The sequence below is a fragment of the Pantherophis guttatus genome, chromosome 3, assembly GCF_059756535.1.
Source record: "Pantherophis guttatus breed Tessera chromosome 3, ASM5975653v1, whole genome shotgun sequence".
In the NCBI taxonomy this organism is placed as follows: Eukaryota; Metazoa; Chordata; class Lepidosauria; order Squamata; family Colubridae; genus Pantherophis; species Pantherophis guttatus.
Genome location: NC_142065.1, coordinates 183,420,988 through 183,565,166, shown reverse-complemented (window position 1 = coordinate 183,565,166; position 144,179 = coordinate 183,420,988). Strand labels below are relative to the sequence as shown.

At 38.5% G+C, this 144,179-nt stretch overlaps 4 protein-coding genes and 5 long non-coding RNA genes across 17 annotated transcripts; 4 read left to right on the top strand and 5 right to left on the bottom strand.

Annotated features, from left to right (window-relative positions):
• Window positions 1-28,466: 28,466 nt before the first annotated feature.
• LOC132709117 (fatty acid-binding protein 5-like) lies at window positions 28,467-48,191 on the bottom strand. Of its 3 annotated transcripts, none has more exons than XM_060681920.2 (4): window positions 47,987-48,191; window positions 45,275-45,447; window positions 37,946-38,050; window positions 28,467-28,788 (listed from the first exon to the last, which is right to left on the bottom strand). In XM_060681920.2, exons 1-4 carry the CDS (start codon window positions 48,063-48,065, stop codon window positions 28,765-28,767), a joined length of 381 nt encoding a protein of 126 aa, XP_060537903.2. In that variant the 5' UTR covers window positions 48,066-48,191; the 3' UTR covers window positions 28,467-28,764. The 3 variants fall into 3 exon arrangements, with proteins under 3 accessions (XP_060537903.2, XP_087746860.1, XP_060537902.2); XM_087890734.1 differs by lacking the exon at window positions 28,467-28,788 and adding an exon at window positions 37,554-37,793 and having other exon boundaries at window positions 47,312-48,191; XM_060681919.2 differs by lacking the exon at window positions 28,467-28,788 and adding an exon at window positions 37,554-37,793.
• Window positions 48,192-55,859: 7,668 nt separating this feature from the next.
• LOC148114933 (uncharacterized) lies at window positions 55,860-63,494 on the top strand. Of its 2 annotated transcripts, none has more exons than XR_015733408.1 (3): window positions 55,860-56,422; window positions 56,801-56,926; window positions 59,117-59,653. It is a non-coding gene; the product is annotated as an uncharacterized LOC148114933 (long non-coding RNA). The 2 variants fall into 2 exon arrangements; XR_015733407.1 differs by lacking the exon at window positions 59,117-59,653 and adding an exon at window positions 63,155-63,494 and having other exon boundaries at window positions 55,866-56,422.
• Window positions 59,320-78,820, bottom strand: LOC148114932 (fatty acid-binding protein 5-like). 2 transcript variants are annotated; one of them, XM_087890736.1, is made up of 4 exons: window positions 77,519-78,817; window positions 74,793-74,965; window positions 67,667-67,771; window positions 59,320-59,641 (listed from the first exon to the last, which is right to left on the bottom strand). In XM_087890736.1, the coding sequence occupies exons 1-4, from the start codon at window positions 77,595-77,597 to the stop codon at window positions 59,618-59,620; spliced, it is 381 nt and encodes a 126-aa protein (XP_087746862.1). In that variant the 5' UTR covers window positions 77,598-78,817; the 3' UTR covers window positions 59,320-59,617. The 2 variants fall into 2 exon arrangements, with proteins under 2 accessions (XP_087746862.1, XP_087746861.1); XM_087890735.1 differs by lacking the exon at window positions 59,320-59,641 and adding an exon at window positions 67,270-67,513 and having other exon boundaries at window positions 77,519-78,820.
• Window positions 78,821-82,137: 3,317 nt separating this feature from the next.
• Window positions 82,138-108,906, bottom strand: LOC117657057 (fatty acid-binding protein 5-like). 4 transcript variants are annotated; one of them, XR_015733404.1, is made up of 5 exons: window positions 108,276-108,906; window positions 105,547-105,719; window positions 98,848-98,952; window positions 88,693-89,292; window positions 82,138-83,901 (listed from the first exon to the last, which is right to left on the bottom strand). XR_015733404.1 is itself a non-coding variant. In XM_087890733.1 (4 exons), exons 1-4 carry the CDS (start codon window positions 108,352-108,354, stop codon window positions 89,269-89,271), a joined length of 381 nt encoding a protein of 126 aa, XP_087746859.1. In that variant the 5' UTR covers window positions 108,355-108,906; the 3' UTR covers window positions 87,524-89,268. The 4 variants fall into 4 exon arrangements, 2 of the variants coding, with proteins under 2 accessions (XP_087746859.1, XP_060537904.1); XR_015733405.1 differs by having other exon boundaries at window positions 89,040-89,292; XM_087890733.1 differs by lacking the exon at window positions 82,138-83,901 and having other exon boundaries at window positions 87,524-89,292.
• Window positions 85,327-94,258, top strand: LOC132709119 (uncharacterized). 2 transcript variants are annotated; one of them, XR_009620148.2, is made up of 3 exons: window positions 85,327-85,953; window positions 86,337-86,462; window positions 93,919-94,258. It is a non-coding gene; the product is annotated as an uncharacterized LOC132709119 (long non-coding RNA). The 2 variants fall into 2 exon arrangements; XR_015733406.1 differs by lacking the exon at window positions 93,919-94,258 and adding an exon at window positions 88,768-88,857.
• Window positions 108,907-110,603: 1,697 nt separating the features above from the next.
• On the top strand, window positions 110,604-124,329 carry LOC148114931 (uncharacterized). Its single transcript, XR_015733403.1, has 2 exons — window positions 110,604-110,686; window positions 124,172-124,329. It is a non-coding gene; the product is annotated as an uncharacterized LOC148114931 (long non-coding RNA).
• Window positions 112,955-116,099, bottom strand: LOC117658299 (uncharacterized). The gene is made up of 2 exons (XR_009620149.2): window positions 115,591-116,099; window positions 112,955-114,704 (listed from the first exon to the last, which is right to left on the bottom strand). It is a non-coding gene; the product is annotated as an uncharacterized LOC117658299 (long non-coding RNA).
• On the top strand, window positions 116,113-119,683 carry LOC132709121 (uncharacterized). The gene is made up of 3 exons (XR_009620150.2): window positions 116,113-116,738; window positions 117,117-117,242; window positions 119,490-119,683. It is a non-coding gene; the product is annotated as an uncharacterized LOC132709121 (long non-coding RNA).
• On the bottom strand, window positions 119,693-124,734 carry MRPL53 (mitochondrial ribosomal protein L53). The gene is made up of 3 exons (XM_060681923.2): window positions 124,589-124,734; window positions 122,152-122,264; window positions 119,693-120,014 (listed from the first exon to the last, which is right to left on the bottom strand). Exons 1-3 carry the CDS (start codon window positions 124,687-124,689, stop codon window positions 119,908-119,910), a joined length of 321 nt encoding a protein of 106 aa, XP_060537906.1. The 5' UTR covers window positions 124,690-124,734; the 3' UTR covers window positions 119,693-119,907.
• Window positions 124,735-144,179: the final 19,445 nt, after the last annotated feature.

The following is a 144,179-nucleotide window of genomic DNA, read 5'->3' as shown; positions in this document are numbered from 1 at the left end:
AATATTTAGAAAGGAAACTTGATGATGCTAGTTGTGCACCTGTGTTATAACTGCCAGTACATTACAACACTCTTGCCACTTGACATTAGAACTACAGCAATAATTGCTCTTCAACCAGTGGTGGGATTCAGCCAGTTCGTACCACTTCGGGAGAACCAGTTGTTAACTTTCTGAACAGTTTGGTGAACTGGTTGTTGGAAGAAATCATTAGGGTAGAGAACCGGTTGTTAAATTATTTGAATCCCACCACTGTCTTCAACTAATATGAAAGAATAGTCAATAAGGCAGATGTGCAAATCACCCCATTACATAAAGTACAAGAAATAATATTTTTACCTGAATAGTCCACCACATCCTGTCCAATCCATCCATTTCTTTCTCAACTTCAGTGTTTGTGTGAACTTGTATCCCACTCCGTTGTTTCATTTTTTATGAATCCTAATGGAGAGACCACTATGGCTTATTTATGCATCCACGTTATCAGGTTGCTCATAACTAGTTACAGGCCAATGGCCATTTTTGGTATTGCAGGAATGAACAGCATCGCTTGGATCACAGTCACATCACTGTGGGGATGCTGGGACAGTTAGAACTTTTGGGACCAATCGGAACTTCATTGTTTTTTCTTTTAGAGCTGGCCAAACTTTGAACAATCTCTGAATGAATAGATGTAAACCGAGGACTATCTGCAATGTGTTTTTTTTAAAGCAACCTTGACCAGTAGCCCTGCAACAGTAGCCCCTGCAACAGGGCATTCATTATAATTATTGCTTAGCGTATAGAGTATTAATGGTTTAAAACCCACCAGATTTTTTTTAAACTTACTATTTCTCTTTTCCTAAAATACTTACTAATGCACTGGGGTTACCAGGGTTTTTTTTTTTTTTTTAGTAAACCCAATGATGCAATTTACTCAACAGACTGACTGAAAAAATGATGAAACCATGCACCTCTATGCTTATTCATTTGTTTTTTTAAATGAATTTTTTTAGTTTGGAAATATTTTTTGTTTTTAACCAATATAGGGTGGTTGTCTGTCTGTCTATATCTAAATAGGTAACATTTTATATTGTAAAACCAAATAATAATCTCCTATGTATCTTAAACTGTTAAACAAAGAAGACACTTTGCTTTTTGCTTATGTGAAATCATGTAAACTCTGCAAGGACATAGAAAGCTCTATAAGCAATTCCACAGCTCGTTATGTATAATAGTGGATAAAATCACTAATCTTTGCATTGGGAATTATGAAATATTGTTGTCCCTCATACTTCTGTACATATGTTCTGCATCTAAATTATTGCTATTATATTAACTTGGTGTGTTGGTATATTTTTTATAGCTGATTGAAGTAATATATCGATAAGCCAGTTTTGGTGTAGTAATTAAGGCATCAAGCTTGAAACTGGGAGACAGTGAATTCTAGTCCTGGTTTAGGCACAAAGCCAATTGGATGACCTTGAGCCAGTCACACTCCCTCAGCCTTAGGAAGCAGGCAATGGCAAACCACTTCTGAAATCTCACCAGGAAAACTGCAGAGGCTTGTTAAAGCAGCAAGCAAAGGTTAGTAACTCTAACTTGAAGGTACCAAAACAAGCATTGGTAATTAGAACATTTGTTTCATTAACAGCATATGCTTAATTACATCAAGTATTAAATATATATTTTTGTTTGTAAATCCAAAACCACACTTACTGTGAAAAGGCATTTTATATTAACATGTATTTAAGAGACTTTCAAACTTAAAAGAGGAACAATGAGAATTTTCATAGTCACTTACCCAGTTCACAGTTGGACTCAAGCACGGCAAATAGGTGGCCAGAGATATGAAAAGTTCCTATTTCCCTTTTATCAAAAATTCATTAATTGCCTATTCATTTGTGGACCTAACTTAAAAAGAATGCAAGGAAGAGGGACAAATCATACATTGTAGGTGGTCATCCTGAGTAAAGCAATAAAAACTTTGATGTTTCTTTTGATTAACCTCTATTATTTGGCTGATTTTTTACCAAGGCATCTTCAGAATATTAAACTTGGATGTCCTGAATTACACTTTGTTTTCCCGATCTAGAAAGAAGTTTACACAGCTGCATTCCAAAATATTAGACGTTACTGAGAAAATATGTGCTCAGTTTTCGATGCCATTAAATTGTATTTGTTGAATTTGGTTGCAGTTCTAAATACACAATTCTAAGGAGTTTCAGAGAACTCAGTAAGACTCCTTCTTGAATAAATACGCATGAAAGCTCAGTCCATCCAATAGATGTGCTTTAAAGAGACAATGCATTTAAAGCCACAGAAATAAAGTTATAAGGCAAAATAGATTTCAAAGCAGTTTTTGGATTGAAAAATCTGTGCACCCAATCCTAGTTATGAAGTTTGCAAATATTTTTTGTCAGGTTATCCTATGTTATTTTCTCCCAAATCTTTGATATCTGAAACTGATTCAAAGAAATAAAGAAATAAAATTGTACCCATAAAGCAAGTATAATATTAAAATAATATGGTTATAATTTTATTCAATGGTCCAGAGATAACAATACAGTAGCTAAGATTAGCTTCACTATAGTATCTTCTAGATTTTTTTTATTGTATATCATTTATTTGATACTGACTTGGAATTATCCCTGTACCAGTTTTTGTCTTACAGTATTTCCATTGCAGCAGCACTAAACTTAGCTACTGAGTCAGCGGTGGAAGGGTCAAAACTTCCCAGAGGAACTTCACAAGGATGTGTCCAATTTTCCAGCACATTGGCATAAGAGGGGTAAAATAAGATTGGTCTGAATAACCCTGTAACAATTACATAGTAGTAATTTATTAATTTATTAGTCTTACAGAAGTTTAGAGGACTTCTGGTTTCCCTGTCTTCGGCAACGGCGGCGCCCTTTGAAGCTCCACCAGCCCCGCCGCCCGTAGAGCCGCTCCGAGACGAGGAAGCGGCTCGAAAACTTCTAAATCCGTAGGATTGGAGAAGGAGAGATTGCAGGGCACAGGTCGAGCCCCTGTAACCCCCCAGGGAAGCTTCTGGGGAGAGAACAGGCGTGGCTCCCTCCCAACCTGCTGAAACTCCGGGCGACGTGGGATGATTCTGCCTTTGCAGAACAAGCCGGCTGCAGGAAACTTAAAGCGAAAGAACCAGCTTTAATCAACAGTGAAACTATCTGAATCCTGAATCTTGGAAACGCAAGTATCAGCGCTTTGTTGACTTTTCAACCTGAGAAAATGCGAATGAGTGAAAGTGCTTAGAAAAAACATGGCGTTTAGTCTCAGAGTTAACGAGCCAGCGAGTGTGGATTGGTGAAGTTATTTTGCTTTGTTATAAAGTTTCCAAGTTGCTACAAAGTTGCTTTGCTTGTTATAAGAGAAACAATTGGAAAATTTCTCCCTTTCAAAATTTGACTTTGCTTTTGATCAAATCTGGGGGGACTTTTTTAGAAGTCTTTGTGCAGGAGGGAAAGGAAAAGGAACTTCCCTCTTTAGAAAACCTAGATCACGTGGCAGGATGGCTTCAAAGAAGCAGGAAGGGAAGGCAACAGGGGCGGGATCCCCCACACATAAACATGAAACGCAACTTCCCCCTGCTCAGCAGTTACAGACCCAGAAAAAAGAATTTGATGTGGGAGATTTAAAAGAATTTATTTCTAAAACTTTGGATGATAAATTTCAAAAATCTCAACAGGAGATAGATGATAAACTTCAAAAATCACATCAGGGGATAGATGACAAACTTCAAAAATCACATCAGGAATTTATGCAGGAAATTAATGAAGTTAAAGATATGGTGAAACAGAATCAAAATAAGGTGACCAAAAAAATATCAGAAGTGGCATCTGGCCTGGCAGAATTTATTGGGAAAGTTGATTTTAAAGTTGAAGAATTTAAATCAGAAGTTAATGTTAAGATGAAAGACAATGATTATAAAATTGCTGATGTTGACAATAAAATGCAGAGAGTTGAAGACGAGATTGTCATGATACAATTCAGGGCAATGGAGTTTGCTATACGGATTCGAGGAATTCGAGAGGAGGAAAGACAGGATTTGAGACAAGTCTGTTCTGAGGCCCTGGCTAAGATTTTACAAGTTAATCCAGATGTGGTTTTTCACAAAATAGACAAAATTTACAGAGTGAACTCTTGGGTGGCCAGACAAAGACAACTACCTAGAGATGTAGTCATATATTTTACAGATAGAGAAATAAGAAATGATATCCTGCAAAAATCCTTTTACACTTCCGTACAAGTGGGGGGCTCACGAATTGGAATTTATAAAGAATTACCTCCTAAAATGCTGAAAGCTAGAAAAGAATATGGTTTTCTCGTTAAGGAATTGCAAAATTTACAGATACCTTTCCGGTGGGATGCACCAGTTGGCATAATTTTCAGATACAAGGGACAAAGATACCGTTTGAATACCGTGGAGAAGGCACAGCACTTCTACACTACTATTCTCAAGGAAAGAACACCATCCCCACGTACATCTACAGTTTTGGAGATTAAAGAGAGTGAAGAGAAGCAACCTCAACGAGAACTGCAAGAACAGTCTAAGCAGGAATTAGAAGAAGTGCAAGGTGCAGAAGGAGGTTTCCTGGATGAGCCCTTGCTGGAATCTTCTCCAATCTTGGACCCGGCTCGGATGATTGAAGTTAAGGATCAACGTATAACTCGAGCTCAAGCTAAGTTACTTAAACAAAAGCAACAACAACAACAGGAAAGACAAGACAAGGAGGCAGATAAGAGTACTGCACAAGAGATTGGAGCTATGGGAGGAGCGAGATCGAAGCTTTCGGATGATCTTCAATTATTTTGCTCTTTGCTCCAGAAAGAGGCTGATGATGCTTAAGTGTTTATCTTGGAATGTTAATGGGTTGAATTCAGCACAGAAAAGGAAGAAATTATTTACATATTTGAAACAATTTAATAATGATATAATTTGTTTACAAGAAACGCATATCACAACGCAAGATCAAAAATATTTGATAAACTCCAAACTAGGAACACATTTTATATCTTCAACTGCGCAAAAAAAGAATGGTGTGGTAATTTATGTAAATAAAAAGTTAACAGTTAAAGTTATAGAAACAGATGAAGATGGTAGGTTTGTAGCAATTGAATTGTCTACCGCAAATGGCCAAATTCTTCTGATGGGGATTTATGCTCCCAATCAACAACAGGACTATTTCTATAAGATGTTACATACTAAAATATTGCAATGGGATTACAGATCTATTTTAATTATGGGAGACTGGAATGGAGTAATTGATTCTAAATTAGATAAAAAGAGTTTGGCAAAGTTTAGAATCAGATTACCACAGACCTTTTTTGATATGAAAGAAGATATGGAACTAAAAGATGTTTGGAGAATACATAATTCAAAAGAATTGGACTATACTTTTTTTTCTGACAGACACAGATCCTTCTCTAGGATTGACTTTATTTTGTTGACAGATGATTTACTTGTTAAGACAAAAAGAACAAAGATTTTTCCAAGAACTTTGACTGACCATAGCCCAGTATGGATAGAAATTGAGATGGACAAGGTTGAGAGACGTTCTTGGAGATTAAATGAGAATTTGTTTAGATATGAAAAAAATATAACAGAACTTAAAAAGCATTTGAAAGAATTTTTTGAAATAAATTTGAATAAAGGTACCCCAATTGAAATTGTGTGGGATGCAAGTAAAGCTTATATGAGAGGGGTACTTATCTACATGAACTCTAAACATAGACTGTTCCGACAAAAGAAAAGATCTGAACTGGAAATAGAAATAAAGAATAAAGAACAGTTACTTATTAAAAATCCAACAGATGAAAGAATATGTAGTGCTATAAAACTTCTGAAAGACCAATTTCAAATGCTTATGGCGGAACAAGTTGCAACAAATTTACAATATGCAAAGCATAACACATTTTGTAACGCTAATAAACCGGGCAGATGGCTGGCTTACACATTGAGGAAAAAACAAAGTATACGGACTATTGATAGTATTGATATTGGAGGGAAAGAAATCTTTCAACAAAAATTAATTAAAGAAGCTTTTGTGGACTATTATACTAAATTATATGCTAAAGAGGAGGTGCAGAATGGACTTATAGAAAAATATTTAAACGATAAAAGAGTTACAAAAATTACTGATCAACAAAAGGAAAGAATGAATTATCCTATAACAGAGGAGGAGATAATAGTAGCAATTAAACAGTTAAAAACAGCCAAAGCTCCTGGCACGGATGGCTTGACTGCAGTGTATTATAAAACTTTGCAAGCTGAAATGGTGGAACAACTTAGAGATTTATTTTGCAATATTCAGCAAGGGGGTAAAATACCCCCATCATGGACAACAGCTTACATATCTTTGATACCAAAAGAACAAATCGGTCCTAAAAAACCAGAGAACTATAGACCAATATCTCTTTTGAATACAGATTATAAAATTTTTGCGAAAGTACTAGCCAACAGGTTGATGCCAGTAATTCAGAAGGTGATTCATGATGATCAAGCGGGATTTATCGAGGGCAGATATATGAAGGACAATGTAAGGCAAGTAATAGATTTATTGGAATATCTTGAGAAGAATAAACAGATCCCTGCAGTGCTGGTCTTCTTGGATGCAGAGAAGGCCTTTGATAGAGTGGATTGGAATTTTCTATTAAAGACTTTGAAAAAGATGGACTTTGGGGATCAATTTATACAGGCGATTTCGGCAATTTATCAAGAGCAAAAGGCACAGATCATTATTAATGGAAGTCTGACAACAGAGTTTAAAATTGAAAAAGGAACAAGACAGGGATGTCCGCTGTCCCCACTTTTATTTATTTTAACACTAGAAGTCTTGCTAAATACAATACGGGACTCTAATATCTTGAGAGGTATAAAGATTAGGCAAGAGGATTACAGAATAAAGGCATTTGCAGATGATCTGGTTGTTACCCTATCACAACCAATGGAATCAATAATCTTGATGAAGGACATTATACAAGACTATGGTAAAGTTTCAGGTTTTAGATTGAATCCAAAAAAGACTAAAATGATAGCTAAAAACATGACACAAGATCGTAAACATGAACTTGAAAGGAGGGCATATCTAGGAGTTCAGGTTGCAGAATCAAATATGAAATTGTTTCAAAATAACTATGAGGTGTTGTGGCGAGAGGTGCAGAAAGATATGGAGACTTGGAAAAAACTGCAGCTGTCTCTACTTGGAAGAATAGCAGCAGTTACGATGAACATTTTGCCAAGATTTCTTTTTTTGTTTCAAATGATTCCGGTGCTTAAAAGTGATAAACAATTGAAAGTTTGGCAATCTGGAGTGAATAAGTTTGTCTGGAACGAGAAGAAGCCGAGAGTGAAATTGAAAATTATGCAAGATGTTCCAGAAAGAGGAGGTCTTAAACTTCCAAACCTACAGCTATATTATGATGCAGCAGCTTTAACTTTAACAAGTGATTGGTTTGGAAGGAAAAAGACTGGAATATTGAATGCAGAAAGTTTTGATCTTGTTGTTGAAAGTTACAACAGTACTGAAAAGTAAAAAAAAATACAGTTGGTCCTTGAAGTTCCAATTATTGGTCATATGGCCAGAATTTGGGCATATGGCAAATGGCTTGCAATTATGATGGTTGCAGCTTCCCACAATCACATGTTCACCATTTGTATCTTCAGTGCCGGCTTCCAACAAGCAAAGTCAATGGGGAAGTCAGCAGGAGGTTGCAAATGGCAATATGTGAAGTTGTGCTTAACCTCAAGGGATCCACTTAATAACCACAACTGGAACTAGAACCATTGTCATAATTTGGCACAGCCACATTATATCACAATTTATGACCATGTGACTTAGTGGCAGAGTTCCCAGCCCCAACTACTATTGTTAACCAAGGACTTCCTGTATAAGAATGATTGTTTCTATCTTTTTTTTAATTGGTTTTTTATTATGAAATATAATAATACAATTCAATGTTTTTCGGTTCCGTGGTGTTAAGATATAAATACATATTATTTACATATTATTTACATAATATTGCATCTTTGCTTAGATATGATTTGAAAAATATTACAAATAGTAATGCCCAATTCTTTATGATCATATAAACATGTTATTTACTTGTTATTTACATAAATTGCATCCTTAATTCAATAATGCAAGTAACTATACTCAACTCTTTATGATCATTATTGATTATACTTTATACTTCTCAGACTTCACTTTTTGTTTCTTTTCTCTCTCCATTCATACCACAACTCCCACACATTGTAATATTCCATGTTCTCTCTTTCGTTAAGTTCTAATGCTTGTTCATTTCAGCGCACTCTAAAATTTTCCTAATTACTTGTTCTTCAGGTGGTAATTTTTTCTCTTTCCAATACTGAGCGTACGTTATTCTTGCCGCTGTCGTTATATGTATAATTAGATGCTTCTTCTTTTTTTCATATTCTGTTTTCAAGATTCCCAGGAGAAAGATTTTTGGTTCAAAATCAATATTATCTTTTATTATTTCCATAATCCATTTCCAAATCATTTTCCAAATTTTTTTCGCTTGAGAGCAGTTCCACCAGCAGTGGTAGAAGGTGCCTTGGTGATGGCCACATTTCCAACAATTGGGACTCATGTTGGGGTTAATTTTGGCTATCCTAGCAGGAGCTAAGTGCCACCTATACAACATCTTATATTGATTTTCCTTATAAGCCACTGCCCTAGTCATTTTAAGATTGCTATTCCAAATTGTGTCCCATTCGTTTAAATTTATATTTTGTCCGATGTTTTTGGCCCGTGCTATCATCTGCTCCTTAACCACCTCTTCTACCATGTCGTATTCCAGCAAATAATTGTATAATTTAGCTAATATTTTGTTGTCAGTTCCCATCCATACCTTATCAAATCCGTTGATGCCTATCTCAATGCCAAACTCCTCCTTGTCCTTTTTATAATGGGATTTTATTTGTGCATATGGCCACCAATCGATGTGGATGCCCTGTTCTTTCAAGATTGTTTCTATCTTATTAGCACACACCAACCCTTCAAGGTAAACCAGACCAGAAAACCAATGACATGTAAGTTAGTACAACTTTTATTGTAAAGTTTTAATAACAATATCTTGCAATGTGCTTCCTCCCCTTTCCCCTTTATTTTCATTTGAATTAGGAAGGGGTTTGTCTGAATCATTTACTCATGTTACATTCTTGCTCCAAACTCAACCCCCTTTTATCTGACTGTTGGTATTGGTTTTGCCTCCTGCCCTTCAAGGTAATTCTCTCTTCCCTCTATACATGGGCAGGTATGCTCAATTAATGGAATTTTAGCATACCTGTCTTGAAGCAAAGCAGAAGGAATGATGTTATATAAAAGCTTTTCTCAGCATGGGAAAAGAGACAGGATGTAAATAATTTGCTAGAACTCATATACTCTTAACAGGCCAAATTCTATTGTTCTGGGACAATCTATTTACCTCAGCCTGATGTTCCATATCATTCATTGTCTAAGTGTTTGCTTAGCCTGATTGTATCTTAATGTCAATAAAAATTGTGCCAAAAGCCCAAATGATGTCAGCTTCTGCTCTTCCACCAATTTCCAGTTTGAGGCAAAGTCATCAGCAAAAACTAAAGGCAGAAAACTGTTAGGAAGTATTGAATTTTCAGTCAATAATAAACCATCAGCTTTCTATTTAATTTTAGACATTTCTTTCTCCAGAACAGAAATCTATCTAAGCTGGATATTGGCTGTCCTGTTAGGATCAGCAAACTTGGCTCTCAATAATTTTGTTTTCACCTACTCCAGTTCATCCTTCTTGGCATAAATTCCCCCCTTTGTGCCACACCAGATTTAGGCCAAAAATGTGGCTTCAAAAAGCTGTAATACAGCTTTTAATGATCATATTAGTAAAGAAAACACAGTAAATAGTTGACTATCTTGAGGCTTCACATACTACTGTATTTAGTCACAGTGTGTGCTCCAAGTCGCTTTGGAGTGGGAAAGCTTTCCAAAATATTTTAAAAATTTGACCAGGTTAATTCCCAGTCTTCTCTTTATTCAGCTTTTCTACTGGCAAAAAAACAGCATTTTTTATTTTTTTATATTTATTCAAAAATTATTTACCAGATAGTTCTGCTTGCTATGTGAAATACGGCTTTTACTGCTCTTTTAAGCCCAATATGCATCTGTAATGTAACAGCAGCATTGTCTGCATAAAGCATGGAGATCTTATGCCAGATACATCTGCAGTGTGAAAATTAAGATTATAGCAAATATTGATATAGCAATAATATATATATTAAACAAAATTGGAGGTAAGATACATCCAGTGGTGAAATCCAATTTTTTTTACTACCGCTTCTCTGGGCGTGGCTTGGTGGGCATGGTATGGCTTGGTGGGCATGGCAGGGGAAGGATACTGCAAAATCTCCATTCCCACCCCATTCCAGGGGAAACATACTGCAAAATCCCCATTCCCTCCCTACTCTTAGGGGAAGGATATTGCAAAATCTCCATTCCCACCCCACTCTGAGGCTAGCCAGAGGTGGTATTTGCCGGTTCTCCAAACTACTCAAAATTTCCACTACTGGTTCTCCAGAACCTGTCAGAACCTGCTGAATTTCACCTCTGGATACATCTCTAATGCACACATGCCTGAGTGAGTTAACTTAAGTGAATTACATCTAACTTTTAGACATACATTTGAAAATAAATTCTGCAGCAAGGAAGATCAATACCATGAATGTGTTTTAAGCTTTTTCCAAGGACAATTCTAGGTATTGAATTAAAAATGGGATTAAAATCTAAAATGCCCACATTCAGGAAAGATTTCATTTTCTGAATATAGCTTTGCACAAGATGATGAAGGATATTGCTTTGCTCGTTTTGTACCCAAATCTGTATTTCTTTTCAATTAGCATGCATTCATGATCAAACCACTTTGTAGCGTACTTCAGTTCTTTCTAACTCATCCAGAAATAACATTCTTAGAATTAAGGAACAAATGTTATTCTAAGCATGAATCCACTGAAATGAATTTAGGTTTCATGAAACTATCCAATAACTAACAGGCATTTATAGATATAAATATCCCTAATAGGTACATTCCACTCTTCAATCTCCCTCTAAAGAACCATTAACTACTCAGTATCGTAATCCAAGCTCTTAGCCATCTGTTTTAACACAAAATCCTGCCAGGTGACTTCTTAAGTCCTTTACTTCCCTTACACATAAGGGTACCTCTAACAATTCCTCCTCATAATAATTCTTAAATTGCAGAAATAAGGAGTGATCATTTGACCTAATTCTGGTATCTGTACTAGAGTTGTACTATTATCTGTAGTCTGGACATGCAAACCAAGTGGAAACATGCATATACTAGACAATCTGTGACCTGTTGGGTCATTCTTCTTTCCACATATAATATAGGCTTGAGCATCTCATCTCCCTCAGGAGAACCACAATGAAGCAAACTCCTCTCTTCCTTTGCTGATCCTCAGAACAACATGCTACTTTGCTGGAGGAGGGGCAACCAAGGAAGCTGTGGACTGCAAGAAAAACTGCCCCTATTCCCTATATTGGTGTGTCACCAAAGGCCCCCTCCATCTATTGACTGCTGATGCCCTCCAACCAGCATCCAAGTTACTCCCTCATCCTTCCTCCACCAGCCACACTATTAAGATATTACAAATTTTGATCTTGATTCCAAAGCAGCCAATGACTACTTGCCTTTTGGACCTTTCTGCCAGCTGAACGGGCACAGGGGCACAAGGAAGATGGGAAAGAGAGCAGGGATACACCCCTCCCATCTTCCCTCACATAAGGCAACCTATGCATTTCTGGGAAGTGTAGTCAGAAGGCATAGTAGTGCCAAAGTGGTCACAATTTTGCCAAATTTCAATTCCATGGAAGTCATGGGTCCTAGATGTTGGACACATTCTGTAAGTTATCCTGTTGGAGGTATTTTGATTCAAAAATTGTTGCTCTATGATGCACCAGTTTGCCCAATTGAAGGTTTCAAAGTATCAGATGTGAGAGTTTTAATAGTACATACAGATATATTAAAAGTGTCATATTGAGACTCAACTTAGAGACTAATACCAATGACTCTAAAGATGACAATAGATGGTCTTGATTGATACTGATTTGCCTTTTTTTCTTATTAAATGGGGCCATCTCACATATTGCAGGTGTGCATAATATTGATCCAAATGCAGAAGATGAAGTAGTTCTCAAGTATAAATCATTCTGCAATTAATTGGTAAGTGAGAACACAGTAAGGCTTTGTTGTGTTTGAAGGCCTTATGGTTTATTTAGTGTTTTATCATATGAAGCAGAGTTAACAGGTGTGGGCATTATTTTGCACTCCCACACCATGTTGACATTTTACCCAAAGCATGGAAGGCTGTTGGGCAAGATGCCAAAGTTCTATAGAAACAATCAGAGTCTTAAGAGCATTTGGGGTGTGACCTAGGTTGAAAGCAGAGCACTAATCCCTTAAAACCATGAAGAGTGAGGAGCTGTATTATCTCTGTCGTTACACTAAGGTTAACACAAGAGACATTTATAACAATTCATTTGGTATTGTCCTGAAGATGGTTTGATTCTTTTCTATTGACAGCATAATTTGAATTGCAAGTCATATACTTGGTCTTGGCCTTTGTTGCCAAGATGTGAAATTAGCTTACTATCTTAATGTTTTATGATGAAGAAATGTAATAACCTTGTCAATGTTGGAGTTTCTTTTTGTTTTATAATCCATATTAGAATACCATATTTTTTCAGACCAAGAAATCCTTTTTTTCTATTACGGCTTTTAATTCCTCTGGCTTATTAGCTTCTTGCAGCTGTTCAAAAACAGATACTGTTTTGTGTAGAAAAGTTTTACAACCAAGGACAAATCTGTACAGCCTTCTAATCAGTTACTGTTTCATCTTTTTCATTCTTCAGTTCTGTACCAACTTCCATATACCACTATCTCTTTGGCTGATAAACATTGTCAACATCTCAGTCTAGTAAAGAATAATATTTAATAACTGATATGATGAGAAGAATCTGTGTGCTTTCTTTTTTTGTATTTAAACAATTTTATATTTTCAGTTGCTTATCCCATTTTTTTTGTGGTTTGAATTTCCTTCTGCAGCAGTTCCAGATGTGATCTTTATCATGGTGCAATCATGCTCGCCAGTCTTTGTAATGCTCAAGTTTGCTTCCTATTCAATTTTTCATTTGTAAAGCAACCCAATAAACAAGGTAGGAATAAGGATTGAAAAATTACTTGTCCACCCCAGGTTGTTGCATACTAAAGAAACTTGTCTTCATTCCCATTCCATATCCAAGGGAAAGGATACTGCTTGCATACAGGAATTTTTTTAAAATTTTACTACTCATTTAATAACCATTCGGAGTTAAGATGACCTCAGAAAGGATGTTTTGTGATAAATAAAGCACTTCTGACCAAAATGTTATGCTATGCACAATTCCCACATGCCTTCATTTTGGGTGCTTGGCAATCACATCCATAACTGGTTCCAGTGTCCTGCAGTCATATGATATTTGATTTTTCTTTTAATTCCTTTTTTGCTGGTTCCCAGGAAAATATTTATTTATTTTATTTATTTATTTATTTATTATATTTCTATACCGCCTTTCCCCCCTAGGACTCAAGGCGGTGTACAGTCAAGAAAAATATAGACACACAAACATCATAAAATTGCTAATTAAAATTATTACTTAGTTTGGTCAATTAAATAAAACCCAGAATTAGATAACATTTAAAAAATCATTCACATGTTTGTATGTTTAGCCCTGCCTGTTGGAACATCAGGGTCTTGAGGGCACGGCGGAAAGCATGGAAATCAGGGATATTCCGTATCTCCGGGGGCAGTTCATTCCAAAGGGTTGGAGCCCCCACAGAGAAAGCCCTCCCCCTGGGAGTCACCAGTCGACATAATTTGACTGACGGTACCCTGAGTAGTCCCTCCCTGTGAGAACGAACTGGTCGGTGGAAGGCTATTGGTGGCAAAAGACGGTCTCGTAGGTACCCAGGTCCTAAGCCATGGAGCGCTTTAAAGGTGATAACTAACACCTTGAATTGCACCCGGAAGACCACCGGGAGCCAGTGCAGCTCGCGTAGGAGAGGTGTTACATGGGCGTAACGAGCTACGCCCATAATCACCCGTGCGGCTACGTTCTGGACCAGTTGGAGCCTCCGGGTGCTTTTCAAGGGGAGCCCCATGTAGAGAGCATTACAGTAGTCCATACGGGAGGTAACTAGGGCATGAGTGACTGTGCGCAAGGCGTCCCGATCCAGAAAGGGACGCAACTGGTGGATCAGGCGAACCTGATAAAAGGCACCCCTGGCCACGGCCGTCAAATGATCTTCTAAAGATAACCGTGAATCCAGGAGGACACCCAAGTTGCGGGCCCTCTCTGTGGGGAGCAAGATCTCATCCCCTATTGTTAGTGATGGTACCAGCTGACTATACCGGGACGCCGGAAGCCACAGCCACTTGGTCTTCGAGGGGTTGAGTCTGAGCTTGTTTCTCCCCATCCAGATCCGCACGGCCTCCAGGCAACAGGACATCACAGCAAGGGCATCATTGGGGTGGTCTGGGGTGGAGATGTATAGCTGTGTGTCATCAGCATACTGATGAACACTCACCCCAAAACCACGGATGATCTCACCTAGCGGTTTTACATAAATGTTGAACAGAAGGGGTGAGAGGACTGACCCTTGCGGCACCCCACAAATAAGGTGCCTCGAGGTCGACCTCTGCCCCCCTGCCAACACAAACTGCGAACGGTCAGAGAGGAAGGAGGAGAACCACCGAAGCACGGTGCCCCCTATTCCTAACCCCTCCAGCCGGTGCAGTAAGATACCATGGTCGATGGTATCAAAAGCCGCTGAGAGATCTAATAGGACCAGGATAGAGGAGCAACCTCTGTCCCGAGCCCTCCAGGGATCATCCACCAATGCGACCAATGCCGTTTCCGTGCTGTATCGTGACCTGAAGCCCGACTGGAACGGATCCAGATAGACAACTTCATCCAGGTATCGGGGTAGTTGTCGCGCCACCACACTCTCAACAACCTTCGCGACAAAGTGAAGATTGGAGACTGGACGATAATTTGATAATATAGCCGGGTCCAGGGAAGGCTTCTTGAGGAGGGGCTTCACAACCGCCTCTTTCAAGGCGGCGGGAAAGACACCCTCACTCAGAGAAGCATTTATAATCCCCTGGAGCCAGCCTTGTGTAACCTCCCGGGAGGCCAGTACCAACCAGGAGGGACACGGGTCCAATAAACATGTGGCAGCGTTAAGCTTGCCCAGAATCCTGTCCACGTCCTCAGGAGCCACAGAGTCAAACTCTTCCCAGATAACGCTCTCAAGACCTGCCCCCGTCTCCTCCCCTGGATCTACCCAATCGGAGTCCAGGCCTTCCCGAATCTGAGCGACTTTATCATGCAGGAATTGTACAAAATCCTCAGCTCGACTCTTTAAGGGATCTTCCCGTACCCCCACTTGAAGTAGGGAGCGGGTCACCCTAAACAGCGCAGCTGGGCGGTTCTCTGCAGATGCAATAAGAGCGGAGAAGTAGCTAGACTTCGCCGCTCTTATCGCCACTAGGTAGGTCTTAATATAAGATCTCACCTGTGTTCGGTCAGATTCAGATCGGCTTGTCCTCCAATCGCTCTCCAGGCGTCTTTTCCGACGCTTCATCTCTCTCAGCTCCTCGGAAAACCAAGGAGCTAGACGAGATCGGCATCGGGTCAGAGGTCGCAAAGGCACGACGCGGTCCAAGGCCCCAGTAGCCACCCTGTCCCAGGCGACCACCAGGTCCTCAGTCGAGTCGTGAGCCAGAGTCTCAGGAAATGGCCCAAGCTCCATCAGGAACCTTTCGGAGTCCATCAGGCGCCTGGGACGGAACCATTTGGTTGGTTCCGTCTCCCTGCGGTGGGTGGAAGTGACTTGAAAGTCCATGTGAAGGAGAGAATGATCAGACCATGACAAGGGCTTGATGTCTATATCCCCTATTCTTAGATCATTCAGCCACTGATCAGAGACAAAAATCAAGTCCAGAGTGTGATTCCCCAAGTGGGTGGGGCCTTGAACTACCTGGGTCAGGTCCATGGCCGTCATGGAAGCCATGAACTCCCAAGCCGTCTCCGACATCTCACCAGCAGATGGCAGGTTAAAATCCCCCATAACAATAAGTCTGGGGGTTTCCACCGCCACCCCGGCTATAATGTTGAGCAGCTCAGGCAGGACTGCTGTTACGTGGCAGGGAGCCAGGTACGCAATCAGTAGGCCCATCTGAATCCCCCGACCCCACTTCACAAGGAGGGACTCACATCCAGCTATCTGAGGAACAGTGGCCTCCCTCGGGCAAAGACTTTCTCTAATGATTGCTGCCACTCCCCCACCCCTTCCCTGAGTCCTTGGCTGATGGAATGCACGGAAACCTGGCGGGCACATTTCCACAAGGGGAACTCCTCCCTCCTGGCCTAACCAGGTCTCTGTAATCCCTGCCAGGTCAGCACCCCCCTCTGAAATAAGATCATGAATGAGGGGGGCTTTATTTACCACTGACCTGGCATTACATAACATCAGCCGTAGACCCAGGGTCTGAGACTCTGAACAACCCGGGAAATGAGCAGTGCTTTGGGGGTCGGAGTGGGCAATCGCTCGTAAACATCGAGTGCGCACTCCCGAAACATAATATGGCCCCCTGCAGCCGTCATATCTGCCCCTCCCACTTACTATACTAATGCCCATCGCTTCATCCCCCTGCATCCTTGTCAGATTTCTGTCCCCATCCTCCCCACCATGATTATCAGACCCATTACCCCTTTCAGTGGATTTATGGATCCCCCCAGATCCATTTCCACAATCCCTCCCAGAACCCCTTAAAATAGAATTTAAAGATTTATCTAAAAATCCCTAAAGTTTGGCAATCTGGAGTGAATAAGTTTGTCTGGAACGAGAAGAAGCCGAGAGTGAAATTGAAAATTATGCAAGATGTTCCAGAAAGAGGAGGTCTTAAACTTCCAAACCTACAGCTATATTATGATGCAGCAGCTTTAACCTTAACAAGTGATTGGTTTGGAAGGAAAAAGACTGGAATATTGAACGCAGAAAGTTTTGATCCTGAATTTGGATGGCATGCTTACTTATTTTACGACGACAAAGTAGATAAAGTATTTAAAAGTCATATACTTAGAGATTCTTTGATGAGAGTTTGGAAGAAGCACCGACTCAAATGGGATTATAAAATACCGCTATGGCTGGATCTTGGTCATACTTTGTGGAATACAAATATAATGTCACTCGGGGGGTTTTTATACAAAGAGGTTCTTTTTACAGATGCGGGCAGATGGCAGCTGAAGACATTGCAGACACTGTTGGACGAAGGGATTAATTTAACTTGGTTACAATATAATCAATTACAATTGAGATGGAAAGAGGATCAAAAAACTGGTATTATGTTGCATGAGGAAGAATTGGTTAGACATATAAAAGAGAAAGGTCCAATGCATATTAAAAGGGTTTATAATATTTTGCTAGAAAGGGATTCAGAAACTGAATTGGTTAAAGATTGTATGATAAAGTGGGCACAAAATTTTGCAGAACCAGTGATGTTGGAAACATGGGAAAAAATATGGGTTCAGAATGTTAAATTTACACAGTTGCAGAACCTGAGGGAAAATTTCTATAAAATGTTTTATAGATGGCATTTAGATCCCAAAAAGATGTCATGTATGTACCCTAATGTTCAGCCAAAATGTTGGAGATGTGAATGTTTGGATGCTACGTATTATCATGTTTGGTGGACCTGTAGGAAAGTTAAGGCTTTTTGGATAAAAATTTGGTGGGTCATGCAGAATGTGTTGAAGAAAAAAATTCAATTCTCTCCACAATTGTTTTTATTGGGTATAGTTAAGGGTTTTACATCGGGTGAAACAAAACTGATATTGTATATGATAACAGCAGCAAGATTGTTGATAGGTAAATACTGGAAAAATGAAGCTTTGCCCACTATTGAGGAATGGACTTTGAAGATGGCCAGTTTTGCAGAGATGGCGAAGATCTCAGCATACTTAAAAGATTGTTCACAAGAGACTTATGAATGGGAATGGAAAAGATGGATAGAATATGTTCAGAACAAATATCAAACTAGAAAGTATCAAATAGCTTTTACTTGAAAATAATGTTTTAGAAATATTTTAATGTAATGAGGTAAAAAGAAAAATTATACAGGGGAGGGAGGGGTTCAAGTTTATACATAAGTGTCATATTAAGGGTTTTTTATGAGTATGAGTATATTATAGGGAAGTCTGGGGGGAGGGGAGGGTTAGGGAGGGTTAGGGAGGTTGGGAAGTCTGGGGGGGAGGTGGGGGGGAAAAAGGGGTGAAAATGTAATTGTAAAACTTTTGCAATAAAAAAAAAAAAGATTTATCTAAAAATCCCCAAAGCCGTCGGTTTTTTGCAAACCACCTCTCAGGGTTCCAAAACCCATCCTCAAGGGCGGCCCTTGATAACTGAGAGGGCCAGACATGCGAGAGGGGGGAATCTCGCAGTGCAAGGAGCTCCGCAGTTGAATACATCAAAGATAGGAGCAAGTTGAAGGAGATGAAGGATCATTTTCTTCTAAGAGTGTTAGAGATGGTTAAGACAGGTAATTTAAAATAAGGGAGGAAATAGATGTAAAAGGGAGACCAGTATGTTACAAATGTCAATACATCGGAACATCATCGCCCTCTCACGACGATGGGAAGTCTTGTGGTTGTAGTAAGTCCATCCAAAGGAGGTGGGGGTAGAGGTCTCAAAGGGTCGTCCTCTCACAGCGACCAAACCATTTGAAACAAACAAAGAGAAGGTGGTCTATCTCCCCATAATCCAAGACTCTCGATGTCTGTATCTCCTCCAGTCCTGATACCAGCCGAGGATTAGATCAAAAAAGTAAGGCAGAGCCACTGGACAAAGTATTTAGGGTTAAATAATCAGGATAATCTTGGGGGAATAGGTGGTAAATAAAGCTGCAGATCGATCTAAGATTGCAAGTTAACGCTGAGTGGTCGTAATAGATCTAGATATAAATAAATATATATAAATATATATATAAATATACCCATTCAGAAAATGGATTTGGACTTAGGATCACACAATTTTCTTAACCGCTGCCAAATGAGTCATAAAATTGGGTCCAGTCATGTGGGTGCCTTTATTTATGACCATCAAGATTTAAGACTAAAATTCCAGTCCCAATTGCAGTCACAAGTCGAGGACTATTTGTATTCCATTTATCCTCTTTTTCATAAAGTCTGCTTTTATTGGGTCGTATGGGGGGGGGGGAAGCCTTGGAGGATGCTGCAAAATTGGCAAGTCACCCTTCTCTTTAAATATTTGTTAGCATGTTTAAATTTCAGGTTTGGGGAATGAGGAAATAAAATTTTCACATTGCTCATAACTTCTAGGAACACAGTATTTCAAAGCTAAATATGAGTGCTGTATTCTGTATTCTGTAGAAATACATTGGCTTTAATCTCAACTAATGAAACTGCGGAGGTCTGAAGCTGGTTTTGAACTAACAAGAGTCCTGGTGCAGAAAGGCCTTGAGGAAAGAGTGCCAAGGCAGACAGGAAGAGAACAGGAGAACAGGAGGTTAACTTAGCCACATTCACTTTGTTTTGTTTTATGGGATCAGTCCCATGAATGTAACCTTGGACTATAAGATGTTCCTCCTGTTCCTGATTACAAGTAAACAGAAGATGTTTTATATTTATTGAAGGTTCCACATAAGAGTGTTTCAGTTTTGTTCATCCACATGAATCCACATCCACAAGACAGACACAGACTTCAGAGGATAATTAGAACTGCAGAAAAAACAATTGCTACCAACCTGCCTTCCATTGAGGACCTGTATACTGCACGAGTCAAAAAGAGGGCTGTGAAAATATCTAGAGACCCCTCACATCCTGGACATAAAGTATTTCAACTTCTGCCCTCAAAACGATGCTATAGAGCACTGCACACCAGAACAACTAGACACAAGAACAGTTTTTTTCCCGAATGCCATCACTCTGCTAAACAAATAATTCCCTCAACACTGTCAAACTATTTACTAAGTCTGCACTACTATTAATCTTCTCATCGTTCCCACCACCCATCTCCTTCCACTTATGACTGTATGTCTGTAATTTTGTTGCTTGTATCCTTAGGATTTATATTGATATTGTTTCCTAATTGCTTATTTATATCCTATGACTATCATTAATTTTTGTACCTTATGATTCTTAATGAACGTATGTTATCTTTTATGTACACTGAGAGCATATGCACCAAGACAAATTCCTTGTGCGTCCAATCACACTTGGCCAATAAAAAAATTCTATTCTATTCCGTTCCGTTCCACTCCACTCTACTCCACTCCACTCCACTCCACTCTACTCTACTCTATTTGAATACAGTTCTGACTCCAATGGACAGAAATGTCCACATGGAATCATTTACAAATCTTGGGGAGAAGGGTCTCATCTTCAAAATAGAAAAATCGTGTAAGTATCTCCCAGTTATGGATAACATATAAATTATACAAAGAATCATAAAATATAAGGGTTGGAAGAGACATTGAGATTCATCTAGTTCAATCCCCGCCCAAAGCAAATCCACAACAACCTTGACAGATGGCTACCTAGACACTGTTTAAGTATAGAAAAGTGGAGACCTCCCTATGTAAATTATTCCATTGTTTTAACCGCTCTTACCTGTTAGGAATTTTTTTTTCAGGTCCAATTTAAGTCTGTTTCCTTTTAAGTTAAACTCAGGTTCTTGTCTTCTAGAACTGAATGATTTTGCCTATTTATATGACAACCTTTAGATACTTGAAAACATCAAGTGCACTGTAGCTTTCTTTTCTCCAGACTAATAAATTTATTATTCCAACCATTCCTAAGTTTATTCTTCTAGACCCCTTTTGTTCTCTTCTGGAGGTGCTTCAGTTTGTTTAATTTATTCTTCCAATATAATGTTCTACCATTCAAACCATTTTGCTTTGGCTATTCAGGGCATAAAGTTATTAACTTTATCAATAATTTAAATTTGCTTCCTATCACTATGCGTAATATTACAACATTCTAGTATTCTAGTATACAGCTTCATGGGGGGGGGGGAATCTATGTGGTCACTGACAATTACTTGAATCCACATAATCACCATAATTAATATGCAGCTATTTTGTGTACACCATTGAGATATCAGTGATAAAATAAAATTTGAATCACATTAACAGGATTCCCGTACAAAGTTTCATATTTTATGAAAACAACTCACCTACAATGTATTTATATTATGGAAATGAGAAATATACATCCTGGGTTTTCTAAATCCATTTGTCAATTTCCCCCAAAATGTTGCCTAATTTAGCATATGTTGCACGATGAACTTGTTGCCCTTCTTTGCTGATTGTCATTTTACATAAAATGAGTTGGAATTAGTTCACAAAATTCTGAGAAACACTGAAGTAAATCAGTTTCATCACTTGGAAAGATAATTTTGCTTTTTTCTTGTGAATAAATTTGCCACGTTTCAAAAATGGAATCTGTAGCATTGTAAGAGTCATGAAAAGGGAGGGGGACATACATGTTATAGACTCACCATCTGAATTAAACCTTAGGAGAGCAGAAATGAATCAGCTTTACAATTTCACAAATGTTTTGTTCAGGCAGTATTTTTGTACATAATGGGAACATGTAAACATCAGTGAACGTTTCTTTGCTTCTGGAGGTTAAAATGGAGAGATTACTTAAAAGCTAGTCCTACATGCTGAAGTAAACAGTTTCTACTGCATTCAAGAAAACTAGTTCATCACTCAAATACCAGCACAACTTGTATAGGGAAGTCACTACTCCCTCATGTGTCTATCTTCAATTCTACATGCAAAAAGATCTTTAGCCTGAATAGGATTAAAGTGTCCAACAGAAGCCTTCAAAGCTTAATTAAAAGCTTAATTGGATTCTGAACATGTATTTTTATTCCTGCAAACACACAGATAGAATAACATGGGGAAAATGGACTAGTCAAATGGGAAGAGTGTCACAAGTAAATGCCTTATTCTTTATTATGTAAATAGTACATGACCAGGATATCAGGGGTTAACTTATTCTTCACTACTTAATATATTCATATTTAACCACTCCCATATCCAGCTCCACCCCATGTATATATAAGGAGCTGTATGCAATCTTTCTGTGCTTCTATCTGTGATTATTCAGTGAATATAGAATGCCTTCTGTAAATAAACAGTGCTTTGTTTGAATATCTAATTCTTAATTCATTTATTGAGTCTGATCCTGAAAATATCGTAACAATCTGGTAGCAGAGGATGGTTGAATTGACTCAATAAAACTTTAAATATGTCTGAGAGAGAAAACTCCAGAAACAAAAGAGAAAGGCCCAACACTAGGGCATACAGCAAAGAAATGGAAGCAGATCAAGAAATAATCGATGAATCCACGAATGCAATATCGAGAGAATCTGAAGACTGCACTACTGACAACGAAGAAATAATGGATGAAACTGATGACCAAGAAGAAAACGAAATAGAAAACAACGAACTCAGGTCAGAGATACTAAAACTCTTAAAAAGCCAAAAGAACGATGAAAACCTCATCGCGAACCTCCAAGACATATTAAAAAACAACGGAGCAGCGAGAGAGAAGCACATCGTTACGGATAAATCTAAAGACTCAAAAACGGTGAGCGATCTGCCTGCAGATAAAAGTACAGCGAAAAAGAAAACTAACAGTCCCGCGCAAAATTTCAAATGGCAGCCATCTTGGTTTCAACAGACCCCTAAGATGAGCGAAGCAGAGCCAATCAGAAAGCAGGATTCAAAATATCTGGCGCGAAAAGCCTTACTTGATGCAAAAAATGAAAGGGAGAAAATTTACGCCTCAGAAGAATCAGACACAGAAATCGAAGAAGCTTCAATAGATATGCGGGTAAAGTCAGCAATGAAAACGCTCTTTGCAGCTTTTGGACCAAAATTGAAAATCACTAAAGAATCAACGAAAAGACAAGCAAGCAAGCAAACGTCTCAGAATCTACCCGCTTCTATCCAAACGACGAGAGCACCGACACCTGAACCCAGAGAGCCCTGCAGATACCACCCCACGCCACAGACGATCCCAAGGACCAGCGTCCTCAACGAAAGAAAGCGAGCGCCTGCTATCACCAGGAACCCCAAGATCGAGCCGGAGACCGATTCCTCGGAAGAAGAGCAATGCGGGGGAGCTGCAGCAGCGAGAACCTCTCACAACGGCTTCAGGAGCGAAATGAACAACGCGCATGTGCAAGACTACGCAGACAGCTTCGGGAGACATGAGGAACAGAGAGAACCATTCAGACTCGTTGCAAGCATACCCACGCCATTTTGCAACTTTCAACATTTACAAGATCACGGACTACCCCCAGTTGTAAGTAATGGATCCAACAATATTGGGAATTTGCCCAATGACTTCCCAAAACTGAGAATAGATGGTATTAATTTGCAAGAATGGTGTCAGCAGCTCCAGGTTGTCTTTCTAAAAGAAAACTTATTATTTTTTATTACTAACCCCCCAAAAAGACCTTGGACTCTAAAATTGGACTGCCTGCACCATAGAGCATTTTTCTTATTAATTTCCAGTATATCTCCTGCCATGTACCACAGTATTAAGCAAAATCTGACTGTCTCAGAAATTATTCAATGCATGTTTAAATTGTTTCACAGTGAAAGTGTAGCCACTACAACAAGAATGTCTAAAGATTTCTTCTCAGCTAGGATAAAGCCAGGGGTTACCATAAGTGAACATTTAATATCTTTAAACAAAATTAGAGCAGAACTGCATTTAAGGGGGGAAATAATTTCAGATCAAACAATGAAGAGTGTTATCATTAACTCACTAGACCCATCGTGGGATAACTATATATCTCATTTAGACACAATCAATTTAGGATATTTATCCATAGAAAATCTATCTAATAAGCTAATAGCTGAAGATAATTCAAGGAGGAGTCGTTGTAACAATCACATGGAACATAAACAATATAAGAGGGTAGCATTTCAAGAAAGATATCACGAACCAATTAGATGCCACAACTGTGGATCCAAGGAACATAATAGGAGAGACTGTCCTAAACTCCTCAGAGATAGACAAAATTCAGACCATAGAAATAGATATCACAACAGACAGTCATCAATTGATAGACATAGATATAGAAGTCCACCCAACTATAGAGAGCATAGAGGGGGCAGGGATAATTCAAAGGATAGAAGGTCTGGTTTACTGAATGGGTTAAACAAACATGACAACACTAACATACAACAGACAGAGGACAACGATTGGCTTATCGATTCTGGAGCAACTAATCACACTACAAACAATAAAAATATATTATCTTCATTTGTAGAAGATAAATTTGTAATTAAAGTAGCTAATCAAGAAAAGGTCCAAGTCATAGGTAGAGGGAATATAACCTTACCTGGCCTAGGAAAAATAGAGGGGGTATTGTTGATACCTGAAATACCGCATAACATACTTAGTGCAATAAAACTAAGCAGAGATTCTGACATAAATATTGTGTTCTCAAAAGGAAAAGCAACATTAGAGAAAAATAGAATAAGCATAGGTACCGTGGTTATTAAAGGAGGTCTACCTTATTTAATGACAAAAGAGAGATGGTTACACAACACTGATTCCAACATGGAAGATAACGATGACATAGATAATGAAGACAATAGTAATAGTGACAATGAGGAACATGAGATTATTCATAATCACAAAGACACACCCAATGACAAAAAACCTAAAATTGGTAAACCAATTCATGATGAGTGTGCTCATGTCTTACATAGGAAATTAGGACATGCCAGTTTTCCTGTAGTACAAAAAATGACTGAACATGCTGAAGGTGTTAAAATAAAAAATTGTAAAAACTATTTGGAATGCTCAGTATGTAAATCTACAAAACTCAAAACTAGTCCCAAACCCAAAAAGTCAACAAGATCAACCAACAAAATTTTTGACTTGGTACACATGGATCTAGTTGGTCCATTAACACCATCAATCACATATAGAAAACGTTATTTTCTAACCATTGTGGATGACTATAGTCGTTATGGATTTGTCTATACACTAAAGCACAAAGATGAAACTTTTCAGAAATTTAAGGAGTTTTACAAACGTGTAGAAACACAACATAATATTAGAATAAAACAAATTATGACAGATAGGGGATGTGAATTCATGTCAAAAGAATTCTCTCAATGGCTAAAAGACAAAGGGATGTTACACTACACATCTAGCCCTTTCTCTGCATTCCAAAATGGAGTGGTAGAGAGAAAGAACTCAACATTACAAACCATGATTAGATGCACATTAGAAGATGCTGGCTTAGGAAAACAATTCTGGTCAGAAGCTTTACAATATTCCAATTATACACAAAATAGAACATGGTCCAGCATTGTTAATAAGACACCATATGAAGTAATGTATAGTAGGAAACCCAAAATAGCACACATGCACATATTTGGAGTCACTGCAGACGTACACATACCTAAGCAGTTGAGACGTAAAGTGAGAACGTATCCAGAAGACTCAGGTTCATGGGATACGAAACAGGCACAAAAGGGTACAGATTTATCGATAATAATAACAAATTTATAGTTTCCAGAACGGCTGTATTCCATGAACAGGCCAACTGGTCTAAAATACATCTTAATGAAATATTCCAAAACACTAATACAGACACTAAACATCAAGAAAAAAAGACTAGGGAAGAATACAATCACAACTCACATAAAAACAAAATCAAAACATGGACAAACAGTCAACACAAAATAAAGACAGATTCATTAACAAAAAAGGAAGCAAGATATTTACATGACAATGATAGTAAACCAGAAAGAACGATCAGAAGTAACAGAAATCAAATGCCAAACAAATACAAAGATTATGTAATGTATATGGATGGAGAAACATCAACACCAAACACATACGAGGAAGTGTTAAAACTTCCCCCTGAAGAAAAGAAAAAATGGGAATCAGCCATGATTAAAGAGATGGATAGTTTGCGAGAATTAAATGTATTCACACCTACACCTGCACCTAAAGATAAAACTATTATTGGCACCAGGTGGATATATAAAATCAAAAACTTAGAGGGAGGCAACACCTTATACAAAGCTAGACTAGTTGCACAAGGTTATGCACAAAAATATCCCGAGGATTACACAGACACATACTCTCCCACAGTAAGAACTGAGAGTGTTAAAACGGCTCTAGTTATAGCATCTGCACTTAACCTTGATGTATTCCAATACGACATACAGACTGCATATCTACATGCAAAATTAAATAAAGAAATATATGTAAGAGCACCTCATAGTCAATACACAAACAAAAATGAAACATGGTTGCTAAACAAAAGTTTATACGGGTTGAAACAATCTGGCAAACGATGGTATGAATGTTTAGTCAAAGTACTTAAAACTATGAATTTCAATGCTACTACTGCTGATAACTGTTTCTTTGTCAAAAAGGAGGGTGATTCTCTAGAATTTGTGTTAATTTATGTGGATGATATTTTGTATATAGGTAAGCATAAAGAAAGGAGAGAGACATTTGTAACAAAACTAAATGAACATTTCTCTTTGAAATCATTAGGTAAGGTAAATAAGTATCTTGGAGTTCAAATCAGTAAAACAAAAAGGGGATTCAAACTTTCTCAAAGAGATAAGATTATAGAACTTCTAAACAAATGTAATTTAAATAATGCCAAGCCCTGTGACACTCCCATGCAAACTGATTTCTTGAGGAACGCAGATGAGTCATCCCCTGAATTTAAAGATAATACACTTTACAGATCAGTCATCGGTTCCCTTCTATATATTTCCAATTGGACTAGACCTGATATTGCTTTGCCTCTCAACTTGTTGTCTAGACACGTCAGCAAACCATTATTATATCATTGGGAAGCTGTCAAAAGAATATTAAGATATTTAAAGAATAGTTTAGACTTCTGTTTATTATTGGAACCCAATAATGTCAAAGAGCCCATCCTCACATGTTATGCCAATGCGGATTGGGCTGGCGATACCACTTGTAGAAAAAGTACATCTGGCTATATATTTTTCCTTAACGATTGTCCAGTTTACTGGTATACTGGTAAACAAGATTTAGTAGCCACCTCAACTACTGAGGCAGAATATGTTTGTCTGTCTAAAGCCTCAAATAACCTGATATGGTTTAATGACTTATTATCAAACACTTGGAAAAAACCTACATTACCATTTATCATGCATGAAGATAACAAGGCTGCTATTGAAATATCTAGATCTGATGCTATTGGACAAAGGTCCAGACATATAGATATAAAATTCAAACATGTAAGGCAGTTATCTCAGGATGGATTTATTAAAGCAGTTCATTGCGAAACATCAGAGCAAATAGCTGACATATTGACAAAGCCTTTGCCTTCTAAACAGCATAAATACTTGACTTCTAAGTTACAAGTTTTATATTGTTCTGAATCTGAATGTAATTGTTGTAATGTATCGAATCGGCATTTAGAGGGGGATTTGTCACAAGTAAATGCCTTATTCTTTATTATGTAAATAGTACATGACCAGGATATCAGGGGTTAACTTATTCTTCACTACTTAATATATTCATATTTAACCACTCCCATATCCAGCTCCACCCCATGTATATATAAGGAGCTGTATGCAATCTTTCTGTGCTTCTATCTGTGATTATTCAGTGAATATAGAATGCCTTCTGTAAATAAACAGTGCTTTGTTTGAATATCTAATTCTTAATTCATTTATTGAGTCTGATCCTGAAAATATCGTAACAAAGAGTTTCTATACAACAATTCGCATAACTATACCTTTATACTTACTTTTGGCTTTTTTTCTCACCTGCTTCAAGAAGGTTATGCAGGTTATAAAAAGGTGAGTTTGTCTAATGTATTCTGGTGTAGCTTCATGTATAACCAAATCATAAGATTTATAAAATGTATGCAATTCTGTACCATAGAAAAACTTTCATAGTCCAGATTAATAAAACTTTAATAATTTATATTTGTGAATATAAATATAATTTTTATCAAGTGATTAAAAAGGATCAGGATTTTATGGACTACTAACTTACCTGATGATTTGACATAGCAATAGCACTTAGACTTATATACCGCTTCACAGTGCTTTACAGCCCTCTCTAAGCAGTTTACAGAGGCAGTATATTGGCCCCAACAATCTGGGTCCTCATTTTACCCACCTCGGAAGGATAGAAGGCTGCGTCAACCTTGAACCAGTGAGAATCGATCTGCCAAACTGCTGCCAGCCGGTTATCAGCAGAAGTAGCTTGCAGCACTGACTCTAACCAGTGCGCCACAGCAGCTCTTATACCTTATACATCTTATACATACTAACAAAAATGATGTTAATCCAACACCGATGAGGTGCTAAGAGTTTAATTTTTAATCAAAAGTCCAAAAAGCACTTTTTAAAACCAGAATCAGTTTGCCGCCTCTATATATCCATTTTAGATTCTTTCGGTTATTAGGAAAGTCCTTGCCATTTTTCTGAGCGTAGTTTCATGTAGATTTGTATGCATTTATAATATTGATGCAAACTCTTCTATCGTCAGTTTCAAGTAGTCTATGGTGGTGGCTATTCTGCCAGCGCAAATTCTTTCTTTTGACATCTAGAGTTGAATGCATTTAACATCTCTTGAGTTGTTAAATTGGCTCCTTTCATAACCAATCTCTCACCATCAGCTAGAAAAGAAATATAATAATTTAATTATAGGAGGAAAATAAAAAGCAATCAGTGAGTGTTAACAGTTCTATGTTACAAAATCAGATAGATATTTAGGAATGTTATTTTCAGTAAGAATAACAATAATGCTAGGACAATTCCTTTCATTTGAACATTAAATGATAAATTATGCACACAGATATATGAGATTCAATTTGAAATAATCAGCTTTCTAAAGAAGGGGTGGCAATACAAACCTAAAGCTAGGATATGAGATGCCTTTCACTGAAAAAATTCTTCCACAATGTAGCCCAGTATTTCTCAACTCCCAAATTCAGAATTCTTATACTAAGCTGGAGAATGTTGGAAGTTGAAGTCAACACATCTTAAATATGCCAAGATTGAGAAATACAGATGTAGCCAAATACTATAAAAATTAAATGACAGCAGATTCCAGGATTTCAAATAATGAATTTTAATATTAACTGGAAATGTGAAGGACAAAATCTGTAATCTACACACTCGGGGTCACCACTTCTTGCCCACTTCTTCTTGCCCACTTCCATTTCCAAAAACAATTGGCACCAATTGGCTTGATATACAACATTTCGTACTAAGTGTCCAAACCAAGTTCAAACACCTAATGGAAAAAGAATCCTCCAAAAAGTCTTTTAACTCCAGGAGACAAAAACCCTAATCACCATGGTCTCAATCCACATACCGGGCTCCAGGTAATAAACCCTACAGATTTAAAGAGGACTTGAATAAACATGATCAGACATGTTTCAAAGCATGGTTTTCAATTGTACTCGTACTTTCTCATCTGTTTCTGGTAAAATTCTACATTATTTTTTAAATAGTGACATCCTATTGTTTTTGTTAAAATAATTTCATTGGTAATCTACAGTGGCTACTAGAAGTTACAATAAGCCATCTAGTGGTAAAAAAAGACAACCACATGGGAAATAAGTACTACAATTGTAGTACTACCTTAGTTGTATGTGAAATTAGCATGAATTTAACATGTATTAGCATATGTATGTGTATCTATGTAAGAAAAACTGGAAGAGCTTTCAAACTATCTAACAAGCCTTACAAATATGAGGAAGTCACATTAAAGATTCAAAGAGGAATCTTTAATTCTGCTTATATCTGGAAAGCCACTTTGGTCTAGTGGTTATAAGGTACCAGGCTAGAAACCAGGAGGCTGTGAGTTAAAGTCCCACATTAGCCATTAAAGCCAACTGAGTGACCTTGGGCCAGTGACTCTTTCTCAGCCCAACCCACCTTACAGGATTGTTGTTATGGGGAAATTAAGGGGAGGAAAATGTGTTGGATATGTTTACTCGCCACTTTGAGTTATTTGTAAAAAGAATAAAGGTGAGATACACAGAAATAAATAAAAATATATGTTGCAAAGTACCGTAACTCTTTAGAAAACACCACACACATCTATTCTATATGCTTTCATTTCTCTCATATTTCCTATCATGTGGCATGAAAAAGGACATTTCTCTTCACAGACTGTACATTTTATCTTTCCATTCATTTCTTTGAAGTTGGCAAGTAATTGGGCATTTTCACCTGCTGTTACTTAAGGAGTGCAGGAAGTCTTCAACTTATAACAATTCCTTTAGTGACTGTTCGAAATTACAACCGCACTGAAAAAAAGTGATTTATGACCATTTTTCACATTTACAACCGTTGCAGCATCTCGATGGTCATGTGAACAAAATGTGGATGCTTGGCAACTGGTTCATATTTATGACAGTTTCAGTTGTCCTGCAGTCTTGTGAATAGTTTTTGCCACCTTCTGACAAGCAAAGTCAATGGGGAAACCAGATTCAAAACTATGCCACTAACTTAACAACTTCAATGATTCCCTTAACAATTGTCACTAGAGAGGTCGTAAAATGGGGCAAAACTCACTTAAATGTCTCACTTAACAACATAAATTCTGGGCTCAATTGTAGTCGTAAGTCAAGGACCTCCTGTATGCATCTGCTGTTTTCAGGGACCGACTCATAATTCAATAAAGACAAGTATGAAGAAAATAGTATGAAACACACATTATCCTAATGTGGTTTGGTTTTTGCAATAGTGTGGTTTGGTTGGGGTTAGTTCGTTGTATGAACACAAAACATTTGGCACATTTTCAATCATCCAGGTCATGGTTGTCTCAAAGGTGCTTTTTCAAGAGGCATCTGGACTTTCTGGTTTTTCTTTGAAGATGTTTCCTTTCTCATCCAAGAGGCTTCCTCAGCTCACCATTCAGTCAGAGCTGAAGAAGCTTTTTGGATGAGAAGCAAAACGTCTTCAAAGAAAACTCAGAAAGTCCAGTTGCCTCTTGAAATGGGACATTTGCAGAACAAAATAAGCCTAATTTCCTGTAGAAGTTGCAGCAAGATGGCAAAAGTCCTCAGCTTTGCTGCTATTTCTGTAACAGGTGCCCCAACCACAAGTGAAACTTTTCGTTTTGATTGATATGTTTATATTTTTGGTGTGAAAACAGCTAGTAAAGGAATGATAGCATTTCTCTTGTGAGATAAGACTGAATTTTTCTCTTCTGCTTTGTTGTTCCTATCTCACATGCACATACCTCAATGCCTATGGTAGGATAAAGGAAAAAGAAAAGGGAGCACCAGAGGGACACTTGGCAGCTATTTCTGCCTTTCCCTCTTAAGAATGCCACATAGGGAGTTGTGTGAACCAGTCCATTCTAGTTTGAAAATGGTAAATGGATCAATGCAATGTGTAAATCAAGCCAACTGTGACTAATTTAATAAACCATGGTTGGTTTAATAAGATAAAACAAAGAATTACTTAGCACTTTTAACGCAATTATCTTTGTTTACAAGGTGAAATAGGATTTAAATTTGCTGCAGAATTTGTATTATTGCATATAATCACGTATTGTAATACATCTAAAGAAGTGTTGCAATTTACTTAATATATTATTTTAAAGACAACAATATTGATGGAAGTTTTGAATTCAGATTGGAGCTGTGGGATGAGACTTTCATGGGATGTGTAAGCTAAAATATTTGTCCTTTCTGAAGATCCTAGAAAAAACCACCAGCTTTCTCTAATTCACAATTTTTAAAAGGATAGGGAGACCTTTTTTATCTTTCTCCAGAAGTGAAGATGCTTCTTGAATGAGAAGTGCAACTTTTTCAAAGGAAAAAATCAAGAAAATCCAGTTGCCTTTTGGAAAAGGCATCTTTGGGATAATCACGCTGTGGATGATTGAGAATCTTCATTGAAATCTGTCTCCAGAATTTAGTTAACAATTTGAAAAAGACATTACTGTTAATGATAATAATGAAAAAAAGGTTGCTTATTTTTAACTATTTTGATACCTATAGAACAGAATATTTATATTTTAGGATTGAACTGTGGGGTCTTTGGTGCTCTCTGAACTTGGTTGTTTTCTTGCAGACATATCATTACAAATTAGGTAACGTCTTCAGTTCTAGTAGGGAGTGGGGTTTGCTCTTGTTTTATATACTAGTGGCTTGGTCAGTCAGAGTTGGTGGGAATGGTTTTGGTAGCTGAGACCAAATCCGTTGTTTATTAGCACTGATGATGTTAACTAGTTTGGTAATGAAACTTTTGCAAGAATATAACTATTCTGAACTCATGACAAGCTAAGAAGCAAAGGCAGCAGAACATTAAATCACCAGGACATGTACATTTTAAGTCTGCTTTGTTGATCTTACGTTTCACAAAATCTCAATTTTTTTCTTCCTCCAATTGAGACTTCAGTTTCATTGTTATGCCATTATTTATTATTTTGTCTGTTGATTACAAAGCTATTTCCCCTCATCCTCTCTGTCAGTCTCTATTCTTCAAAAGATCTCCTACAGTGAAGCAGAAGGAACAGACTATAATTGTCTATAGGCTACAGAACTGCTTGGAATAAAGATATTTGAGGTTTTTTAAAAAAGTACCATGGTGGGTATTGATAGGCATTGTAGTCCAATCTACCTAGAATGTGATAGGGAGAGGGCTACCCTAAAGTAACTTTAAGAAGTGCAAGAGTTGCAATTTTTGTCAGTATAAATAAATCTTACAGGAAGTACTGTGGTTAACTACATTTTAAGTTTTTGGCACTTTAACTACATTATATTCTAACATAAGTCCTGTGTGTAAAATTAGCAGATCAATCCATTAGCTGAGAATAAACATTTGCTCTGCCGCATTAGTCTACTATCATACCAGAAAGTTTAGCTTTTATATGAGGAATCTGCTAGAAATATTGAGTCTCTGTGTAAATATGAACTGCTACAATCTGGAAGAGAGAAAATCTTCCCATTCCTTCTTTCTATGCATCTGAATATATTGTTTAAGAGGATTTAACAATGTATAAAGATTGTTTAGACTCTGGCACCATATTTTTCTTAAAAAAACCATCCTAGGCTCTTTTTTCAGGTTTTCTAGCCATGAAAGATTATTCTCACAATTTTCACAAAATGAAGTTCTGGAAGAAATAGTATTTCATTTATAGAAGCAGGTGATAGACAGACAGATATTGATCAATGTGCTGAAACAAGATTGAGGGTTCAGATAAATAGCTATCAGTTAAAATACTCTATGTGCCAAGAAAAAAATTAAACAGATACGAATTTATTCTAATTCTGTTGCTTTTCCGATTCTCATCTTTTAGCTACAGAAAGTGTCAAGTTCTGTGACCATGATACTTGGAATACCGCATCCATTTCTGGTCCCCACAATAAAAAAGAAAATACTAAGATTCTAGAAAGAATACAGAGAAGAGCAACGATAAGGGATCTGGAGGCTAAATCATATGATGAATGATTAAGAAAACTGGATATGTCTAGTCTACTGAAGAGAAGGACTATGTCAGAAGCAATTAGCCCCGTTACCTTCCTGGGGTAATTGCCTGGATCGTGGCATTTCCTTGTGTATACTTTTGATAAAATAAAACCGGAATACATTTTCTAATAAACTCATATTTATTGTAAAGAAAATAAAACATCTAACTATCTAAATATTTAATTGTTACATTTTTGCAAAGTTCCTATCGGCTACTTCTCAGTAGCCGGACTTCTCTTGGCAAGAGAACAAAGAAAAAAAAAAGTGAAGTGGAAAGAAAGGAATGCGAATACACGTAGTATCAGTCACTGATAAGAAATTTTGGCAAGCTACGGAAAGTCTGACAGTCCAGAAATAATGAGCTCAGCTGGTAAATACAAAAACGCAGTGACAGACTAGGGGTCATATGATAGCAGTTTTCCAGTATTTGAGAGGCTGTCACAGCAAAGAAGAAATTGTCTTATTCTCCAAAGTACCTGTGGGCAGGACTAGAAGTAATACAAGGAAGATCATTAAAGAGAGATCCAACCTAAAACTAAGGGGAAATGTCCTGACAGTGAGCACAATTAATCAGTGGAATCTCTTCCCTCCAGAAGTTGTAACTGCTCCATCACTAGAGGTTTTCAAGAAGAAACTGGACAGCCATTTGTCCAGAATGTTATACTGCCTTCTGCTTGAGCAGGGGGTTGGACTAGAAGACCACCAAGGTCCCTTCCATCTCTATTATTCTATGTTGTCATGTCCAGATTGCCCCTTCCCTTTTATAAATGTCTCCAGTAACGTCTCTACTGTGTTTTGTGATGGTTTGAAAGACGGCTAGACATCAATCAGGATTCCCCTACCCCATCTGCTACCTGTCCAGCCTGGGTCTCAACAGGGGCAGAGAAGCCTATCAGATACCTGGGTCACCTTGAATAGCTGGTAGCAAAACAACATCTCAAAAGTTCATGGTATGGAACTGCACCACTTGTCAGTCCTTCTTTGAGTTACTTTTGAAAAATGGTTTACTGCTCTTGCAAGAGAGTTGTGGTCTTTTTGTTGTCTTCTAAAAGAGAAGCAAAGCCATCTTCAAAAGCAGCCCAGACAACAGCTGGCATGTGCAGTAATGGGCAGATACTTGCACTATGAATCATTCAAGAGGGAGGGAGGGAGGGAAATAGGGGGTGGGTGGGAAGAGTTTCATGTTTCCCCACGAAGCTCTTTGTCAAATACTTCTGATCATCTGCTATTCTAATTGATCCAGATCTCAAGATGAGATTTGTTTGAAGAACTGGACTCTCACACTCACCAAAGCAGGATGTGTGCAATGTATGTAATGTGATGTAAGAGACAACACATTAATTGGTAATTGTTAATTCTTCTAAAGAGGAATAAAAAATACTTCATGGATTACTTCAAGGATTACTTAAGAAGAAGGGGACTGGTGCCAAATAGCCAATATCTTCAATTCAAAGTCATTGCTTGGTGAAAAATAATGCCAACCTTCTACCTGTAATGAACACAGCTTGCTTTGACCTATTTTAACTATAGTTGCTTAAATTACTATTTATGTTGATTCAATATGCAATACTCAGAACTGTCTAAAATGAAAATTAATCTGTTTCTTTGTCAAATGAAAAATAGAACTGACATTTCGGGGGTGGGGGTGGGGAGCGTAATTCTGATTTCTGAGTATCACAGAAAATATTAATCCCAGTTCACTTTAAATTGAAATAAAGAATTTTAAGAAATAAAAGAGAATTTCTTCTATACGCTAATTGCCACCTAAAACAGTTCTTAATAGTTTTTACATTAGCTAAGAGATGGCAATTCAATCTGAATGATATAATGGCCTTTTGTTCGAAATGAATAATATGCAATACTTTGGATTCACTTCCCAAAAGATTGTTTGCCATATGCATAAACATCTATGTGATTTTGGGAAAAGATGCAGCTATTTTAAAGAGTTGCAGATAAATGCTATGTTCAGAATTACATGTTCCTAAGCATCACTTGGGAGTCAAATCTGAAGATCTGGATATCTTTACTAAATATGATCTAGCAAATGTTGTGTGCTGCATGAACTTTGGATTGGATGGAGGTATAATTATTTACAAGTAAGCCCTGTTGAGTTCAAGTGACTTTACTTTACTGAAGATGGATAGAATAAGATTCAGGTTAATCCTTTCTCATCTAAAGCCATTATAAACCATATCAGCAAATCAAGTGCTGTAAATTGCTCTGAGTAAAGAAAATGTGGCATTGAAATGTACAAATGATCCACTAGAAAACAGGGGAAGATAACATGATCACTGGTTCTTAGTTCTAAAACAATGGTTAAAAATGTTTATTGCACTGAAAAAATTTAAATAAACACAAAGAAAACATCTGGGGAGAGTACTTAAATCCCTCCAGGTTTCAAGAATAATTTTTTTTATTCCAAAGATAGGACTTTAATAAATAAATCAAAACAGTTGGAATCCACTGGTGTATGTTTAACCTAAGCAATCTGCTTCAGCCATCTGTTCTGAGCAGCTTTAGAAATGATAAGATTCCAGGAGCATGGTTAAACTATCAAAGAAAGATTTGTGGCTTTCTTGGAGTCACTTCTTCATGGCAACTGCCTGAGGTTCTAGCACTTAAAGCTGTAGCACGTTTGAAAACAAGAAAACATCCTACAAGTTTTTGCATCAGAATCAAGAACAAAGCTGGATAACAAAAAAAATGCTTTCTTCCCACAGCTTCTTGGAACAGTTCAGTGGTGGGATTCAGCCGGTTCTATCCAGTTCAGGCAAATCAGTAATGGCTGCTGCGGGAGGCTCCGCCCACCCACCCAGACATTATCAAGTCCTGTTTTTGACGCTCTGCGCATGCATGGAAGACTTTGCGCATGCGCAGAGGTGGCGCGCGCACTCACATTTGCAAACCAGTAGCGAAAGTAAGTGAATATCACCCCAGAACAGTTGTGTGAAAAAGAACTGAATGAAAGCCTAAAATTACTGACTTTCACTCAGCAGACTTTCAGCTATTTGATCCAGAGATATCAGTGGCCTTGTGTAGTTGTGTAAGGCAAGAATTGCCCTCATTGGAAATTGATTACCTTCCCCAAGCTCTGCAAACCTTGGTGTGTTTCCCCTTGAAATGCAGCATTATTTATAAATAAATTGTCTCTGTGTTCAAAGAAAGACAGCACTGAGCATCACACAAGTGTTTAGTAAAGCTGGCAGCAAGGCAAATGTTGGAGGCACAGTGTTTGCTGTGTTGGAGTGGTCCTCTGATCTGGTGCAATTCCAATATGGTAGATCTGCAACTCTGCAACTGGTTCTAGGTTGGAGAAAAACTACCCTACACTATGCCAATCATAACTACTTGTCCATTTTTTCTGACTTCTTATGTGTGTTTAATTGCTGTTCCAGTGATGGCTGATTGTATTTCCAGAGTCCAGCACTTCAAACTGTTTTTCAGCTCAATTGCATACAGGGAAGGGATTTTGGTGTTGTATTTTTAAACAGAATAAGTAGATGCACACATTATTCTAAATTAGGGGTGTCAAACTGGCGGCATCACATCATCACATGACGTATCATGGCTTTTATCCCCTTCTATAAACTGGGAGTGGGCATGGCCAGCACATGTTGCAGATGGCCTGTGGACCTTGCGTTTGACACCCCTGTTCTAAATCATAGCCTCATTTAATCATGATTTATTGAATAACTCACAATGGCAAGTTTCAGCATCATATTACAAATAGAAACAAGCTATGTAATTACTTAGTGCAGTGTATTAATATTACTAATGAGTCTGCTTTCAGGGAATAATGCATAAATTCACATTATATCTGTGCCCAGCATTCATTTTTGAATATATTTTAACACTTTTCCTACTATTTTATTTATCTAATTTCAATTTCCTAAACTTTCTTAAAAGGGCGAGGGGAATATTTCACAAATAATAACACAGTTAAAATCTCTTAGAATTTTTAAAATTTAATCATTGTCATTAAGGACTTTAAATTGCATACAACACTGTTTCTTGCACATGATAGTGTTTTTTTTAAAAAAAAGAATCTAGTTTAGAAAGAAGAAGAAAAAAGAAAAAAATATGGACTAGTCCTCTTTCGAGAATGATCTGTCACTCTCTATCATAGACATCAAGCTTTTCATTCTTTTTTATAAACACGAGTACATTTGACACCATTGAAGGCACATTCCTGGAAAATAAAAAAATATATTCATTCTCTTTTTACAAACAGATTGTTGGGAAGCAGGATAAGGTAGGTGGATATTTATGGTATTTGAAGTAAGTTACATTTCATTTATAGTGTACAAATTTAGCATAAGAGACAGAAAAAATTCTACTTACAACTATCAGTTTCCCATCGTCCACCTTCCTTGTTATTGTGCATTCTTTGCCATCCCACTGCTGGACCTGGGTCAATACATTGTTGTCATCTAAAGTGATGAGGGTCTGTAAAGGAAGACAGAATTTTAGTAGTGTGCTCCTTCCTTCATGTGTTGATTTTCAATTTGTCTTGAGTGTGGTACACAATCAAAACCAGAAGCAAACTTCCGGTTGGCAATTCGCAGCGTGGCGGAGGAAGGAGAACCGTCTCTATTCTTCAACCCTGGATTTTTTGTGTTTTGGGGACACTTTGGGGTGCAAAAAGCCTGGAGGGCATTGCGGACTAGAGGGGGAGTCCAGAGTGCGGTGAAGTGAAGGGCGATCACTCGCTGCATGAATGGACACCCTTGTCGATACAACGCGAATGTGTCTGACAGCTGAGGCTGCGATGAGCCAGTGAGTACAGGGAAGAGAATATTTTCGAAGCAGATGGTGTCATTTTAAGTGATTATTTGGAACATCGCAAGATTAAAGATTGTTTTGAAAAACTGGGTCCGGTCTTTTCTGGTTAGAAGATTTCCAGCGAGAGAGTGAGCGGCGACTTGGCGGATGGAGAATGACTCAGCATAATATACTCAACTGTTAAGACGGCAACGAGGAGAAAGAGTGGAATTCGTGAAGTGGAGGCACGATTATTAAAAGTTGGTGAGAACTGAGAATTAAAAGAAAATTGAAGGCGAAGAAGATGAGAGAGCCGATAGCGTAAAGTGACAGAAGGTGATAGGAACAGGACTGAAAGGGGGACAAGAAGTGAGGACTGACATTGCCGTGACTCAACAGCGAGAGAAGTGGATCGGAAGACTGTTTAAATTGTAGAGGAAAGGCTGGCTGAAAGTGTTTAGTTTGGCAACCTTAAATTGCAGAGGAAAGGAAAAGACTTCTTCTTTGATTTAACTGAATTGACTTTGGAACAGAAGATTTAAAGAATATTGAGGCCAAATTAAAGTGTACAGAAGGAGAGTACCGAACTAAGGAACTATATATTCTTACCACCGCTAAACACTATCCATATTGATAGGACATAAGAGACTTGGGAGGAGCTAAGAGCTGTACTTGAAAGAAGACACTGGAAAAGATATAAGATTTATACCTCTAAGAAACGGGATATTTGAATTTGATATATTGATATTTGATATTTGAAGTAAGATATTTGATATTTGAATCTTAATCTTAATGTATAGTTAATGTATATTTATCATATTTTATAATGTCTGAGTGGTTAAGTAATTAACTGTGAAGTAATTAATAAGTAAATTAAAAGGATTTAATTAAACATTTTTATATTAGGTAGTAACAACCAGGTATAAAAATTTAGACAATAGAGATTGTTCATTATTAATTGTTAATTATTTGGTTTATTATAGTATTAATTGAGATTTATACTATTTATACTATTGATTTAATTTGAAGGACAGATTTACATGATTCATAGGTATTTCAATCTTAATTGTCAGTTTTGATTTTGATACACATACAGAGCTGCTTAACAATTTAAGATATTTTGATTAATTTGATTAATTAGTATAGAATATATTAATATAGACTATGTAGTCGATTGATATTTGCTATTTGCTATTTACTATATTTGCACTTCCTCATAGTGATACTAAAAACAACTGCGGGAAATAAGAAGAAGAAGAAAAAAGGCAAGTTAATTTAATTTAATTTAATTAATTCAATTTTTATGCCGTCCCTCTCCGAAGACTCAGGGCGGCTCACAATACATTTTAAAAAATCATTATAAAAAAAATTTAAAAAAGCCAGGTCTTCACCGCTTTTCGGAAGGCCAATAGGGTGGGGATGGTCCGGACCTCAGGAGGTAACTGGTTCCAGACAGCTGGGGCAGCCACAGAGAAGCCCTCCCCTGCAGGCCCGCCAGCCGGCATTGTTTAGCTGACGGGACCCAGAGGAGACGAACTCTGTGGGATCTTACCAGTCACTGGGAGCTATGCGGCAGAAGGCGGTCTCGAAGATGGTTGATGATAGTGTGGAAAAATATTTTTTCCATATTATAGTGTGAAAAAATATTTATAAGATTTTGGGAGCGCAAAGTAGAATATTGAAAGAAATGACTAGTGTCACTACTACAACCTTAAAGGCAGGGAAGAAAACAGCATTGAATCCAATGACAACAATGGTGTCTCCTTCAAATCAACGATCGACTGAGGGGCCTTCAAAAATGGAAAAGTCTACTACAGCTCCAACCATGCAAACAATGCAAGCTGCCTTAATGCTAATACAAGAGACAATGGTTAAAATGCAGGAAACGATGTTTAGTAATCACAGTGAAATGAAAGTTGATATCCAGAATTTAGACAGTAAAATGAATGCAATCCAAGAAGCAATCCAGCAGAATGAACAAAAAATAAAAATTGTAGAGGCCAAGGCGGAGCAAACTGAAAGAAAATTAGATCAGGTAGATCAAAAGATGATGGCCCTAAACAAAGACCTTGAAGATTCAATGATCCAGCTGGAAATGGACAGGGAATCGTTTTACCTGAGATTCCAAAACGTGATTGAGGCAAAAAATCTTGAACAAATAATGGCGGAGATTATTGCAGAATCCTTACAGAGAGATAAACAAAAATTGTTACAGAAATAGATGAGGTATACCAAATTCAGACAAACTATGCCAGACGCCATAAATTGCCCAGAGAGGTCCATATCAGATTTGTTAGAAAAAGGATCTATGATATAGTATACAATATAACCAGAGAAGAATCTATGATATATAAGGGTAAAGAAATCATCACTTTGAAGCAAGTTCCCAGTAGAGTAAGAGAGCAGCGTAAAGATTATCATTTTCTGGCAATACAACTGAACAAACGAAATATCATGTTTAGATGGATACTTCCAGAAGGGATACCTGTCACATGGCAAGGCAAGAAATTGAAAATAGATAGTTTAGTGATGGCACAAAATTTTTTGGATCAACTGACAGGAAACAAAGAGGAGCAGCGCAGCAAGGAGGAAGTGGAGACCATAAGCCAGGAAGAAGAATTGCCACACCAACGAGATGCCAAAGAGGGAGCCCTAGAAAAGAAGAACAAGGAAGAAAAAGAGAATTAAGATATAAAAGGTAGTAAAACAAGAACCCAAAGGATTACAAGGGCAAACAGATATTACTACCAGACAGAAAGACTAAAGAATGGAAGATTGGAAGCTTATATCGATAAACATAAATGGATTAAATGCAACAACAAAAAGAAGACAGATATTTACAAAGTTAGCTAAGCAAAAAGTAGATATAATATGCCTCCAAGAGGCATATTCGGAAACAAGATGAAAGGTATTTGGAATATAGCAAGTTGGGGAAGCTATATACAGCTTTATCTGAAAAGAAAAAGAAAGGGGTGGCGATATATGTTAAGGGACGGATAATAACTAAACAAATCTATGTGGATTCTAAAGGAAGAACGTTAATGTTGGAAATAATGAGAGAATTTTTATCATTTTTGTTAGTAGTTATTATGCGCCTAATAAAAACCAGGGGGATTATTATAAAAAAATACAAGAAAAAATAATTATGATAGGCCACAGAAATATTTGTATCGTGGGAGATTATAATGGGATAATAGATACTAAAAAAGATTACGCCAGCCGTAAAGATAATAAGAAGAAAAGGAATATATTACCCAAAACGTTTTTTAATATGGCAGAGGAACTAAATTTAATAGATATATGGAGAGCCTTTCATCCTAAAGAAAATGTCTCAGTTCATTGCCCCATGATGGACCTGACTATGTTGTCCCCATTCCTAATCTTAACAGCACCCCAAAATGTGTTCCTTTGACTCATAGTATAGTTATCTTTCATCATTATCATATATCTACTCTCAGTTTTCTACAGTTCCCACTGCTGAACTTTTATTTCCATTTTTTCAACAGAAAAACATTTGGCTTTTTGTTGTTGTGTTGTTGTTTAAAACAATGAGTAAATCTGTGCTTTTTGTGGCTAATCTGAAACTCTCACATAATACTCCATTTTATCCTGCTGGGATTGCTGCTTCTGAAGTTCCATGATGGTTGGCAGGCTCTAGTGATACTGTGGTTCCTACTCCAATAATTATTTTTTTAAAAAATAGTAATTATAAACCAATGGAAAATTGCTTTAAATTATGTGAAATTGTTTCCTCTGATCTTAATATAAGGTATTGCTTATTTAATATATAATAGAGCTGCAAATCTGTAGATGAGATATTTTGCTCGTATGTTTTCAACTTGTCCTATATGACCTGCTCATATTAGATTAGATGATTGATTTCACTCTGAATTAAAAATTCTTATATTATTCTTGATTATACAGGTAGTCTTTGGTTAACAATAGCAACTGAAATACAAAACTGTGTCACTAAGCAATGTAGCTGTAAAGCACGATATCACATGTGTGTGGCAGTTCTGGCACTTTCAGTTGCTGTTGTTAAGCAACCAATGCTTAACGTGGATATTAAGTATGAAGTTATCATGGTGCTGAATAAGGAAACTTATGATAGATCCTTGTGACTGCAGCCATCACAGAGTCCCTGCAGTCATATGATTGTGGTTTGGGCACTTGGCAACCAGCTTCCAATTATGACAATTGCAGCACCCCATTAGCCCATGATAATCATTTGGACCTCCTGCTAGCTTCCCCATTGACTTTGCTTGTTGGGGGCTTCTGGTGACGTACACAGCATGCAGCTAGGGTTTCTCTGTGTGGGGGGGTTTAGTGGACATATGATATTTTGCCTTGCTGTGTCTTTTTTCTATTCTTCATTTGGTGTTTTTTGTAGGCTGCTTTGCTATCTGAGGTATTCAGTAAGCCTTCATGATACACAAGTTTCAGTGCATCTTCTTTACCATCCTTCAAATATTCTTTCAATGCCCTTTTCTCTTCTTCTTCAGCTGTCTGAAGTACTTGCAACATTCCATGCCCAGCATGTTCACTGTGTGGGTGATGAGCATGATTCATTGTCATGATTTTTCTGGTCTTCCTATCTAGGGCTTTCAGTTCTGCTTGAGTCCAGTCTACTATTCCAGCTGTGTTCATTTCCTTGATGGCATTTCCTCCACTAAGCTTGGATTTTAAGACCTTCTTATTCCCTTCTAACCTCTGTTTTTACTTTAGTGTGCTTAATGTTGTCAACTGTTATTATTATAGTTGATGTTACACTGGATTTGACACTATCAAGTCCTTCCCAAGAACCTGGGATAAATTGTGGTGATGGTTTCCTGCTCATTCATGATTTTTCCTCTGTGTGTATAAAAAAATGACAGAAAAATATATATTAGAACAGACATCCCCAACTTTGTGGTTATCTACATGCCTGACACTGTAATAAAAGTACCACTTGGTAAGGCTTACTTAGAGACAATTACCCAGAAACATAAACACCACATACAAATTACCCTCAAGCTGATCAGCTCTCCTGGTTTATACAGTGGATCCAGGTAAAGATAATATTTGTAAAGTTCAGTCTACAAAACTGTTCTCTATTACACATTCTTGAGTTTGAGCTTTATTTCTAAGATTTTTGTTTATTTATTTGTGGTAATTGCCTTTGCAGACATATGTAAATTGAGGATAATGTTATGAGTTTTATCCCCTATTTTGCAAATGCACCAGCTCTTGCATCCGGCTTAGATTCAGCTCAAAGAGTTAGTTCAGCACAGCCACCAGAAGTTGGCTGTAACAATTAAAATGAGCACAAAATGACAGGGAAGGGATACACATATCTGTGTGGTTGTATACACAAGAACAGTGGCAAAACTCCTCTAGGTGTGATCACTGATGAATAGAAAAATGCATTTTACAATGTGGGGGTGCCTGACAACTGAATACACTGTCCAGAGAAGCTCTTTATTCCAGTGTTTTCCCATATAGCAGTGACGGCTAACCTTTTTGCAGTCGCATGCCAAAAGCGAGGGAAGCGTGGGAGGTCGCATGCACGTGCCCACACCCATAATTCAATGTGCCCCGTCCCCTGCACATGCATGCATGACCACCCTGCACTTCCTCCACTTTTGGTACATGATGGCACAGTGAGCCCTGTAGGCCCATTTTTCACCCTCCCCAGGCTCCAGAGGCTTTCTTGAAGCTTGGGGAGGGCAAAAACATTCTTCGCATTATTTTTGCTGTAAGCCGCCCAGAGTCCCTTGGGAGATGGGCGGCATAGAAATGCGATAAATTAAATTAAATTAAACAGCCTCCCCCCCCTCCCCGGAGGCGCTCCGGAGGCCGGAAACAGCCCTTTTTCCGACTTATGGGCCCGGAAGGCCCAGAAATCAGCTGGCCGGCACACACATACGCACAGAAGCTGAGCTTGGGCAACGCTTGCGTGCCCACACATATGGCTCTGCGTGCCACAGGTGGCAGGTGTGCCATAGGTTTGCCATCACAGCCATATAGATTTAACTGTTCATGGCAATTGTGGCATTGTTTTATAGGCCAGAGCCACATTTACCATTTTTCAGGAGCAAAAGACTAAAAAACTGGATTTTGGAAGAAGGTAGATTTGTTAAAACAACTGGGACAAATGAGTTTTAATCTAAGAACTGAAACTAAACAACATCATACTGATCCATAAAAAATTATACTTGAGCATAAATGCACTTTTCTGGCACCTGGAGAACTGGTAATCAATGCTGTTTGCAGTGCAAATGATTCTGCTGGTATTCAGTGGGCATTCTTAAGCATGTGGACCAGAGGTGGTATTCAGCAGGTTCTGATCAGTTCTGGAGAACCAGTAACGGAAGTTTTGAGTAGTTCGGAGAACCGGTAAATACCACCTCTGACTGGCCCTGCCCCCATCTATTCTCTGCCTCCTGAGTCCCAGCTGATCAGGAAGAAATGGGGATTTTGCAGTAACCTTCCCCTGGAGTGGGGTGGGAATGGAGATTTTACAGTATCCTTCCCCTGCCACACCCACCAAGCCACGTCCACCAAGCCACGCCCACAGAACCGGTAGTAAAAAAATTTGAATCCCACTACTGATGCGGACTGAGCTTAAGTTCTTAAATTAGTTTCTTCATATTACAAAACTCACCAGCACTATCAGATCAAAACAGCATAGCACAGAGTTCTTAAATTAGGAGTAGTTTGGGCATATTCTGGGAATAATGGACTAGTTTGTAAGTCAAGAATCTAGTTTGGGACTGCTACTGCTGAGATATTTGAGTTAAAACAGCAGAATCTGTATTTTTGTGGAGGTAATGACATTATTCGACTTCAGGAGTCATTGAACGCAATAGTTAAAAATCAGTTTAACATGTCATATACTTGGTGTGTTCCCTGGGTTACAGTCTCATTTACCTGAGTTTTTCGACCATCTATCGTGTTTTCATCAAACTTTTCACCTAACTTGAAGCTGAATTCTGAGTTCTTGAAAGTGCTTTTAGTTTTGATTGTGAAAGTATTGTCATTCCTGCTGATGATAGTATCTTCCCTGGCCATATTTCTCAACCCTCTAACTATTGCATTTACCCCTGCCAAAAGAAGAGAGAATTTACTTTTAAATAGGTTCAGCAAAGCACAGTCATTATATAGACACTTTCACACAAGATTAATGATCTTTTTAAATTATCTAGCATGAGAGGGAGTTTCCCAGTCAATGATCTTACCGGCCCTTCTCATTAAATTTTAATTACACATCACTCTTGCAAAACTTTGTAAAACTCAACCTAACCTAAAATGAGTTCTATTCAGAATTCAAATCCTTGTAGGAGACAAGCATATTCACAAGTCTTCAGTAGGATTGGAACAAAATCATTCTACAGTGTGTCAGTATATTTCTTCTCACTGTTCCTCTCACTATTACAGCAACTTCTGGTAAGGCATAGAAAAAATCAATACAGAGTAATTACTTTGAATTGACTCCCATAAACATGAAGTTTGTGTCATTCCAGGAGTTTGGGTTCAACAGATTTGGAGACCACAAAATTGCCACCTTTCAGATTGGCTTATATTTCCTGAGTGAGTTCTGGATTTTCCTATGTCTAGTCTTAAGGCAGGAATATTGATTAGGAACAGACTTTTTGTATTGCATATAGTGTGGTGTTCCTAGTTAAGGAACTACATTTATATATGGTGTACAGACCAATGAAAATGTAGTATATTTTAATTTAAATGGGCCCCAGAACTCAGCTCGCTGTGCAATATTTTGGCTACAGGAACCAAATGTATTAAATAATCATCACTGAACTCTATATTTCAGTGGAATTGATCCAGAAGGACGGGAGAGGGAGGGAAGAAAAATTCAAATAAAATAGTTCATTCATAGGATGTTCATTCGGTACTTTTCTAGCTTCTATTTCAGCAGGAGTCACTGAAAATGATGACTAAACTCTGTCATTGCTAGATTCGGTTTTGTGTTCCTTGGCATGAAGGTACAGGAAATTTGCTCACCTTGCAACATTTCTAATGCTGTATCAAACTATTTGAAACTCCTAAATATTAGAACCATACATTCTGTTAATATAGACCTGAACAAAGTCAGGTAAAATACAAGAAACATAGCGAAGCATATATCACAGAAATCCATTTCTTTAAAAAAAGAAGTACTCTTCTTCCCTGGGGGAAGTTCAAGAAAAGAGCAACTGTATTCATTTAAACCTATCATCCCCACATGCACAACTCATTCAGTCCTGTTTTCCTTCTCTCTCTCTTACACACTTTTCATATGCAGCCCAGCTGCAATCTTAGTTTGCTCATCGGCTCCATTGAAACAATGTCTGTTTATATGCTTGTTATAAAAGCTATTTGAGAATGCCTTTGCAGAGCTTGGAGAGAGCATTTTTAAGAGCTGAAAAAAGAGACACAAAGCTCATAATTCCATATTTCCAAATCTTTATAGACTACCAAAAGGGAAAAAAAATAAAGCTTTTTCATCATCATCATCATCCATCACTGCAACCTAGATGACAAAGCCATATGCACGTTTTGGTGAAATAGGGCTGCATGCTGAAAAGCACATTTTGCATAGCAACTGAACAGAATGCAAGTATTGCATGCATACAAAACAGACTACACATAGACACACACAGAGACACAGAGAAAGAGATACAAGCATACTACACATACACCAGACACTTTGAGCTACAATCAATATTTCATTTTAATACAAAGCAGCCATTTTAAACAGACAAAGCCACCCTTCTCCTAAAAAAGGGGGGGGATGGGCACAGGGTAGGATGAATTACATAGTTTTTAACAGCAATCCTACATTTTTCGGTCAATTGAACTTAGGAGATCCACATTCACTGGGAATTGCCATCTGCATCTTTGAATTTACACACAGACACACACACACACACACACACACACGAGTACAAGAATGGAACATATACATACGAAAATGTGATGATGATGATGATTAGTTAATCTTTAGTGAGATTCACAGCCTTTGAGGGTGGTTAATAGCTCAGCAGCTCGAGTCCTAACCAAGGACCTAGGAACTGTTAAGGTATCGTCGGAGGATGTAAGCTGTTCCGAGTAAAGTGGTTTTTTGTAGAGTCAAAATGTTCAAGTGCGGTAAATTTAGAATTTCTAAATAGTGGGGTAGCCCTTTGGGTATTGCTCCAAGGGCTCCAATTACAATCGGGACAACACACGATTTCTTTTTCCACAGTCGCTCAACTTCAATTTGCAAGTCCTGGTACTTTGTGATTTTTTTCTTGCTGCTTATTTTCAATCCATGCATCACCAGGTATTGCAATGTCAATGAACCATACTTTTTTCTTTTTAACTATTGTTATGTCAGGCGTGCTGTGGACCAAGCGCCTGTCAGTCTGAATCCTGAAGTTGTTGTTGTTGTTATTATTATTATTCTTATTATTATTATTATTATTGATTGCCCTATTTTTCAGCCATACTATCCACATCCTTCTTTTAGTGTTTTGCCCAAGAGGAATCCGAGGTCTGTAATTCCCCTTTGCGAGAAGAAGGCTTAATTTTTCTGTTTTTATCATAATTCCCTTACATTCTTTTTTTTTTTTGACAGCACTCCCAATTCCCTTCCTTTCTTACCTAATTCCGCCAAAAAAATGAGAAAATTTTGATTGAAGTCCAGCCTCCATGTGCCTATGAAAATGTTCATGTTAGCCATTGGGCCGAGCCGGAGATGCTAAGAGTCGAGCCGCCGGGGAAGAGAAGAGCCGAGCTAAGGAGGCTGACAGAAAAAAGCTCCAAAGCAGAGACGGAGAAGCGAGGTGTGGGCCGGGTGCCTTTATCTTAGCTGTCTTGGGCATGTGCTGCCGGCCAGGGCCAATGGAGAAGAGCGACGTCAGCGCGGTCGCCCTCGCCCTGCCCTTCGCCAGAGGGAAGCTGCGGTCGGCGATGCTGGTGAGCAGCATGGAAGGAAAGTGCGGAGGGCTCGCTGGAGGAGAGTCGCGCCGCCACTGCTGATGCTCGGAAGGCGCCGGGATCCCCACCGCAGCTCCGCCCCCTTCTCAGTGGCGAGGCCAGGCTGGGCTCCCTCAGCTCTGGCGTGGTTGCGCAATTGCCTTACCTAAACTTCTGGGTTCCCGGGCGGCGGAGGCAAAAGCGCTGCGTTTCTACTAACGCAGACTTCGTCCGCTCCCGCCCCCCCCCCGCCCCCCTGTTGCTGTCTGCAGACCTTGGCTGATCTCGACTCAGACTCAGGATTCCCCCAGGAAATCCACTGCCGGCAGTTAGTGAGGGAAGCTGAAAAATGATCCCCGCCGCGTGAGATGACAAACGACGATTGTAATCGTTGATCGGTTTCTGAGGGCTGCCAGAGGCGAACGCGATTGGAAGGAGGGGGCTTTATTACCCAACCTTCTACTTCAGCAAAAATTTGAGAATGGAGGAAGGACACTTACAGGTGAAACTGGAAAAATTAGAATATTGTGCAAAAGTTCATTTATTTCAGTAATGCAGCTTAAAAGGTGAAACTAATATATAAGATAGACTCATTACACGCAAAGCGAGATAGTTCAGGCCTTGATTTGTCATACTTTTGATGATTATGGCTTACAGCTGATGAAAACCCCAAATTCACAATCTCAGAAAATTAGATTACATAAAATCAATACAACAAAGATTGTACATAGAACAATATCAGACCTCTGAAAAGTATAAGTATGCATATATACTCAGTACTTGGTTTGGGCCCCTTTTGCATCAATTACTGTCTCAATGCAGCATGGCATGGATGCTATCAGCCTGTGGCACTGCTGAGGTGTTATGGAAGACCAGATGCTTCAATAGCGGCCTTCAGCTCTTCTGTATTGTTCGGTCTCATGTCTCTCATCTTTCTCTTGGCAATGCCAGGTCAGGCGAGTTTGCTGGCCAATCAAGCACAGTAATCCCATGATCATTGAACCAGGTTTTTGGTACTTTTGGCAGTGTAGGCAGGTGCCAAGTCCTGCTGGAAAATGAAGTCAGCATCCCCATAAAGCTCGTCTGTGGAAGGAAGCATGAAGTGCTCCAAAATCTCCTGGTAGACGGCTGTGTTGACCCTGGACTTAATGAAGCACAGTGGACCAACACCAGCAGATGACATAGCTCCCCAAATGAACATAGACTGTGGAAATTTCACACTGGACTTCCAAGTATCTTGCAGTGTGTGCCTCTCCATTCTTCCTCCAGACTCTGGATCCTTGGTTTCCAAATGAGATGCAAAAGTTGCTCTCATCAGAAAAGAGGACTTTGGACCACTGAGCAACAGACCGGTTCTTTTTTTCTTTAGCCCAGGTAAGACGCTTCTGACGTTGTTTGTTGTTTAGGAGCGGCTTGACAAGAGGAATACGACATTTGAAGCCCATGTCCAGGATCTGTCTCTGTGTGGTGGCTCTTGATGCACTGACTCCAGCCTCAATCCACTCCTTGTGAAAGTCCCCAACACTTTTTAATGGCCTTCTCCAGGCTGCGGTCATCCCTGCTGCTTGTGCACCTTTTTCTTCCACACTTTTCCCTTCCACATAACTTTCTATTAATGTGCTTTGATACAGCACTTTGGGAACATCCAACTTCTTTTGCAATTACCTTTTGAGGTTTTCCCTCCTTATGGAGGGTGTCAATGATGGTTTTCTGCACAACTGTCAGGTCAGCAGTCTTTCCCATGATTGTGATTCCTACTGAACCAGACTGAGAGACCATTTAAAGGCTCAGGAACCCTTTGCAGGTGTTATGGCTTAATTAGCTGATTAGAGTGGGACACTTTGAGCCTAGACTTTTTCACAATATTCTAATTTTCTGAGATTTTCATGAGCTGTAAGCCATAATCATCAAAAGTATGACAAATCAAGGCCTGAACTATCTCGCTTTGCATGTAATGAGTCTATCTCATATAGTCATCCATTCTTTGTTTCAGAATGGAGGAAGGAAGTTTCGCACTGCTTTATATTGGATATTGGATGGATCTCAAGGCCAGCTAGGAACGAATGAGCCATTTGTAACCGTAATCAGCCCTCTAGGTATGCCCAGCTTTTCCTGTTCCTCTTTTACTAAAGATCCAACCTGAAGTAGGGGCTGAGGAAGTCAAAAGCTATATGAGGTAAAGCTGTAAAACCTGTTGCCAGCAGCTGCAATCATCAGTTTACTACAACTCTTACTTAAATGCACACATATGTGAAGGTCATAAAGCTTATAACATGTGCTGTTTTTATCACTGTGGCAAAAGGAGCCCGATCCTGTGGATGCCAGAGTTGTGCAAGTGTAAGAGACTCTTTTGTGGGAAACAACACTCTTCATTTGCCTGAGACCTCCTGCATTGGTATATATAGGAGGGTGTCGGTGTAGGTGCTGCTTTCTGAAAGACAGCAAATGTCTGCAGCTCTATAAAGCACTTAGACTTATATACTGCTTCACAGTGCTTTATAGTCCTCTCTAAGCATTTTGTCAGCATATTGCCCCTGACAATCTGGGTCCTCATTTTACTGACCTTGGAAGAATGGAAGGCTGAATCAACCTTGAGCCTGTTGAGAATCGAACTGCCAAAGTGCTGGCAGCAGGCAGTCAGCGGAAGTAGCCTGCAGTACTGCACTCTAACCACTGGGCCACCACAGCTCCATATATTTTAAAAATGTGAGGAATATTGTTCAAATTTGTCGATTGCTTTCTTTAATGTATATATTATTCTTTGTTTATCAAGGGCCTGTCCTGTTTATGTTTAAATAATGTTACTTAACATTTATCATGGAAAAGTGTAGTATTAGAACTAAGGCAGACAGGATCAATCACCACCCCATATACAGGCAAGCTTCGACTTACGGCCACAACTGAGCCCAAAATTCATGCTCCTAAGCAAGATAGTTGCTAAGTGAGTTGTGCCCCATTTTACTACCTTGTGAAGTGAATCACGGGGTTCTTAAGTGAATCCAGTTTCCCCCATTGACTTTTCTTGTCAGAAGTTAGCTGGGAAGGTTACAAATGGGGATCACATGACCCTGAGACAATGAAACCGTTCATAAATATATGCCAGTTGCCAAACACCCAAATTTTGATCACGTGACCATGGGGGATATTGCAATGGTCTTTGGCATGAAAACTGGTCATAAATCACTTTTTTTAGTGCCATAGTAACTTGGAATTAACCATTAAACAATGGTTAAAAGTAGTAGTTCCTGTACCTGTACAGTACCTGTAGTTCAGGAATCCTTCAGCAGTGTTAAGGATGGGACGTGAGCTTCTGAAAGAGGCTTAGTTAATACAAGATGGAGATATCGAAAATACTGTCATCTTGTCCTGGAGACGGGGGTTGCTCTCCTGAGGAACCAGATTACCCAGTTACCTTGGGAGTAACTCCTAGATCCATTATTGTTATGGCTTGGTGGGGCTTTTATCATCTTAGGCTAATAAAAGATTAATGAATGAAAATAGCTTTGCCTGACGCAGGGCAATATTGTATTTCATTTGTATTTGCCATCCCTCGTGTGGGGTTGACTGTTAATTAAGTTGGCTGACACAACCATCCATTAGGATACCTTTCTTCCTCACATGCTAACCAGAGCAACATGACCTGTGGAAGTTAGTTGCCCCTTCTGAATTGGTTCTTAGCAGCTGGATTTTAGGGCGTGCTGCCTTGGATTTTGCTTGAACAATTTAGTGGTCATCTAACTCCTAAAGACTCCTGGGAGTTTACAGTTTAAAAAACAAGAATACCACAAAAACATGGGGGGGGGGAGTACCCTAAAAGGAGGGAGGGAGAGGAGGGAGAGGAACCTGTCTAAGGTTGGTAGCACAGAGGCAGGTATTATCAATCTATTGAGCAACCAGGTTTTAAAATTTTTCTTGAACACCATCACTTTTCAGTGCTACCAACCATAGAGAGCTTCCATAGCATTTCTTTGTGTGTCCTCTTTATTCTTAAAATGAAATCTGGGTCATATTCAGCATCTTTGAATAGCATCGGGTGGTTTTGAACATATAAAGGGAAGAAACACAATCAGTGCTAGTGAAATTTAACTTTTATGCTCTGCTTATTCCTATAATTTGGGGATCAATTTCATCAACCAGTAGAGCATAAATTTTCCAATAATATACAATATGTCAGCATACAAAACAATGCAAAGTACAAAAAAGGAATTACTGCGGTGGATTCCCCACCCTCAGAGTTTTTACAATGATTACCTATATAGTTGAGTGTGGGTGTGAGATGATTCATATCAGAGGAGTATATGAAAAGATTGAAGATCAGTAGATACGTTTTTTATTGAGACACTGTGAGAAAAAAATTAAACTCACAAGCAATTATATCTGCCCTGCCCTTCCCTAAATTATGATATGTATAAATCAGTAATATTTGGCCTATAATCCCAAAACAAGTAACTGTGGTGGATCTCCATAATGTCCTATTGGTCCTACGTTTTTAGGAGACAAAAATACTTTTTCTGTAAGATTGCATTTGTGATGAACTAGTGAATTAAAGACATATTTTTTCAAAGCAACCCTAACAATAGCCAAGCCTCCTACAACTGACTCCATCCCATTGGGTTCACAACCCCAGTGATCACAGAAAAGAAAGTGCAAGACCTATTTCACAGACAAAAGCCAGGAAAAGCTCCAAGCCCAGACAAGATAACTCCTCCTTGCTTAAAAGTCTGTGCTGACCTTGGCTCTCATCTTCACCCGTATTTTCAATAAATCACTAGAGATGTGCTATGTTTCTTCTTGCTTCAAATGCTCTACTATCATCCCTGTGCCAAAGAAGCCCACCATCAAGGAACTGAAAACTACAGACCAGTTGCTCTAACATCTGTAGTCATGAAAACCTTTAAAAGGCTAGTGCTGTCCCACTTGAAAACCATCACGGATCCGCTGTTAGACCCCTTGCAATTTGCATACCGAGCAAATAGATCCACAGATGATGCTGTTAATATGACTGCACTACATCCTATAACATCTTGAGTCGCCAAAGACCTATGCAAGGGTCCTCTTTGTAGACTTTAGTTCAGCATTCAATACCATCATTCCAGACACACTTCTAACTAAGCTAAACCAGATACAGGTAGCTGAACACACTTGCAAGTGGATCATAAGCTTCCTAACAAACAGGAAGCAGCAAGTGAAGCTAAGCAGAATTGCATCAGGTACCTGTACAATTAGCTTTGAATGTATTCACAAGTATGTAAAAAGGTATACACTCATTTCCTATTAAATAAAAGAGTTACTTCATGTTATGCAAAACTACAAGTTCTTTTTTTTTTTTTTTGCTTCTTCCTTCCTTCTTTGGGATAAGAGAAATAAACACGCAAATAGTTTGTATGAACCAGTACCAGGAATTGCATAAGTTTTTTTTAGCATAAATTAATATGGGCATAATGAATAATGGCTTAATAATTATTATTTAGGCAATATCTTAAAATAATATTGTGCCTTCCTTTGTATAATATTAATCCCAGAATTTATAATCACTATTGCATTCCAATGGCATGAATTTAGCTAGTTGAAGGCCTACTATTTTGGTAGTAAACCATAAATCTTGTGGTTTCCATAAATGCAGACGAGAAGGTATATAATATGGTATATAATTGGTATATAATATTATAGAATATAATATATAATGAAATGTGTACCTTTGCGAATATATAGAAAAAATAGACTGAAACTGTAAAGCAGTACAAAATCTTTGTTCAGAAAGTCATTGGAACTTGTAGTGGTGTCCCAATTCCATTGTTTCTTTAGATTCTTTCCAATTATACATCAGGTCCAGCAGTAGGATGAAAACATTCATAGTCAGTTTGAGGATGCCTTAGGAGCGGAAAATAAGCTAGTTTTTGATATCCTTAGCCATGATGTCCTTTGGACCATCTATCCAGGTTGAACTTAGCAGATACTATGCAATGGTGGTTGTTACTGATCTTGGTGGATCAGAGAGAATGCAGTCTAATTCTACTTTCGGTTTCCAACATTTCATCATATGGAGATTATGGAATCTTTGTTCTGATATCTGAAAACAAACAAGTTGAGACATAATTCAGATATTGGATATTGCTATTGGAAAAATAACTCATAATAAATTCTAATTACAATGGCTTGCTGTCTTTGGAGGACAGACTATACTTTGTGCATTTGACTCAGGATTAATTAGAGAAACTAAGACACTGGCCAGCAGTGGGTTGTTTTTTTTTGTTGTTGTTGTTTTGTTTTCACCATCCTAGGCTAATGTGTCAAACAGTGGTGACATTGGAAAACTATGCTTTAGATTCACAAATGTATGCTAAACATAATAGCTTAATATCATATTTGACTGGTGAATCAGTTTTTAATTTGCTGATTAAGGATTTCATTTTTTGATGTCTGTGTTTTTTAAATTACAGATTAAAGGTTCATGTCCGGTGGTGCAGATGACCAATATTTAGAAAGGAAACTTGATGATGCTAGTTGTGCACCTGTGTTATAGCTGCCAGTACATTACAACACTTTTGCCACTTGTCATTAGAACTACAGCAATAATTGCTCTTCAACTAATATGAAAGAATAATCAATAAGGCAGATGTGAAATCACCCCATTACATAAAGTGCAAGAAATAATATTTTTACCTGAATAGTCCACCACATCCTGTCCAACCCATCCATTTCTTTCTCAACTTCAGTGTTTGTATGAACTTGTATCACATGCCACTGTTTCATTTTTTAATGAACCCTAATGAAGAGACCACTATGGCTTATTTATGCATCCACGTTATCAGGTTGCCCCATAACTAGTTACAGGCCAATGGCCATTTTTGGTATTGTAGGAATGAACAGCATCGCCTCTAAATTCCCTTCAACCAGTGAGAGCAGCATTTTCCCACTCCCGAAGTGCTATTCAAAGTGTTGTTTTCCTACTTCTGTTACCTAAAGTGATGTTCATTTTGCCTGCAGTACATTTCTTTCTTCTAAGGTACCTTGACTGGCTACTTTGCAGGGGCAGGAATACCTCATCGATTGAGTCTATGGGTAACGTGGTGTCTATAGGTAGTCCACAAGTTATGACGACAGCAATAAGGACCGAGATTGCTATCGCTAAGTGATGCAGTTGTAAAGCATGATATCAGATGACCGCATCACTTAGCAATGGCAATCCCAGCTGTAACTCCACAGCACATGGGTTGGGAAGAGGCAGAAATCCCAGGTAAGGGAACCAGGTGGGTTTTGCATGGGTGCTGTAGGAGAAGGGTGTGCCACAGACAAGTACTAGGAAGGGCAAGAGGGCTGATGGAGGCTGAAGAAACTCTGAGAGAGGCGGTAGAGGGGCAGCAGAGGAGGCAGGGGTGACCTGTGGATGGGGACACACCATGGTGTGCAGCTAGAAGGGGCTGCTAGATACTTTGCAGAAGACTCCTTGGGAGAAAAAGTGATGGAAGTGATTTACAAGGGCAACATACAACCTTCCCTGTCAGCTTCCCATTGACTTCACTTGTAGGAAGTTGTCTAGAAAGGTTGCCAATGGCAATCATGTGACATGGCTTGCTGTGATGTCATAATCACCTGCCAGGAATCCAAATGCTTGGCTCACAGTCACATGACTGTGGGGATGCTGGGATAGTTAGAACTTTGGGGACCAGTCGGAACTTCATTGTTTTTTTTTTATAGCTGGCAAAACTTTGAACAATCTCTGAATGAATAGATGTAAACCGAGGACTATCTCTAATTTTTTTTTTAAAGCAACCTTGACCAGTAGCCCTGCAACAGGGCATTCATTATAATTATTGCTTATCATATAGAGTATTAATGGTTTAAAACCCACCAGATTTTTTTTAAAGTTACTATTTCTCTTTTCCTAAAATACTTACTAATGCACTGGGGTTACCAGGGTTTTTTTTTTTATTATTTAGTAATCCCAATGATGCAATTTAATCAACAGACTGACTGATGAAAAAATGATGAAACAGAGCACCACTATACTTATTCATTTTTTATTTTTTTTTAAATGAGCTTTTTTAGTTTGGAAGTATTGTTTTGTTTTTGACCAATTTAGGATGTTTGTTTTGTCTGCCTGTCTATATCTGTCTATAAGTAGGTAACATTTTATATTGTAAAACCAAATAATAATCTCCTATGTATCTTAAACTATTAAAAAAAGAAGACACTTTACTTTTTGCTTATGTGAAATCATGTAAACTCTGCAAGGACATAGAAAGATCTATAAGCAATTCCGTATGTGTGTAATAGTGGATAAAATCACTAATCTTTGCATTGGGAATTATGAAATATTGTTGTCCCTCATAGTTCTGTACATATGTCCTGCATCTAAATTATTGCTATTATATTAACTTGGTGTGTTGGTATATTTTTATGTCTGATTGGAATAATATATCGATAAGCCAGTTTTGGTGTAGTAGTTAAGGCATCAAGCTTGAAACTGGGAGACTGTGAATTCTAGTCCTGCCTTAGGTACAAAGCCAACTGGATGGCCTTGAGCCAGTCACTCTCCCTCAGCCTTAGGAAGCAGGCAATGCCAAACCACTTCTGAAATCTCGCCAGGAAAACTGTAGAGGCTTGTTAAAGCAGCAAGCAAAGGTCAGTAACTCTAATTTGAAGGTAGGAATAAGGATTGAAAAATTACTTGTCCACCCAGGTTTGTTTTTGTTTTGTTTTTATTGGATTTAGGTTGTTGCATACTAAAGAAACTTGTCTTCATTCCCATTCCATATCCAAGGGAAAGGATACTGCTTGCATACAGGTTTTTTTTTTTAAATTTACTAGTCATTTAATAACCATTCGGAGTTAAGATGACCTCAGAAAGGATGTTTTGTGATCACTAAAGCACTTCAGGCCAAAATGTTGTGCTACGCACAATCCCCACATCCCTGCATTTTGGGTGCTTGGCAATCACATCCATGACTGGTTCCAGTGTCCTGCAGTCATATGATATTTGATTATTATTTTTTTTAATTCCTTTTTTGCTGGTTCCCAGGAAAATATACCCATTCAGAAAATGGATTTGGACTTAGGATCACACAATTTTCTTAACCGCTGCCAAATGAGTCATAAAATTGTGTCCAGTCATGTGGGTGCCTTTACTTATGACCGTCAAGATTTAAGACTAAAATTCCAGTCCCAATTGCAGTCACAAGTCGAGGACTATTTGTATTCCATTTATCCTCTTTTTCATAAAGTCTGCTTTTATTGGGTCATATGGGGGGGGAAAAAGCCTTGGAGGATGCTGCAAAATTGGCAAGTCACTCTTCTCTTTAAATATTTGTTAGTATGTTTAAATTTCAGGTTTGGGGAATGAGGAAATAAAATGTTCACATTGCTCATAACTTCTAGGAACACAGTATTTCAAAGCTAAATATGAGTGCTATTATTCTGTAGTTTCAAATATGCTTCAACTGAAGTAGAAATACATTGGCTTTAATCTCAACTAATGAAACTGCGGAGGTCTGAAGCTGGTTTTGAACTAACAAGAGTCCTGGTGCAGAAAGGCCTTGAGGAAAGAGTGCCAAGGCAGACAGGAAGAGAACAGGAGAACAGGAGGTTAACTTAGCCACATTCACTTTGTTTTGTTTTATGGGATCAGTCCCATGAATGTAACCTTAGACTATAAGATGTTCCTCCTGTTCCTGATTACAAGTAAACAGAAGATGTTTTATATTTATTGAAGGTTCCACATAGAGTGTTTCAATTTTGTTCATCCACATGAATCCACATCCACAAGACAGACACAGACTTCAGAGGATAATTAGAACTGCATAAAAAACAATTGCTACCAACCTGCCTTCCATTGAGGACCTGTATACTGCACGAGTCAAAAAGAGGGCTGTGAAAATATCTAGAGACCCCTCACATCCTGGACATAAAGTGTTTCAACTCCTACCCTCAAAATGACGCTATAGAGTACTGCACACCAGAACAACTAGACACTATAACATTTTTTTCCCAAATGCCATCACTCTGCTAAACAAATAATTCCCTCAACATTGTCAAACTATTTACTAAGTCTGCACTACTATTAATCTTCTCATCGTTCCCACCACCCGTCTCCTTCCACTTATGACTGTAACTTTGTTGCTTGTATCCTTAGGATTTATATTGATATTGTTTCCTGATTGCTTATTTATACCCTATGACTATCATTAAGTGTTGTACCTTATGATTCTTGATGAACGTACCTTTTATGTATACTGAGAGCATATGCACCAAGACAAATTCCTTGTGTGTCCAATCACACCTGGCCAATAAAAATATTCTATTCTATTCTATTCTATTCTATTCTATTCTATTCTATTCTATTCTATTCTATTCTATTCTATTCTATTCTTTACTCTACTCCACTCCACTCCACTCCACTCCATTCCACTCCACTCCACTCCACTCCACTCTATTTGAATACAATTCTGACTCCACTGGACAGAAATGTCCATATGGAATCAATTACAAATCTTGGGGAGAAGGGTCTCATCTTCAAAATAGAAAAATCGTGTAAGTATCTCCCAGTTATGGATAACATATAGATTATACAAAGAATCATAAAATATAAGGGTTGGAAGAGATGTTGAGGTTCATCTAGTTCAATCCCTGCCCAAAGCAAATCCACAACAACCTTGACAGATGGCCACCTAGACACTGTTTAAGTATAGAAAAGTGGAGACCTCCCTATGTGAATTATTCCATTGTTTTAACCGCTCTTACCTGTTAGGAATTTTTGTTTCAGGTCCAATTTAAATCTGTTTCCTTTTAAATTAAACTCAGGTTCTTGTCTTCTAGAACTGAATGATTTTGCCTATTTACACGACAACCTTCAGATACTTGAAGACAGCAAGTCCACTGTAGCTTTCTTTTCTCCAGACTAAATTTCTGATTCCAACCATTCCTAAGTTTATTCTTCTAAACCCTTGTAGAATCTTCCCTTGTAAAGGGAAGTCACTACTCCCTCTATACTAATAAAAATGATGTTAATCTAACACTGATAAGGTGTTAAGAGTTTAATCTTTAATCAAAAGTCCAAAAAGCATTTTTTAAAACCAGAATCAGCTTGCCTCCTCTATATATCCACTTTAGATTCTTTCGGTTATTAGGAAAGTCCTTGCCATTTTTCTGAGTGTAGTTTCATGTAGATTGGTATGCATTTATAATATTGATGCAAACTCTTCTATCGTCAGTTTCAAGTAGTCTATGGTGGTGGCTATTCTGCTACCGCAAGTTCTTTCTTTTGACATCTAGAGTTGAATGCATTTAACATCTCTTGAGTTGTTAAATTGGCTCCTTTCATAACCAATCTCTCACCATCAGCTAGAAAAGAAATATAATAATTTAATTATAGGAGGAAAATAAAAAGCAATCAGTGAGTGTTAACAGTTCTATGTTACAAAATCAGATAGATATTTAGGAATGTTATTTTCAGTAAGAATAACAATAATGCTAGGACAATTCCTTTCATTTGAACATTAAATGATAAATTATGCACACAGATATATGAGATTCAATTTGAAATAATCAGCTTTCTAAAGAAGGGGTGGCAATACAAACCTAAAGCTAGGATATGAGATGCCTTTCACTGAAAAAATTCTTCCACAATGTAGCCCAGTATTTCTCAACTCCCAAATTCAGAATTCTTATACTAAGCTGGAGAATGTTGGAAGTTGAAGTCAACACATCTTAAATATGCCAAGATTGAGAAATACAGATGTAGCCAAATACTATAAAAATTAAATGACAGCAGATTCCAGGATTTCAAATAATGAATTTTAATATTAACTGGAAATGTGAAGGACAAAATCTGTAATCTACACACTCGGGGTCACCACTTCTTGCCCACTTCTTCTTGCCCACTTCCATTTCCAAAAACAATTGGCACCAATTGGCTTGATATACAACATTTCGTACTAAGTGTCCAAACCAAGTTCAAACACCTAATGGAAAAAGAATCCTCCAAAAAGTCTTTTAACTCCAGGAGACAAAAACCCTAATCACCATGGTCTCAATCCACATACCGGGCTCCAGGTAATAAACCCTACAGATTTAAAGAGGACTTGAATAAACATGATCAGACATGTTTCAAAGCATGGTTTTCAATTGTACTCGTACTTTCTCATCTGTTTCTGGTAAAATTCTACATTATTTTTTAAATAGTGACATCCTATTGTTTTTGTTAAAATAATTTCATTGGTAATCTACAGTGGCTACTAGAAGTTACAATAAGCCATCTAGTGGTAAAAAAAGACAACCACATGGGAAATAAGTACTACAATTGTAGTACTACCTTAGTTGTATGTGAAATTAGCATGAATTTAACATGTATTAGCATATGTATGTGTATCTATGTAAGAAAAACTGGAAGAGCTTTCAAACTATCTAACAAGCCTTACAAATATGAGGAAGTCACATTAAAGATTCAAAGAGGAATCTTTAATTCTGCTTATATCTGGAAAGCCACTTTGGTCTAGTGGTTATAAGGTACCAGGCTAGAAACCAGGAGGCTGTGAGTTAAAGTCCCACATTAGCCATTAAAGCCAACTGAGTGACCTTGGGCCAGTGACTCTTTCTCAGCCCAACCCACCTTACAGGATTGTTGTTATGGGGAAATTAAGGGGAGGAAAATGTGTTGGATATGTTTACTCGCCACTTTGAGTTATTTGTAAAAAGAATAAAGGTGAGATACACAGAAATAAATAAAAATATATGTTGCAAAGTACCGTAACTCTTTAGAAAACACCACACACATCTATTCTATATGCTTTCATTTCTCTCATATTTCCTATCATGTGGCATGAAAAAGGACATTTCTCTTCACAGACTGTACATTTTATCTTTCCATTCATTTCTTTGAAGTTGGCAAGTAATTGGGCATTTTCACCTGCTGTTACTTAAGGAGTGCAGGAAGTCTTCGACTTATAACAATTCTTTTAGTGACTGTTCGAAATTACAACCGCACTGAAAAAAAGTGATTTATGACCATTTTTCACATTTACAACCGTTGCAGCATCCCGATGGTCATGTGAACAAAATGTGGATGCTTGGCAACTGGTTCATATTTATGACAGTTTCAGTTGTCCTGCAGTCTTGTGAATAGTTTTTGCCACCTTCTGACAAGCAAAGTCAATGGGGAAACCAGATTCAAAACTATGCCACTAACTTAACAACTTCAATGATTCCCTTAACAATTGTCACTAGAGAGGTCGTAAAATGGGGCAAAACTCACTTAAATGTCTCACTTAACAACATAAATTCTGGGCTCAATTGTAGTCGTAAGTCAAGGACCTCCTGTATGCATCTGCTGTTTTCAGGGACCGACTCATAATTCAATAAAGACAAGTATGAAGAAAATAGTATGAAACACACATTATCCTAATGTGGTTTGGTTTTTGCAATAGTGTGGTTTGGTTGGGGTTAGTTCGTTGTATGAACACAAAACATTTGGCACATTTTCAATCATCCAGGTCATGGTTGTCTCAAAGGTGCTTTTTCAAGAGGCATCTGGACTTTCTGGTTTTTCTTTGAAGATGTTTCCTTTCTCATCCAAGAGGCTTCCTCAGCTCACCATTCAGTCAGAGCTGAAGAAGCTTTTTGGATGAGAAGCAAAACGTCTTCAAAGAAAACTCAGAAAGTCCAGTTGCCTCTTGAAATGGGACATTTGCAGAACAAAATAAGCCTAATTTCCTGTAGAAGTTGCAGCAAGATGGCAAAAGTCCTCAGCTTTGCTGCTATTTCTGTAACAGGTGCCCCAACCACAAGTGAAACTTTTCGTTTTGATTGATATGTTTATATTTTTGGTGTGAAAACAGCTAGTAAAGGAATGATAGCATTTCTCTTGTGAGATAAGACTGAATTTTTCTCTTCTGCTTTGTTGTTCCTATCTCACATGCACATACCTCAATGCCTATGGTAGGATAAAGGAAAAAGAAAAGGGAGCACCAGAGGGACACTTGGCAGCTATTTCTGCCTTTCCCTCTTAAGAATGCCACATAGGGAGTTGTGTGAACCAGTCCATTCTAGTTTGAAAATGGTAAATGGATCAATGCAATGTGTAAATCAAGCCAACTGTGACTAATTTAATAAACCATGGTTGGTTTAATAAGATAAAACAAAGAATTACTTAGCACTTTTAACGCAATTATCTTTGTTTACAAGGTGAAATAGGATTTAAATTTGCTGCAGAATTTGTATTATTGCATATAATCACGTATTGTAATACATCTAAAGAAGTGTTGCAATTTACTTAATATATTATTTTAAAGACAACAATATTGATGGAAGTTTTGAATTCAGATTGGAGCTGTGGGATGAGACTTTCATGGGATGTGTAAGCTAAAATATTTGTCCTTTCTGAAGATCCTAGAAAAAACCACCAGCTTTCTCTAATTCACAATTTTTAAAAGGATAGGGAGACCTTTTTTATCTTTCTCCAGAAGTGAAGATGCTTCTTGAATGAGAAGTGCAACTTTTTCAAAGGAAAAAATCAAGAAAATCCAGTTGCCTTTTGGAAAAGGCATCTTTGGGATAATCACGCTGTGGATGATTGAGAAGCCTCTGGCACCATATTTTTCTAAAAAAAAAACATCCTAGGCTCTTTTTTCAGGTTTTCTAGCCATGAAAGATTATTCTCACAATTTTGGAGTTCTGGAAGAAATGGTATTTCATTAATAGAAGCAGGTGATAGACAGACAGATATTGATCAATGTGCTGAAACAAGATTGAGGGTTCAGATAAACAGCTATCAGTTAAAATACTCTATGAGCCAAGAAAAAAATTAAACATATACGAATTTATTCTAATTCTGTTGCTTTTCCGATTCTCATCTTTTAGCTACAGAAAGTGTCAAGTTCTGTGACCATGATACTTGGAATACCACATCCATTTCTGGTCCCCACAATAAAAAAAAAATACTAAGATTCTAGAAAGAATACAGAGAAGAGCAACGATAAGGGATCTGGAGGCTAAATCATATGATGAATGATTAAGAAAACTGGATATGTCTAGTCTAATGAAGAGAAGGACTATGTCAGAAGCAATTAGCCCCGTTACCTTCCTGGGGTAATTGCCTGGATCGTGGCATTTCCTTGTGTATACTTTTGATAAAATAAAACCGGAATACATCTTCTAATAAACTCATATTTATTGTAAAGAAAATAAAACATCTAACTATCTAAATATTTAATTGTTACATTTTTGCAAAGTTCCTATCGGCTACTTCTCAGTAGCCGGACTTCTCTTGGCAAGAGAACAAAGAAAAAAAAAAGTGAAGTGGAAAGAAAGGAATGCGAATACACATAGTATCAGTCACTGATAAGAAATTTTGGCAAGCTACGGAAAGTCTGACAGTCCAGAAATAATGAGCTCAGCTGGTAAATACAAAAACGCAGTGACAGACTAGGGGTCATATGATAGCAGTTTTCCAGTATTTGAGAGGCTGTCACAGCAAAGAAGAAATTGTCTTATTCTCCAAAGTACCTGTGGGCAGGACTAGAAGTAATACAAGGTAGATCATTAAAGAGAGATCCAACCTAAAACTAAGGGGAAATGTCCTGACAGTGAGCACAATTAATCAGTGGGATGCCTTGCCTCCAGAAGTTGTAACTGCTCCATCACTAGAGGTTTTCAAGAAGAAACTGGACAGCCATTTGTCCAGAATGTTATACTGCCTTCTGCTTGAGCAGGGGGTTGGACTAGAAGACCACCAAGGTCCCTTCCATCTCTGTTATTCTATGTTGTCATGTCCAGATTGCCCCTTCCCTTTTATAAATGTCTCCAGTAACATCTCTACTGTGTTTTGTGATGGTTTGAAAGACAGCTAGACATCAATCAGGATTCCCCTACCCCATCTGCTACCTCTCCAGCCTGGGTCTCAACAGGGGCAGAGAAGCCTATCAGATACCTGGGTCACCTTGAATAGCTGGTAGCAAAACAACATCTCAAAAGTTCATGGTATGGAACTGCACCACTTGTCAGTCCTTCTTTGAGTTACTTTTGAAAAATGGTTTACTGCTCTTGCAAGAGAGTTGTGGTCTTTTTGTTGTCTTCTAAAAGAGAAGCAAAGCCATCTTCAAAAGCAGCCCAGACAACAGCTGGCATGTGCAGTAATGGGCAGATACTTGCACTATGAATCATTCAAGAGGGAGGGAGGGAGGGAAATAGGGGGTGGGTGGGAAGAGTTTCATGTTTCCCCACGAAGCTCTTTGTCAAATACTTCTGATCATCTGCTATTCTAATTGATCCAGATCTCAAGATGAGATTTGTTTGAAGAACTGGACTCTCACACTCACCAAAGCAGGATGTGTGCAATGTATGTAATGTGATGTAAGAGACAACACATTAATTGGTAATTGTTAATTCTTCTAAAGAGGAATAAAAAATACTTCATGGATTACTTCAAGGATTACTTAAGAAGAAGGGGACTGGTGCCAAATAGCCAATATCTTCAATTCAAAGTCATTGCTTGGTGAAAAATAATGCCAACCTTCTACCTGTAATGAACACAGCTTGCTTTGACCTATTTTAACTATAGTTGTTTGAATTACTATTTATGTTGATTCAATATGCAATACTCAGAACTGTCTAAAATGAAAATTAATCTGTTTCTTTGTCAAATGAAAAATAGAACTGACATTTCGGGGGTGGGGGTGGGGAGCGTAATTCTGATTTCTGAGTATCACAGAAAATATTAATCCCAGTTCACTTTAAATTGAAATAAAGAATTTTAAGAAATAAAAGAGAATTTCTTCTATATGCTAATTGCCACCTAAAACAGTTCTTAATAGTTTTTACATTAGCTAAGAGATGGCAATTCAATCTGAATGATATAATGGCCTTTTGTTCGAAATGAATAATATGCAATACTTTGGATTCACTTCCAAAAAGATTGTTTGCCATATGCATAAACATCTATGTGATTTTGGGAAAAGATGCAGCTATTTTAAAGAGTTGCAGATAAATGCTATGTTCAGGATTACATGTTCCTAAGCATCACTTGGGAGTAAAATCTGAAGATCTGGATATCCTTACTAAATATGATCTAGCAAATGTTGTGTGCTGCATGAACTTTGGATTGGATGGAGGTATAATTATTTACAAGTAAGCCCTGTTGACTTCAGGTGAATTTACTTTACTGAAGATGGATAGAATAAGATTCAGGTTAATCCTTTCTCATCTAAAGCCATTATAAACCATATCAGCAGATCAAATGCTGTAAATTGCTCTGAGTAAAGAAAATGTGGCATTGAAATGTACAAATGATCCATTTCAAAACAGGGGTAGATAACATGATCACTGGTTCTTAGTTCTAAAACAATGGTTAAAAATGTTTATTGCACTGGAAAAATTTAAATAAACACAAAGAAAACATCTGGGGAGAGTACTTAAATCCCTCCAGGTTTCAAGAATAATTTTTTTTATTCCAAAGATAGGACTTTAATAAATAAATCAAAACAGTTGGAATCCACTGGTGTATGTTTAACCTAAGCAATCTGCTTCAGCCATCTGTTCTGAGCAGCTTTAGAAATGATAAGATTCCAGGAGCATGGTTAAACTATCAAAGAAAGATTTGTGGCTTTCTTGGAGTCACTTCTTCATGGCAACTGCCTGAGGTTCTAGCACTTAAAGCTGTAGCAGGTTTGAAAACAAGAAAACATCCTACAAGTTTTTGCATCAGAATCAAGAACAAAGCTGGATAACAAAAAAAATGCTTTCTTCCCACAGCTTCTTGGAACAGTTCAGTGGTGGGATTCAGCCGGTTCTATCCAGTTCAGGCAAATCAGTAATGGCTGCTGCGGGAGGCTCCGCCCACCCACCCGGACATTATCAAGTCCTGTTTTTGACGCTCTGCGCATGCATGGAAGACTCTGCGCATGCGCAGAGGTGGCGCGCGCACTCACATTTGCAAACCAGTAGCGAAAGTAAGTGAATATCACCCCTGGAACCATTGTGTGAAAAAGAACTGAATGAAAGCCTAAAATTACTGACTTTCACTCAGCAGACTTTCAGCTATTTGATCCAGAGATTTCAGTGGCCTTGTGTAGTTGTGTAAGGCAAGAATTGCCCTCATTGGAAATTGATTACCTTCCCCAAGCTCTGCAAACCTTGGTGTGTTTCCCCTTGAAATGCAGCATTATTTATAAATAAATTGGCTCTGTGTTCAAAGAAAGACAGCACTGAGCATCACACAAATGTTTAGTAAAGCTGGCTGCAAGGCAAATGTTGGAGGCACAGTGTTTGCTGTGTTGGAGTGGTCCTCTGATCTGGTGCAATTCCAATATGGTAGATCTGCAACTCTGCAACTGGTTCTAGGTTGGAGAAAAACTACCCTACACTATGCCAATCATAACTACTTGTCCATTTTTTCTGACTTCTTATGTGTGTTTAATTGCTGTTCCAGTGATGTCTGATTGTATTTCCAGAGTCCAGCACTTCAAACTGTTTTTCAGCTCAATTGCATACAGGGAAGGGATTTTGGTGTTGTATTTTTAAACAGAATAAGTAGATGCACACATTATTCTAAATTAGGGGTGTCAAACTGGCGGCATCACATCATCACATGACGTATCATGGCTTTTATCCCCTTCTATAAACTGGGAGTGGGCATGGCCAGCACATGTTGCAGATGGCCTGTGGACCGTGCGTTTGACACCCCTGTTCTAAATCATAGCCTCATTTAATCATGATTTATTGAATAACTCACAATGGCAAGTTTCAGCATCATATTACAAATAGAAACAAGCTATGTAATTACTTAGTGCAGTGTATTAATATTACTAATGAGTCTGCTTTCAGGGAATAATGCATAAATTCACATTATATCTGTGCCCAGCATTCATTTTTGAATATATTTTAACACTTTTCCTACTATTTTATTTATCTAATTTCAATTTCCTAAACTTTCTTAAAAGGGCGAGGGGAATATTTCACAAATAATAACACAGTTAAAATCTCTTAGAATTTTTAAAATTTAATCATTGTCATCAAGGACTTTAAATTGCATACAACACTGTTTCTTGCACATGATAGTGTTTTTTTTAAAAAAAAGAATCTAGTTTAGAAAGAAGAAGAAAAAAGAAAAAAATATGGACTAGTCCTCTTTCGAGAATGATCTGTCACTCTCTATCATAGACATCAAGCTTTTCATTCTTTTTTATAAACACGAGTACATTTGACACCATTGAAGGCACATTCCTGGAAAATAAAAAGATATATTCATTCTCTTTTTACAAACAGATTTGTTGGGAAGCAGGATAAGGTAGGTGGATATTTATGGTATTTGAAGTAAGTTACATTTCATTTATAGTGTACAAATTTAGCATAAGAGACAGAAAAAATTCTACTTACAACTATCAGTTTCCCATCGTCCACCTTCCTTGTTATTGTGCATTCTTTGCCATCCCACTGCTGGACCTGGGTCAATACATTGTTGTCATCTAAAGTGATGAGGGTCTGTAAAGGAAGACAGAATTTTAGTAGCGTGCTCCTTCCTTCATGTGTTGATTTTCAATTTGTCTTGAGTGTGGTACACAATCAAAACCAGAAGCAAACTTCCGGTTGGCAATTCGCAGCGTGGCGGAGGAAGGAGAACCGTCTCTATTCTTCAACCCTGGATTTTTTGTGTTTTGGGGACACTTTGGGGTGCAAAAAGCCTGGAGGGCATTGCGGACTAGAGGGGGAGTCCAGAGTGCGGTGAAGTGAAGGGCGATCACTCGCTGCATGAATGGACACCCTTGTCGATACAACGCGAATGTGTCTGACAGCTGAGGCTGCGATGAGCCAGTGAGTACAGGGAAGAGAATATTTTCGAAGCATATGGTGTCATTTTAAGTGATTATTTGGAACATCGCAAGATTAAAGATTGTTTTGAAAAACTGGGTCCGGTCTTTTCTGGTTAGAAGATTTCCAGCGAGAGAGTGAGCGGCGACTTGGCGGATGGAGAATGACTCAGCATAATATACTCAACTGTTAAGACGGCAACGAGGAGAAAGAGTGGAATTCGTGAAGTGGAGGCACGATTATTAAAAGTTGGTGAGAACTGAGAATTAAAAGAAAATTGAAGGCGAAGAAGATGAGAGAGCCGATAGCGTAAAGTGACAGAAGGTGATAGGAACAGGACTGAAAGGGGGACAAGAAGTGAGGACTGACATTGCCGTGACTCAACAGCGAGAGAAGTGGATCGGAAGACTGTTTAAATTGTAGAGGAAAGGCTGGCTGAAAGTGTTTAGTTTGGCAACCTTAAATTGCAGAGGAAAGGAAAAGACTTCTTCTTTGATTTAACTGAATTGACTTTGGAACAGAAGATTTAAAGAATATTGAGGCCAAATTAAAGTGTACAGAAGGAGAGTACCGAACTAAGGAACTATATATTCTTACCACCGCTAAACACTATCCATATTGATAGGACATAAGAGACTTGGGAGGAGCTAAGAGCTGTACTTGAAAGAAGACACTGGAAAAGATATAAGATTTATACCTCTAAGAAACGGGATATTTGAATTTGATATATTGATATTTGATATTTGAAGTAAGATATTTGATATTTGAATCTTAATCTTAATGTATAGTTAATGTATATTTATCATATTTTATAATGTCTGAGTGGTTAAGTAATTAAGTGTGAAGTAATTAATAAGTAAATTAAAAGGATTTAATTAAACATTTTTATATTAGGTAGTAACAACCAGGTATAAAAATTTAGACAATAGAGATTGTTCATTATTAATTGTTAATTATTTGGTTTATTTGCTTCGGAGTCTCTCCGAAGACTTAGGGCGGCTCACACATTTTAAAAAATCATTATAAAAAAAATTTAAAAATTAAAAACATTAAAAACATTAAAAACTCATTCACACCATTCATGGCCGGATCTCGTCAGATCACAAGAGCGAGATCAATGGCCCCAGGCCTGCCGGAAAAGCCAGGTCTTCACCGCTTTTCGGAAGGCCAATAGGGTGGGGATGGTCCGGACCTCAGGAGGTAACTGGTTCCAGACAGCTGGGGCAGCCACAGAGAAGCCCTCCCCTGCAGGCCCGCCAGCCGGCATTGTTTAGCTGACGGGACCCGGAGGAGACAAACTCTGTGGGATCTTACCAGTCACTGGGGGTTATGCGGCAGAAGGCGGTCTCGAAGATGGTTGATGATAGTGTGGAAAAATATTTTTTCCATATTATAGTGTGAAAAAATATTTATAAGATTTTGGGAGCGCAAAGTAGAATATTGAAAGAAATGACTAGTGTCACTACTACAACCTTAAAGGCAGGGAAGAAAACAGCATTGAATCCAATGACAACAATGGTGTTTCCTTCAAATCAACGATTGACTGAGGGGCCTTCAAAAATGGAAAAATCTACTACAGCTCCAACCATGCAAACAATGCAAGCTGCCTTAATAATGTATTAATGCTAATACAAGAGGCAATGGTTAAAATGCAGGAAACGATGTTTAGTAATCACAGTGAAATGAAAGTTGATATCCAGAATTTAGACAGTAAAATGAATGCAATCCAAGAAGCAATCCAGCAGAATGAACAAAAAATAAAAATTGTAGAGGCCAAGGCGGAGCAAACTGAAAGAAAATTAGATCAGGTAGATCAAAAGATGATGGCCCTAAACAAAGACCTTGAAGATTCAATGATCCAGCTGGAAATGGACAGGGAATCGTTTTACCTGAGATTCCAAAATGTGATTGAGGCAAAAAATCTTGAACAAATAATGGCGGAGATTATTGCAGAATCCTTACAGAGAGATAAACAAAAATTGTTACAGAAATAGATGAGGTATACCAAATTCAGACAAACTATGCCAGACGCCATAAATTGCCCAGAGAGGTCCATAACAGATTTGTTAGAAAAAGGATCTATGATATAGTATACAATATAACCAGAGAAGAATCTATGATATATAAGGGTAAAGAAATCATCACTTTGAAGCAAGTTCCCAGTAGAGTAAGAGAGCAGCGTAAAGATTATCATTTTCTGGCAATACAACTGAACAAACGAAATATCATGTTTAGATGGATACTTCCAGAAGGGATACCTGTCACATGGCAAGGCAAGAAATTGAAAATAGATAGTTTAGTGACGGCACAAAATTTTTTGGATCAACTGACAGGAAACAAAGAGGAGCAGTGCAGCAAGGAGGAAGTGGAGACCATAAGCCAGGAAGAAGAATTGCCACACCAACGAGATGCCAAAGAGGGAGCCCTAGAAAAGAAGAACAAGGAAGAAAAAGAGAATTAAGATATAAAAGGTAGTAAAACAAGAACCCAAAGGATTACAAGGGCAAACAGATATTACTACCAGACAGAAAGACTAAAGAATGGAAGATTGGAAGCTTATATCGATAAACATAAATGGATTAAATGCAACAACAAAAAGAAGACAGATATTTATAAAGTTAGCTAAGCAAAAAGTAGATATAATATGCCTCCAAGAGGCATATTCGGAAACAAGATGAAAGGTATTTGGAATATAGCAAGTTGGGGAAGCTATATACAGCTTTATCTGAAAAGAAAAAGAAAGGGGTGGCGATATATGTTAAGGGACGGATAATACCTAAACAAATCTATGTGGATTCTAAAGGAAGAACGTTAATGGTGGAAATAAAGAGAGGATTTTTATCATTTTTGTTAGTAGTTATTTATGCGCCTAATAAAAACCAGGGGGATTATTATAAAAAAATACAAGAAAAAATAATTATGATAGGCCACAGAAATATTTGTATCATGGGAGATTATAATGGGATAATAGATACTAAAAAGGATTACGCCAGCAGTAAAGATAATAAGAAGAAAAGGAATATATTACCCAAAACGTTTTTTAATATGGCAGAGGAACTAAATTTAATAGATATATGGAGAGCCTTTCATCCTAAAGAAAATGTCTCAGTTCATTGCCCCATGATGGACCTGACTATGTTGTCCCCATTCCTAATCTTAACAGCACCCCAAAATGTGTTCCTTTGACTCATAGTATAGTTATCTTTCATCATTATCATATATCTACTCTGTGTTCTACAGTTCCCACTGCTGAACTTTTATTTCCATTTTTTCAACAGAAAAACATTTGGCTTTTTGTTGTTGTGTTGTTGTTTAAAACAATGAGTAAATCTGTGCTTTTTGTGGCTAATCTGAAACTCTCACATAATACTCCTCTATTTTATCCTGCTGGGATTGCTGCTTCTGAAGTTCCATGATGGTTGGCAGGCTCTAGTGATACTGTGGTTCCTACTCCAATAATTACTTTTTTAAAAATAGTAATTATAAACCAATGGAAAATTGCTTTAAATTATGTGAAATTGTTTCCTCTGATCTTAATATAAGGTATTGCTTATTTAATATATAATAGAGCTACAAATCTGTAGATGAGATATTTTGCTCATATGTTTTCAATTTGTCCTATATGACCTGCTCATATTAGATTAGATGATTGATTTCACTCTGAATTAAAAATTCTTATATTATTCTTGATTATGCAGGTAGTCTTTGGTTAACAATAGCAACTGAAATACAAAAATGTATCACTAAGCAATGTAGCTGTAAAGCATGATATCACAAGTGTGTGGCAGTTCTGGCACTTTCAGTTGCTGTTGTTAAACAACCAATGCTTAACATGTGGATATTAAGTATGAAGTTATCATGGTGCTGAATAAGGAAACTTATGATAGATCCTTGTGACTGCAGCCATCACAGAGTCCCTGCAGTCATATGATTGTGGTTTGGGCACTTGGCAACCAGCTTCCAATTATGACAATTGCAGCACCCCATTAGCCCATGATAATCATTTGGACCTCCTGCTAGCTTCCCCATTGACTTTGCTTGTTGGGGGCTTCTGGTGACGTACACAGCATGCAGCTAGGGTTTCTCTGTGTGGGGGGGTTTAGTGGACATATGATATTTTGCCTTGCTGTGTCTTTTTTCTATTCTTCATTTGGTGTTTTTTGTAGGCTGCTTTGCTATCTGAGGTATTCAGTAAGCCTTCATGATACACAAGTTTCAGTGCATCTTCTTTACCATCCTTCAAATATTCTTTCAATGCCCTTTTCTCTTCTTCTTCAGCTGTCTGAAGTACTTGCAACATTCCATGCCCAGCATGTTCACTGTGTGGGTGATGAGCATGATTCATTGTCATGATTTTTCTGGTCTTCCTATCTAGGGCTTTCAGTTCTGCTTGAGTCCAGTCTACTATTCCAGCTGTGTTCATTTCCTTGATGGCATTTCCTCCACTAAGCTTGGATTTTAAGACCTTCTTATTCCCTTCTAACCTCTGTTTTTACTTTAGTGTGCTTAATGTTGTCAGCTGTTATTATTATAGTTGATGTTACACTGGATTTGACACTATCAAGTCCTTCCCAAGAACCTGGGATAACAGAAATTCTTTGGTTGTGGTGGTGGTTTCCTGCTCATTCATGATTTTTCCTCTGTGTGTATAAAAAAATGACAGAAAAATATATATTAGAGCAGACATCCCCAACTTTGTGGTTATCTACATGCCTGACACTATAATAAATGTACCACTTGGCAAGGCTTACTTAGAGACAATTACACAGAAACATAAACACCACAAATTACCATCAAGCTGATCAGCTCTCCTGGTTTATACAGTGGATCCAGGTAAAGATAATATTTGTAAAGTTCAGTCTACAAAACTGTTCTCTATTACACATTCTTGAGTTTGAGCTTTATTTCTAAGATTTTTGTTTATTTATTTGTGGTAATTGCCTTTGCAGACATATGTAAATTGAGGATAATGTTATGAGTTTTATCCCCTATTTTGCAAATGCACCAGCTCTTGCATCCGGCTTAGATTCAGCTCAAAGAGTTAGTTCAGCACAGCCACCAGAAGTTGGCTGTAACAATTAAAATGAGCACAAAATGACAGGGAAGGGATACACATATCTGTGTGGTTGTATACACAAGAACAGTGGCAAAACTCCTCTAGGTGTGATCACTGATGAATAGAAAAATGCATTTTACAATGTGGGGGTGCCTGACAACTGAATACACTGTCCAGAGAAGCTCTTTATTCCAGTGTTTTCCCATATAGCAGTGACGGCTAACCTTTTTGCAGTCGCATGCCAAAAGCGAGGGAAGCGTGGGAGGTCGCATGCACGTGCCCACACCCATAATTCAATGTGCCCCGTCCCCTGCACATGCATGCATGACCACCCTGCGCTTCCTCCACTTTTGGTACATGATGGCACAGTGAGCCCTGTAGGCCCATTTTTCACCCTCCCCAGGCTCCAGAGGCTTTCTTGAAGCTTGGGGAGGGCAAAAACATTCTTCGCATTATTTTTGCTGTAAGCCGCCCAGAGTCCCTTGGGAGATGGGCGGCATAGAAATGCGATAAATTAAATTAAATTAAACAGCCTCCCCCCCCTCCCCGGAGGCCCTCCGGAGGCCGGAAACAGCCCTTTTTCCGACTTATGGGCCCGGAAGGCCCAGAAATCAGCTGGCCGGCACGCACATACGCACAGAAGCTGAGCTAGGGCAACGCTTGCGTGCCCACAGATATGGCTCTGCGTGCCACAGGTGGCAGGTGTGCCATAGGTTTGCCATCACAGCCATATAGATTTAACTGTTCATGGCAATTGTGGCATTGTTTTATAGGCCAGAGCCACACTTACCATTTTTCAGGAGCAAAAGACTAAAAAACTGGATTTTGGAAGAAGGTAGATTTGTTAAAACAACTGGGACAAATGAGTTTTAATCTAAGAACTGAAACTAAACAACATCATACTGATCCATAAAAAATTATACTTGAGCATAAATGCACTTTTCTGGCACCTGGAGAACTGGTAATCAATGCTGTTTGCAGTGCAAATGATTCTGCTGGTATTCAGTGGGCATTCTTAAGCATGTGGACCAGAGGTGGTATTCAGCAGGTTCTGATCAGTTCTGGAGAACCAGTAACGGAAGTTTTGAGTAGTTCGGAGAACCGGTAAATACCACCTCTGACTGGCCCTGCCCCCATCTATTCTCTGCCTCCTGAGTACCAGCTGATCAGGAAGAAATGGGGATTTTGCAGTAACCTTCCCCTGGAGTGGGGTGGGAATGGAGATTTTACAGTATCCTTCCCCTGCCACACCCACCAAGCCACGTCCACCAAGCCACGCCCACAGAACCGGTAGTAAAAAAATTTGAATCCCACTACTGATGCGGACTGAGCTTAAGTTCTTAAATTAGTTTCTTCATATTACAAAACTCACCAGCACTATCAGATCAAAACAGCATAGCACAGAGTTCTTAAATTAGGAGTAGTTTGGGCATATTCTGGGAATAATGGACTAGTTTGTAAGTCAAGTATCTAGTTTGGGACTGCTACTGCTGAGATATTTGAGTTAAAACAGCAGAATCTGTATTTTTGTGGAGGTAATGACATTATTCGACTTCAGGAGTCATTGAACGCAATAGTTAAAAATCAGTTTAACATGTCATATACTTGGTGTGTTCCCTGGGTTACAGTCTCATTTACCTGAGTTTTTCGACCATCTATCGTGTTTTCATCAAACTTTTCACCTAACTTGAAGCTGAATTCTGAGTTCTTGAAAGTGCTTTTAGTTTTGATTGTGAAAGTATTGTCATTCCTGCTGATGATAGTATCTTCCCTGGCCATATTTCTCAACCCTCTAACTATTGCACCTATCCCTGCCAAAAGAAGAGAGAATTTACTTTTAAATAGGTTCAGCAAAGCACAGTCATTATATAGACACTTTCACACAAGATTAATGATCTTTTTAAATTATCTAGCATGAGAGGGAGTTTCCCAGTCAATGATCTTACCGGCCCTTCTCATTAAATTTTAATTACACATCACTCTTGCAAAACTTTGTAAAACTCAACCTAACCTAAAATGAGTTCTATTCAGAATTCAAATCCTTGTAGGAGACAAGCATATTCACAAGTCTTCAGTAGGATTGGAACAAAATCATTCTACAGTGTGTCAGTATATTTCTTCTCACTGTTCCTCTCACTATTACAGCAACTTCTGGTAAGGCATAGAAAAAATCAATACAGAGTAATTACTTTGAATTGACTCCCATAAACATGAAGTTTGTGTCATTCCAGGAGTTTGGGTTCAACAGATTTGGAGACCACAAAATTGCCACCTTTCAGATTGGCTTATATTTCCTGAGTGAGTTCTGGATTTTCCTATGTCTAGTCTTAAGGCAGGAATATTGATTAGGAACAGACTTTTTGTATTGCATATAGTGTGGTGTTCCTAGTTAAGGAACTACATTTATATATGGTGTACAGACCAATGAAAATGTAGTATATTTTAATTTAAATGGGCCCCAGAACTCAGCTCGCTGTGCAATATTTTGGCTACAGGAACCAAATGTATTAAATAATCATCACTGAACTCTATATTTCAGTGGAATTGATCCAGAAGGACGGGAGAGGGAGGGAAGAAAAATTCAAATAAAATAGTTCATTCATAGGATGTTCATTCGGTACTTTTCTAGCTTCTATTTCAGCAGGAGTCACTGAAAATGATGACTAAACTCTGTCATTGCTAGATTCGGTTTTGTGTTCCTCGGCATGAAGGTACAGGAAATTTGCTCATCTTGCAACATTTCTAATGCTGAATCAAACTATTTGAAACTCCTAAATATTAGAACCATACATTCTGTTAATATAGACCTGAGCAAAGTCAGGTAAAATACAAGAAACATAGCGAAGCATATATCACAGAAATCCATTTCTTTAAAAAAAGAAGTACTCTTCTTCCCTGGGGGAAGTTCAAGAAAAGAGCAACTGTATTCATTTAAACCCATCATCCCCACATGGACAACTCATTCAGTCCTGTTTTCCTTCTCTCTCTCTTACACACTTTTCATATGCAGCCCAGCTGCAATCTTAGTTTGCTCATCGGCTCCATTGAAACAATGTCTGTTTATATGCTTGTTATAAAAGCTATTTGAGAATGCCTTTGCAGAGCTTGGAGAGAGCATTTTTAAGAGCTGAAAAAAGAGACACAAAGCTCATAATTCCATATTTCCAAATCTTTATAGACTACCAAAAGGAAAAAAAATAAAACTTTTTCATCATCATCATCATCCATCACTGCAACCTAGATGACAAAGCCATATGCACGTTTTGGTGAAATAGGGCTGCATGCTGAAAAGCACATTTTGCATAGCAACTGAACAGAATGCAAGTATTGCATGCATACAAAACAGACTACACATAGACACACACAGAGACACAGAGAAAGAGATACAAGCATACTACACATACACCAGACACTTTGAGCTACAATCAATATTTCATTTTAATACAAAGCAGCCATTTTAAACAGACAAAGCCACCCTTCTCCTAAAAAAAGGGGGGGATGGACACAGGGTAGGATGAATTACATAGTTTTTAACAGCAATCCTACATTTTTCGGTCAATTGCACTTAGGAGATCCACATTCACTGGGAATTACCATCTGCATCTTTGAATTTACACACAGACACACAGACACACACACACACACGAGTACAAGAATGGAACATATACATAAGAAAATGTGATGATGATGATGATCAGTTAATCTTTAGTGAGATTCACAGCCTTTGAGGCTGGTTAATAGCTCAGCAGCTCGAGTCCTAACCAAGGACCTAGGAACTGTTAAGGTATCGTTGGAGGATGTAAGCTGTTCCGAGTAAAGTGGTTTTTTGTAGAGTCAAAATGTTCAAGTGCGGTAAATTTAGAATTTCTAAATAGTGGGGTAGCCCTTTGGGTATTGCTCCAAGGGCTCCAATTACAATCGGGACAACACACGATTTCTTTTTCCACAGTCGCTCAACTTCAATTTGCAAGTCCTGGTACTTTGTGATTTTTTCTTGCTGCTTATTTTCAATCCATGCATCACCAGGTATTGCAATGTCAATGAACCATACTTTTTTCTTTTCAACTATTATGTCAGGCGTGCTGTGGACCAAACGCCTGTCAGTCTGAATCCTGAAGTTGTTGTTGTTGTTGTTGTTGTTGCTGTTATTATTATTATTATTATTATTATTATTATTATTATTATTATTGATTGCCCTATTTTTCAGCCATACTATCCACATCCTTCTTTTAATGTTTAGCCGAAGAGGAATCCGAGCTCTGTAATTCCCCTTTGTGAGAAGAAGGCTTAATTTTTCTGTTTTTATCATAATTCCCTTACATTTTTTTTTTTTGACAGCACTCCCAATTCCCTTCCTTTCTTACCTAATTCCGCCAAAAGCATGTCAAAATTTTGATTGTAGTCCAGCCTCCATGTGCCTATGAAAATGTTCATGTTAGCCATTGCGCCGAACCGGAGATGCTAAGAGTCGAGCCGCCGGGGAAGAGAAGAGCCGAGCTAAGGAGGCTGACAGAAAAAAGCTCCAAAGCAGAGACGGAGAAGCGAGGTGTGGGCCGGGTGCCTTTATCTTAGCTGTCTTGGGCATGTGCTGCCGGCCAGGGCCAATGGAGAAGAGCGACGTCAGCGCGGTCGCCCTCGCCCTGCCCTTCGCCAGAGGGAAGCTGCGGTCGGCGATGCTGGTGAGCAGCATGGAAGGAAAGTGCGGAGGGCTCGCTGGAGGAGAGTCGCGCCGCCACTGCTGATGCTCGGAAGGCGCCGGGATCCCCACCGCAGCTCCGCCCCCTTCTCAGTGGCGAGGCCAGGCTGGGCTCCCTCAGCTCTGGCGTGGTTGCGCAATTGCCTTACCTAAACTTCTGGGTTCCCGGGCGGCGGAGGCAAAAGCGCTGCGTTTCTACTAACGCAGACTTCGTCCGCTCCCGCCCCCCCCCCGCCCCCCTGTTGCTGTCTGCAGACCTTGGCTGATCTCGACTCAGACTCAGGATTCCCCCAGGAAATCCACTGCCGGCAGTTAGTGAGGGAAGCTGAAAAATGATCCCCGCCGCGTGAGATGACAAACGACGATTGTAATCGTTGATCGGTTTCTGAGGGCTGCCAGAGGCGAACGCGATTGGAAGGAGGGGGCTTTATTACCCAACCTTCTACTTCAGCAAAAATTTGAGAATGGAGGAAGGACACTTACAGGTGAAACTGGAAAAATTAGAATATTGTGCAAAAGTTCATTTATTTCAGTAATGCAGCTTAAAAGGTGAAACTAATATATAAGATAGACTCATTACACGCAAAGCGAGATAGTTCAAGCCTTGATTTGACATACTTTTGATGATTATGGCTTACAGCTGATGAAAACCCCAAATTCACAATCTCAGAAAATTAGATTACATAAAATCAATACAACAAAGATTGTACATAGAACAATATCAGACCTCTGAAAAGTATAAGCATGCATATATACTCAGTACTTGGTTTGGGCCCCTTTTGCATCAATTACTGTCTCAATGCAGCATGGCATGGATGCTATCACCCTGTGGCACTGCTGAGGTGTTATGGAAGACCAGATGCTTCAATAGCGGCCTTCAGCTCTTCTGTATTGTTCGGTCTCATGTCTCTCATCTTTCTCTTGGCAATGCCAGGTCAGGCGAGTTTGCTGGCCAATCAAGCACAGTAATCCCATGATCATTGAACCAGGTTTTTGGTACTTTTGGCAGTGTAGGCAGGTGCCAAGTCCTGCTGGAAAATGAAGTCAGCATCCCCATAAAGCTCGTCTGTGGAAGGAAGCATGAAGTGCTCCAAAATCTCCTGGTAGACGGCTGTGTTGACCCTGGACTTAATGAAGCACAGTGGACCAACACCAGCAGATGACATAGCTCCCCAAATGAACATAGGCTGTGGAAATTTCACATTGGACTTCAAGTATCTTGCAGTGTGTGCCTCTCCATTCTTCCTCCAGACTCTGGGTCCTTGGTTTCCAAATGAGATGCAAAAGTTGCTCTCATCAGAAAAGAGGACTTTGGACCACTGAGCAACAGACCGGTTCTTTTTTTCTTTAGCCCAGGTAAGACGCTTCTGACGTTGTTTGTTGTTTAGGAGCGGCTTGACAAGAGGAATATGACATTTGAAGCCCATGTCCAGGATCTGTCTCTGTGTGGTGGCTCTTGATGCACTGACTCCAGCCTCAATCCACTCCTTGTGAAAGTCCCCAACACTTTTTAATGGCCTTCTCCAGGCTGCGGTCATCCCTGCTGCTTGTGCACCTTTTTCTTCCACACTTTTCCCTTCCACATAACTTTCTATTAATGTGCTTTGATACAGCACTTTGGGAACATCCAACTTCTTTTGCAATTACCTTTTGAGGTTTTCCCTCCTTATGGAGGGTGTCAATGATGGTTTTCTGCACAACTGTCAGGTCAGCAGTCTTTCCCATGATTGTGATTCCTACTGAACCAGACTGAGAGACCATTTAAAGGCTCAGGAACCCTTTGCAGGTGTTATGGCTTAATTAGCTGATTAGAGTGGGACACTTTGAGCCTAGACTTTTTCACAATATTCTAATTTTCTGAGATTTTCATGAGCTGTAAGCCATAATCATCAAAAGTATGACAAATCAAGGCCTGAACTATCTCGCTTTGCATATAATGAGTCTATCTCATATAGTCATCCATTCTTTGTTTCAAAATGGAGGAAGGAAGTTTCGCACTGCTTTATATTGGATATTGGATGGATCTCAAGGCCAGCTAGGAACGAATGAGCCATTTGTAACTGTAATCAGCCCTCTAGGTATGCCCAGCTTTTCCTGTTCCTCTTTTACTAAAGATCCAACCTGAAGTAGGGGCTGAGGAAGTCAAAAGCTATATGAGGTAAAGCTGTAAAACCTGTTGCCAGCAGCTGCAATCATCAGTTTACTACAACTCTTACTTAAATGCACACATATGTGAAGGTCATAAAGCTTATAACATGTGCTGTTTTTATCACTGTGGCAAAAGGAGCCCGATCCTGTGGATGCCAGAGTTGTGCAAGTGTAAGAGACTCTTTTGTGGGAAACAACACTCTTCATTTGCCTGAGACCTCCTGCATTGGTATATATAGGAGGGTGTCGGTGTAGGTGCTGCTTTCTGAAAGACAGCAAATGTCTGCAGCTCTATAAAGCACTTAGACTTATATACTGCTTCACAGTGCTTTATAGTCCTCTCTAAGCATTTTGTCAGCATATTGCCCCTGACAATCTGGGTCCTCATTTTACTGACCTTGGAAGAATGGAAGGCTGAATCAACCTTGAGCCTGTTGAGAATCGAACTGCCAAAGTGCTGGCAGCAGGCAGTCAGCGGAAGTAGCCTGCAGTACTGCACTCTAACCACTGGGCCACCACAGCTCCATATATTTTAAAAATGTGAGGAATATTGTTCAAATTTGTCAATTGCTTTCTTTAATGTATATATTATTCTTTGTTTATCAAGGGCCTGTCCTGTTTATGTTTAAATAATGTTACTTAACATTTATCATGGAAAAGTGTAGTATTAGAACTAAGGCAGACAGGATCAATCACCACCCCATATACAGGCAAGCTTTGACTTACGGCCACAATTGAGCCCAAAATTCCTGCTCCTAAGCAAGATAGTTCTAAGTGAGTTGTGCCCCATTTTACTACCTTGTGAAGTGAATCACGGGGTTCTTAAGTGAATCCAGTTTCCCCCATTGACTTTTCTTGTCAGAAGTTAGCTGGGAAGGTTACAAATGGGGATCACATGACCCTGAGACAATGAAACCGTTCATAAATATATGCCAGTTGCCAAACACCCAAATTTTGATCACGTGACCATGGGGGATATTGCAATGGTCTTTGGCATGAAAACTGGTCATAAATCACTTTTTTTAGTGCCATAGTAACTTGGAATTAACCATTAAACAATGGTTAAAAGTAGTAGTTCCTGTACCTGTACAGTACCTGTAGTTCAGGAATCCTTCAGCAGTGTTAAGGATGGGACGTGAGCTTCTGAAAGAGGCTTAGTTAATACAAGATGGAGATATCGAAAATACTGTCATCTTGTCCTGGAGACGGGGGTTGCTCTCCTGAGGAACCAGATTACCCAGTTACCTTGGGAGTAACTCCTAGATCCATTATTGTTATGGCTTGGTGGGGCTTTTATCATCTTAGGCTAATAAAAGATTAATGAATGAAAATAGCTTTGCCTGACGCAGGGCAATATTGTATTTCATTTGTATTTGCCATCCCTCGTGTGGGGTTGACTGTTAATTAAGTTGGCTGACACAACCATCCATTAGGATACCTTTCTTCCTCACATGCTAACCAGAGCAACATGACCTGTGGAAGTTAGTTGCCCCTTCTGAATTGGTTCTTAACAGCTGGATTTTAGGGCGTGCTGCCTTGGATTTTGCTTGAACAATTTAGTGGTCATCTAACTCCTAAAGACTCCTGGGAGTTTACAGTTTAAAAAACAAGAATACCACAAAAACATGGGGGGGGGAGTACCCTAAAAGGAGGGAGGGAGAGGAGGGAGAGGAACCTGTCTAAGGTTGGTAGCACAGAGGCAGGTATTATCAATCTATTGAGCAACCAGGTTTTAAAATTTTTCTTGAACACCATCACTTTTCAGTGCTACCAACCATAGAGAGCTTCCATAGCATTTCTTTGTGTGTCCTCTTTATTCTTAAAATGAAATCTGGGTCATATTCAGCATCTTTGAATAGCATCGGGTGGTTTTGAACATATAAAGGGAAGAAACACAATCAGTGCTAGTGAAATTTAACTTTTATGCTCTGCTTATTCCTATAATTTGGGGATCAATTTCATCAACCAGTAGAGCATAAATTTTCCAATAATATACAATATGTCAGCATACAAAACAATGCAAAGTACAAAAAAGGAATTACTGCGGTGGATTCCCCACCCTCAGAGTTTTTACAATGATTACCTATATAGTTGAGTGTGGGTGTGAGATGATTCATATCAGAGGAGTATATGAAAAGATTGAAGATCAGTAGATACGTTTTTTATTGAGACACTGTGAGAAAAAAATTAAACTCACAAGCAATTATATCTGCCCTGCCCTTCCCTAAATTATGATATGTATAAATCAGTAATATTTGGCCTATAATCCCAAAACAAGTAACTGTGGTGGATCTCCATAATGTCCTATTGGTCCTACGTTTTTAGGAGACAAAAATACTTTTTCTGTAAGATTGCATTTGTGATGAACTAGTGAATTAAAGACATATTTTTTCAAAGCAACCCTAACAATAGCCAAGCCTCCTACAACTGACTCCATCCCATTGGGTTCACAACCCCAGTGATCACAGAAAAGAAAGTGCAAGACCTATTTCACAGACAAAAGCCAGGAAAAGCTCCAAGCCCAGACAAGATAACTCCTCCTTGCTTAAAAGTCTGTGCTGACCTTGGCTCTCATCTTCACCCGTATTTTCAATAAATCACTAGAGATGTGCTATGTTTCTTCTTGCTTCAAATGCTCTACTATCATCCCTGTGCCAAAGAAGCCCACCATCAAGGAACTGAAAACTACAGACCAGTTGCTCTAACATCTGTAGTCATGAAAACCTTTAAAAGGCTAGTGCTGTCCCACTTGAAAACCATCACGGATCCGCTGTTAGACCCCTTGCAATTTGCATACCGAGCAAATAGATCCACAGATGATGCTGTTAATATGACTGCACTACATCCTATAACATCTTGAGTCGCCAAAGACCTATGCAAGGGTCCTCTTTGTAGACTTTAGTTCAGCATTCAATACCATCATTCCAGACACACTTCTAACTAAGCTAAACCAGATACAGGTAGCTGAACACACTTGCAAGTGGATCATAAGCTTCCTAACAAACAGGAAGCAGCAAGTGAAGCTAAGCAGAATTGCATCAGGTACCTGTACAATTAGCTTTGAATGTATTCACAAGTATGTAAAAAGGTATACACTCATTTCCTATTAAATAAAAGAGTTACTTCATGTTATGCAAAACTACAAGTTCTTTTTTTTTTTTTTTTGCTTCTTCCTTCCTTCTTTGGGATAAGAGAAATAAACACGCAAATAGTTTGTATGAACCAGTACCAGGAATTGCATAAGTTTTTTTTAGCATAAATTAATATGGGCATAATGAATAATGGCTTAATAATTATTATTTAGGCAATATCTTAAAATAATATTGTGCCTTCCTTTGTATAATATTAATCCCAGAATTTATAATCACTATTGCATTCCAATGGCATGAATTTAGCTAGTTGAAGGCCTACTATTTTGGTAGTAAACCATAAATCTTGTGGTTTCCATAAATGCAGACGAGAAGGTATATAATATGGTATATAATTGGTATATAATATTATAGAATATAATATATAATGAAATGTGTACCTTTGCGAATATATAGAAAAAATAGACTGAAACTGTAAAGCAGTACAAAATCTTTGTTCAGAAAGTCATTGGAACTTGTAGTGGTGTCCCAATTCCATTGTTTCTTTAGATTCTTTCCAATTATACATCAGGTCCAGCAGTAGGATGAAAACATTCATAGTCAGTTTGAGGATGCCTTAGGAGCGGAAAATAAGCTAGTTTTTGATATCCTTAGCCATGATGTCCTTTGGACCATCTATCCAGGTTGAACTTAGCAGATACTATGCAATGGTGGTTGTTACTGATCTTGGTGGATCAGAGAGAATGCAGTCTAATTCTACTTTCGGTTTCCAACATTTCATCATATGGAGATTATGGAATCTTTGTTCTGATATCTGAAAACAAACAAGTTGAGACATAATTCAGATATTGGATATTGCTATTGGAAAAATAACTCATAATAAATTCTAATTACAATGGCTTGCTGTCTTTGGAGGACAGACTATACTTTGTGCATTTGATTCAGGATTAATTAGAGAAACTAAGACACTGGCCAGCAGTGGGTTGTTTTTTGTTGTTGTTGTTGTTTTGTTTTCACCATCCTAGGCTAATGTGTCAAACAGTGGTGACATTGGAAAACTATGCTTTAGATTCACAAATGTATGCTAAACATAATAGCTTAATATCATATTTGACTGGTGAATCAGTTTTTAATTTGCTGATTAAGGATTTCATTTTTTGATGTCTGTGTTTTTTAAATTACAGATTAAAGGTTCATGTCCGGTGGTGCAGATGACCAATATTTAGAAAGGAAACTTGATGATGCTAGTTGTGCACCTGTGTTATAGCTGCCAGTACATTACAACACTTTTGCCACTTGTCATTAGAACTACAGCAATAATTGCTCTTCAACTAATATGAAAGAATAATCAATAAGGCAGATGTGAAATCACCCCATTACATAAAGTGCAAGAAATAATATTTTTACCTGAATAGTCCACCACATCCTGTCCAACCCATCCATTTCTTTCTCAACTTCAGTGTTTGTATGAACTTGTATCACATGCCACTGTTTCATTTTTTAATGAACCCTAATGAAGAGACCACTATGGCTTATTTATGCATCCACGTTATCAGGTTGCCCCATAACTAGTTACAGGCCAATGGCCATTTTTGGTATTGTAGGAATGAACAGCATCGCCTCTAAATTCCCTTCAACCAGTGAGAGCAGCATTTTCCCACTCCCGAAGTGCTATTCAAAGTGTTGTTTTCCTACTTCTGTTACCTAAAGTGATGTTCATTTTGCCTGCAGTACATTTCTTTCTTCTAAGGTACCTTGACTGGCTACTTTGCAGGGGCAGGAATACCTCATCGATTGAGTCTATGGGTAACGTGGTGTCTATAGGTAGTCCACAAGTTATGACGACAGCAATAAGGACCGAGATTGCTATCGCTAAGTGATGCAGTTGTAAAGCATGATATCAGATGACCGCATCACTTAGCAATGGCAATCCCAGCTGTAACTCCACAGCACATGGGTTGGGAAGAGGCAGAAATCCCAGGTAAGGGAACCAGGTGGGTTTTGCATGGGTGCTGTAGGAGAAGGGTGTGCCACAGACAAGTACTAGGAAGGGCAAGAGGGCTGATGGAGGCTGAAGAAACTCTGAGAGAGGCGGTAGAGGGGCAGCAGAGGAGGCAGGGGTGACCTGTGGATGGGGACACACCATGGTGTGCAGCTAGAAGGGGCTGCTAGATACTTTGCAGAAGACTCCTTGGGAGAAAAAGTGATGGAAGTGATTTACAAGGGCAACATACAACCTTCCCTGTCAGCTTCCCATTGACTTCACTTGTAGGAAGTTGTCTAGAAAGGTTGCCAATGGCAATCATGTGACATGGCTTGCTGTGATGTCATAATCACCTGCCAGGAATCCAAATGCTTGGCTCACAGTCACATGACTGTGGGGATGCTGGGATAGTTAGAACTTTGGGGACCAGTCGGAACTTCATTGTTTTTTTTTTATAGCTGGCAAAACTTTGAACAATCTCTGAATGAATAGATGTAAACCGAGGACTATCTCTAATTTTTTTTTTAAAGCAACCTTGACCAGTAGCCCTGCAACAGGGCATTCATTATAATTATTGCTTATCATATAGAGTATTAATGGTTTAAAACCCACCAGATTTTTTTTAAAGTTACTATTTCTCTTTTCCTAAAATACTTACTAATGCACTGGGGTTACCAGGGTTTTTTTTTATTATTATTTAGTAATCCCAATGATGCAATTTAATCAACAGACTGACTGATGAAAAAATGATGAAACAGAGCACCACTATACTTATTCATTTTTTATTTTTTTTTAAATGAGCTTTTTTAGTTTGGAAGTATTGTTTTGTTTTTGACCAATTTAGGATGTTTGTTTTGTCTGCCTGTCTATATCTGTCTATAAGTAGGTAACATTTTATATTGTAAAACCAAATAATAATCTCCTATGTATCTTAAACTATTAAAAAAAGAAGACGCTTTACTTTTTGCTTATGTGAAATCATGTAAACCCTGCAAGGACATAGAAAGATCTATAAGCAATTCCATAGCCTTTATGTGTAATAGTGGATAAAATCACTAATCTTTGCATTGGGAATTATGAAATATTGTTGTCCCTCATAGTTCTGTACATATGTCCTGCATCTAAATTATTGCTATTATATTAACTTGGTGTGTTGGTATATTTTTATGTCTGATTGGAATAATATATCGATAAGCCAGTTTTGGTGTAGTAGTTAAGGCATCAAGCTTGAAACTGGGAGACTGTGAATTCTAGTCCTGCCTTAGGTACAAAGCCAACTGGATGGCCTTGAGCCAGTCACTCTCCCTCAGCCTTAGGAAGCAGGCAATGCCAAACCACTTCTGAAATCTCGCCAGGAAAACTGTAGAGGCTTGTTAAAGCAGCAAGCAAAGGTCAGTAACTCTAATTTGAAGGTAGGAATAAGGATTGAAAAATTACTTGTCCACCCAGGTTTGTTTTTGTTTTGTTTTTATTGGATTTAGGTTGTTGCATACTAAAGAAACTTGTCTTCATTCCCATTCCATATCCAAGGGAAAGGATACTGCTTGCATACAGGTTTTTTTTTTTAAATTTACTAGTCATTTAATAACCATTCGGAGTTAAGATGACCTCAGAAAGGATGTTTTGTGATCACTAAAGCACTTCAGGCCAAAATGTTGTGCTACGCACAATCCCCACATCCCTGCATTTTGGGTGCTTGGCAATCACATCCATGACTGGTTCCAGTGTCCTGCAGTCATATGATATTTGATTATTATTTTTTTTAATTCCTTTTTTGCTGGTTCCCAGGAAAATATACCCATTCAGAAAATGGATTTGGACTTAGGATCACACAATTTTCTTAACCGCTGCCAAATGAGTCATAAAATTGTGTCCAGTCATGTGGGTGCCTTTACTTATGACCGTCAAGATTTAAGACTAAAATTCCAGTCCCAATTGCAGTCACAAGTCGAGGACTATTTGTATTCCATTTATCCTCTTTTTCATAAAGTCTGCTTTTATTGGGTCATATGGGGGGGGAAAAAGCCTTGGAGGATGCTGCAAAATTGGCAAGTCACTCTTCTCTTTAAATATTTGTTAGTATGTTTAAATTTCAGGTTTGGGGAATGAGGAAATAAAATGTTCACATTGCTCATAACTTCTAGGAACACAGTATTTCAAAGCTAAATATGAGTGCTATTATTCTGTAGTTTCAAATATGCTTCAACTGAAGTAGAAATACATTGGCTTTAATCTCAACTAATGAAACTGCGGAGGTCTGAAGCTGGTTTTGAACTAACAAGAGTCCTGGTGCAGAAAGGCCTTGAGGAAAGAGTGCCAAGGCAGACAGGAAGAGAACAGGAGAACAGGAGGTTAACTTAGCCACATTCACTTTGTTTTGTTTTATGGGATCAGTCCCATGAATGTAACCTTAGACTATAAGATGTTCCTCCTGTTCCTGATTACAAGTAAACAGAAGATGTTTTATATTTATTGAAGGTTCCACATAGAGTGTTTCAATTTTGTTCATCCACATGAATCCACATCCACAAGACAGACACAGACTTCAGAGGATAATTAGAACTGCATAAAAAACAATTGCTACCAACCTGCCTTCCATTGAGGACCTGTATACTGCACGAGTCAAAAAGAGGGCTGTGAAAATATCTAGAGACCCCTCACATCCTGGACATAAAGTGTTTCAACTCCTACCCTCAAAATGACGCTATAGAGTACTGCACACCAGAACAACTAGACACTATAACATTTTTTTCCCAAATGCCATCACTCTGCTAAACAAATAATTCCCTCAACATTGTCAAACTATTTACTAAGTCTGCACTACTATTAATCTTCTCATCGTTCCCACCACCCGTCTCCTTCCACTTATGACTGTAACTTTGTTGCTTGTATCCTTAGGATTTATATTGATATTGTTTCCTGATTGCTTATTTATACCCTATGACTATCATTAAGTGTTGTACCTTATGATTCTTGATGAACGTACCTTTTATGTATACTGAGAGCATATGCACCAAGACAAATTCCTTGTGTGTCCAATCACACCTGGCCAATAAAAATATTCTATTCTATTCTATTCTATTCTATTCTATTCTATTCTATTCTATTCTATTCTATTCTATTCTCTTTTCTCTTCTCTTCTCTTCTCCTCTTCTCTACTCTACTCTACTCTACTCTACTCTACTCTACTCTACTCTACTCTACTCTACTCTACTCTACTCTACTCTACTCTACTCTACTCTACTCTACTCCACTCCACTCCACTCCACTCCACTCCACTCCACTCCACTCCACTCCACTCCACTCCACTCTATTTGAATACAATTCTGACTCCAATGGACAGAAATGTCCATATGGAATCAATTACAAATCTTGGGGAGAAGGGTCTCATCTTCAAAATAGAAAAATCGTGTAAGTATCTCCCAGTTACGGATAACATATAGATTATACAAAGAATCATAAAATATAAGGGTTGGAAGAGATGTTGAGGTTCATCTAGTTCAATCCCTGCCCAAAGCAAATCCACAACAACCTTGACAGATGGCCACCTAGACACTGTTTAAGTATAGAAAAGTGGAGACCTCCCTATGTGAATTATTCCATTGTTTTAACCGCTCTTACCTGTTAGGAATTTTTGTTTCAGGTCCAATTTAAATCTGTTTCCTTTTAAATTAAACTCAGGTTCTTGTCTTCTAGAACTGAATGATTTTGCCTATTTACACGACAACCTTCAGATACTTGAAGACAGCAAGTCCACTGTAGCTTTCTTTTCTCCAGACTAAATTTCTGATTCCAACCATTCCTAAGTTTATTCTTCTAAACCCTTGTAGAATCTTCCCTTGTAAAGGGAAGTCACTACTCCCTCTATACTAATAAAAATGATGTTAATCTAACACTGATAAGGTGTTAGGAGTTTAATCTTTAATCAAAAGTCCAAAAAGTATTTTTTAAAACCAGAATCAGCTTGCCTCCTCTATATATCCACTTTAGATTCTTTCGGTTATTAGGAAAGTCCTTGCCATTTTTCTGAGTGTAGTTTCATGTAGATTGGTATGCATTTATAATATTGATGCAAACTCTTCTATCGTCAGTTTCAAGTAGTCTATGGTGGTGGCTATTCTGCTACCGCAAGTTCTTTCTTTTGACATCTAGAGTTGAATGCATTTAACATCTCTTGAGTTGTTAAATTGGCTCCTTTCATAACCAATCTCTCACCATCAGCTAGAAAAGAAATATAATAATTTAATTATAGGAGGAAAATAAAAAGCAATCAGTGAGTGTTAACAGTTCTATGTTACAAAATCAGATAGATATTTAGGAATGTTATTTTCAGTAAGAATAACAATAATGCTAGGACAATTCCTTTCATTTGAACATTAAATGATAAATTATGCACACAGATATATGAGATTCAATTTGAAATAATCAGCTTTCTAAAGAAGGGGTGGCAATACAAACCTAAAGCTAGGATATGAGATGCCTTTCACTGAAAAAATTCTTCCACAATGTAGCCCAGTATTTCTCAACTCCCAAATTCAGAATTCTTATACTAAGCTGGAGAATGTTGGAAGTTGAAGTCAACACATCTTAAATATGCCAAGATTGAGAAATACAGATGTAGCCAAATACTATAAAAATTAAATGACAGCAGATTCCAGGATTTCAAATAATGAATTTTAATATTAACTGGAAATGTGAAGGACAAAATCTGTAATCTACACACTCGGGGTCACCACTTCTTGCCCACTTCTTCTTGCCCACTTCCATTTCCAAAAACAATTGGCACCAATTGGCTTGATATACAACATTTCGTACTAAGTGTCCAAACCAAGTTCAAACACCTAATGGAAAAAGAATCCTCCAAAAAGTCTTTTAACTCCAGGAGACAAAAACCCTAATCACCATGGTCTCAATCCACATACCAGGTTCCAGGTAATAAACCCTACAGATTTAAAGAGGACTTGAATAAACATGATCAGACATGTTTCAAAGCATGGTTTTCAATTGTACTCGTACTTTCTCATCTGTTTCTGGTAAAATTCTACATTATTTTTTAAATAGTGACATCCTATTGTTTTTGTTAAAATAATTTCATTGGTAATCTACAGTGGCTACTAGAAGTTACAATAAGCCATCTAGTGGTAAAAAAAGACAACCACATGGGAAATAAGTACTACAATTGTAGTACTACCTTAGTTGTATGTGAAATTAGCATGAATTTAACATGTATTAGCATATGTATGTGTATCTATGTAAGAAAAACTGGAAGAGCTTTCAAACTATCTAACAAGCCTTACAAATATGAGGAAGTCACATTAAAGATTCAAAGAGGAATCTTTAATTCTGCTTATATCTGGAAAGCCACTTTGGTCTAGTGGTTATAAGGTACCAGGCTAGAAACCAGGAGGCTGTGAGTTAAAGTCCCACATTAGCCATTAAAGCCAACTGAGTGACCTTGGGCCAGTGACTCTTTCTCAGCCCAACCCACCTTACAGGATTGTTGTTATGGGGAAATTAAGGGGAGGAAAATGTGTTGGATATGTTTACTCGCCACTTTGAGTTATTTGTAAAAAGAATAAAGGTGAGATACACAGAAATAAATAAAAATATATGTTGCAAAGTACCGTAACTCTTTAGAAAACACCACACACATCTATTCTACATGCTTTCATTTCTCTCATATTTCCTATCATGTGGCATGAAAAAGGACATTTCTCTTCACAGACTGTACATTTTATCTTTCCATTCATTTCTTTGAAGTTGGCAAGTAATTGGGCATTTTCACCTGCTGTTACTTAAGGAGTGCAGGAAGTCTTCGACTTATAACAATTCTTTTAGTGACTGTTCGAAATTACAACCGCACTGAAAAAAAGTGATTTATGACCATTTTTCACATTTACAACCGTTGCAGCATCCCGATGGTCATGTGAACAAAATGTGGATGCTTGGCAACTGGTTCATATTTATGACAGTTTCAGTTGTCCTGCAGTCTTGTGAATAGTTTTTGCCACCTTCTGACAAGCAAAGTCAATGGGGAAACCAGATTCAAAACTATGCCACTAACTTAACAACTTCAATGATTCCCTTAACAATTGTCACTAGAGAGGTCGTAAAATGGGGCAAAACTCACTTAAATGTCTCCCTTAACAACATAAATTCTGGGCTCAATTGTAGTCGTAAGTCAAGGATCTCCTGTATGCATCTGCTGTTTTCAGGGACCGACTCATAATTCAATAAAGACAAGTATGAAGAAAATAGTATGAAACACACATTATCCTAATGTGGTTTGGTTTTTGCAGTAGTGTGGTTTGGTTGGGGTTAGTTCGTTGTATGAACACAAAACATTTGGCACATTTTCAATCATCCAGGTCATGGTTGTCTCAAAGGTGCTTTTTCAAGAGGCATCTGGACTTTCTGGTTTTTCTTTGAAGATGTTTCCTTTCTCATCCAAGAGGCTTCCTCAGCTCACCATTCAGTCAGAGCTGAAGAAGCTTTTTGGATGAGAAGCAAAACGTCTTCAAAGAAAACTCAGAAAGTCCAGTTGCCTCTTGAAATGGAACATTTGCAGAACAAAATAAGCCTAATTTCCTGTAGAAGTTGCAGCAAGATGGCAAAAGTCCTCAGCTTTGCTGCTATTTCTGTAACAGGTGCCCCAACCACAAGTGAAACTTTTCGTTTTGATTGATATGTTTATATTTTTGGTGTGAAAACAGCTAGTAAAGGAATGATAGCATTTCTCTTGTGAGATAAGACTGAATTTTTCTCTTCTGCTTTGTTGTTCCTATCTCACATGCACATACCTCAATGCCTATGGTAGGATAAAGGAAAAAGAAAAGGGAGCACCAGAGGGACACTTGGCAGCTATTTCTGCCTTTCCCTCTTAAGAATGCCACATAGGGAGTTGTGTGAACCAGTCCATTCTAGTTTGAAAATGGTAAATGGATCAATGCAATGTGTAAATCAAGCCAACTGTGACTAATTTAATAAACCATGGTTGGTTTAATAAGATAAAACAAAGAATTACTTAGCACTTTTAACGCAATTATCTTTGTTTACAAGGTGAAATAGGATTTAAATTTGCTGCAGAATTTGTATTATTGCATATAATCACGTATTGTAATACATCTAAAGAAGTGTTGCAATTTACTTAATATATTATTTTAAAGACAACAATATTGATGGAAGTTTTGAATTCAGATTGGAGCTGTGGGATGAGACTTTCATGGGATGTGTAAGCTAAAATATTTGTCCTTTCTGAAGGTCCTAGAAAAAACCACCAGCTTTCTCTAATTCACAATTTTTAAAAGGATAGGGAGACCTTTTTTATCTTTCTCCAGAAGTGAAGATGCTTCTTGAATGAGAAGTGCAACTTTTTCAAAGGAAAAAATCAAGAAAATCCAGTTGCCTTTTGGAAAAGGCATCTTTGGGATAATCACGCTGTGGATGATTGAGAATCTTCATTGAAATCTGTCTCCAGAATTTAGTTAACAATTTGAAAAAGACATTACTGTTAATGATAATAATGAAAAAAAGGTTGCTTATTTTTAACTATTTTGATACCTATAGAACAGAATATTTATATTTTAGGATTGAACTGTGGGGTCTTTGGTGCTCTCTGAACTTGGTTGTTTTCTTGCAGACATATCATTACAAATTAGGTAACGTCTTCAGTTCTAGTAGGGACTGGGGTTTGCCCTCGTTTTATACACTAGTGCCTTGGTCAGTCAGAGTTGGTGGGAATGGTTTTGGTGGCTGAGACCAAATCCGTTGTTTATTAGCACTGATGATGTTAACTAGTTTGGTAATGAAACTTTTGCAAGAATATAACTATTCTGAACTCATGACAAGCTAGGAAGCAAAGGCAGAACATTAAATCACCAGGACATGTACATGTTTAACTCTGCTTTGTTGATCTTACGTTTCACAAAATCTCAATTTTTTTCTTTCTCCAATTGAGACTTCAGTTTCATTGTTATGCCATTATTTATTATTTTGTCTGTTGATTACAAAGCTATTTCCCCTCATCCTCTCTGTCAGTCTCTATTCTTCAAAAGATCTCCTAGAGTGAAGCAGAAGGAACAGACTATAATTGTCTATAGGCTACAGAACTGCTTGGAATAAAGATATTTGAGGTTTTTTAAAAAAGTACCACGGTGGGTATTGATAGGCATTGTAGTCCAATCTACCTAGAATGTGATAGAGAGAGGGCCACCCTAAAGTAACTTTAAGAAGTGCAAGAGTTGCAATTCTTGTCAGTATAAATAAATCTTACAGGAAGTACTGTGGTTAACTACAATTTAAGTTTTTGGCACTTTAACTATATTATATTCTAACATAAGTCCTGTGTGTAAAATTAGCAGATCAATCCATTAGCTGAGAATAAACATTTACTCTGCCGCATTAGTCTACTATCATACCGGAAAGTTTAGCTTTTATATGAGGAATCTGCTAGAAATATTGAGTCTCTGTGTAAATATGAACTGGAAGAGAGAAAATCTTCCCGTTCCTTCTTTCTATGCATCTGAATATATTGTTTAAGAGGATTTAACAATGTATAAAGATTGTTTAGCCTCTGGCACCATATTTTTCTAAAAAAAAACATCCTAGGCTCTTTTTTCAGGTTTTCTAGCCATGAAAGATTATTCTCACAATTTTGGAGTTCTGGAAGAAATGGTATTTCATTTATAGAAGCAGGTGATAGACAGACAGATATTGATCAATGTGCTGAAACAAGATTGAGGGTTCAGATAAACAGCTATCAGTTAAAATACTCTATGAGCCAAGAAAAAAATTAAACATATACGAATTTATTCTAATTCTGTTGCTTTTCCGATTCTCATCTTTTAGCTACAGAAAGTGTCAAGTTCTGTGACCATGATACTTGGAATACCACATCCATTTCTGGTCCCCACAATAAAAAAAAAATACTAAGATTCTAGAAAGAATACAGAGAAGAGCAACGATAAGGGATCTGGAGGCTAAATCATATGATGAATGATTAAGAAAACTGGATATGTCTAGTCTAATGAAGAGAAGGACTATGTCAGAAGCAATTAGCCCCGTTACCTTCCTGGGGTAATTGCCTGGATCGTGGCATTTCCTTGTGTATACTTTTGATAAAATAAAACCGGAATACATCTTCTAATAAACTCATATTTATTGTAAAGAAAATAAAACATCTAACTATCTAAATATTTAATTGTTACATTTTTGCAAAGTTCCTATCGGCTACTTCTCAGTAGCCGGACTTCTCTTGGCAAGAGAACAAAGAAAAAATAAAGTGAAGTGGAAAGAAAGGAATGCGAATACACGTAGTATCAGTCACTGATAAGAAATTTTGGCAAGCTACGGAAAGTCTGACAGTCCAGAAATAATGAGCTCAGCTGGTAAATACAAAAACGCAGTGACAGACTAGGGGTCATATGATAGCAGTTTTCCAGTATTTGAGAGGCTGTCACAGCAAAGAAGAAATTGTCTTATTCTCCAAAGTACCTGTGGGCAGGACTAGAAGTAATACAAGGTAGATCATTAAAGAGAGATCCAACCTAAAACTAAGGGGAAATGTCCTGACAGTGAGCACAATTAATCAGTGGGATGCCTTGCCTCCAGAAGTTGTAACTGCTCCATCACTAGAGGTTTTCAAGAAGAAACTGGACAGCCATTTGTCCAGAATGTTATACTGCCTTCTGCTTGAGCAGGGGGTTGGACTAGAAGACCACCAAGGTCCCTTCCATCTCTGTTATTCTATGTTGTCATGTCCAGATTGCCCCTTCCCTTTTATAAATGTCTCCAGTAACATCTCTACTGTGTTTTGTGATGGTTTGAAAGACAGCTAGACATCAATCAGGATTCCCCTACCCCATCTGCTACCTCTCCAGCCTGGGTCTCAACAGGGGCAGAGAAGCCTATCAGATACCTGGGTCACCTTGAATAGCTGGTAGCAAAACAACATCTCAAAAGTTCATGGTATGGAACTGCACCACTTGTCAGTCCTTCTTTGAGTTACTTTTGAAAAATGGTTTACTGCTCTTGCAAGAGAGTTGTGGTCTTTTTGTTGTCTTCTAAAAGAGAAGCAAAGCCATCTTCAAAAGCAGCCCAGACAACAGCTGGCATGTGCAGTAATGGGCAGATACTTGCACTATGAATCATTCAAGAGGGAGGGAGGGAGGGAAATAGGGGGTGGGTGGGAAGAGTTTCATGTTTCCCCACGAAGCTCTTTGTCAAATACTTCTGATCATCTGCTATTCTAATTGATCCAGATCTCAAGATGAGATTTGTTTGAAGAACTGGACTCTCACACTCACCAAAGCAGGATGTGTGCAATGTATGTAATGTGATGTAAGAGACAACACATTAATTGGTAATTGTTAATTCTTCTAAAGAGGAATAAAAAATACTTCATGGATTACTTCAAGGATTACTTAAGAAGAAGGGGACTGGTGCCAAATAGCCAATATCTTCAATTCAAAGTCATTGCTTGGTGAAAAATAATGCCAACCTTCTACCTGTAATGAACACAGCTTGCTTTGACCTATTTTAACTATAGTTGTTTGAATTACTATTTATGTTGATTCAATATGCAATACTCAGAACTGTCTAAAATGAAAATTAATCTGTTTCTTTGTCAAATGAAAAATAGAACTGACATTTCGGGGGTGGGGGTGGGGAGCGTAATTCTGATTTCTGAGTATCACAGAAAATATTAATCCCAGTTCACTTTAAATTGAAATAAAGAATTTTAAGAAATAAAAGAGAATTTCTTCTATATGCTAATTGCCACCTAAAACAGTTCTTAATAGTTTTTACATTAGCTAAGAGATGGCAATTCAATCTGAATGATATAATGGCCTTTTGTTCGAAATGAATAATATGCAATACTTTGGATTCACTTCCAAAAAGATTGTTTGCCATATGCATAAACATCTATGTGATTTTGGGAAAAGATGCAGCTATTTTAAAGAGTTGCAGATAAATGCTATGTTCAGGATTACATGTTCCTAAGCATCACTTGGGAGTAAAATCTGAAGATCTGGATATCCTTACTAAATATGATCTAGCAAATGTTGTGTGCTGCATGAACTTTGGATTGGATGGAGGTATAATTATTTACAAGTAAGCCCTGTTGACTTCAGGTGAATTTACTTTACTGAAGATGGATAGAATAAGATTCAGGTTAATCCTTTCTCATCTAAAGCCATTATAAACCATATCAGCAGATCAAATGCTGTAAATTGCTCTGAGTAAAGAAAATGTGGCATTGAAATGTACAAATGATCCATTTCAAAACAGGGGTAGATAACATGATCACTGGTTCTTAGTTCTAAAACAATGGTTAAAAATGTTTATTGCACTGGAAAAATTTAAATAAACACAAAGAAAACATCTGGGGAGAGTATTTAAATCCCTCCATGTTTCAAGAATAATTTTTTTTATTCCAAAGATAGGACTTTAATAAATAGATCAAAACAGTTGGAATCCACTGGTGTATGTTTAATCTAAGCAATCTGCTTCAGCCATCTGTTCTGAGCAGCTTTAGAAATGATAAGATTCCAGGAGCATGGTTAAACTATCAAAGAAAGATTTGTGGCTTTCCTGGAGTCACTTCTTCATGGCAACTGCCTGAGGTTCTAGCACTTAAAGCTGTAGCAGGTGTGAAAACAAGAAAACATCCTACCAGTTTTTGCATCATAATCAAGAACAAAGCTGGATAACAAAAAAAATGCTTTCTTCCCACAGCTTCTTAGAACAGTTCAGTGGTGGGATTCAGCCGGTTCTATCCAGTTCAGGCAAATCAGTAATGGCTGCTGCGGGAGGCTCCGCCCACCCACCCGGACATTATCAAGTCCTGTTTTTGACGCTCTGCGCATGCATGGAAGGCTCTGCGCATGCGCAGAGGTGGCGCACGGACTCACATTTGCAAACCAGTAGCGAAAGTAAGTGAATATCACCCCTGGAACCATTGTGTGAAAAAGAACTGAATGAAAGCCTAAAATTACTGACTTTCACTCAGCAGACTTTCAGCTATTTGATCCAGAGATATCAGTGGCCTTGTGTAGTTGTGTAAGGCAAGAATTGCCCTCATTGGAAATTGATTACCTTCCCCAAGCTCTGCAAACCTTGGTGTGTTTCCCCTTGAAATGCAGCATTATTTATAAATAAATTGTCTCTGTGTTCAAAGAAAGACAGCACTGAGCATCACACAAGTGTTTAGTAAAGCTGGCAGCAAGGCAAATGTTGGAGGCACAGTGTTTGCTGTGTTGGAGTGGTCCTCTGATCTGGTGCAATTCCAATATGGTAGATCTGCAACTCTGCAACTGGTTCTAGGTTGGAGAAAAACTACCCTACAGTATGCCAGTCATAACTACTTGTCCATTTTTTCTGACTATTTGTGTGTGTTTAACTGCTGTTCCAGTGATGGCTGATTGTATTTCCAGAGTCCAGCAGTTCAAACTGTTTTTCAGCTCAATTGCATACAGGGAAGGGATTTTGGTGTTGTATTTTTAAACAGAATAAGTAGATGAACACATTATTCTAAATCAGGGGTGTCAAACTGACGGCATCACATCATCATGTGACGTATCATGGCTTTTATCCCCTTCTATAAACTGGGAGTGGGCATGGCAGCACATGTCGCAGATGGCCTGTGGACCATGAGTTTGACACCCCTGTTCTAAATCACAGCCTCATTTAATCATGATTTATTGAATAACTCACAATGGCAAGTTTCAGCATCATATTACAAATAGAAACAAGCTATGTAATTACTTAGTGCAGTGTATTAATATTACTAATGAGGTCTGCTTTCAGGGAATAATGCATAAATTCACATTATATCTGTGCCCAGCATTCATTTTTGAATATATTTTAACACTTTTCCTACTATTTTATTTATCTAATTTCAATTTCCTAAACTTTCTTAAAAGGGCGAGGGGAATATTTCACAAAGAATAACACAGTTACAATCTCTTAGAATTTTTAAAATTTAATCATTGTCATCAAGGACTTTAAATTGCATACAACACTGTTTCTTGCACATGATAGAGTTTTTTTTTTTTAAATCTAGTTTAGTAAGAAGAAGAAAAAAGAAAAAAAATATGGACTAGTCCTCTTTCGAGAATGATCTGCCTCTCTCTAACATAGACATCAAGCTCTTCATACTTTTTTATAAACACGAGTACATTTGACACCATTGAAGGCATATTCCTGGAAAATAAAAAGTTAATGTCAGCCTCAGCTTTGCCTGCTTCAGCTGCCATAAGAAACGGGGGAGGGATTAGATAAGGGGGGCGAAAGGGGGGGGGAAGGTGCAGGAGGTGTTTTATCCATTGTAGGACGTGTCTTCCCAAGAAACGAAAGTGAATCTTCAAAAGGGGCTGGCTGACCAACTGCCCTACATTCCTGATGAATGACGTTGCCAGACGTGATGCCACCTGACCTTTGGGAGACCTTTGGATTGGCTGATGGTCAATGGACACGGTGGGGGGGGGAGAAGCTTAGTAGATGCTATTTCGCATGTTTTGCTCACTTCCAGCTTTACCTGGGTTGCGATCATTTCATATTCAGTAAAAGTACTAATCTCTTCAAAATGATTGAGTTTGGGTTTTCCTTTCCTGGATATTGAAGGAAGCATACCTGACAGTTATATTCATTCTCTTTTTACAAACCGATTGTTGGGAAGCAGGATAAGGTAGGTGGATATTTATGGTATTTGAGGTAAGTTACATTTCATTTATAGTGTACAAATTTAGCATAAGAGACAGAAAAAATTCTACTTACAACTATCAGTTTCCCATCGTCCACCTTCCTTGTTATTGTGCATTCTTTGCCATCCCACTGCTGGACCTGGGTCAATACATTGTTATCATCTAAAGTGATGAGGGTCTGTAAAGGAAGACAGAATTTTAGTAGTGTGCTCCTTCCTTCATGTGTTGATTTTCAATTTGTCTTGAGTGTGGTACACAATCAAAACCAGAAGCAAACTTCCGGTTGGTAATTCGCAGCGTGGCGGAGGAAGGAGAACGGTCTCTATTCTTCAACCCTGGATTTTTTGTGTTTTGGGGACTCTTTGGGATGCAAAAAGCCTGGAGGGCATTGCGGACTAGAGGGGGAGTCCAGAGTGTGGTGAAGTGAAGGGCGATCACTCGCTGCATGAATGGACACCCTTGTCGATACAACGCGAATGTGTCTGACGGCTGAGGCTGCGATGAGCCAGTGAGTACAGGGAAGAGAATATTTTCGAAGCAGATGGTGTCATTTTAAGTGATTATTTGGAACATCGCAAGATTAAAGATTGTTTTGAAAAACTGGGTCCGGTCTTTTCTGGTTAGAAGATTTCCAGCGAGAGAGTGAGCGGCGACTTGGCGGATGGAGAATGACTCAGCATAATATACTCAACTGTTAAGACGGCAACAAGGAGAAAGAGTGGAATTCATGAAGTGAAGGCACGATTATTAAAAGTTGGTGAGAACTGAGAATTAAAAGAAAATTGAAGGCAAAGAAGGTGAGAGAGCCGATAGCGTAAAGTGACAGAAGGTGATAGGAACAGGACTGAAAGGCGGAGAAGAAGTGAGGACTGATATTTTGATTAATTTGATTAATTAGTATAGAATATATTAATATAGACTATGTAGTCGATTGATATTTGCTATTTGTTATTTACTATATTTGCACTTCCTCATAGTGATACTAAAAACAACTGCGGGAAATAAGAAGAAGAAGAAAAAAGGCAAGTTAATTTAATTTAATTTAATTAATTTAATTTAATTAATTCAATTTTTATGCCGTCCCTCTCCGAAGACTCAGGGCGGCTCACAATACATTTTAAAAAATCATTATAAAAAAAATTTAAAAATTAAAAACATTAAAAAGTCATTCACACCATTCATGGCCGGATCTTGTCAGATCACAAGAGCGAGATCAATGGCCCCAGGCCTGCCGGAAAAGCCAGGTCTTCACCGCTTTTCGGAAGGCCAATAGGGTGGGGATGGTCCGGACCTCAGGAGGTAACTGGTTCCAGACAGCTGGGGCAGCCACAGAGAAGCCCTCCCCTGCAGGCCCGCCAGCCGGCATTGTTTAGCTGACGGGACCCAGAGGAGACGAACTCTGTGGGATCTTACCAGTCACTGGGAGCTATGCGGCAGAAGGCGGTCTCGAAGATGGTTGATGATAGTGTGGAAAAATATTTTTTCCATATTATAGTGTGAAAAAATATTTATAAGATTTTGGGAGCGCAAAGTAGAATATTGAAAGAAATGACTAGTGTCACTACTACAACCTTAAAGGCAGGGAAGAAAACAGCATTGAATCCAATGACAACAATGGTGTCTCCTTCAAATCAACGATCGACTGAGGGGCCTTCAAAAATGGAAAAGTCTACTACAGCTCCAACCATGCAAACAATGCAAGCTGCCTTAATGCTAATACAAGAGACAATGGTTAAAATGCAGGAAACGATGTTTAGTAATCACAGTGAAATGAAAGTTGATATCCAGAATTTAGACAGTAAAATGAATGCAATCCAAGAAGCAATCCAGCAGAATGAACAAAAAATAAAAATTGTAGAGGCCAAGGCGGAGCAAACTGAAAGAAAATTAGATCAGGTAGATCAAAAGATGATGGCCCTAAACAAAGACCTTGAAGATTCAATGATCCAGCTGGAAATGGACAGGGAATCGTTTTACCTGAGATTCCAAAACGTGATTGAGGCAAAAAATCTTGAACAAATAATGGCGGAGATTATTGCAGAATCCTTACAGAGAGATAAACAAAAATTGTTCCAGAAATAGATGAGGTATACCAAATTCAGACAAACTATGCCAGACGCCATAAATTGCCCAGAGAGGTCCATATCAGATTTGTTAGAAAAAGGATCTATGATATAGTATACAATATAACCAGAGAAGAATCTATGATATATAAGGGTAAAGAAATCATCACTTTGAAGCAAGTTCCCAGTAGAGTAAGAGAGCAGCGTAAAGATTATCATTTTCTGGCAATACAACTGAACAAACGAAATATCATGTTTAGATGGATACTTCCAGAAGGGATACCTGTCACATGGCAAGGCAAGAAATTGAAAATAGATAGTTTAGTGACGGCACAAAATTTTTTGGATCAACTGACAGGAAACAAAGAGGAGCAGTGCAGCAAGGAGGAAGTGGAGACCATAAGCCAGGAAGAAGAATTGCCACACCAACGAGATGCCAAAGAGGGAGCCCTAGAAAAGAAGAACAAGGAAGAAAAAGAGAATTAAGATATAAAAGGTAGTAAAACAAGAACCCAAAGGATTACAAGGGCAAACAGATATTACTACCAGACAGAAAGACTAAAGAATGGAAGATTGGAAGCTTATATCGATAAACATAAATGGATTAAATGCAACAACAAAAAGAAGACAGATATTTACAAAGTTAGCTAAGCAAAAAGTAGATATAATATGCCTCCAAGAGGCATATTCGGAAACAAGATGAAAGGTATTTGGAATATAGCAAGTTGGGGAAGCTATATACAGCTTTATCTGAAAAGAAAAAGAAAGGGGTGGCGATATATGTTAAGGGACGGATAATAACTAAACAAATCTATGTGGATTCTAAAGGAAGAACGTTAATGTTGGAAATAATGAGAGAATTTTTATCATTTTTGTTAGTAGTTATTATGCGCCTAATAAAAACCAGGGGGATTATTATAAAAAAATACAAGAAAAAATAATTATGATAGGCCACAGAAATATTTGTATCGTGGGAGATTATAATGGGATAATAGATACTAAAAAGGATTACGCCAGCAGTAAAGATAATAAGAAGAAAAGGAATATATTACCCAAAACGTTTTTTAATATGGCAGAGGAACTAAATTTAATAGATATATGGAGAGCCTTTCATCCTAAAGAAAATGTCTCAGTTCATTGCCCCATGATGGACCTGACTATGTTGTCCCCATTCCTAATCTTAACAGCACCCCAAAATGTGTTCCTTTGACTCATAGTATAGTTATCTTTCATCATTATCATATATCTACTCTCAGTTTTCTACAGTTCCCACTGCTGAACTTTTATTTCCATTTTTTCAACAGAAAAACATTTGGCTTTTTGTTGTTGTGTTGTTGTTTAAAACAATGAGTAAATCTGTGCTTTTTGTGGCTAATCTGAAACTCTCACATAATACTCCATTTTATCCTGCTGGGATTGCTGCTTCTGAAGTTCCATGATGGTTGGCAGGCTCTAGTGATACTGTGGTTCCTACTCCAATAATTATTTTTTTTAAAAATAGTAATTATAAACCAATGGAAAATTGCTTTAAATTATGTGAAATTGTTTCCTCTGATCTTAATATAAGGTATTGCTTATTTAATATATAATAGAGCTGCAAATCTGTAGATGAGATATTTTGCTCGTATGTTTTCAACTTGTCCTATATGACCTGCTCATATTAGATTAGATGATTGATTTCACTCTGAATTAAAAATTCTTATATTATTCTTGATTATACAGGTAGTCTTTGGTTAACAATAGCAACTGAAATACAAAACTGTGTCACTAAGCAATGTAGCTGTAAAGCACGATATCACATGTGTGTGGCAGTTCTGGCACTTTCAGTTGCTGTTGTTAAGCAACCAATGCTTAACATGTGGATATTAATTATGAAGTTATCATGGTGCTGAATAAGGAAACTTATGATAGATCCTTGTGACTGCAGCCATCACAGAGTCCCTGCAGTCATATGATTGTGGTTTGGGCACTTGGCAACCAGCTTCCAATTATGACAATTGCAGCACCCCATTAGCCCATGATAATCATTTGGACCTCCTGCTAGCTTCCCCATTGACTTTGCTTGTTGGGGGCTTCTGGTGACGTACACAGCATGCAGCTAGGGTTTCTCTGTGTGGGGGGGTTTAGTGGACATATGATATTTTGCCTTGCTGTGTCTTTTTTCTATTCTTCATTTGGTGTTTTTTGTAGGCTGCTTTGCTATCTGAGGTATTCAGTAAGCCTTCATGATACACAAGTTTCAGTGCATCTTCTTTACCATCCTTCAAATATTCTTTCAATGCCCTTTTCTCTTCTTCTTCAGCTGTCTGAAGTACTTGCAACATTCCATGCCCAGCATGTTCACTGTGTGGGTGATGAGCATGATTCATTGTCATGATTTTTCTGGTCTTCCTATCTAGGGCTTTCAGTTCTGCTTGAGTCCAGTCTACTATTCCAGCTGTGTTCATTTCCTTGATGGCATTTCCTCCACTAAGCTTGGATTTTAAGACCTTCTTATTCCCTTCTAACCTCTGTTTTTACTTTAGTGTGCTTAATGTTGTCAACTGTTATTATTATAGTTGATGTTACACTGGATTTGACACTATCAAGTCCTTCCCAAGAACCTGGGATAAATTGTGGTGATGGTTTCCTGCTCATTCATGATTTTTCCTCTGTGTGTATAAAAAAATGACAGAAAAATATATATTAGAACAGACATCCCCAACTTTGTGGTTATCTACATGCCTGACACTGTAATAAAAGTACCACTTGGTAAGGCTTACTTAGAGACAATTACCCAGAAACATAAACACCACATACAAATTACCCTCAAGCTGATCAGCTCTCCTGGTTTATACAGTGGATCCAGGTAAAGATAATATTTGTAAAGTTCAGTCTACAAAACTGTTCTCTATTACACATTCTTGAGTTTGAGCTTTATTTCTAAGATTTTTGTTTATTTATTTGTGGTAATTGCCTTTGCAGACATATGTAAATTGAGGATAATGTTATGAGTTTTATCCCCTATTTTGCAAATGCACCAGCTCTTGCATCCGGCTTAGATTCAGCTCAAAGAGTTAGTTCAGCACAGCCACCAGAAGTTGGCTGTAACAATTAAAATGAGCACAAAATGACAGGGAAGGGATACACATATCTGTGTGGTTGTATACACAAGAACAGTGGCAAAACTCCTCTAGGTGTGATCACTGATGAATAGAAAAATGCATTTTACAATGTGGGGGTGCCTGACAACTGAATACACTGTCCAGAGAAGCTCTTTATTCCAGTGTTTTCCCATATAGCAGTGACGGCTAACCTTTTTGCAGTCGCATGCCAAAAGCGAGGGAAGCGTGGGAGGTCGCATGCACGTGCCCACACCCATAATTCAATGTGCCCCGTCCCCTGCACATGCATGCATGACCACCCTGCACTTCCTCCACTTTTGGTACATGATGGCACAGTGAGCCCTGTAGGCCCATTTTTCACCCTCCCCAGGCTCCAGAGGCTTTCTTGAAGCTTGGGGAGGGCAAAAACATTGTTCGCATTATTTTTGCTGTAAGCCGCCCAGAGTCCCTTGGGAGATGGGCGGCATAGAAATGCGATAAATTAAATTAAATTAAACAGCCTCCCCCCCCTCCCCGGAGACCCTCCGGAGGCCGGAAACAGCCCTTTTTCCCACTTATGGGCCCGGAAGGCCCAGAAATCAGCTGGCCGGCACGCACATACGCACAGAAGCTGAGCTAGGGCAACGGTTGCGTGCCCACAGATATGGCTCTGCGTGCCACAGGTGGCAGGTGTGCCATAGGTTTGCCATCACAGCCATATAGATTTAACTGTTCATGGCAATTGTGGCATTGTTTTATAGGCCAGAGCCACACTTACCATTTTTCAGGAGCAAAAGACTAAAAAACTGGATTTTGGAAGAAGGTAGATTTGTTAAAACAACTGGGACAAATGAGTTTTAATCTAAGAACTGAAACTAAACAACATCATACTGATCCATAAAAAATTATACTTGAGCATAAATGCACTTTTCTGGCACCTGGAGAACTGGTAATCAATGCTGTTTGCAGTGCAAATGATTCTGCTGGTATTCAGTGGGCATTCTTAAGCATGGGGACCAGAGGTGGTATTCAGCAGGTTCTGATCAGTTCTGGAGAACCAGTAACGGAAGTTTTGAGTAGTTCGGAGAACCGGTAAATACCACCTCTGACTGGCCCTGCCCCCATCTATTCTCTGCCTCCTGAGTCCCAGCTGATCAGGAAGAAATGGGGATTTTGCAGTAACCTTCCCCTGGAGTGGGGTGGGAATGGAGATTTTACAGTATCCTTCCCCTGCCACACCCACCAAGCCACGGCCACCAAGCCACGGCCACAGAACCGGTAGTAAAAAAATTTGAATCCCACTACTGATGCGGACTGAGCTTAAGTTCTTAAATTAGTTTCTTCATATTACAAAACTCACCAGCACTCTCAGATCAAAACAGCATAGCACAAAGTTCTTAAATTAGGAGTAGTTTGGGCATATTCTGGGAATAATGGACTAGTTTGTAAGTCAAGAATCTAGTTTGGGACTGCTACTGCTGAGATATTTGAGTTAAAACAGCAGAATCTGTATTTTTGTGGAGGTAATGACATTATTCGACTTCAGGAGTCATTGAACGCAATAGTTAAAAATCAGTTTAACATGTCATATACTTGGTGTGTTCCCTGGGTTACAGTCTCATTTACCTGAGTTTTTCGACCATCTATCGTGTTTTCATCAAACTTTTCACCTAACTTGAAGCTGAATTCTGAGTTCTTGAAAGTGCTTTTAGTTTTGATTGTGAAAGTATTGTCATTCCTGCTGATGATAGTATCTTCCCTGGCCATATTTCTCAACCCTCTAACTATTGCACCTATCCCTGCCAAAAGAAGAGAGAATTTACTTTTAAATAGGTTCAGCAAAGCACAGTCATTATATAGACACTTTCACACAAGATTAATGATCTTTTTAAATTATCTAGCATGAGAGGGAGTTTCCCAGTCAATGATCTTACCGGCCCTTCTCATTAAATTTTAATTACACATCACTCTTGCAAAACTTTGTAAAACTCAACCTAACCTAAAATGAGTTCTATTCAGAATTCAAATCCTTGTAGGAGACAAGCATATTCACAAGTCTTCAGTAGGATTGGAACAAAATCATTCTACAGTGTGTCAGTATATTTCTTCTCACTGTTCCTCTCACTATTACAGCAACTTCTGGTAAGGCATAGAAAAAATCAATACAGAGTAATTACTTTGAATTGACTCCCATAAACATGAAGTTTGTGTCATTCCAGGAGTTTGGGTTCAACAGATTTGGAGACCACAAAATTGCCACCTTTCAGATTGGCTTATATTTCCTGAGTGAGTTCTGGATTTTCCTATGTCTAGTCTTAAGGCAGGAATATTGATTAGGAACAGACTTTTTGTATTGCATGTAGTGTGGTGTTCCTAGTTAAGGAACTACATTTATATATGGTGTACAGACCAATGAAAATGTAGTATATTTTAATTTAAATGGGCCCCAGAACTCAGCTCGCTGTGCAATATTTTGGCTACAGGAACCAAATGTATTAAATAATCATCACTGAACTCTATATTTCAGTGGAATTGATCCAGAAGGACGGGAGAGGGAGGGAAGAAAAATTCAAATAAAATAGTTCATTCATAGGATGTTCATTCGGTACTTTTCTAGCTTCTATTTCAGCAGGAGTCACTGAAAATGATGACTAAACTCTGTCATTGCTAGATTCGGTTTTGTGTTCCTCGGCATGAAGGTACAGGAAATTTGCTCATCTTGCAACATTTCTAATGCTGAATCAAACTATTTGAAACTCCTAAATATTAGAACCATACATTCTGTTAATATAGACCTGAGCAAAGTCAGGTAAAATACAAGAAACATAGCGAAGCATATATCACAGAAATCCATTTCTTTAAAAAAAGAAGTACTCTTCTTCCCTGGGGGAAGTTCAAGAAAAGAGCAACTGTATTCATTTAAACCCATCATCCCCACATGGACAACTCATTCAGTCCTGTTTTCCTTCTCTCTCTCTTACACACTTTTCATATGCAGCCCAGCTGCAATCTTAGTTTGCTCATCGGCTCCATTGAAACAATGTCTGTTTATATGCTTGTTATAAAAGCTATTTGAGAATGCCTTTGCAGAGCTTGGAGAGAGCATTTTTAAGAGCTGAAAAAAGAGACACAAAGCTCATAATTCCATATTTCCAAATCTTTATAGACTACCAAAAGGAAAAAAAATAAAACTTTTTCATCATCATCATCATCCATCACTGCAACCTAGATGACAAAGCCATATGCACGTTTTGGTGAAATAGGGCTGCATGCTGAAAAGCACATTTTGCATAGCAACTGAACAGAATGCAAGTATTGCATGCATACAAAACAGACTACACATAGACACACACAGAGACACAGAGAAAGAGATACAAGCATACTACACATACACCAGACACTTTGAGCTACAATCAATATTTCATTTTAATACAAAGCAGCCATTTTAAACAGACAAAGCCACCCTTCTCCTAAAAAAAGGGGGGGATGGACACAGGGTAGGATGAATTACATAGTTTTTAACAGCAATCCTACATTTTTCGGTCAATTGCACTTAGGAGATCCACATTCACTGGGAATTACCATCTGCATCTTTGAATTTACACACAGACACACAGACACACACACACACACGAGTACAAGAATGGAACATATACATAAGAAAATGTGATGATGATGATGATCAGTTAATCTTTAGTGAGATTCACAGCCTTTGAGGCTGGTTAATAGCTCAGCAGCTCGAGTCCTAACCAAGGACCTAGGAACTGTTAAGGTATCGTTGGAGGATGTAAGCTGTTCCGAGTAAAGTGGTTTTTTGTAGAGTCAAAATGTTCAAGTGCGGTAAATTTAGAATTTCTAAATAGTGGGGTAGCCCTTTGGGTATTGCTCCAAGGGCTCCAATTACAATCGGGACAACACACGATTTCTTTTTCCACAGTCGCTCAACTTCAATTTGCAAGTCCTGGTACTTTGTGATTTTTTCTTGCTGCTTATTTTCAATCCATGCATCACCAGGTATTGCAATGTCAATGAACCATACTTTTTTCTTTTCAACTATTATGTCAGGCGTGCTGTGGACCAAACGCCTGTCAGTCTGAATCCTGAAGTTGTTGTTGTTGTTGTTGTTGTTGCTGTTATTATTATTATTATTATTATTATTATTATTATTATTATTATTATTGATTGCCCTATTTTTCAGCCATACTATCCACATCCTTCTTTTAATGTTTAGCCGAAGAGGAATCCGAGCTCTGTAATTCCCCTTTGTGAGAAGAAGGCTTAATTTTTCTGTTTTTATCATAATTCCCTTACATTTTTTTTTTTTGACAGCACTCCCAATTCCCTTCCTTTCTTACCTAATTCCGCCAAAAGCATGTCAAAATTTTGATTGTAGTCCAGCCTCCATGTGCCTATGAAAATGTTCATGTTAGCCATTGCGCCGAACCGGAGATGCTAAGAGTCGAGCCGCCGGGGAAGAGAAGAGCCGAGCTAAGGAGGCTGACAGAAAAAAGCTCCAAAGCAGAGACGGAGAAGCGAGGTGTGGGCCGGGTGCCTTTATCTTAGCTGTCTTGGGCATGTGCTGCCGGCCAGGGCCAATGGAGAAGAGCGACGTCAGCGCGGTCGCCCTCGCCCTGCCCTTCGCCAGAGGGAAGCTGCGGTCGGCGATGCTGGTGAGCAGCATGGAAGGAAAGTGCGGAGGGCTCGCTGGAGGAGAGTCGCGCCGCCACTGCTGATGCTCGGAAGGCGCCGGGATCCCCACCGCAGCTCCGCCCCCTTCTCAGTGGCGAGGCCAGGCTGGGCTCCCTCAGCTCTGGCGTGGTTGCGCAATTGCCTTACCTAAACTTCTGGGTTCCCGGGCGGCGGAGGCAAAAGCGCTGCGTTTCTACTAACGCAGACTTCGTCCGCTCCCGCCCCCCCCCCGCCCCCCTGTTGCTGTCTGCAGACCTTGGCTGATCTCGACTCAGACTCAGGATTCCCCCAGGAAATCCACTGCCGGCAGTTAGTGAGGGAAGCTGAAAAATGATCCCCGCCGCGTGAGATGACAAACGACGATTGTAATCGTTGATCGGTTTCTGAGGGCTGCCAGAGGCGAACGCGATTGGAAGGAGGGGGCTTTATTACCCAACCTTCTACTTCAGCAAAAATTTGAGAATGGAGGAAGGACACTTACAGGTGAAACTGGAAAAATTAGAATATTGTGCAAAAGTTCATTTATTTCAGTAATGCAGCTTAAAAGGTGAAACTAATATATAAGATAGACTCATTACACGCAAAGCGAGATAGTTCAAGCCTTGATTTGTCATACTTTTGATGATTATGGCTTACAGCTGATGAAAACCCCAAATTCACAATCTCAGAAAATTAGATTACATAAAATCAATACAACAAAGATTGTACATAGAACAATATCAGACCTCTGAAAAGTATAAGCATGCATATATACTCAGTACTTGGTTTGGGCCCCTTTTGCATCAATTACTGTCTCAATGCAGCATGGCATGGATGCTATCAGCCTGTGGCACTGCTGAGGTGTTATGGAAGACCAGATGCTTCAATAGCGGCCTTCAGCTCTTCTGTATTGTTCGGTCTCATGTCTCTCATCTTTCTCTTGGCAATGCCAGGTCAGGCGAGTTTGCTGGCCAATCAAGCACAGTAATCCCATGATCATTGAACCAGGTTTTTGGTACTTTTGGCAGTGTAGGCAGGTGCCAAGTCCTGCTGGAAAATGAAGTCAGCATCCCCATAAAGCTCATCTGTGGAAGGAAGCATGAAGTGCTCCAAAATCTCCTGGTAGACGGCTGTGTTGACCCTGGACTTAATGAAGCACAGTGGACCAACACCAGCAGATGACATAGCTCCCCAAATGAACATAGACTGTGGAAATTTCACACTGGACTTCCAAGTATCTTGCAGTGTGTGCCTCTCCATTCTTCCTCCAGACTCTGGATCCTTGGTTTCCAAATGAGATGCAAAAGTTGCTCTCATCAGAAAAGAGGACTTTGGACCACTGAGCAACAGATCGGTTCTTTTTTTCTTTAGCCCAGGTAAGACGCTTCTGACGTTGTTTGTTGTTTAGGAGCGGCTTGACAAGAGGAATACGACATTTGAAGCCCATGTCCAGGATCCGTCTGTGTGTGGTGGCTCTTGATGCACTGACTCCAGCCTCAATCCACTCCTTGTGAAAGTCCCCAACACTTTTTAATGGCCTTCTCCAGGCTGCGGTCATCCCTGCTGCTTGTGCACCTTTTTCTTCCACACTTTTCCCTTCCACATAACTTTCTATTAATGTGCTTTGATACAGCACTTTGGGAACATCCAACTTCTTTTGCAATTACCTTTTGAGGTTTTCCCTCCTTATGGAGGGTGTCAATGATGGTTTTCTGCACAACTGTCAGGTCAGCAGTCTTTCCCATGATTGTGATTCCTACTGAACCAGACTGAGAGACCATTTAAAGGCTCAGGAACCCTTTGCAGGTGTTATGGCTTAATTAGCTGATTAGAGTGGGACACTTTGAGCCTAGACTTTTTCACAATATTCTAATTTTCTGAGATTTTCATGAGCTGTAAGCCATAATCATCAAAAGTATGACAAATCAAGGCCTGAACTATCTCGCTTTGCATATAATGAGTCTATCTCATATAGTCATCCATTCTTTGTTTCAAAATGGAGGAAGGAAGTTTCGCACTGCTTTATATTGGATATTGGATGGATCTCAAGGCCAGCTAGGAACGAATGAGCCATTTGTAACTGTAATCAGCCCTCTAGGTATGCCCAGCTTTTCCTATTCCTCTTTTACTAAAGATCCAACCTGAAGTAGGGGCTGAGGAAGTCAAAAGCTATATGAGGTAAAGCTGTAAAACCTGTTGCCAGCAGCTGCAATCACCAGTTTACTACAACTCTTACTTAAATGCACACATATGTGAAGGTCATAAAGTTTATAACGTGCTGTTTTTATCACTGTGGCAAAAGGAGCCCGATCCTGTGGATGCCAGAGTTGTGCAAGTGTAAGAGACTCTTTTGTGGGAAACAACACTCTTCATTTGCCTGAGACCTCCTGCATTGGTATATATAGGAGGGTGTCGGTGTAGGTGCTGCTTTCTGAAAGACAGCAAATGTCTGCAGCTCTATAAAGCACTTAGACTTATATACTGCTTCACAGTGCTTTATAGTCCTCTCTAAGCATTTTGTCAGCATATTGCCCCTGACAATCTGGGTCCTCATTTTACTGACCTTGGAAGAATGGAAGGCTGAATCAACCTTGAGCCTGTTGAGAATCGAACTGCCAAAGTGCTGGTAGCAGGCAGTCAGCGGAAGTAGCCTGCAGTACTGCACTCTAACCACTGGGCCACCACAGCTCCATATATTTTAAAAATGTGAGGAATATTGTTCAAATTTGTCGATTGCTTTCTTTAATGTATATATTATTCTTTGTTTATCAAGGGCCTGTCCTGTTTATGTTTAAATAATGTTACTTAACATTTATCATGGAAAAGTGTAGTATTAGAACTAAGGCAGACAGGATCAATCACCACCCCATATACAGGCAAGCTTTGACTTACGGCCACAATTGAGCCCAAAATTCCTGCTCCTAAGCAAGATAGTTCTAAGTGAGTTGTGCCCCATTTTACTACCTTGTGAAGTGAATCACGGGGTTCTTAAGTGAATCCAGTTTCCCCCATTGACTTTTCTTGTCAGAAGTTAGCTGGGAAGGTTACAAATGGGGATCACATGACCCTGAGACAATGAAACCGTTCATAAATATATGCCAGTTGCCAAACACCCAAATTTTGATCACGTGACCATGGGGGATATTGCAATGGTCTTTGGCATGAAAACTGGTCATAAATCACTTTTTTTAGTGCCATAGTAACTTGGAATTAACCATTAAACAATGGTTAAAAGTAGTAGTTCCTGTACCTGTACAGTACCTGTAGTTCAGGAATCCTTCAGCAGTGTTAAGGATGGGACGTGAGCTTCTGAAAGAGGCTTAGTTAATACAAGATGGAGATATCGAAAATACTGTCATCTTGTCCTGGAGACGGGGGTTGCTCTCCTGAGGAACCAGATTACCCAGTTACCTTGGGAGTAACTCCTGGATCCATTATTGTTATGGCTTGGTGGGGCTTTTATCATCTTAGGCTAATAAAAGATTAATGAATGAAAATAGCTTTGCCTGACGCAGGGCAATATTGTATTTCATTTGTATTTGCCATCCCTCGTGTGGGGTTGACTGTTAATTAAGTTGGCTGACACAACCATCCATTAGGATACCTTTCTTCCTCACATGCTAACCAGAGCAACATGACCTGTGGAAGTTAGTTGCCCCTTCTGAATTGGTTCTTAGCAGCTGGATTTTAGGGCGTGCTGCCTTGGATTTTGCTTGAACAATTTAGTGGTCATCTAACTCCTAAAGACTCCTGGGAGTTTACAGTTTAAAAAACAAGAATACCACAAAAACATGGGGGGGGGGAGTACCCTAAAAGGAGGGAGGGAGTGGAACCTGTCTAAGGTTGGTAGCACAGAGGCAGGTATTATCAATCTATTGAGCAACCAGGTTTTAAAATTTTTCTTGAACACCATCACTTTTCAGTGCTACCAACCATAGAGAGCTTCCATAGCATTTCTTTGTGTGTCCTCTTTATTCTTAAAATGAAATCTGGGACATATTCAGCATCTTTGAATAGCATCGGGTGGTTTTGAACATATAAAGGGAAGAAACACAATCAGTGCTAGTGAAATTTAACTCTCTGTTTTCAGGAAGCTCTATAAAGCTCCAGAAATTCAAGTCAGGTCCTGTGCTCCTAACTTTTATGCTCTGCTTATTCCTATAACTTGGGGATCAATTTCATCAACCAGTAGAGCATAAATTTTCCAATAATATACAATATGTCAGCATACAAAACAATGCAAAGTACAAAAAAGGAATTACTGCGGTGGATTCCCCACCCTCAGAGTTTTTACAATGATTACCTATATAGTTGAGTATGGGTGTGAGATGATTCATATCAGAGGAGTATATGAAAAGATTGAAGATCAGTAGATACGTTTTTTATCGAGACACTGTGAGAAAAAAATTAAACTCACAAGCAATTATATCTGCCCTGCCCTTCCCTAAATTATGATATGTATAAATCAGTAATATTTGGCCTATAATCCCAAAACAAGTAACTGTGGTGGATCTCCATAATGTCCTATTGGTCCTACGTTTTTAGGAGACAAAAATACTTTTTCTGTAAGATTGCATTTGTGATGAACTAGTGAATTAAAGACATATTTTTTCAAAGCAACCCTAACAATAGCCAAGCCTCCTACAACTGACTCCATCCCATTGGGTTCACAACCCCAGTGATCACAGAAAAGAAAGTGCAAGACCTATTTCACAGACAAAAGCCAGGAAAAGCTCCAAGCCCAGACAAGATAACTCCTCCTTGCTTAAAAGTCTGTGCTGACCTTGGCTCTCATCTTCACCCGTATTTTCAATAAATCACTAGAGATGTGCTATGTTTCTTCTTGCTTCAAATGCTCTACTATCATCCCAGTGCCAAAGAAGCCCACCATCAAGGAACTGAAAACTACAGACCAGTTGCTCTTACATCTGTAGTCATGAAAACCTTTAAAAGGCTAGTGCTGTCCCACTTGAAAACCATCACGGATCCGCTGTTAGACCCCTTGCAATTTGCATACCGAGCAAATAGATCCACAGATGATGCTGTTAATATGACTGCACTACATCCTATAACATCTTGAGTCACCAAAGACCTATGCAAGGGTCCTCTTTGTAGACTTTAGTTCAGCATTCAATACCATCATTCCAGACACACTCCTAACTAAGCTAAACCAGATACAGGTAGCTGAACACACTTGCAAGTGGATCATAAGCTTCCTAACAAACAGGAAGCAGCAAGTGAAGCTAAGCAGAATTGCATCAGGTACCTGTACAATTAGCTTTGAATGTATTCACAAGTATGTAAAAAGGTATACACTCATTTCCTATTAAATAAAAGAGTTACTTCATGTTATGCAAAACTACAAGTTCTTTTTTTTTTTTTTTGCTTCTTCCTTCCTTCTTTGGGATAAGAGAAATAAACACGCAAATAGTTTGTATGAACCAGTCCCAGGAATTGCATAAGTTTTTTTTAGCATAAATTAATATGGGCATAATGAATAATGGCTTAATAATTATTTAGGCAATATCATAAAATAATATTGTGCCTTCCTTTGTATAATATTAATCCCAGAATTTATAATCACTATTGCATTCCAATGGCATGAATTTAGCGAGTTGAAGGCCTACTATTTTGGTAGTAAAATTGGACCACATAAATCTTGTGGTTTCCATAAATGCAGAAGAGAAGGATCTTCCATTGTTATATAATATTATAGAATATAATATATAATGAAATGTGTACCTTTGCGAATATATAGAAAAAATAGACTGAAACTGTAAAACACTACAAAATCTTTGTTCATAAAGTCATTGGAACTTGTAGTGGTGTCCCAATTCCATTGTTTCTTTAGATTCTTTCCGATTATACATCAAGTCCAGCAGTAGGATGAAAACATTTGTAGTCAGTTTGAGGATGCCTTAGGACAGGAGAATAAGCTAGTTTTTGATATTCTTAGCCATGATGTCCTTTGGACCATCTATCCAGGTTGAACTTAGCAGATACTATGCAATGGTGGTTGTTACTGATCTTGGTGGATCAGAGAGAATACAGTCTAATTCTACTTTCGGTTTCCATCATTTCATCATATGGAGATTATGGAATCTTTGTTCTGATATCTGAAAACAAACAAGTTGAGACATAACTCAGATATTGGATATTGCTATTGGAAAAATAACTCATAATAAATTCTAATTACAATGGCTTACTGTCTTTGGAGAACAGACTACTTTGTGCATTTGACTCAGGATTAATTAGAGAAACTAAGACACTGGCCAGCAGTGGGTTGTTTTCTTGTTGTTGTTGTTTTGTTTTCACCATCCTAGGCTAATGTGTCAAACAGTGGTGACATTGGAAAACTATGCTTTAGATTCACAAATGTATGCTAAACATAATAGCTTAAGATCACGTTTGACTGGTGAATCAGTTTTTAATTTGCTTATTAAGGATTTCATTTTTTGATGTCTGTGTTTTTTAAATTACAGATTAAAGATTCATGTCCGGTGGTGCAGATGACCAATATTTAGAAAGGAAACTTGATGATGCTAGTTGTGCACCTGTGTTATAGCTGCCAGTACATTACAACACTTTTGCCACTTGTCATTAGAACTACAGCAATAATTGCTCTTCAACTAATATGAAAGAATAGTCAATAAGGCAGATGTGAAATCACCCCATTACATAAAGTGCAAGAAATAATATTTTTACCTGAATAGTCCACCACATCCTGTCCAACCCATCCATTTCTTTCTCAACTTCAGTGTTTGTATGAACTTGTATCACATGCCACTGTTTCATTTTTTAATGAACCCTAATGAAGAGACCACTATGGCTTATTTATGCATCCACGTTATCAGGTTGCCCCATAACTAGTTACAGGCCAATGACCATTTTTGGTATTGCAGGAATGAACAGCATCGCCTCTAAATTCCCTTCAACCAGTGAGAGCAGCATTTTCCCACTCCTGAAGTGCTATTCAAAGTGTTATTTTCCTACTTCTGTTACCTAAGGTGATGTTCATTTTGCCTGTAGTATATTTCTTTCTTGACTGGCTACTTTGCAGGAGCAGGAAGCTCATCAATTGAGTCTATGGGTAACGTGGTGTCTATAGGTAGTCCACAAGTTATGACGACAGCAATAAGGACCGAGATTGCTATCGCTAAGTGATGCAGTTGTAAAGCATGATATCAGATGACCGCATCACTTAGCAATGGCAATTCCAGCTGTAACTCCACAGCACATGGGTTGGGAAGAGGCAGAAATCCCAGGTAAGGGAACCAGGTGGGTTTTGCATGGGTGCTGTAGGAGAAGGGTGTGCCACAGACAAGTACTAGGAAGGGCAAGAGGGCTGATGGAGGCTGAAGAAACTCTGAGAGAGGCGGTAGAGGGGCAGCAGAGGAGGCAGGGGTGACCTGTGGATAGGGACACACCATGGTGTGCAGCTAGAAGGGGCTGCTAGATACTTTGCAGAAGACTCCTTGGGAGAAAAAGTGATGGAAGTGATTTACAAGGGCAACATACAACCTTCCCTGTCAGCTTCCCATTGACTTCACTTGTAGGAAGTTGTCTAGAAAGGTTGCCAATGGCAATCATGTGACATGGCTTGCTGTGATGTCATAATCACCTGCCAGGAATCCAAATGCTTGGCTCACAGTCACATGACTGTGGGGATGCTGGGATAGTTAGAACTTTGGGGACCAGTCGGAACTTCATTGTTTTTTTTTTATAGCTGGCAAAACTTTGAACAATCTCTGAATGAATAGATGTAAACCGAGGACTATCTCTAATTTTTTTTTTAAAGCAACCTTGACCAGTAGCCCTGCAACAGGGCATTCATTATAATTATTGCTTATCATATAGAGTATTAATGGTTTAAAACCCACCAGACTTTTTTTAAAGTTACTATTTCTCTTTTCCTAAAATACTTACTAATGCACTGGGGTTACCAGGGTTTTTTTTTATTATTATTTAGTAATCCCAATGATGCAATTTAATCAACAGACTGACTGATGAAAAAATGATGAAACAGAGCACCACTATACTTATTCATTTTTTATTTTTTTTTAAATGAGCTTTTTTAGTTTGGAAGTATTGTTTTGTTTTTGACCAATTTAGGATGTTTGTTTTGTCTGCCTGTCTATATCTGTCTATAAGTAGGTAACATTTTATATTGTAAAACCAAATAATAATCTCCTATGTATCTTAAACTATTAAAAAAAGAAGACACTTTACTTTTTGCTTATGTGAAATCATGTAAACTCTGCAAGGACATAGAAAGATCTATAAGCAATTCCGTATGTGTGTAATAGTGGATAAAATCACTAATCTTTGCATTGGGAATTATGAAATATTGTTGTCCCTCATAGTTCTGTACATATGTCCTGCATCTAAATTATTGCTATTATATTAACTTGGTGTGTTGGTATATTTTTATGTCTGATTGGAATAATATATCGATAAGCCAGTTTTGGTGTAGTAGTTAAGGCATCAAGCTTGAAACTGGGAGACTGTGAATTCTAGTCCTGCCTTAGGTACAAAGCCAACTGGATGGCCTTGAGCCAGTCACTCTCCCTCAGCCTTAGGAAGCAGGCAATGCCAAACCACTTCTGAAATCTCGCCAGGAAAACTGTAGAGGCTTGTTAAAGCAGCAAGCAAAGGTCAGTAACTCTAATTTGAAGGTAGGAATAAGGATTGAAAAATTACTTGTCCACCCAGGTTTGTTTTTGTTTTGTTTTTATTGGATTTAGGTTGTTGCATACTAAAGAAACTTGTCTTCATTCCCATTCCATATCCAAGGGAAAGGATACTGCTTGCATACAGGTTTTTCTTTTTTAAATTTACTAGTCATTTAATAACCATTCGGAGTTAAGATGACCTCAGAAAGGATGTTTTGTGATCACTAAAGCACTTCAGGCCAAAATGTTGTGCTACGCACAATCCCCACATCCCTGCATTTTGGGTGCTTGGCAATCACATCCATGACTGGTTCCAGTGTCCTGCAGTCATATGATATTTGATTATTATTTTTTTTAATTCCTTTTTTGCTGGTTCCCAGGAAAATATACCCATTCAGAAAATGGATTTGGACTTAGGATCACACAATTTTCTTAACCGGTGCCAAATGAGTCATAAAATTGTGTCCAGTCATGTGGGTGCCTTTACTTATGACCGTCAAGATTTAAGACTAAAATTCCAGTCCAATTGCAGTCACAAGTCGAGGACTATTTGTATTCCATTTATCCTCTTTTTCATAAAGTCTGCTTTTATTGGGTCATATGGGGGGGGGGGAAAAGCCTTGGAGGATGCTGCAAAATTGGCAAGTCACCCTTCTCTTTAAATATTTGTTAGTATGTTTAAATTTCAGGTTTGGGGAATGAGGAAATAAAATGTTCACATTGCTCATAACTTCTAGGAACACAGTATTTCAAAGCTAAATATGAGTGCTATTATTCTGTAGTTTCAAATATGCTTCAACTGAAGTAGAAATACATTGGCTTTAATCTCAACTAATGAAACTGCGGAGGTCTGAAGCTGGTTTTGAACTAACAAGAGTCCTGGTGCAGAAAGGCCTTGAGGAAAGAGTGCCAAGGCAGACAGGAAGAGAACAGGAGAACAGGAGGTTAACTTAGCCACATTCACTTTGTTTTGTTTTATGGGATCAGTCCCATGAATGTAACCTTAGACTATAAGATGTTCCTCCTGTTCCTGATTACAAGTAAACAGAAGATGTTTTATATTTATTGAAGGTTCCACATAGAGTGTTTCAATTTTGTTCATCCACATGAATCCACATCCACAAGACAGACACAGACTTCAGAGGATAATTAGAACTGCATAAAAAACAATTGCTACCAACCTGCCTTCCATTGAGGACCTGTATACTGCACGAGTCAAAAAGAGGGCTGTGAAAATATCTAGAGACCCCTCACATCCTGGACATAAAGTGTTTCAACTCCTACCCTCAAAATGACGCTATAGAGTACTGCACACCAGAACAACTAGACACTATAACATTTTTTTCCCAAATGCCATCACTCTGCTAAACAAATAATTCCCTCAACATTGTCAAACTATTTACTAAGTCTGCACTACTATTAATCTTCTCATCGTTCCCACCACCCGTCTCCTTCCACTTATGACTGTAACTTTGTTGCTTGTATCCTTAGGATTTATATTGATATTGTTTCCTGATTGCTTATTTATACCCTATGACTATCATTAAGTGTTGTACCTTATGATTCTTGATGAACGTATCTTTTATGTATACTGAGAGCATATGCACCAAGACAAATTCCTTGTGTGTCCAATCACACCTGGCCTATTCTATTCTATTCTATTCTATTCTATTCTATTCTATTCTATTCTATTCTATTCTATTCTATTCTATTCTATTCTATTCTATTCTATTGTCTTCTCTTCTCTTCTCTTCTCTTCTCTTCTCTTCTCTTCTCTTCTCTACTCTACTCTACTCTACTCCACTCCACTCCACTCCACTCCACTCCACTCCACTCCACTCCACTCTATTTGAATACAATTCTGACTCCAATGGACAGAAATGTCCATATGGAATCAATTACAAATCTTGGGGAGAAGGGCCTCATCTTCAAAATAGAAAAATCGTGTAAGTATCTCCCAGTTATGGATAACATATAGATTATACAAAGAATCATAAAATATAAGGGTTGGAAGAGACGTTGAGGTTCATCTAGTTCAATCCCTGCCCAAAGCAAATCCACAACAACCTTGACAGATGGCCACCTAGACACTGTTTAAGTATAGAAAAGTGGAGACCTTCCTATGTGAATTATTCCATTGTTTTAACCGCTCTTACCTGTTAGGAATTTTTGTTTCAGGTCCAATTTAAATGTTTCCTTTTAAATTAAACTCAGGTTCTTGTCTTCTAGAACTGAATGATTTTGCCTATTTACACGACAACCTTCAGATACTTGAAGACAGCAAGTCCACTGTAGCTTTCTTTTCTCCAGACTAAATTTCTGATTCCAACCATTCCTAAGTTTATTCTTCTAAACCCTTGTAGAATCTTCCCTTGTAAAGGGAAGTCACTACTCCCTCTATACTAATAAAAATGATGTTAATCTAACACTGATAAGGTGTTAAGAGTTTAATCTTTAATCAAAAGTCCAAAAAGCATTTTTTAAAACCAGAATCAGCTTGCCTCCTCTATATATCCACTTTAGATTCTTTCGGTTATTAGGAAAGTCCTTGCCATTTTTCTGAGTGTAGTTTCATGTAGATTTGTATGCATTTATAATATTGATGCAAACTCTTCTATCGTCAGTTTCAAGTAGTCTATGGTGGTGGCTATTCTGCTACCGCAAGTTCTTTCTTTTGACATCTAGAGTTGAATGCATTTAACATCTCTTGAGTTGTTAAATTGGCTCCTTTCATAACCAATCTCTCACCATCAGCTAGAAAAGAAATATAATAATTTAATTATAGGAGGAAAATAAAAAGCAATCAGTGAGTGTTAACAGTTCTATGTTACAAAATCAGATAGATATTTAGGAATGTTATTTTCACTATGAAAAACAATAATGCTAGGACAATTCCTTTCATTTGAACATTAAATGATAAATTATGCACACAGATATATGAGATTCAATTTGAAATAATCAGCTTTCTAAAGAAGGGGTGGCAATACAAACCTAAAGCTAGGATATGAGATGCCTTTCACTGAAAAAATTCTTCCACAATGTAGCCCAGTATTTCTCAACTCCCAAATTCAGAATTCTTATACTAAGCTGGAGAATGTTGGAAGTTGAAGTCAACACATCTTAAATATGCCAAGATTGAGAAATACAGATGTAGCCAAATACTATAAAAATTAAATGACAGCAGATTCCAGGATTTCAAATAATGAATTTTAATATTAACTGGAAATGTGAAGGACAAAATCTGTAATCTACACACTCGGGGTCACCACTTCTTGCCCACTTCTTCTTGCCCACTTCCATTTCCAAAAACAATTGGCACCAATTGGCTTGATATACAACATTTCGTACTAAGTGTCCAAACCAAGTTCAAACACCTAATGGAAAAAGAATCCTCCAAAAAGTCTTTTAACTCCAGGAGACAAAAACCCTAATCACCATGGTCTCAATCCACATACCGGGTTCCAGATAATAAACCCTACAGATTTAAAGAGGACTTGAATAAACATGATCAGACATGTTTCAAAGCATGGTTTTCAATTGTACTCGTACTTTCTCATCTGTTTCTGGTAAAATTCTACATTATTTTTTAAATAGTGACATCCTATTGTTTTTGTTAAAATAATTTCATTGGTAATCTACAGTGGCTTCTAGAAGTTACAATAAGCCATCTAGTGGTAAAAAACACAGGCTAGAAACCAGGAGGCTGTGAGTTAAAGTCCCACATTAGCCATTAAAGCCAACTGAGTGACCTTGGGCCAGTGACTCTTTCTCAGCCCAACCCACCTTACAGGATTGTTGTTATGGGGAAATTAGGGAGAGGAAAATGTGTTGGATATGTTTACTCGCCACCTTGAGTTATTTGTAAAAAGAATAAAGGTGAGATACATAGAAATAAATATATATGTTGCAAAGTTCCATAACTCTTTAGAAAACACCACACACATCTACATGCTTTTATTTCTCTCATATTTCCTATCATGTTTCCTATCATGTGGCATGAAAACAAAATAGAAATGTCAAGTGTCTTAGTCTTAGCAGAGACAATCTGCAAAAGCTAATAGAGCAATAATAAAATAATATTACAACCAAGGAAATAAAAGTTAAGTTTACATTAAAAGGTATTTTGAGCAATGTTTGATTTTCAAACTCAAGTATTTATTCATAAATATTTCCTGAAACAGGTCATTATAAAAGATTTATTGAAACAGAACAAAAATATTTCAAAAACTTTGAAACCTTTTTTTAAAATAACCACTAATACTTCTAATTTAATTAATTTAATTTAATTAATTAAATTTATATGCCGCCCCCTCCGAAGACTCAGGCTAATTGAGGACCCAGATTGTTGGGGGCAATATGCTATTTAGTATACTGTCTTTGGTGTAAGCCGTCGAGAGTCCTCGGCAGTATAGAAATATGACTGACTGACTAACTAACTAACTAACTAACTAACTAACTAACTAACTAACTAACTAACTAAATAAATAAATAAATAAATAAATAAATAATTGTTTTAGAACTCATGATATTTTGAGCCACTAGATAATATTTCCTGCTATTGTTCCAAGGTGCTTTTTCAAGAGGCAAATGGACTTTCTGGTTGTTCTTTGAACACGTTTTTAACTTTTGCTTCTCATCCAAGAATGAGAAGTGAAAAACAAGAAAGTCTAGTTGTCTCTGGAAAAAGCACCTTGGGACAACCATGACCTGGATGACTGAGAATCTCCATAGACCAGTGTTTCTCAACTTTGGCCGCTGGACGATGTGTGGACTTCAACTCCCAGAATTCCCCAGCCAGCAGAGCTGAAGTCCACACATCGTCCAGCGGCCAAGGTTGAGAAACACTGCCATAGACATTTCCTGCTACTGGTTGCATGAAATTATTTCTTACCAAATGTGATGTCTATAACTGGTTCAGATCCATCATGTTTTATCTCTGCTTTCACATCACAGTTCAAGTTTGATTTGTATGCCTTCTTTTCAAATAGACACTGAAGAAAATTTCTGAAAAGTTAGAGAAAGATCAAGAAAGGCTGTAAAAATGTATTTGTATATCTTGTCAACAATTTGTTATATAAAGGTTACATACAAAGCAGCAATATTTTTCATGTAAAGGGTAAAAGGAGTCCTACTTAAAAAAAATCTGTGATATATATAAACACAAGATTGTCTTAATTGCTGAGTTACTTTGTGCAATATCAATACCCACCTGCTATATATTAACATTGTGGATGAGCCATAATGATACTAAAATCCTATTCTACAGCCATTGTTCAACATGTCATATACACCCTGTATATCGGACATTAACATAATTGAGCGGGTTCAGAGGTATTTCTCAAGAAGAGTACTCCACTCCTCTACTCACAATAGAATTCCCTATGCCTCCAGGCTTGAAATTTTGGGCTTGGACAATCTGGAACTGCGCCACCTGCAGTCTGATCTAAGCATAGTACACAAAATTGTCTGCTACAACATGTTGCCTGTCAACGACTTCTTCCGCTTCAACCACAATAATACACGAGCAAACGATACAAACTCAAGGTAAACTGCTTCAAACTCGATTGCAGGAAATACGATTTTAGCAACAGAGTGGTCAAGGCTTGGAATGCTCTACCCGACTCCGTTGTTACAGCCTCAAACCCACTGTTGTGACTCCGTCGCCCGAGCCCATATTATCAGAGGGAGAAGACTTCAAATGTGAAGGAGAGGAGTTGGCAAGGCCTCCCTCTCCAGGACCCTCCTCTCTGGCAATGTCTCAGGTGTCCTCCGAAGGCCAAGAGATAGGCCAGAAGCCAGGCACTTCCGAGCAGCCACAGTTAGACAGCGACGAAGATGAGTCTTGGCTGGATCTTCGACAGCGTCGGAAAGATAAGCGCACGCAGCAGAGAAAGAGGCGTGCCAGAAATTCAGCTGAGACACTGGACCACACCCAACAGGGGATAAAAGGGGGTGTGGTGGCCATTCAGGCCTTGTGATGGACAAAACTGAAAAGCTAGCAAGTCATACTGCGTTTCTGGAACTTCGTTATATGTCCTGATTGGATTTATTATGGACTGAACTTGACAATTCTTTGGCTTTGTGGACTTATTTTGGTATATCGGACGGAGGAGAAAAACCTCTCTTTGTGAGTAAAGTCTTTGGCAGGCAGCTACTGGGTTGCTGCCAATTCTATTATCTCAAAGGAATTCCTGACTGCTGGTTTTATTAACTCCTGGCTGACTGTTTGTGTGCGTGTGTGAGACGGCGACAGAACACCCACACAGCTTCAGCCTCAAACGTCTACCGTGGACCTCACCCCATTCCTAAGAGGTCCGTAAAGGTAGCATGCATTAGCGCACCAGCATGCCTACCATCTCTGCCTTACTGTCCCCATTTATCTGTATTTACTTCCTTTGTTCATGTTTATGTTCATACCTATACTTGTTATCTTGTACATGTTTGACAATTAAAATTAATTAATTAAAAATAAATAAATAAAATAAATTCAGGCAAGAATCTAATTGTAGTTAAAGAGAATATTAACTACAATGTGATCATGGTTATTGTAGTCATGCTCTAGACTGACATCCGACCTGATTTAATCATAAGGAGGCATGATAGCAAATTTACAATTAAATTGCTGTTAGCACTCCCAGAAACTTGTTTTAAGATGTAGGAATAGCTATACACATTCTTCTGCAGCAGAATCACCATACCACTTATTTATTTTTCACCACCTGCTGGAGGGGATCACAGCAGATCAATATTCAGACACTATCAAGATGAAACAAATTCCAGGTCTATTTTAATCAGGATTTACTCATAAATCCTGTTCAGTACTGAAGAGATAGTAATTACAACACTTTTGCATTTTCTGGACATCTCAGATTTTCAGTATCACTAACCATGTTTTGTTTTGTTTTTTGCAGGGTGCTCTTGGAAACTAAAGTCTAATACAAGATGCTGGCTCGTGAATTAAAACAGAATTTAAATGCAACAGTTACAATCCAGCAACCCTTTCTTTCCCACAAAGTTTTTTTTTTTTTTTTAAATAAAAGAACCAACAAGGCTCAGCATCCTTGCACTCGACCATTTTGCATCCAGATAATTTCTTCCTCGATCCCACTCTGTTGTACGGGATTTAGCCTCAAACGACCATGTAGCGCATCCCAAGGATGGACAGCTCATTCCTTGCAAACGGCGTTGTTTTTTAAGCCTGCAATCCCCATTACACACAACAGTCTCCCATGTTAAAAAAAAAAAAGCCTTCGCCTTTATATTCCGGTCGGGAAACTCCGGGCTGGCTCTGCAAGCGTCCGGAAAGCCTCACTCGCGATCTTTCTCACCTGGTGCTTTGCACATTGAACTCGAAAGGACAAAAAGTGACCAGGACAGTCTTCACCTGCTTGAGCGACACACCAGCCCTTTTCGGGAACACGTACGACATTTTGTCCCATGGGCGACTCCTTAGTAACCGGAAAACTGCAATTCCCAGAATCCCATTCAGGGCGCTTGTGCAGGGCAGTTGTCTATGCACTTAGCCTTCTGGGAAATGTAGTTTAAAAACTACTGCGGAGAGGTAATAAGGTATTTTACTACCTCTCCGCAGATTGGTTTGGAGACCTTGGCTGGGACCGCGCGCGCGTTCCCCAAGTTTTACTTCCAGGAGCTATTTACATGTTGTTAACTGATGTGACTTGTTGGCTTCGCATAGCAGAATCATAAGCAAACAACCGGAGTTGGATTTCAACATGAGTTGGCTATTTTGTAGTTTAGTATTTTGTAGTTTAGAAAAAAAGGCCATCTTTTAGTTGTTTGAGAACGCTGTCCCATTTAAAGACAAATGATCTTTTGGCAAAAAAAAAATGTGCGCACAAATGCATCATAGATCAGAAATCCCAAAACAAAATTAAGCAACATCCCTTATGTTTACTGAGCATTCAGTTTGTTTGGCTTTTGAGAGATTTACTTCTGAGTAAACATACTCATCTTAAAGCTATAATAAAGTATATCCTCCCGTGCCCCAATTTTTCTTCTGCTGGGTTGATTTCTGTTTGCTCTGTGCATGGTATGTGGTGCTGCTCTTCATAAGTGATTTGAAAAGTTCAGAGAATGCATTATGAGATGATTATTACACTGGTTCTAAAGCTAAGCACACAAATTACTTTAATCATTGGGGATTTGTTTCATCTTGACCATAATGTCTTGTGAACTCAACCACTATGGTGTATTCAATAAACCATGGTAAAGCCAAATATGGCTTAATAATATGCCAGAAGCAGTCTTGATTCACTCATTATGCTAAGTCTCAGTGTGTTTATTTCTTACACAAACCCACATAAACCATGGCTTAAACTGTTGTATAAACTCTCTCCTTAAGTTGTTATGCCTACCAAGTTGCTGCTATGCTTAATTCAAGACATGGCTTCTTACACTTAGATCAGGGGTCTGCAACCTTAAACACTCAAAGAGCCATTTGGATAAGGTGACCAGATTTTAACATTGGTAAAGAGGGACATTGTGGGCGTGGCTTATTTTGTGGGCGTGGCTAGCTGGTCATGTGACTGGGTGGGCGTGGCTAGCTGGTCATGTGACCGGGTGGCCATGGCTATGTGTATAGGGTAAGGTGAACAGATTTTAACATTGGTAAGAAGGACACCATTGTGGGCGTGGCTTATTGTCGGCATGGCTTGGAGGCCATGTGACTGGGTGGGCGTGGCTAGCTGGTCATGTGACCGGGTGGCCATGGCTATGTGTATAGGGACTACTCAGAGGGCTGAAAAGTCATTTCTGACAGGTCCTCACACTTTTGACTGGTCCTCACACTTATGACCATCCTCACATTTATGCCCGTGCAGCATTCTTAACAACCATGTCACTCATTTCACAACTGCTTCTCTTCACCATGATGACAAGATAGGGCAAAAATGTAAAATGTGAGGACAGTCGTAAGTTTGAGGACTGGACAAAAGTGCGAGGATCAATCAAAAATAACTTTTTCAGCCCTCTGAGTAGTCCATATGCACAAAAGGACTAACCAGAGGGCTGAAAAAAGTCATTTCTGACAGGTCCTCGCACTTTTGACTGGTCCTCACACTTATGACCATCCTCACATTTATGCCCATGCAGCATCCTTAACAACCATGTCACTCATTTCACAACTGCTTCTCTTCACCATGGTGATAAGATAGGGCAAAAAACATAAAATGTGAAGACAGTCGTAAGTTCGATGACTGGTCAAAAGTGCGAGGACCAGTCAAAAATAACTTTTTCAGCCCTCTGAGTAGTCCATATGCATAAAAGGATACAGCAATAGAGAGGGATGAAGGAAGGGAAGGGAAATTAGAGTAGGAGTGAGGGTAAGAGGGGGAGGAAGAGAGGAGAAGGAGAAAGGAAGAGGAAGTAGGGAGGAGAAGAAGAGGGGGGGAAGAGAAAGTAAGAAGGAAAGAAAAGAGAGAGGTGGTAGGTTTGAGGAGAAAGATTGCTGTACAATAAAAAAGATGAAAGGGAAGAAAGCCAACCCCAAACAAATATAAAGATATTAAGATAAAGAATGAATGGTTAAACTTTAAAGAATAAAAGAGAACAAATATGAATAAATAGCAGTAATTAGAAACACACATACAAACATACAATTTATTTTCTTTGAACAGAGTATTTGGCCGGTTCACAAATTTAAACAGTGTTTAGTCACTTCAATTAAATTTACAATTTCTATATTTCCTTTTTGCCATATTTATTCCTCATCTATTTTTTAAAAAAAACCAATATTACCCTTCATCCTCATCTCTAATCTTAATCAAATTCAATTTTTCCCTTCTATTCTATATTATACCCCTTTCCATTGTCATCTATTTTTATATCCATCCTCACATTGTTTAATTATGTAATTATGTAATACAGTTGTTTAATACAAATTCAACATTTTAATATAAATCAATTAGTTATAAAACTATCTTTTTTGTATATTAATCAATATGAACATGAATATTCCAATTATTTCCATGCAATCCAATTTCTTACAAATCAATTAATTATATTTACCAATAATAATAAACCAAATAATTTCCCCCATATATTCCTTTGAACCACAACTTAAACATTTCTGCTTTCAACACAATATACAATTAATAGTATCTCAATTCAATTATTACAATTCCCTAGTTAAATATAGCTTTTTTTTCTTTTGTGTTTTAAAATCTTGAACTCTCCTCCTAAATTTCCCATTGTTTGCAGTTTTTCACCTACCTTTTTTGGGGAGGAAAAATAAAAATAAAAATAAATCTCTCTCTGCCTCATTTTGTCACGTTCCACCAAAGATCCTGGTTTCGGTTTCGTTTCTGCAGCTTAGCTAGGGGGAAAAAAAACTGCTTCAGGAACTCTTTACACTGATTGCCTGTAGGGCGGCCCTTTGAAGCCCCGGGCAAGAGTTTAAACAGTTTTTTTTAGTTCTAGCCATCAGCTGGGGCTCAAGAGGCAGCGGGACTGAGGAGGCAGAATGAAAAATCGGGACTTTTTTGAAACGCCGCGGGACGCGGGACAAATTGCTAAAAAGCGGGACTGTCCCGCCAAAAGCGGGACGTCTGGTCACCTTACATTTGGACCCATTTCCCACAGAAAAAAAAAACACCGGGAGCCACAAAACCTGGGTGGGCGTGACCAACTCGATGTCACTCACTTCTACCAGTCACATGACACCGCCCCAGTTACGCCTACCCAGCCGGTCATTAGAACAGAAAATCGGTTGTTAAAAAAACACCAGGAACCACAAAACCCTTTTGACATCTCTCTCTCTCCCTCCCTCCCTCCCACTCCCTCTTTGTATCTGTCTATGTCTCTGTCTTTCTCCCTCTCTCTCTGTATCTCTCTTCTCTGCCCTGGCCACTTCTCCATCCCCTGCCGTCACTCTTAAACCTTCTCAGGCCAGGCCAGGAGTGACTGGGAGGGGAGGGCAAGGTGAGGGGCCAGCCAGTGGTGGGATCACCTGACAGGGACCCACAGCAGAGGGCCCAAAGAGCCGCATGCAGCTCTGGAGCCGCAGGTTGCTGACACCCGACTTAAATCCTTAAATATCTTGTGAGCTGCCCAGAGTCACTGAGAAGCGGGGAGAAAGAGGAAGATCCTTTTGCTACATCAGTTTGCTGATTCTTTAAAACTATCAGCAGAAGTATTACTGGAAAAAAATTCATATAAATTATAATTGCCTCCCATACTGATTTAGGAGACCAGAGTCTTCTGTGATCTGTCATTTGTTTGTTACTGCGACTTGAGGGTACATAGGGACTGTTTTGTCTCCAAATCAAAAGCTATTTCTTTCTATGGGTTTCAGTTTGATTAACAACACCAATACTTGGAAGAGAAGGCCGGAAAAGTAGCAGCTTCCTTGCCAAAATCTCTGTATGATGTATTTTAATCAATAAGATGAACGATATGCAGTCCATATGTAACTGCATATGGACAGAAATGCAACAGTATCCTGAGTAGACTAAAAATGCTGAGGACTGGGAGAAAGCAAACAACGACTGATGGATAAAATTGCCAAAAGGCAGGACATGAACTTCCGTGATCAAGAACTGCCCAAGAACAACTAGATTCCCCTCCAAGTCATCTTTAAATTGTAATAATGTTCCATGACAAGATCAATAAAAATTAGCTGCCCAGAAACCAAATACGTTCAGGTTATAAAACAGACAATAAAAGAGAGCTCTGTGAGAAATGTGCAATGAATATAATGGTGTTCCTCGCGAACATATTCTCTGTGATATTTTATTTTACTATTTTATTTGCTGCTTTGATTTGTATATTTTAAAATCTTAAGTGGTAAGATATGCATCATCTATCCTTGGAACAAAAATAAGTGATGTATATTTAGAATATTTCACTGAGTTTTGGTCCCGGCTGAAATGTAATATATTTGGCCATCCCACAGTATATTGTTTTTCTGGCAAAAACAATATGCTAAGCCAGGGGTCAGCAACCTGCGGCTCTGGAGCCACATGCGCTCTTTGGGCCCTCTGCTGTGGCTCCCTGTCAGGTGATCTCACCACTGGCTGGCCCCGCCCCTTGCCCTCCCCTCCCAGTCACTCCTCGCCTGGCCTGAGATGGTAAGGGCGACAGCAGGGGATAGAGAAGCGGCCAGGGCAGAGACAGAGAGATACAGAAAGAGGGAGGGAGAGAGACACAGAGAAAGAGGGAGAGAGAGAGGAGGGAGGGAAGGAGGGAGGGAGGGGCGAGAGAGATATGTGAAATGGGTTTGGGGTTCCTGGTGTTTTTTAACAAATGGTTCTCTGCCCTAATGACTGGCTGGGTAGGTGTGGCTAAGGAGTCATGTGACTGGTAGAAGTAAGTGACATCGAGCTGGCCATGCCCACCCAGGTTTTGTGGCTCCCGGTGTTTTCTTTTCTGTGGGAAATGGGTCCAAATGGCTCTTTGAGTGTTTAAGGTTGCAGACCCCTGTGCTAAGCAAACAATACCATTGAGAAAGTCTCAATGAATATTAAATTCTGCACCTGGTGGACTGAATGTAACAATTAATAATGGAAGAATTATTTTCTATTTTCCTCAATTATGTTGTAACTGATGTTATATAACATGGCTTCTTATGGAAAATCCTGAAATCTATTGATGCTAATTTTCCCTGGATAGATGCAAATCTACTTTCATTGAATGTATATTAAACCTTCTTCCACAGGATGGCAGTCTTTTCCCACAGCACTTCATACAACACTTTTTTAAAAACCAGAATCTGTACTTTCTAAGCTTTAACTTTTTCCCTGTTGGGTATTCTCCATGTGTGTTGAGTTACACCTTGCCCAGTTTCTTTCAGCTAGATAAAAATAATGAATATTCAGTATATCTGGAGGATGTCAAATTAGGAAAAACTGCTTTGAAAATTTATGAAACATATTAAAGTTATTTATTATGGCATATTCTTACTTCGATGTGTAAAATGGGATCAAATTCATAGCAGTCAGTCTTTGCCATAGTAAACGTTTTGACCCATGATGTCAACAGACTTGTTTGCTTGATATAACAGACTAACACTCCTCTCCTTCTTGAAGCTAATCCAGTAATATATCAATGTAACATCTATTGTCCAGGGAACTTTGGTGGATGTTGAAGATTTTAGGTTTCTCCTACTACTACATTAAATTTAAAAAAATGTGATCCACTGCTATTACTGTTTGTACAGTGATGATTTTCAAGGCTTCTACTAATACAGAAGGTGATGCAGAATAGAAAAAAATAATAAGACTTTGTCTATGGTATAATTATTACAACTCTGTATAGGAGGAAAAATTACAATAGTTAAACAGTTCATTTCAACTTTGAAAGAAAGGAAAAGCTCATTCTTCTTCTGCACTTTAAATGCATAAAGTGGAACATGGATTCATAAGTAGAGCGTGCATCTATGGTGGGGTATCTGTGGGTGGGGTCAAAAGGGCATCTGTGGTGGGGTCAAAGGGTCAAGATGATGGCTGCCATCCTGTGATTGAAACCCCAAGCCTTGAAAAGCACATTCCATACATATGTGAGTCAGGGGTGAAATCTAAAATTTGTTACTACCGGTTCTGTGGGGGGTGTAATGTGACTGGGTGGGTGTGGCCAACTTTTTTTTTTTTTTACTTTTGAAAGCATTTTTTCTACAACCTCTTCGGCCAAAGAGGTTGCAGAAAAAAATGCTTTTAAAAGTCTCTGACGATCCCAGCTGAGCCGCATGATCATCAGAGGCTTTTTTTTTTTACTTTTAAAAGCATTTTTTCGGCCAAAGAGGTTGTAGAAAAAATGCTTTTAAAAGTAAAAAAAACAGCCTCTGATGACCGCGCGGCTCAGCTGGGCATGGGGGCGGGGGGGAAGCGGCACAGGGATTTTTGCTACCAGTTCTCCGAACCACCTGCCACCATCGTTACCGGATCAGGCGATCCGGTCCGAATCGGGAGCATTTCACCCCTGATGTGAGTGTGACTTTAATTGCACAGAGCTGCAACCATTTTGGACTTTTCTTACGGTCCGCTTTTACTCCTTCCACCATTATGTAGAATTAGGAATTTCACCAAATGCTTAAGCCATGGGTGTCAAACTCGATTGCGTCATGTGACATCACGTCACATATCGTGACATTTTTTTGCTTTTGTGGAGCTAGGGTGGGCGTGGCCTGCGCATGATGCATCTGGCCCATGTGCTACCAGATTGACACCCCTGCAGTTTAAGCGAATCTAGCCCAGTATTTTTCAAATTTGGCAAATTTAAGATATGTGGACTTCAACTCCTTGAATTCCCCAGCAAGCATGAATGGAGTTCAACTCTCAGAATTCCTCAGCCAAAATTCCCTCAGGATGCTGCCTGGGAAATTTTAAGGGTTCAAGTCCAAATTCTTAAAGTAGCCAAGTTTGAAAAACACTAATCTTACAAACCTCTTTTATGCCTGCAAAATCTTTTTCACTTAGAGCCTGAATAACAGCGTTATGCATAACAGAAATCATAAAAAAGTCTATGAACAAAATATTTAAAAAGAGAATTTAGAAATTCCATAACGTCTTACCAACAAACTATGGTTTAATGCAGGGGTGGGTTCTAAAATATTTTACTACCGGTTCTGTGGACGTGGCTTATTTTGTGGGCATGGCTTGGTGCTTAATGTGACTGGGTGGGCGTGGCTAACTTTTTTTTTTTTTTACTTTTAAAAGCATTTTTTCTACAACCTTAAGAGGTTGCAGAAAAAAATGCTTTTAGAAGCCTCTGACGATCAGGCAACTCAGCTGGGATCGCCAGAGGCTTTTAAAGGCATGTTTTTTCCTACAAACTCTTCAGCCAAAGAGGTTGCAGAAAAAAATGCCTTTAGAAGCTGAGCTGCACAATCATCAGAGGCTTTTTTTTTACTTTTAAAAGCATTTTTTTGCTTGAAGAGGTTATAGAAAAAATGCTTTTAAAAAAAGCATTTTTTTTTTAAAAAAAAGCCTCTGATGAGGTGGGCGGGGTAAGCGAGCAACAACCGGGCCAGGGACCGGTTTGGGGGCGTGGCCAGCCAATGTTATTACCGGTTCTCTGAACTACTACAAATTTTTACTACCGGTTCTTGCGAACCGGTGCGAACAGGGAGCAACCCACCACTGGTAAATACCACCTCTGCCTGGCCCCGCCCCCAATCTATTCACTGCCTCCCAAGTCCCAGCTGATCGGCTAGAAGGGAAAAATCAGGGCTCACTTGACAAAGAAGAGGGGGAAAAAACAAGACATCTTAGCTTTAAATTGAGAAGCCAAGAAGCTTCCCAACTGATCGGCTAGAACCGATCCACTCCTTGTAAACCACTCGGTCGTGGTTGATTGGCTACTGAGGCCAAGCTGCCTAAAAGCAGTTTCCGATGCTCTTGGTGGTGGCAGAGCGGCAAAAAATTGTTTAAACTCTTGCCGTGACACTTCTAAGAGCCACCCTACAGCTGATCAGCAATAAAAGGCGGTGTGGTGGTAGACCAGTGCTCTCCAAGAACAAATGGGTAGACTGGTCGGCTCTGCAAGCAGTTAAAATTCGACCAGTACCTCTGCTAAATGCTAAATAATTGTTTGTCACATGATCATCAAACCACGCCCACAAAATAAGCCACGGCCACAGAACCAGTAGTAAAAAAATTTACTACCACCCCTGGTATTTACCGGTTCTCCGAACTTCTCAAAATTTCCACTACTGGTTCGCAAGAACCGGGGAGAACCGGTAGCAACCCACCACTGATTCAGAGTAAGGGAGGAAGGTAACCTTGACAGACATACCAGATCCATTTTAATTTTATTTTGATTGTTTAGTTGTTTCCTGCCTTTATTCGGGCTGCTTTCTAGCCTTAACCATTAAACTGGCTCCATTCCCAGAATGAGGAGGCAAGAAGTGTGACTCAAACCCAAAACAATCCACAAAGGGAAGGAAATATATTAGACAGACAACTTCTTAGTTTTCAAGGAATATAAGGGGGTGATGAGGAGGGGAGAAGCACAATCAGATTTGCAAAAATTATGGGAACTGCAATCACAACATCTTTGTTCAAAAAGACTATATTTTAGTCAATCAACTAAGCATCACAACCATACATACAACCAGTGGTGAAATTCAAATTTTTTTACTACCAGTTCCATGGGCGTGGCTTGGTGGGCATAGTGTTGCCTGGTGGGCATGGCTTGGTGGGCGTGGACCTGCTGGATTTCACCCCTGCATACAACATAATAGGGATACTCACAAGGGAATGCAGACATTACAAAATTATTTAACTTTATTTTGTGCTGAAACATCCACTTGTCTTTTTAAAAGAAATGACCTCACACAAATGATACATCGATAGCCTTTTAATTGATTTTTTTTGGGAAATAGCAAAATATCTGACATTTCTAAGTGTTATTGATCTTGTACCGACTGAGAATGACTTTGTAGATATCCTGAAATTGTGTGACATATTTTGGTATTTATCTTTCTGATAAGTAAGCAAGCAATTAATTCATGTGTTGAACTAAGACATAGTTTGTTCCAGGTGAAATCCAGCAGGTTCTGACAGGTTCTGGAGAACTGGTAGCAGAAATTTTGAGTAGTTCGGAGAACCGGCAAATACCACCTCTGTCTGGCCCCAGGAGTGGGGAGGGAATGGGGATTTTGCAGTATCCTTCCTCTGGAGTGGAGTGGGAATGGAGAGTTTGCAGTATCTTTCCCCTGCCACACCCACCAAGCCACACCATGGCCACCTAGCCACGCCCACAGAACCGGTAGTAAGAAAATTTGAATTTCACCATGGTTTGTTCCACTGTAGATCACTGGGCCCCAATCTTTTGGATGCCAGGGACTGGTTCTGTGGTGGCAATTTTTCTGCGGATGGGGCATTTTGTATGCTGCCTGGATCTTGCATATGTGCAAATGGAACTTTGCTTGATTGCGTGAACTGGTTCCTGGCAGGATGCAGACTACTGCCAGCGGTTGGGAACCCCTGCTGTAGAATAATTAACTGGCTTCAGCTATTTCATTATACAATAAACCAGAGACTAGCAGCCTAGCACCTCCAAGCTGCTTCCAAGTTCTTTTTCTTTTACAGTTGCAGAAAATCTCCTACCCCAATTGTGCAAAATAATACAGCCATCTTTTTCAGGTGTAAACTTGCTAAAACCATAAGTGTGGTTGGAAAAACAAAACAAAATAGGAAAAGCTCAAATCCAATCCACACAAAACCGGGGGGGGGGGGGGAAGAGGGGGGAATCTTAAATCCACCAAAGTTTCTCACAGGATTTCCTCCATCTTCCAGAAGTTAAAACTTGATCTCTAATCATGCAAACCTTCAAAACACAATGGCTGAGACTCCAAGAGCCACAGTGGCGCAATGGTTAGAGTGCAGTACTGCAGGCTACTTCTGCTGATCACAGGCTGCCAGCAGTTTGGCAGATCGAATCTCACCACCTCAAGGTTGACTCAGCCTTCCATCCTTCTGAGGTGGGTAAAATGAGGACCCACATTGTTCGGGGCAACATGCTGACTCTGTAAACTGCTTAGAGAGGGCTGTGAAGCAATGTAAACTGCTTAGAAAGCACTGTGAAGCAATGTAAGTCTATATTTTATTGCTATTCCCACTAGCACCAAAACATGGCACAAACATGCCCTGGCAACTTCTTTTCTCTGCTATGAAACATCCCCATAGTACAGTATTGGCTACCTAATTCTCATGTCATAAATCAGATTTATGTAATCATTAGCTATACTAGTATTATTTTTTCCTTCTTCATTCATCACTATCTAGAGCAATCTCAAGGTGTGTCAATAGTGTAACACTTTACCAGTCTTACAATTTAAGTGATAATTTCGGAGTGCAACCATTTATATCAAGCATATCCTAGCTACTCTGAATCCTGATCAGTCTTTTCTCTTGACATTCTGGTTTTGTCTTCCTTAAAGGTTGAATGAAATGGTAGATGAAATGGCAGTAAAATTACTTGGTATTTATTGTACCTAAGAAAAATGGGTTTATGTTGTCACCAAAATTTGTGCTTGGCTTTCCAAAACTTGTAAACATTAATTAATCAATTAATTAATAATTAAATTAAATAATTAAATCTATCTTAATTTCTGCCAATTTACAGAATCACAGTCACAATCAAAACATGACTGATGATGTCCATGGTAAATATTCACTGTAATATCTACAAAACGCCTCACATTAAAAGATTATACAAAATATAAATAAATAAATAAATAAATAAATAAATAAATAAATAAATAAATAAATATCAATATCAATATAAATTTAAGCATAATCATTGACAACAATTAAATAACTAACCCACCCACTACTAAAGTTGATGGCAAGCATCTATCTAAGATGGCCACCAACTATTAAAGATCTTCTGAAATAACTTCACTTTTTTCTGAAAGGGACAATTTAACATTTACTCGAGGAATCTATCAGATTTGAGAAAAGTAAAATAAACCTTCCTCAGAAATAATTTGGAATGATTTACTTTAGTGTTAGTATGTATAAGGTATATTGCTGAAAGATGGGGCAGCCTGTCTAACTTAGCCCTTAGGATATTAAAAGCTCTTGGCAAAGCTGATTATCCACCAGAATTTGTTACCTGTTTTTACTGTGCTTGGTATGGTTCTTGTCAGGGGTGGGTTCTACTTACCTTTATTACCCATGTGCCTGCGCAGATGATGTCTGGGTCAGTGGACAAAGCCTCCCGCCAGTTTTACTACTGGTTCTTGCGAACCAGTCCAAACCGGGGGCAACCAACCACTGGTTCTTGTACAAGATGATGGACAGATGGCTGTTCCCATGTTCACTTAAAGCACAGGTGTCAAACTCAAGGCCCACGGGCCAGATCCACACAGCTATCCTGGAAACTGTAAGGGGTCGGCCTGTGTCAGTTTGGCCCACCCCATCCCGGCGTGGATGCCAACAGGTTGAAGATAAGCGTCTCCAGCAGGGGTGAAATCCAGCAGGTTCTGACAGGTTCTGGAGAACCGGTAGCGGATATTTTGAGCAGTTCGGAGAACCGGTAGCGGACATTTTGAGTAGTTTGGAGAACTGGCAAATACCACCTCTGGCTGGCCCCAGAGTGGATAGGAATGGAGATTTTGCAATATCCTTCCCCCAGGAGTGAGGAGGGAATGGGGATTTTGCAGTATCCTTCTCCTGGAGTGGGGTGGGAATGGAGATTTTGCAGTATCCTTCCCCGGGAATGGGGTGTGAGTTGAGATTTTGCGGTATCCTTCCCTTGCCATGCCAACCAAGCCACACCCACCAAGCCACACCACGCCCACCAAGCCACTCCCACAGAACTGGTAGTAAAAGAATTTGGATTTCACCACTGGTCTCTGGCCTTTCAGGTGTGTGTGTGTGTGTGTGTGTGTGTGTGTGTGCGCGCGCGCATGCGGGAGAGGGGGAATGTGTCCGACAGAAGGGGCTCGCACCTGGCCCTCAAAGAAGCAGGCGTGGTGGCAGCAGGCAGAGTCAAGGGGGGGGGGGAGGCACAGGATGTGGACCCCTGGATGTGCTTGCTCCATCCCTGAGTTTGACACCCCTGACTTAAAGGTTTGAGATATTGTTAATGGCTGGAAGATTCCAATCTAACTTGATAGACTTATCTGAATGACAACACAGAAATGCAGAGAATATAAGCAATTCTATATAAGCAATATAAGCACCATTTCCCAAAAGCCAGTAGGCCTAGAGATAAGAGAAAATCTAAGTCTGCTCTTCAAAGATGATGCTTCAGGACAGCACAAAAAAATCTGAGAAGCAACTAATTAAAATAACTTTGAATGATAATTCCTTCTCTTACAGAAACCATTTACTACTATTTCTTAGAATAAAAAAGTTTTTCTTAGTTTTTTGAAACAGACTGGACTATGCCATTTTACCCAAAAAAATACAGTGATTTGGGAATCACTCAAATTTTCAAAGTCTTAATTTTTCTAATTTGTCAAAATATATACGTCTATTAAATACACAAGTGCATTCAAGCTCAATGAAAGAATTATACTTTTTTTTTCTTCCAGAAAAATTGCTGGATATGGGTATTTTCTTAATTTTTATTTTATACTGCAATATTGGCTGATGCAATCATCTTTCTAGAAGATGTCTAGCAAAGAGCTTTTAAGTCTGTCTTAAATTACCAACATAAATAATGGTGGATCAGCTTATTGAGATCTCTATCAAATCAACTGAAAATCAATACAACCTACAGTAAAAAGTGTTTAAGGCCAGAGTGGTGGGCTGTATTTTATAGAATGAAATTCTTTTCATCTATTATCTTATGATATTTATCTATTTCAGCATTGCTTCTAGACCTTTGAAGAGTGGTCTAAGAACTAGTTCATACAAGGATTAAGCAATGGTTTGTTCAACTATGGATTAGGAAATAAAACTCAATTTGCTAGGATAAAATAACATTTTAATTAATAATCTGTAGTTTAAAAAGAATAAAGTCAGTGTTAATATGACATACATTAAACATTATGGTATATTCATCAAACATTCTAGGCTGTAATGTGGTGTATCTAATATGACCAACAAATACAGCCTTAGTACATTTTATAAATTGCAATATATGGATAAATATGTGGTACAAACCCAGCCACTTTTACTCGATTCAACTTAAGGTGGCAAAAGAAAATATAATTTTATGTGCTGTATGAGTCCAGTTATGGGTTGGGGGCAGGGGTGGGTTCTACTTACCTTTACTACTGGTTTGCAACGGGAGCCCATGGGAAAAGCATGCACAGATCATTCATGATAACGTCCGGGCGGATGGGTGGAGCCTCCTGCTACTTTTACTACCGGTTCGCAAGAACCGGACTAAACCAGGGGCAATCCACCACTGGTTGGGGGAAATCATTACCGAGAAGCCATGATTTGATCTTGAGTAAACCATAGTTGGCTGGGTCCTTGCACATCAAATCAATAATACAATGGCTTAGAGAGATATGCTTACCCAAATTGAACCCAAATCTCAGGCAAAGAAATAAAATTGCTCAAGGCTAAGATGAATGGAGCACACCAATTTCTATTACAGAAAACACACTATGTTTTAGTTCTTTCCTTGCTCTTCTGTTTTTGAGAAATTAAAATACAGGACATTATGAACAATGAAGAATACAGGTAGTCCTCAATTTATGATTGTAATGGAGCCCACAATTTTGGTCATATGTCACCATGGTCCTAAAGCAAGTCATCATTTGACCACACCAGATTTTACAACCTTTGAATTTTTTTGGCAGTCATTAAGCGAAGGCAATAGTCATAAAGTGAATGCCACAGTCATTAAGCAAATTAATGTTTAATTAATTGTTTGTTCAATTAATCAATGTTCCCAGTGTTTTCTATGGGAAAATTTTTGCTGGAAACCAGAAGTAAATGCTGGTTTCCAGGAAAAATGTCATAAATCATGGTCACATGAGAACAGGTTGTTGCAAATGGCCATAAATGTAGGCCAGTTTCCAAGTTTCCAAAATGTGGTCACGTGACTGTGTGGGAGGGGGCAGATGTTGGATAACTGAAAGGCATCATATGAAATTTGGGGCAATCATATTTGGGCTGCAGAATTCCAACCAGTAGGTGGCAACAAAGAGTTAAATTGCTGTTTTAATCAGATGCCTCAGGAGGACAGTGAAAACTAGGTTGTTGAGTGAAACACCACAATTTTATGGTTTTACTTCAGCTTTCCTTTGCTTTATAGAGCTGCAAAAGTTGTAAATGTGAGGACTGGTGATACAGTTACTTTTTCATTTCTGTCATAATTCTGAATGGTTATAAACAAAGCAGTCAATGAACAAAGACTGCCTATAAAATATTTGGTGGAAGTGGAAAAGTTTTTGATTTGATAGTTTGATTTGATGGTTCAGTTTTATTTTTAAAAAATCTATCCTCTTCTGTACAAAATGAGAGATCTAATTTTCCAATATGTATGCAGAGTAGATTTTTGTTGTTCAGTTTCTTCTTCGCGACCCCTCAGACCAGAACATGTTGGCTGACTTTGGGCTGGTCACTCTCTCTCTCTCAGCCCAATTCACCCTACAAGACTGTTGTTGTGGGGAAAGTAGGAGGGGAATAAATATTGGCACTTTCTCTATTTTGAGTTTTATACCCTGTTTCCCCCAAAATAAGACCCAACTGGAAAATAAGTCCAAGCATGATTTTTCAGGATGCTTGTAATATAAGCCCTACCCCCAAAATAAGCCCCAGTTAAGATTGTCAGACAGATGGGTGCATTTAGTACCGTATTTCCCCAAAAATAAGACCTAACTAGAAAATAAGTCCTAATGCGTCTTTTGGAGCAAAAATTAATATAAGACCTGATCTTATTTTCGGGGAAACACAGTATGAAAAACGTGGGATAGAAATGTTTAAAAATTAATAATAATTACATACCCTCAATTCCCAGATTGTAATAAATATTCTCCTCACTAATTTTAAAAACTGCCACCTCAGTGCCTTCCGTCGCGCCCTTAAAACCCATTTATTTAAACAAGCCGGGCTGGCTTAAGATGAAATTTTTAACTGTTTTTAAATGTTTTAAACGTTTTTAATTGGTAAATGAGTTTTAATTGGGCCAAATTTATATATCTTTTAATTGTTTTTAATATTTGTTCTGCATGTTTTTTTAATCTAGCTGTACACCGCCCTGAGTCCTTAGGGAGAAGGGCGGTATAGAAATCCAATATAAAATAAAATAAAAATAAATAAGAGATTATTGTACATTGTCATGGGTTCATGCAAGTTCCCTCTGAAAGGAACAAAACAGGACAAATTCAGATTATAAAAGACACCAGGCTTGACTTCACATAAGGAAATTGGTACCTCCTAATGATGAGCATGACAACTTGCTGCATGTTTGGGAGATGTGCTTGGTTCCAGCAAAATGGTTCCTTGAGCATAAGTAAGTTACCTACAAGAAAACCTTTGCTCATGCATAGCCTGAAAATATGCTGCAATACAAGCAAACATAAACACGACTCACTTTCAGATCTCACAGCTGAATACGTGGAAGTGCTGGAGAGTATCAATCTCCCATCTTTTCTTTTGTGAATTGTATTCATTATTACAGAGCAGCTTCTATCTGATTGGTTGAAAATGAATGATGACTAGTAAGAATGGGGACTATTTTTTGATAATATTAATTAAGAAAAAAATAGCTCTTGATATCAAGTAGGCGTAGGACATATAACAGGTAGAAATCCATGTGGTTCTTTTCCCCATATTATCTTTGCCTGCGCTCCACCAATTGATTTTATCTGAAATACAGTTAAATAAAACTGTTATATGATCTGCACTGTAAATACTTCATTTACTTTGATGTAGTGGAACAAAATAGTAGGAATTTGTTTAATGCATTGGTGGTCAAAATGAAAATATGTTTATAATGACTTTGCTTAAGTTGGCCGATTAGTAGAATATAAATCTTTCTAAACAGGTCACAACCACAGAAATGCAATTAAATAAAGTTAAGGATGGGGGAGGAGAAACATGAAATAGCTGTTAAATAAATCCATAGTAGAACTCTGTGAGCTGAGTTTAAACAAATTTATTTCCCACAAAGATAAACTGCTATCTCAGAATACATTCCAAGGTTAAATTAGAGGTCTTGGGGGAATATTGAGAGTAGCAAATGGAAAATTCCAGTTGTTCTCTAAAAAATAACACATTCCTCACTGGCAGATGTTAGCATTCACTAAATTCTAGTAAAGAAAGTGGTAGATTTAGCTTTCCATTGTACTACTCTTTTTGATAATTCTCAAGAATAAAATTTTTGGAGAACACAAATTAAGATTATAATTTATTTTAATTTTCGACAACCATATGTTAAGTCTCAGTCAATTGATATTAATTGATATCACTATTTATTTATTTATTTATTTATTTATGCATCACTGAAAGAGAAAGAAGAAAACATTTTGACATTTTTGAAGGATGTTACACCCAGTTTTGATGGTTTTGCCAGTCCATAGAAGGAGACTTCTATGGACTTTCCAGTCCATAGAAGGAGACAGTGAATGGAAAGAATACTGAAAATAAATGATTGACTACACAAATTATCAGAGTGCATATGGACATGCCACTTTCTTTAGAAGAGGACCAGGCTAATGAAACTATCAGCTCAAAAACTGAGGAATTAAGCCTCAGTACCAGACGATAAAGTATGTATTTGAACCCTATGATTTCAGATCTTGATGAAGAGACTATTGAATGCTAACTAGAAGCAAGACAAATATTTCACATCAACCAATGAGACTGAATGGCAGCAAATCAAAGAATTGACCACTTGCAGGAAAGGTACCTGATAGGAGATAAAGGTTGGCAGAATTTGACTCAAAACTCAGGTCTTCTTTGCTCCAGTTACACATGAAGGAGAAATAAAATGTAAAGCTTTACATTTAGGCAAGAAAAGCCAAATGCACAGGTATAGAATTGATGGTACCTGACTCAATAGTAGTAACTGTGAGAGGGATCTTAGCATTCTAGTGGACAATCAGTTAAATATGAGCCAGAAATGTGATGCAGCTGCCAAAAAAGCCAACACAAACCTATACTCCTATAACAGAGGTACAGAATCACAATCACCTGAAATGTTAATACTACTTTAAAATGCCTTGGTAAGACCATACTTGGAATATTGCACCCAGTTTTGGTTGCTACCAAAAGATGTTGAGTGCAGAGAAAAGCAACAAAGATGATTAGGGGACTGGAGGCTCAAATATATGAAGAACAGTTGCAGAAATTAGGTATGTCTAGTTTAATTAAAAGAAGAACTAGGGGTGATATAATATGCCAGTGTTCCAATATCAAAACAGCTGCCACAAAGAAGAATGGATGTCAACCTATCGTCTAAAGTACCTGAAGGCGGGAAAAGAAGTAATTGAAGAAAACTAAAGAAAGAGAAAAGCAACCTAGAACTAAGGAGAAATTTCCTGACAGAACAATTAATCAGTGGAACAATTTGCCTCCAGAAGTTGTGGGTGCTCCAATGCTGGAGATTTTTAAGAAGAGATTGGACAACCAATTGTCTGAAATGATATAGGGTTTCCTGCTTGAGCAGGGGGTTGAATTAGAAGGGGGAACTACAAAGTCCCTTCCAACTTTGTTATTGTTATTCTGGATACCTCAGACACCTTCAGAGGGGAATTCCTTTACTGGAAGTTGGATAATTTCCATTGCATTCCTGATCTTTGCACTGGACTTAACAATTATAACCAACTTCTCTTTTGAACATGCCCATCCTATCCAGTCCATTGTTAATTTTTCATCTAAATTGACTCAATTATAACAAATGCCTCTCCGAGGCAATCGGACAGTGAATTAAAACCCAATTTACAGTTTAATGAGCAGAAATGTTGTAAATTAAGTTTTGTGACATAAGACTGACCTGTTTATTTTCTACCTGAGTCTAGTTAGGCTATGAAAATCATATTGATGGGATACACTTGTTTTCTGGACCGTGTCCAGTTCATCTGAAAAATAAACTACTGACCAGAGCAGAGTGTACTTTTCACAAGGACTGTCATTTTGCTTAGTGTTTTATTAATGAGTTGAATTAAAACGCTGAAAGAATGCTTACCACAGCAACAAAGTAAAATCAAAGTAGTCTTGTTAGTATAGAAAAATGGCCTGAAAACAATAGAACGTAATTTAACAGAAATGAGTGCATACTGTAGATACAGGATGGGAATATCTCACTTTATAGAAATACTTATTAAAAAGATATTGAAGCGGTAGTTAATTGTGAACTGAATATGAGTCAGCAGCATGATGTAGCTACAAAAAAAAAAGGGAAATGGCCATTTGGACCACATGATCACAAGTAAAGTTTACAAATCATGGACATTCCCATTTTATTTGGCATTGGTCAAACATCGACGTATTCAATCCAGTTCTGGAAGAGATTTGGAGAAGCAATGCAAGGATTGGAAATTAAATCAAGGAATAGAAACTAAAGCCTTGGAAGAGAATGGAGCAGTGTTTAGCCTTTAAGAAAAAAAAAAGAAAGACAGATTCCAACCAAAATGACCATGAAACCAGTTGCTCAGAAAGATGACAGGCTCTACACTAGTGGAGGCTAACCATCTGTTACAGTTCTTTGAACTGGATTCCTGTTATTATTATGGTTGGTTGCAAGATCAGCCAAATATTTAGACTAAATTTGGTGGCTTTGCCCACCAATCAAGTTCTTCACAAAGACCTGGGATAGGCAGATGTTATGGTTTAAGGGTGTTAAAGGTATGGTCCCAGGATGTAAGATGTTCCAAATCTTCCAGTAATTGGAAGTTATTCCAAAGTAAGCTTGTTCCAAATGTTCCAATTATTAATTTTTAAATTTCTGAGGGATTCTACATAATAATTAAAGCAGTAAAATGTTAAGAAAAAGAATAAAGAAACATAGTCAATAAAAAAGAAAGGAAAAAGAAAGATAAATATAAAGAAGAAGCTTCCAATCTTCATTACAGCAGTTACAAATATATTTATCATCTGTTTTCTCTCCTTAAGGCTGTTTGAACTGGATTCCTATATTGAGTGCGTTATGGTGGGGTTGTGATTTGATCATCTGGTCATGATTCTATCAGGTCTATGATGTGATCATAGATTCCAGTTCTATGATGACAAGGTCCTTTTGCTGCCTTTCACTCTGTGGATAAATGACAAAATAAATTATACAGAAGAATATACAGGGTGGATATTTCAAGTACCTCTTATTTAAAGTGCCTGCTAATTGTTTCAGTCCCTTCTGGAATAAGTTGTAAATGCTCTTTTTGTCCCAAATAACCAGAGGTGGTATTCAGCAGGTTCTGACCAGTTCTGGAGAACCAGTAACGGAAGTTTTGAGTAGTTCGGAGAACCGGTAAATACCACCTCTGACTAGCCCCGCCCCCATCTATTCTCTGCCTCCCAAGTCCCAGCTGATCAGGAGGAAATGGGGATTTTGCAG

Excerpts from the sequence above, each read along its gene's own strand:
- LOC132709117 (XM_060681919.2), bottom strand. The coding sequence starts at position 48,065 with ATGGCTAACATGAACATTTTCATAGGCACATGGAGGCTGGACTTCAAT. Across the intron at positions 38,051-45,274 it reads TAGATGGTCGAAAAACTCAG|ACCCTCATCACTTTAGATGA; the intron begins GTAAATGAGACT and ends CTTCCTTTACAG. Across the intron at positions 37,794-37,945 it reads ACGATGGGAAACTGATAGTT|GAATGTGCCTTCAATGGTGT; the intron begins GTAAGTAGAATT and ends TTTATTTTCCAG.
- LOC148114932 (XM_087890735.1), bottom strand. The coding sequence starts at position 77,597 with ATGGCTAACATGAACATTTTCATAGGCACATGGAGGCTGGACTACAAT. Across the intron at positions 67,772-74,792 it reads TAGATGGTCGAAAAACTCAG|ACCCTCATCACTTTAGATGA; the intron begins GTAAATGAGACT and ends CTTCCTTTACAG. Across the intron at positions 67,514-67,666 it reads ACGATGGGAAACTGATAGTT|GAATGTGCCTTCAATGGTGT; the intron begins GTAAGTAGAATT and ends TTTATTTTCCAG.
- LOC117657057 (XM_060681921.2), bottom strand. The coding sequence starts at position 108,354 with ATGGCTAACATGAACATTTTCATAGGCACATGGAGGCTGGACTACAAT. Across the intron at positions 98,953-105,546 it reads TAGATGGTCGAAAAACTCAG|ACCCTCATCACTTTAGATGA; the intron begins GTAAATGAGACT and ends CTTCCTTTACAG. Across the intron at positions 98,275-98,847 it reads ACGATGGGAAACTGATAGTT|GAATATGCCTTCAATGGTGT; the intron begins GTAAGTAGAATT and ends TTTATTTTCCAG.
- MRPL53 (XM_060681923.2), bottom strand. The coding sequence starts at position 124,689 with ATGTCGTACGTGTTCCCGAAAAGGGCTGGTGTGTCGCTCAAGCAGGTG. Across the intron at positions 122,265-124,588 it reads TTCAATGTGCAAAGCACCAG|AAATTTTCTTCAGTGTCTAT; the intron begins GTGAGAAAGATC and ends CTAACTTTTCAG. Across the intron at positions 120,015-122,151 it reads AGTTATAGACATCACATTTG|CTGATGGTGAGAGATTGGTT; the intron begins GTAAGAAATAAT and ends TTTCTTTTCTAG.